Raw genomic sequence first — 144179 nt, forward strand, 5'->3', positions numbered from 1 at the left:
AAAAAAGGAGTTAAGGTGGAAGTAGAAGAGGGATAAGACAGGAAATGGCATTTGCAGAATTTTGCTCAGAGTAGAGCAAAAGCAGACTCAACAGGGAAATTAATGCCTGGCCTCCACCTCAGGACGGGGTATATTCACCAATTACATAAGAGTTCTGCACTGCAGAGTCATAAGCTTGCGGACATTGGGTTTAAATCGTCCTCACTAATCATGTATTTTCTTCCAGACTTCCCCTCTTTCTTGCTGGTAATAGTGATTCTACTTATCTCTTTACATCATTTGGCGCCAGCCCACTTCCTAGCTATTTATTTCTGTATTGATATCTCCATTTGGCAAGGGAATTAAAAGGTCTTAGAATTTTGTCGTGTAAAAGAATTAAATTTTGCCCCGTGACTACTGTACTTACAAATTTGCATACCTCCAACTTTCATCATACTCAGTGCACAAAGCATCTTTCTATTTTCACCAGTGTTTACTCTCCTTAGAAAGAATCAGGACTTCTAAAGTTATGTAAGAATTAGGAAGTTGTCTGCTTATTATTGAATTAGCCATTCTAACGATATTGGGGATCCTATATAAACTTTACTCTTAGAACTAATGACCTACAGAATGGCTTTTTTTTTTTTTTTTTTTTTTTTTTTTCGAGATGAAGTCTCCATTTGTTGCCCAGGCTAGAGTGCAGTGGCACGATTTTGGCTCACTGCAGCCTCCAGCTCCCAGGTTCCGGCAATTCTCCTGCTTTAGCCTCCTGAGCGGCTGGGATTACAGGCCCATGCCACCACATCTGGCTAATTTTTGTACCTTTAAGAGATGGGGTATCACCGTGTTGGTCAGGCTGGTCTTGAACTTCTGACCTCAAGTCATTAGCCGACCTTGGCCTCCCAATGTGCTGGAATTACAGGCATGGGCCACCACACCTGGCCTAGAATGGCAATTTTGATCTAGGAATGGTTTTCTCTTTCTTTTAGTAATGCCCATGTTAAATTACATGGCAAAGGGGGGTTAAGGTTGCAGATGGAATTGAGGTTGTTAATCAGCTAATCTTAAAAGAAATAGATTATCCTGGATTGTAATAATAAACGTCCTTTACAATAGAAGAGGGAGTCTGAAGAGAGAACCAAAGAGATGATGGCATGTGATGGGCTCAGGCAGACACTGCTGGCTTTGAAGATGGAGGAAAGGAACCCCCAGCCGAGGAATGCAGGTGGCTTTTAAAGCTAGAAAAGTTAAGGAAATTGATTCTTCACTAGATCCTCCAGAAACAAATGCAGCTCTGCAGACACTTTGATTTTAGCCTCTTTGTTTATGGTCTGAATGTATACCCCTTAATTAGTGTATTAGAGACGGAAGCCCCAGTGCAACAGTGTTGGGAGGTGAAGTTCTTTGGGAGATATTTAGGTCATATGCCCTCATGAATAGATTAATGCCATTATGAAGGAACTTGATGGGCGGAGTTCGGTCCCCTTATCATCCTTCCATTCCTTTCATTATGTGAGGGTACTGTGTTCCTTCCCTCCAGAGGATGCAGCATCTTGGAAGTGGAGAAAAGCCCTCACCAGACAGCTGAACCTACTGGTGCCTTGATCTTGGACTTTCCCAGTCTCCAGAAGGATGAGAAAATAAATTTGTGTTCTTTATAATTTAGCCAGTCTCAGGTAATCTGTTATAGCCGCACAAACAAACTAAGACAGAGTCTTTTTAAACTTGTGATCTGTAGAAACGTAGGACAATAAATTTGTGTTTTTTTAAGCCAGTAAGTTTGCAGTAATTGATGACAGCAGCAATACAAAACTAACATAACATTGTGGAAAAGGATGAAGAAATGGTAATGATAAAAACCAAATGCAAATTGCTTGAAGACCCTCATAATGCCAGTGAGTACAAATTTGCTAAATATTACTATTTTTAAAACAGAATATCTTCTGCAATGTTTAAATAAGTCGGTGAAGTAAAAACATTCTTGAGCGTCTTAAGTGAAGATCTAATTTCATACCCTTACAGGTCTTTTCTTTGTTACTTAATTACCTAATGGAAAATCTGTTCATAATCAACATTTTTGGAAGAAAGTTTATTTATGGGGGTTGAGATGAAGCATCTTCTATTTTTCTGAACATAATATGCTCAGATACATTCTATTTTGCAAAGGCAGGGATGCCTCTCCCCTCCCAATAGATTTTAAAAAGCATTTATTAACCTAAGTAAAAGAGAAAAGTAAGCATGAAGTTAATAAAGGTGGGTGTGGTTTTAATTCATTTTCATGGATTTTAATTAATTTTAACTTTCACATTTCATGGAAGCATCTCTTTTTTTGTATTTTTCATAAGAAAAGAATTCAAAAAAGAAAAAAGAAGAAGAAATAGCAGGTTTTTTCTACCGACCAATACAAATGAAGTAACAAGACGATATGCTAATAATTTAAAAAAATGCTGCCAGGGTCAGAATATTGCTAGTGGCTTGGTTATTTTCTGCATGCTTTTCATACAACCATCCAAGCTTATTTGGCAAAGCAGAAGTTTAGTTATTGCTGAAACTGTTTGCAAGACTCTAAGACTCATTCTTTAAGACATTTTTGGAATAATAGAGAATTTAGGTGAAAGAAAACAGTGTAATACATGCTTTCTCTTTGAGGTCTATTATAGTCACTTTTGCAGCCTCAGCCTAAATCTCACCACCTTGTTTTGGATCTATTTGAAAACAAAATGTTTCATTTTTATGAAGAGTTGTCAGTGAGAGGAAAACTTCACCTTCAATAAGATTATTCCTGGGCACAAGAACAATTTCTTCAAAATTGTTGGAATACACTTCAGAAGCTCTTCTTGTAGAATCTGCTTTAATTTATGTCCTATCACTGCTCATCAAAGCTTTTGTGTCCACCTCTCTTTTGTCTCCAGATGATGAGTTGAGTTGGCACCACATAGACAATTCAGCGAGGTATTCTGAACTGTCGTTGTTTTGGAAGTTTTATTGTTCTAAAGACTGTGGAAGAAAGATACTGTAAAAGATGTTAGGTCAGAGACTTAAAGGTTTTTTTTCTACACTTAATTCTACTGTATAGTTTCTCTACCTTATAGTATTAATGATTTTATGTGGAGTCATTTTCTTCGAACAGGTTCACAGGTAGGGTGCAGGATATTTCGTTTCCATCAGCTTGGAAGTGCCTGTGGGTAGCTATATGTTTGAGAAAGCTTTTGTGACTTCCTGAATTTTGTATATTCTTTTTCCCACATTTTTGTTTCATTTTCATCCAGACACAATTTTTAAAAATTAATGTTTGTTTATGACAATTCTTTTTGTGGAAAGAAGCCTTATGGGCCCACGAGACTTCCAATAGAAACAAAGAAACTAATACATAATACTTTTATTATTAACACTTCACAAGATCCCTTTGCCTAATTTCATTTGGTATTAAATGATTTTTAATTACAGAATATGATTGCAAAGTTATGGTTTTAATTTTCTTTATTCATCAAATAAAGCAAAGGTATGTCTTCACATACTGTGAATCAATTTTTGGAAATTCGCAATATTCCAAATATTCTTTGAAAATTTTCAACTATTTTATTTCCTTCTTCTATGACATGGATTATGTACTTGGCAGTGTGTCTCATATACATGCTTATGAGTGTTCTCATTTTAGCTACCTTTGAAATACTTTATTCCCAACAGTTAGATTTTTTTTTGCTCTTCATTTTTTTCTGCTTTATAAAACTAAAAATAGAACTACCATATTATCCAGCTATCCCACTTCTTGGTATATATACAAAAGAATTGAAATCAGGACCTTGAAGAGATATCTGCACTCCCATGTTAATTGCAGTGTTATTCACAAAAGCCAAGACATAGAAACAACCCAAATGTCCATCAGCAGATGAATGAATAAAGAAAATGTGATATATATATATACAATGGAATATTATTCAGCCTTAAAAAATGAAATCCTACCATTTGTAACATCATGGATGAACCTAGAGAACAAGTCAAAGTTTGGAACCCATCTGCAAATATCTTGGGGTTCTCAAAATAGCTTCCTAGCTTTTCTTTACATTGTTGTATGTCAGTTATAGAGAAGGGGGCCTGCATTCAGACTGGCCGCTCAGCTCCTGCTACTTCCTTAAAGGCTGGAGGGAGACTTGAATAGGTTGTTCCCCTATGAGTATGAAGGGACTTAGCAAGGTCCCTAGTGTTTGCCCTTGGGTTTTAGTCTCACGAGCACTTGGCAAGCAGCTATATGGGGGTGGTTGCAATTCCCCCTGAGAGACAGGTGGCCCTTGTAAAAGGGGGTCACCTCCAATATCTAGTTCTGCCTTAGGACTTTCCTTTGTGGGGCAGGTTCTGGGAGTTTTGCAGATTGTTGGATTTTGGTATAGGACTATGAAGGCCTGTACATTTGGGATTTCTGACCATTTACCCTGACTTTTGCAAAATAGATGTAACTGCAGGATGATATCATAATTAAGGCTACCATTGACCACCTATTGTTCCTGGCTTCCTATCTGGTAATGCGGCCAAACAGCATTACAATAAAAAGTCAGATGTTTTTTCCTTAGATTATCAGGGTCAAACTGATTCCAATGGTTGAGAATGTAGCCTAGCGGAGAATCAGGTAGAATGGATGGAGAGTTTCCCCCAGTGGTCTAGAAAAGAAAAAAAGACTTTGAAAAGCGTAGGGTTTATTAGGTGACCCAAATCGATGCCTGGGACATCCCACTAGAAAAACTCTGGGCCCTGGTTGGGGTCCCCAGGGGTGTCCCCCTTTTTAGGGCCCCATCTTAGTGTGTCAGACATCTCTGACGTTAGATGGGTGCCAGGACCACTTTGGAATGCTTCTCTCCACCACTGATGACCTACTGTGAGCTTTCTTTCTTGACCCTGGATGAAGGTCTTGACTTCTAGCATTATCATTTTGATAAGGACACATTTTCTTTCTAACTTTAGCCAATATGTTTACACACAGAATCCCTTCCACAATTAATTTTCACAAACCTGCAACTTTTTCAAACGTTTGGATTTTTCCTATCCCACTTAATTCTTAAACCCTTTAATCTTAGGCAAGAAATCCACATTAAATTGTACAGAATTTAAAAAATATATTCCCTTCATGAATCTTTTTCATGACTTACACAGACCATCTACGATATGTTTGGGCTTTATGATGTGTCCTAAACATCCCTTTTTTTAAACAACTGGTCATTTTACTTTAGGACAAAAATTCATCATACAGGATTCTTTCTTATATAAAAATCTCTTTTCTCTATAACCTTCTCTGCATAGCTAGGGGGTTAGGTGGGTTTCTCTTGTCCTTAGCCAATCAAATAGATTGAGCAGGAGAAGGGAGTTCAAAACTCCTAAGAGACATTATCTTTTGTTATTACAGGCTAACTCCAAATAATAATTTAGCATAAGAAAAAAGGATTTAAGTTACCTGATATGTGTGTGAGTTTGCCCTGGATGAGCTGCCGCTGCCAATTGTATCACATGTAGGGATAAGGGACTATAACTATGAAAGATAGAAGAGTCCTTCCCTGTTCTGGGCAGGTCAGCTACCCCATTCACTCCATGGCCTTCAGGTAACACTGGAGAGTGGCCCTGGCCTGTTGCCCTCAATTACTAAGGAGCTACTAGAAAATGGCCACTGAAAGACTAAAAAAGAAAAAAAAAGGAGAAGGCCTCAGATCCCTCACCTGAACCAGGCAGTGGTGGTCAGGTACTTCCACACAGAAATCTTTCAGTTTCTCAGGAGAGTGGCTCTGGGGAGAAACCTGCAGTTGCCTCCATGTTTAGGTGCTGTCCACCAAGGGTCCTGAAAAGACCCTTGGTCTTTTTTCCTTGGAAAGGAAAAAAGAGACAGAAAGAGAAAGAAAAGTGTTCCCCTGTATGGAGCAGAGAAAAAAAAGGAAAAACAAAAAGAGAAGAAAAATAAATCACAAACTTCAGGCTTACCTCCTGGCTGGCTCACCAAAATATGCTACCGGTGGAGGGTCTTGACTACATGTCATCCACTTTCTTGACATTTTGAACAAAGAATTGGAGAAATTACACAAAGCAATGAGAGAATGAAGCAACGAAAACTTAGATTTTTTTGAAATAAAAGTACACTCCATAGAGTGCAGCAGGTTTGAGCAAGTGGTTCAAGAGCACTGGTTACAGAATTTTCTGGGGTTTAAATACCCTCTAGAGGTTTCTCATTGGTTACTTGGTTTACCCCCTGTGCAAATGAAGAATTGGCCAATGGCCATTCTGATTGGTTGCTGGAGGGGACCAATCAGAGGGCCGAAGTAAAGTTACAAAGTGACATCCCTATGCAAATGAAGACTAGGCCCGTGACCAGTCTGATTGGTTGCAGGAGGGGACCAGTCAGAGGTAGTTTCCATTTCTCACCTGTGAGGCAGAAAGGGGAGAGGTTTGCAGAGGGGGTAGCCTCTGATCCTTTTGTTACTTGGGCATGGAATTTTGGGGTTTTCCTGCTGATTTAGTCTAGGAGGTCAGTGTGAAATTTGCCTTAGCTTTCCTGCCTCCAGAGCTGTACTAGTCTGTTCTCACACTGCCATGAAGAAGTACCTGAGACTGAGTAATTTATAAAGGAAAGAGGTTTAATTGACTCACAGTTCTTCAGGGCAAGGGAGGCATCAGAAAACTTACAATCATGGTGGAAGGGGAAGCAAACACATCCTTTTTCACATGGCAGAGGAAGGAGAAGAATGAGAATTGAGCGAAGGGGGAAGCCCCTCATAAAACCATCAGATCTCATGAGAACTTACTCAATATCATGAGAATAGCATGGGGGAAATTGCCCCCATGATTAAATTGCCTCCCACTAGGTTCCTCACACAACATGTGGGGATTATGGGAACTACAATTCAAGATAAGATTTGGGTGAGGACACAGCCAAACCATTTCAAGAGTCCATTCTCCTGCCTCAAACCCATTTTTAAGGGCTCCACTCTCATGACCTAATTACCTCCCAAAGATCTCACCTGCTAATGCCATCACTTTGGTGATTAGGATTCCGCATATGGATTTTGTTTCAGACCATAGCAGGTGGGATAATGCATTTTATATATTTACATTACTTTCATTTGTTTACTTTCCTCTGATGTTATTTTTAAAAAAGCAATGTGCAGTTATTACTTTCTTGCAGTTACAACTTATTTCTATTTTTTAAAATCAGGTACGATGCACAAATTTAGCAATTTACCTTGTATAGCATTTTGCTTTCCTTTCATAGATTCTCATATATAATCCTAAACCCTGCCATAGTTATTGCCATGGTCTTTAACAAACCTATTCTGTTTTCAAAGGAATATTTTTCTTTTGAGAAGCATTTATTCCTCTTAATATTTAACATAAAACAATAGATTTTCAAGTTTTCTACTGACTTACTGTCGTTGTTTGCCTTATTAAAACTGGAATCAATTCTAGAGTGGTAATTCCTAGGCCTACTTCTAATGGCAGCTGTGAGAATTATTTTCTAAGCTATTGAGCCTGAAATTAATGCCTTGTCAGCAAAATTATATACTTTATCAGTAGGAGGCATACATCCTATGGTCATGTTTTCCAAATTAAATATTACAGGCAATCAAATAACTTTATCCTTACTTCTGTAAGTCATGAGATGGATATTTTTGAAAATTGAAAGTCTCAGATAATCTTTTACAAATTAAAATTAATATACTGGCATAAAACTTATATGATCCATTAAAAGAAGTTTTTAAAATATCTTAGTGGAATCCAAAATAATTTAGAAAAACCAATTTATTTGACAAATAAGAGAACTTAGCTTCAGAGATGTAGCCTATCCAGGGTCTCATGACAATTACTGGCATTCAACAAATGATTATTGTGTGCCAGGTATTATGCTAGATGCCAGGAATTTTTATTGTTTCTATTTAATTTTAAATTATTTCCAATGCCTTCAGAGCTTTGAACTTAGAAAGTATAAATTTTACACTGCAAATGATCTCTGTATTATCTGAAAACCTGTTATTGAATTTTAAAACACAGTAATTTTTCACATTCTGTTTGATACCATTTATATACTGCTGTTTAGTAGTTTCTTGGATTTATAAAGTGCCTCTCATTTGAAACATGTAACATTTTATTTTCAATTACATAAAATGAAAGGAATGCATTTCTATTAAATCAAAAAAAAACAATATGGGAAAATATAGAATAAAGAATTCTCATACACATGCGTAGATGCACATGCGTTCCTGCTTACTTCCCTGGGGTAACCTCTACCACTATGAACTGTTGTGTACACCCTTCCTGACATCTTTTCTGTGCATTTAAACTTGCACATGAATACATAAACAATATCATATTTATTTTACACAACTGTATTAATATACATATTTTACCACATAATTTTGCTTTTCTTAAATCTCATAGATTTTTCAATGTCAGGCACCTGAGCTTATTTTTCTTAATAATTGCATAGAATTTCACAGAATGGTTGAATAATAACATATCAATTTGCTCCCCAATTAATGGATATTTCAAGTGCCTCCAATGATTCACTGTGTTGAACATATGTACTGTTCCTTCTTATACCTATCTTTGTACAATTTGTGGATTTTTGTGTCAATAAATAGAAATAAAATCAAGAGGCCAAAGAGACCACATTTTCAGTCCTGGGTTTTAAGTTACTGCTAATTTGCCCTTAAGTGCTACACCAGGTTATGACAGAACACTTTTTTCTACTGCAAAACATCAACTTGATTGTCCCATGGCTTGTAGAAGAAGGTGATAGAACAAAATCCTCCCCTGTAATTTAGCTTTGCTGGTTGGATTATGTGTGTAGAGAGACTGGAGCAAGTTCTTATTATAAAATGCAAACATTTTATAATGCAAATATTATATATATATAATATATATAATTTATATATATATTATATAAATTATATATAATATAATATATAATTATATGTAATATATATATTTCCTTATAATTTATATGCAAATATTAAATATAAATGCATAAAAATGCAAATATTATAAACTACAAACATTCAGTTCTAAGAAATACTATAGTATCATCAAACATTTAATATATGTGGCACATCCATAGAATGGTTTTTCAGGGAGAGAGGAGATGGTAGTAATAAATTAGAAAAACAGCATTGCCAGAAATGATAAGTAAGGTAGCCTTATTAATTTTTTTTCTAAACCTATTCATTTGAATGCCTAGACAGAAGAAGGACCCAAAGAGACAGACTGTCTATATAATAGAATATATTACCAGCTGAAATCATTTTTGAAAAAAAAAGGCTAGCGATTCATCCATTTGATGAAATTCCTAGGACATTTTAATAGTCAACATGTAAAGTTTATTTTTATCACGTAAGACTTTTGTAGGTGCTTTTTTTGAAGCTGCCATCATATATGGTTAACAACACTGTCTTCAGTGTCAATTTTGAACTCAAAGAATAATGAAGTGATTTTCTTCCTTGATTTTGGGGTGGAAATATGTATGTACACATACATAAACACAACAAATGCACATCCATAACTCTATTACAAATTTCTATTTACAACAGTTTCAGTTTTATGGGTAAGTATTGAGTTTTTTAAATTTTTCTTTTCTCATTTTGTCCTCCCGTTCCCTGCCGAGAGAGAGCTCACACAGCAGATGTACCAAAATCATTCTACAAACCTGTCATTTAACCCATATTGTTTTCATAAATTTGCTACCTCCCTCGGTGAAAACATATGATTTTCTTCTTCAGTTCACCTGAAAATTGCTTCTTCAAGCCTTCATTTGGAACAGTATAGATTTGGGTGTTGTCAGCAGTGCAGGGAGGTATTTGAATAAAGTCACACTCCCCAGATGTAGGGCAATGTCATCAATCACAGGTGTGTCAGGGATTTATCTGGGGGCCTCACAAATATTTGGCTCCAAAATGAGCTAAGTCTCTCACTTAGGAACATGGTCCACAGCTGCACTTGATAGAGTCTTTCTATCAATTTTCAGATGACTGGAGCATGGATTTTCCCAGATGAAGTTTGTACATGTGGATGTGTTCATTGAATATAAAGCTTTTTCTCCAAAAGCATTAAGAGTGTCAGTAAGAGAGAATTTCATACAGAGCCACATTTATAGGCAACAAAAGTTCATGTTAAGTAGAATATAGAAGTAATTTTTATTTTTCACAATATTAAGCATTTGAAAAGAGACTGAAGGAAAGTTCCAAATATTTTGAACAATATTTCCAGGGCAGATATTTGTCCTGAACAGAAATATTTCAAATATAAAGAAAAGCAACACTTTCTCAAATACTCTTTTAAAAATTATAACATAATAATCTTAAACGTGAGAAAAATGGGAAATACAGAAAAAAATTTCAGTAATATCAGCAATGAAACTATTCATATTTATTAGTTTGTTTCCTTCCAGTGTCATTTACATCTATATAAGATTTCGTTTGCGTATTATCTAATAATAATACTGAGCACTCAGCTAAATTGTACATTCCAGTTATTTTCTCATTCAGTTCTAGTAAAAACAAATCTATAATATATGTGTTATTACATTCATTTCAAAGATATAAAAATTGAAGCCGAGAGAAATAAATTTTCCAGGACACAAATTTAGTAGGTTTGGCCCTTTGCCTATGCACAGTTTTGCAGCATTGCCTCTTTTAATCTCCACTTTGAAATTAACATCATCACATTACGTTCACTGTCCATGTTGCTGTGTTGTCTTTATAACAGTAATTTCTAATGGCTATATCACGTCCATTAAGTGGAGGCGCCATAAAAATTGAATTATTCTGGAATAGAAAATTATAATTACGTTTTAAAAATTCAGCAGAGTACTTAGTTAAATATATTTGAGCACATAATCTTCTTCATATTTCAGATTATTTTCTTAGGATATATGTCTATGATTAAAATTTATGCCAAAAAAGGAGAAAAATGGACTTTTCCAGCACCCTCGATGTGCAGTAGCAAACGGTTTTCCAAAAAGATTATATATCTCTAAAATTTACCATTCTTGAGAATAGTAGCTTTCCACACCTTTACCAACATCAAAATAATAATTTTAGCTTTTACAAAATATTTGAAATAGAAATACTGAAATAATTCAAACATTGTAGTAATGAATAAACTAATGTGATGAAAAAAGTGATGTAGTTAACATTACTAGCTTCCTGTGTTTGCTTCTAATATATTTTATATGGCCTATCATCCATCTATCTATCTATCTATCTATCTATCTATCTATCTATCTATCTATCTATCTATCTAATCTATCTACTTATGTGTGTATATATGTATGTATCTATCTATCTGAAATAGTGTGACATGCATTATTCTTATTTAGTTATCTAGTTGGTTATGTAAATAATGGATCTCACAGTAATTTAAAGCATGAATAGATACATCAGACAACCTCAGACACAGTCTATTTCTATGCTCGCATCTTTGCCCCCATGGTAGATTGCTTTTGATTGTTACTTGCTGCACACTAGCTAGGTTTGGGACGAAAGGGGATTCTTTGTTGTCCAGGTCCAGGCTTTAGTTTTATACACATTTTGTGTCCCTGGTTCTCAGGGGTTGGGTTTTCTCAACGATCTTGCCACCACCCCTCACTGTGTGAGAAGGCATCTCATGGCCTGAGTGCAGGATGAGTTCCTGCTCCTTCTTCAAGGAAATGAAATTATTTTTCTTTTCCCTTTCTCTGGTTTCCCAACCACAGTGGATCTTGTTTTCTGTCCTGTGGTTTAGGGTTCATCACCCTTTACCAACTGGCCTATGCTTTTCATTACCTGGGAAGAGGGCCCCAGGTGGTACTTAGTGTCTTTCTCCAGGGCTTGCTGTGGCCCTCCTCCTGGCCTACAGCACCGAGGGGACCCTTCTGCAGCCTTCTTCCTGCCTCCACTGTGTCCTGTGTGCCTGGTGAAGTCTGTGGAGAAGAGCCTGTAAGTGCATGCAAAGTCCCCTGCGTCTGTGACTTCCAGAGTTTCTATTCTTTTACACTAGCTCACACTGAACCTTTTGCAATTCATTAAAAATTTAGCCAGATGAATTCTTTTTATCCTTTCCTGTGAAGATCTCATCTTCCTCCTGCTGCAGGTATCAAGTCAGTGCTCGAGCTCTGTCTTTCCTTTGATATCAGAGTAGTTGGTTGTCCTATTACCTTGGCTTTTTGATGTGTTCAAGAAACATTATACTTTGGTAGATTATCTTGCTTTTTCTTGTCATTAGGGCAGGAGTGATACTTTTACCAGCTTTCTGCAACTTACATAGAAGCTGGAAGCCCACCTACATTCATGAAAAAATTTTTTCGCAGGATATAGAATTCTGGGAGAATAGGTTTTTGTTGTTGTTTGCTTTGCTTTGTTTCAGCATTTTAAAGATGTCATGTGTTCTCTGTTCTCAGTGGTTCCTGATGAGAAGTTAGTGACAATAAAATTACTGTTTCCTATATGTAAAAATCTTTATTTCTGTTTGCATTTTTACTGCTTTTAATATTTTCTCTTTGGTTTTTATTTTTCAACCATTTCACTATAATGTTTTTGGATCTATGCTCTTCCCTTCTTCCAAATGAGTCTGCTCCAAAAGCTGCTCAGTTTTTTCTCCAGTCTTCTCCCTTTATTAAGTTTGTGTTTTGATAATTTCTCCAGAGTTTATAAATGCTGTCTATCATATACTCAGTTTGGTAGGAGCTCTCACAACCATATTAGAAGTGGATGTTAACAATTTGCTTTTGCTTCAGTCTTCATTTTGGGGTCATGGTTGTCTATGTATGTGGGGAGTCTAATATGATATAACTTTAGTTTCCTACTTAGTCCTTGATATGGTTTGGCTGTGTCCCCACCCAAATCTCAACTTGAATTGTATCTCCCAGAGTTCCCACGTGTTGTTGGAGGGACCCAGTGGGAGGTAATTGAATCATGGGGGCTGGTCTTTCCTGTGCTATTCTCATGATAATGAATAAGTCTCACGAGATCTGATGGGTTTATCAGGGGTTTCTGCTTTTGCTTCTTCCTCATTTTCTCTTGCTGTTGCCATGTAAGAAGTGCCTTTTGGCTGGGTGCAGTGGCTCACACCTGTAATCACAGTACTTTGGGAGGCTGAGGTGGGCAGATCACAAGGTCAGGAGATCGAGACCATCCTGGCTAACATGGTGAAACTGCGTCTCTACTAAAAATACAAAAAATTAGCTGAACACGGTGGCACGCACCTGTAGTCCCAGCTACTCCGGAGGCTGAGGCAGGAGAATCACTTGAACCTGGGAGGTGGAAGTTGCAGTGAGCTGAGATTGCGCCACTGCACTCCAGCCTGGGTGACAGAGTGAGACTCTGTCTCAAAAAAAAAAAAAAGAAAGTGCCTTTCGCCTCCCACCATGATTCTGAGGCCTCCCCAGTGATGTGGAACTGAAAGTCCAATTAAACCTCTTTTTCTTTCCAGTCTTTATCAGCAGTGTAAAAACAGACCAGTACAGTCCTGCTGTATTCTGGGCCCTCAGATTTTAGTCCATTAGGTTTCCAAAACTAGCCAGGCAGGCGTTGGCCTGGTGGCCACAGATTTCTTTATGATTCATGGACTTTAGTAACTTCACCTGCACCCTATTACATTCTCTCCAGATATGACCCCAATATTGGCTAATTTTAAAAGTTCCTCCAGGTCATTCAAAAACTTGATCAATTTTGAAAACCATTTAAACAAGTTCTTATTCCATGATGTCACTCAGTAGCAAAAACACTTCATGGCAAATTGAGTTTTAAAGGTTGTGGAAGAGTTAGAATTGCAAAAAATGGGAAAAAACCTATTTTGGATGAGGGAAATAATATAATTAAAGAAACAGGCAGAAAAGTGAGGTGCTGTCATTCCTGCTGCATTACTGGAATACAGCATGATTGTTGGAAATTAGTTCAGGGATAGATTTGGAATGGCCTTGCAGGTTAAGCTAAGGATACCAAGGTTCATTCTCTAGACAGCAGAAACCAATTAAGGTTTTTGACATAAAAAATAACATGAGTAGTGCTGTCCACTTAGTATAAAAAGACTAATAGTTTGCAAAGCCTTGACTGACTTCAGGAGACTAGAAGTGAAAAGACTATTTGCTGCATCCTAGGAGAGGGTAATTGTAGCCTTAAATGAGAGGTTGGTCACTGGAATGTAAAGATTGTGGTAGATGTGAAAGCCAATAAGGCAGAAGGATCAATAGAGGAGAGACAGCAGTGTCAAAGGTAGCACTGGGGGTTTCAATGCAAATGATCAGGCGACCTGGCTGCCATTTGTAGCAACCAGAAACAGTGAAGAATATGCAGCTCTGGATAAATGATAACATTTGATTGACATTGAAATTATTTTAAGGGCTGATGGTACTTCCAATTGGTGATAAGGCAAACTAGTCTAAGTCCATTAATGCAAATTTACATTCTATCAGGCACACAAACTTTCTATTTCTAATAATAAAATTCTCACTTGAGATTTTTTCATTTAATCTAGGATGCCCTGTGGATATATTGAATTGATATTCCAATTTATTTGCATTTAATATGTACTATTTCATTTCTTAATAATATAGTTTTTCAGAATTTTCAAAACTTTGTTTTAATCATTTAAAAAATGAGTCAAGAGATTAAATTGACCTTGTAGTTCTAACACTAATTATCCTCTATTTTCTTTTGTAATTAATTTGGACATGTTTTAACTTTAACATAATTTTTATTCTCAATTCATATTTTAAAATAACTTTTTGGTTATATTATAACATATGTTGAGAAAAGTACACAATAATAAGTATAGACCTTGAAGAATTTTCACAAATGTCCTCCTTGTGTCCCCTCCATTGTCACTACACACTCCTTCCAAAGGAAGCTAATTTCTTATTTATAAAGTAGTTTTGCCTGAATGCAGTCATACAGTATGTACTGTGTTTGGCTTCTTCTATTCAAAGTTATGTGTGTACTCCTTTTCCATTCAGTTCCTTTAGAGATAATCATTTATTTTTATGAATTTCACTGATTTTTATTTACACTTGCATTGTTTCTTGTTTGTAGCTATTTAAATGATGTTGTTACATATGAAGATTTCTCAAATAACTAAAAGTAAATGTACCATTCAATCCAGCAATCCCACTACTAGGTATCTATCCAGAGGAAAAGAAGTCATTATATCAAAAAGACACCTGCACATGTATGTTTACTGCAGCACCATTCACAATTACAAAGATACGGAGCCAACTTAAGTGCCCATCAACTGACGAGTGGATAAAGAAAATGCGGTGTATGAATGTATGTATACAACACACACACACACACACACACACGCACACACACACACAAACACTCCCCATGGAATACTACTCAACCATAAAAAGGATTAAATAGTGTTTTTTTGTGGCAACTTGTTTGGAACTGGACACCATCATTTTAAGTGAAATAACTCAGGAGTGGAAAACTAAACATTGCATGTGCTCACTTATAAGTGGGAGCTAAGCTGTGGGTATGCAAAGGCATGCAGAGTGGTATAATGAACACTGGAGACAGAAAGAGTGAGGGTGAGAGGGAGGTGAGGGATGTAAAACTACCTATTGGGTACAACATACAGTACTCAGGTCACGAGTACATTAAAATCCCAGACCTCACCACTAAACAAGTCTTCCATGTAACCAAAACTGCTTGTACCCCTAAAGCTATTGAAATAAAAAATATATTAGCAATAATTTCTTAATATTATTTTAAAATAAAATAATGCTGTTATAATGTTACACAAACCTTTTAGTCAATATATGTTTGCATTTTTATTGGGCTTTTGCATTAGTACATTCTTGTACTGCTATAAATAAATAAATACTTCAGACTGGGTAATTTATAAAGAAAAGAGTTTTAATTGGCTCATGGTTTTGCAGGCTGTATAGGAAGCATGGTTCTTGCAACTGCTGAGCTTCTGGGGAGGCCTCAGGAAACTTACAATCATGGCAGAAGGTGCAGGGGGAGCACACACATCACATGGCCAGAGTGGGAGCAAGAGTGAGAGGAGGAGATGCTAAACACTTTTAAACAACTAGATCTCATGAGAACCCATTCACTGTCATGAGAACAGTACCAAAAGGGATGGTGATAAACCATTCATGAGAAACCGACCTCCATGACCCAATCACCTCCTACTAGGCCCCACCTTCAAAAGTGGGGATTTCAATTCAACGTGAGATTTGGGTGGGAACACAGATCCAAACCTTGTCAGCTTCTGTGTAGTTTTGTGATTGTTGAGAAGCCACGGAGCAAGTACACGTGCATTTTTAGTGGATAGTACCAAAGTTTCCCAAAGTGGAAACAGTGAGTTTTAGGTTTTCCTCATCTTTACTAGTGCTTAATGTTTTCAGCCTTTTTAATTTGTGCCATATTGATATATATGTGATTGTAAATCTTTGTGGAATTAGTTTACATTTTTTTCTATTGGTTAATGAGGCTGATCACCTTCTCATATGTTTATTGACTACAAATTCTCTCCTTTTGAGAATAGGTTGCAAAGGACTCTTGGCCATTTGCTATTGTGTCGTTGGCCACTTACTATTGCTTTTCTGTCTTTTACATATTGATTGGTATATGTTCTTTGTATATGCTGAATATGGGCCTTTTATTTATTAAATATGTTGTTAATATATTCTCCTTTGTGGCATGTATTTATTTTCTTCCAACTTTTATTTTAGGTTCAGGGGTACAGGTGTGAGTTTGTCACATTAGTAAATTGTATGTTGCAGGGATTTGGTATACACATTATTTTGTCACCCAGGTAATGAGCATAGTACCCGATAGGTAATTTTTAAATCCTCAGCCTCTTACCACACTCCACTGTCAAGTAGGCCTTGATGTCCATTGTTCCCTTCTTAGTGTTCATGTGTTTTCAATGTTTAGCTCTCACTTATAAGTGAGAACATGCAGTATTTGATTTTCTGTCCCCGTGTTAATTCACTTGGGATAATGGCCCCCAGCTGCATCTATGTTGCTTCAATGACATGATTTCCTTATTTTTTATAGCTGTGTAGTATTTCATGCTGTGCATGTACCACATTTTCTTTATTTAGTCCACCATTAATGGGCATCTAGGTTGATTCCATGCCTTTCCTATTGTGAATAGTGCTGTGACGAACATACACATGCATGTGTCTTTATGGTAGAATGATTTGTATTCCTTTGGGTACATACCCAGTAATGAGGTTGCTGAATCAAGCAATAGATCTGTGGCATACATTTTTGTTCTCCTAATAATCTCTCCTGATGAGAATACTTTATTTTAATATAGTATAATTATTGATACTTTTATTTATTTACAATTACTGTATAAGAAAACTTTGCCTGGCCGGGCACAGTGGCTCGCGCCTGTAATCCCCAGCACTTTGGGAGGCTGAGGCAGGTCGATCACCTGAGGTCAGAAGTTCGAGACTAGGCTGGTCAACATGGTGAAACCCTGTCTCTACTAAAAATATAAAAATTAGCCGGGCGTGGTGGCATACGCTTGTAATCCCAGCTACTCGGGAGGCTGAGGAAGGAGAACCACTTGAACCCAGGAGGTGGATGTTGCAGTGAGTCGAGATCATGCCATTGCACTTCAGCCTGGGTGACAAGAGCAAAACTCTCTCTCTAAAAGAAAAAAAAAGAAAACTTTGCCTTTACAATTACTTTATAAGAAAACTTATTATAAGAAAACTTTACATTTAGTTTGATAAACTTCCCTCTTTACACTGCTTTAGCTGTAACCCAGAGATTCTGGTATGTTGTATCTTTGTTCTTATTAGTTTTAAATAATTTCTTGATTTCTGCCTTATTGTCATTGTTTACCCAAAAGTTACTTAGGAGCAGATTGTGTAATTTCCATGTAATGTTATGGTTTTGAGTGATTTTCTTAGTATCGATTTATGTTATTGCACGGTGGCCCAAGAGTGTGTCTGGCATGATTTCAGTATTTTTAACTTGCTGAGGGTTGTTTTATGGCCGATTGTGTGGTCGATTTTAGAGTATGAGCCATGTGCAGATGAGAATGTATATTCTATTATTTTTGGATGGAGCGTTCTATAGATGTCTATTTGGTCCATTTGGTCAAGTGTTGAGTTAGGCCTATTTTAATGTCATGAAGATAATCTCCCATGTTAAGTTCTAGAAGTTTTATTTATCATTTACATGTTTATTCTTTCACATTTTATTTTTATTCTTTGAATGATGTGAGGTTGGTTGTCAAGTTTAGTTGCCCATACAAATTGGGGGAGGGGAGGCGAGGTCCACCTGCATGTGTGTGTGCTGGCAAAGGGGTTCTGGGGAGGCTGTGGTGGGAGGAGGGTGCAGGTGAGCTGGGACACATCTCTGAGGGCTGGTCTGTTGGAGCTCTCTGACGGCCAGGTGCAGTCTGCAGGCCAAGGAGCTATGATGAGGGCTCTGGGAAGCACCTTGCTTGGGCATCCAATGCAGGCTGGGGCCCCAGGAGACGCCAGCAAACAGGGGGTCACTCAGATTGGATAGCTCTGTCTGATGGGCAAGGCTGTTTTGCTCTGTCTAGGTCCAGCAGTTCTTCTATAGCCAAAGCCTCCTAGGGGAACATGGTGAGCCTTGGGGGATGGGCGTTCCTGGCTGTGGTCCACTGCAGAAGTTCCTGTACCAAAGCATCTGGGCTCCGCACAGGCTGGAATCCTGCTCCTTTCACCTCTCTAAGCAGCTCTCCCAGCCAACTCCAGCGTCTGTGGAAATCATAGGTTTTCCTGCTGCCTGGATTCCAAAGGTCTGTGGCAGGAGTGGGCTGCTCCTTACCTATTCAACTCATCCCTTTCCCAGGAGTTGCTGGGGGCCAGAAATGAGTCCTGGTGCTCAGTAATCCCGCTCAGTGTTCCCAACTTCCTCTTCCTTCAGCCCAGAGTCTGCATCCTCCCTCCATCCACTCTCAGTGCCTTCCCTCTGAAGTCTGCTTAGAGTGTGCCAGTCTTCCCAACAGCTCCTGGTGGCAGATGTTCGTTCTGGCTGCATCTAGTTGGCTATCTTCGCTATCACTCCCCAACTTTGTGTGGCTTTTAAAGATTGTCTTGGCTCTTCTTAGCCACTCTCATCTTTATATAAATTTCAGGAAACGCTTCTGTCAAGTTTGAAAAACAAATATTATGGATTTTCATTGGGAATACAGAAAACCTATAGATCCATTTAAGAAAAAATAAATCGTTACAATATCAAATCCTTTTATCCAGGGACAAACCAAACCCTTCATTATCTTTGATCTTTTAAATTTTATTTTGATAATTTTGTACAATTATGAGATTTATATCTAGATATTTGATGTTTTTGATGCTATTGCAAATTGTTTTGTTAGGAATATTTTTCTTACTGTTGCCTCTAAATGAAAATATAATTGATTTTATAGTGACTAAGCAAGATTTCTAAAATCATTTATTAAGTCTGAAATATTGTCTTTTGATTTGATATGTATGTTTTATATACATGTTACCTTAAAGGAAAGTTTTATTTCTTCCTTGAAATTATGATAATCTTAATTCTTTTTCTTGCCTTATTTCTCTTGCTTAAGACTTGCATCCTAAGGAAAATGTTGAACAGAAATGGAGTGTGGACCTTTTAATGCCCCTTTCTAATGTCATGAACAAGTATTTTCATATTTCACTACTTAATATATTTTTATATAAAGATTGTGTGTGTGTGTTTAGACAGCTTAAGAAAACCTTAGTATCATAAGAGATTTCATCATGAAAGCATTATAGCATGTTGTATATTATCATATGCTTTCTTCAAAACGCAAGGTGATCATATATTTTTATCCTTTATTCTGATAATGTGATGAATAACACTGATGTATTTTTAGATGCTAAAATCAATGTTGGAGTCCTGGAATTAATCAAACTTGTGTCTATTTCTGCACTATTTTGCCAATATTTTGTATAGGATTTTGTATGTAAATTCATGTTTTTGCCAGATTTTAATATGATAGTTATGCTGGTCTCATAAATTGAATTGGAAATTTCCACCACTTTTTCTTTTCTCTGGAATAGGTTTAGTAATATTGATGTTAAATCTTTCTTAAATATTTCAAATGATTCAGTTATGAAAATAACTCACCCTGGAGTTTTTCCTATTTAAAGATTTCTATTAGACATGTAATTTTTAATAGCCATAAGAAAGTTCATATTGTTTATTTATTCTTATGTAACTTTTGGTAAGTTTTGTTTCACTAGCAACCTCTTCATTTAATCTAAATTTACATATTTTAAAAATATTTTTATTTTTAGTAACCATCCCCACTCTCTCCCACTCACCAGCTACCCTTCCCAGCCTCTAGCAAACTATCATAATATTCTCTATCTTCATGAGTTCAATTGTTTTAATTTTTAGATCCTACAAATAAGTGAGAGCACGTGAAGTTTGTGTTTCTGCACCTGGCTTATTTTACTTAACTTTGTGAACTCTAGTTTCATTCATGTTGTTGCAAACAACAGAATATCATTCTTTTTTATGGCTGAATACTGCACTGTTGTGTATATATACCACTTTTTCTTTATCCATTATTTTGTTGATGGATACTTAGGCTGTTTCCTAATACTGGCTATTGTGAACAGTGTTGCAATAAACAGGGGAGTACAGATATCTCTTTGATATACTGATTTCCTTTCCTTATGGGTGTATACCTGGAAGTGGGATTGTTGGATCATATAGTAGCTATATTTTTAGTTTTTTGAGGAACCTCCAAATTTTTCTCCATAGCGATTGTGCTAATTTACACTACCATCAACAGTGTACAAGGGTTTCCTTATCTGAATATTCTTACCAGCATTTGTTATTGCTTGACTTTTGGATAAAAGTCATTTTAACAGGTGTGACGTGATATCTAATTGTAGTTTTGATTTGCATTTCTCTGATGATCACTGATGTTAAGCACCTTTTCATATACCTGTCTGTCATTTATATGTCTTCTTTTGAGAAATATCTATTCAGAACTTTTGCCTATTTTTAAATGAGATTATTAGATTTTTTCCTATTGAATTGTTTGAGTTACTTATATATTCTGGTTATTAATCCTTTGTCAGATGGGTAGTTTGCAAGCATTTTCTCCTATTTTGTCCATTGTCTCTTCACTTTGTTGATTGTTTCCTTTGCTTACAGAAGTCTTTTAACTTGATATTATCCCATTTATCCATTTTTGCTTTGGTTGCCTGTGCTTGTGGGATATTACTTAATAAATCTTTGTCTAGTCCAATGTCCTGAAGAGTTTTCCAAATGTTTTCTTTTAGTGGTTTCATAGTTTTAAGTCTTAGATTTAAGTATTTAATCCATTTCTATTTCATTTTTTTATATAGCAGGAGATAGGGGTCTAGTTTAATTCTTCTGCATATGGATATCAAGTTTTCCTGGAATTATTTATTGAAGAGACTGTCATTTCCCGAGTATATATCTTGGCACCTTTGTTGAAAATGAGTTCTCTGAAGGTGTATAGATTTGTTTCTTGATTCTCTAGTCTGTTCCACTGGCCTATGTGTCTGTTTTTATGCCAGTACCATGCTGTTTTGGTTACTATAGCTCTGTAGTATAATTTGAAGTCAGATAATGTGATTCCTCTAGTTTTGTTCTCTTTTCTCAGGATAGCTTGGGCTATTCTGGATCTTTTGTGTTCCATATAAATTTTAGGATTGTTTTTTCTATTTCTGTGAAGAATGCCATTGGTATTTTGATAGGAATTACATTGGATGCGTAGGTTGCTTTGGATAGTATGGTCATTTTAACAATATTGATTCTTTCAATACATGAACATAAAATATCTTTCAATTTTTTGGTGTCCTCTTCAATTTCCTCCATCAGTATTTTATAGTATTCATTATAGAAATGCTTCATTTCTTTGGTTAATTCCTAGGTATTTAATTTCATGTGTGGCTATTGTAAATGGCATTATGTTTTGGTTTCTTTTTCAGGTTGTTTACCTGGCATGTAGAATGATTTTTGCATGCTGATTTTGTATCCTTCTGCTTTACTGAATTTGTTTATCAGTTTTAATAGTTCCTTAGTGGAGTCTTTAGTTTTTTCTAACTATAAGATCATATTATCTGTGAGCAAGGATAATTTCACTTCCTCCTTTGCAATTTGGATGCCCTTTATTTCTTCCTCTTGGCTGATTGCTCTATATAGGACTTTCGGTACTATGTTGAGTAACAGTGGTGATAGTGGGCATCCTTGTCATGTTTCAGACCTTAGATGAGAGGCTTTCAATTTTTCCCCCATTCAGTATGATACCAGCTCTGGATCTGTCATATATAACTTTTATTATGTTGAGGTACGTTGCTTCTATACCCCATTTTTTGAGTGTTTTAATCATTAAGGGATGTTGAATTTTATCCTTGAGAATGATCCATGTGTTGAGGAAAATAATGTGTGTTCTGTAGCCATTGGATGAAATGTTCTGTAAATATCTATTAGGCCCATTGGTCTATAGTGCAGATTAAGTCTGAAGTTTCTTTGTTGATTTTCTGTCTGCAAGATCTGTTCAATGCTGAAAGAGGGGTTTTGAATTCTTCAGGTATTATTGTATTGGGGGGTCTACCTCTCTTTTTAGCTCTGATAATATGTGCTTTAGATATTTGTGTGCTCCAGTGTTAGGTGCATATATCTTTACAATTATTATATCCCGTTGCTGAATTTACCCCTTTATCATTATATAATGACCTTTTTGTCTCTTTCCATAGTTTTTGTCTTGAAATCTATTTTGTCTGACGTAAATATAGCTACACCTGCTCTTTTTTGGTTTCCATAAACATGGAATATCTTTTTTCATCCTTTTATTTTCAATCTGTTTGTGTCTTTATAAGTGAAGTGCGTTTCTTTTAGGCTACAGGTCATTGGGTCTTTTAAAAAAATCGAGTCACTCTATGTATTTTGACTGGAGAGTTTAGTCAATTTACTTTCACTATTATTGATAGTAAAGACTTACTCCTGCCATTTTGTTATTCATTTTCTGATTGTTTTGTGATCTTCTCTTTCTTTTTTCCTATCTTCCTTTTAGGAAAGGTGATTTTCTCTGGAGGTATGTTTTAATTTCTTGCTTTTTATTTTTTCTGTATTTATTGTATGTTTTTAGTTTTGAAATTACCACGAGGCTTGTAAATAATATCTTATAACCCATTATTTTAACTGATGACAAGACTGATTGTATAAAGAAACAAACTAACCAACAAACAAGGAAAGAGAAAATGAATAAAAACTCTACACTTTCACTTTGTCCCCCCACTTTTTAACTTTTTGTTTCTATTTGTATCTTATTGTACTGTCTATATTGTAGTTATTATTTCTGATCTGTTCATCTTTTAGTCTTTCTATTCAAGAGTAGTTTACACACCACAATTATAGTTTTATAATAGTCTGTGTTTTTCTGTGTGCTTATTATTACTAGTGAGTTTCACACCTTCAGTGATTTCTTATCACTCATTAATATCCCTTTCTTTAAGATTGAAGAACATACTTTTGCATCTCTTGTAGGACATGTCTGGTATTGATGAAATCCCTCATCTTTGGTTTGTCTGGGGAAGTCTTTATGTATCCTTCATGTATAAAGGATATTTCTGCTGAACATGCTATTCTAGGGTAAAAGTTTTTCCCTCAGCACTTCGAGTATGTCATGCCAGTCTCTCCTGGCCTCTAAGGTTTCTACTATGAAGTATGCTGCGAAACATATTCGAGCTCTATTGTATGTTATTTGTTTCAATTCATTCGCTTCTTTTAAGATCCTTTCTTTATCCTTAATATTGGGAGTTTGATTATTTAATGTTTTGAAGTAGTCTGCTTTGGGTTAAATCTGCTTGGTTTTCTATAACCTTCTTGTAGTTGAATATTGATTTGTTTCTCTAGGTTTGGGAAGTTCTTTGTTATTATCCTTTTGATCAAAGTTTCTATCCTTACCTCTCTCTCTGCCCCCCGCCTTAAGGCCAATAACTCTTAGATTTGCCCTTTTGAAGCTATTTCTAAGTCTTGTAGGTGTGCCTCATTTGTTTTTATTTTTTTTCTTTTATCTTCTCTGACTGTGTATTTTCAAACTACCTATTTTCCAGCTCACTAATTCTTTTTTCTGTTTGATAAATTCTGCTATTAAGAAACTCTGATGCATTATTCAATATGCCAATTGCATTTTTCAACTCTAGAATTTCTGCTTGATTCTTTTTAATTATTTCAATCTGTTTGTTAAATGTTAAATTTATCTGACAGGATTCTGGATTCTGAATTTCTTCTCTGTGTTATCTTAAATTTCTTTGAGTTTCCTCAACACAGCTATTTTGAATTTTCTGTCTGAAGGTCACATATCTCTGTTTCTCTGGGATTGGTCGCTGGTGCCTTATTTAGTTCATCTGGAGAGGTCATGTTTTCTGGGTGGTTTTCATGCTTATGGATGTTCATTGGTGTCTGGGCATTGGAGAGTTAGGTATTTATTGTAGTATTTGCAGTCTGGTCTTGTTTGTACCTGTCCATTTTGGAAAGGCTTTCAAGGTACAAACAAACAAAGTGACTTTGGTGTTTTGATCTAAGCTTTTGGTCACTGCAACCATATCTGCATTGGGGGGCCTCCCAAGCCCAGTAACGCTATGGCTCTTGCAGACTCATAGAGGTATCACCTTGGTTGTCTTGGACAAGATCCAGAAGAATTCTCTGGATTACGAGGCAGAGACTCTGGTCCTCTTCCCTTACTTTCTCCCCGCAAAATGGAGTCTCTCTGTCTCTCTCTCTCTCTCTCCTGTTGAACTGCCTGGAACTGGGGGAGGAGCAACACAAGCACCCCTGTGGCCACCAAAACTGGGACCATGCTCGGTCAGACCTGAAACCAGCATGGTACTGGGGTTGAGAGAGAAGTGGCACAAGCACTCTGTTTGCTACTTTGTTACTCCGGCTGGTGTCTCACTAGGTCATGCATCCCCCAAGTCTACTGGCTCCACATGCAGCACAGCACCAGGGCTTCCTCTGGAATTGCAGTCCTTGTGGCCTAGACTGCCTTAAAAGCTTATTTAGGAACCTGGGCACTTTAACCCATTGTGGTGAGGCTTGCCAGAACTTAGGTTCTGACTGCTGGGATAGATGAGTCCTTTCTGGCTGGGGCTGGTCTAAATGCTCCCTTTGTGAAGGTTTACTGAGTTCTGCCTAATGTGGCTTTCTGCTGTGACAGGGCAGCACTGAGTTCCAATACAAAGTCCCATGATCACTGTACTCTTTCCCCCAAAAACACATATTCCATCTCCACACCATGTGGCTGCTGCCAGGAGATAATGGAAGGTAACATAAAGACTGTTTTTCTTACCCTCTTCACTGCCTTTTTCTGTGATATGAAGTTAAAACTAGGTACTATGACCACTCACCTGATGTTTTTGTTCTTACGAAGGTACATTTTGTGTGTGTGTGTGTGTAGATAGTTATTAAATTTGGGGCTCCTGTGGTGGGGGGGTGATCTATGGGAGCTTGTATTCAGCCATCTTCCTCCACCTCCCAAGTCTTCATATGTATTGATAGAAAGCTGTTCTCTTTTTTTTTTTTTAAACATCTTGTGCATTTTTAAATTCTCGATGTTATTTGTTTGGATTTTATCTCTCTCTCTCTCTCTCCCTGTCTCTCAAAGGCCTTCCCATGGAGTTAACAGTTTTATTAGTCTTTTCAATATCCATAGTTTTAAATGTTTTTCTAATGTGTGCTTTTTTGGTATTTCATTAATTAATTTCTGATCTTAATTTTATTATTTTCTTTCTTTTACTTTCATTGGGTGACTTACTGAGATGGATACATAGACCATGAAGAATGAGCATATATTTGTTTGTTAAATATGCCTTGAGGGCTATATATTTCTATCCTAGAATATCTTTAAATGTTTCCTGAAAGATTCAATATGATTTATGTTTATTATCTTTCTATGCAATTAATTTTTAAGAAACTTTTATTACAACCACACTAATTTTGACTCAAATGTTGGAGTTTTTTTACTTAAAATAGTTTTTTTTTTTTTTTAACAATTTCACTTGGTCAGAGAATACACAAGCAATTGCTTTGATCCTTGGAGATTTGTCTAGACTTGCTTTATGGCACAGTATATTATCAATTTTGAAAAATGCTTCATGTCATCCTGTGAGAAACGTGTGTTCTCTAGTTGTTAAGGACATTGTTAGACATGTCGATGGGTAAGAATTTTTAAATTTTTTCCTTCAAAACTTCTCTGTCCTTACAGATATTGTTTCCTGCTTGTTTTATTAGTTACCTAGAGCAATGTGTTAAAATCTGCTATTTTGCTTATGAATTTCATATACCGTTTTATGAGGTACATATATCTTTCTGATAGATAAATTATTTAATCACAGTGGAATATCCTATTTTTTTCTTATAGTAATCTTCTTGACTTGAAGTTTACTTTTTCTTCCATTTCTGTAACTATATATATATGGTTTGGGTTAGTGTTTGTATTATATGGCATTTTATTCTTTTACTGTGAAATCCTCTTTATCCTTATATTTAAGGTACGTATATCTTATCATTGAACTTTGTTTTATTTTAGCCTATCTCATAAACTTTCTTTTAGGTGGCATTTTATACATTTATATTCAATTGAATTATTGTTATATTTCATATTGTATCTAATCTTACAATTTTTTTGAACATGTAGTACTTTTAGCACTTAAAATGGTTTTGTCTGCTGTGGACAAATTTGCTATTTATCTGAAACTTCATTTTGCTTTGGTTTTGAAGGATGTTTTCTTTTAGGTTGAAATAATTTCCTTCAGCACTTTGATGATGCCATTTTATTGATTTTTGGCTTCCATAGTTTCTCTTCAAGTGTTAACTATTGACTTTATTGTTGTTCCTTTGAGGGTAGAGTGTCTTTTTTTCACTAGCTGATTTTAAAATTTACACCTTTATGGGTGGGTGTTGCATTTCCCAGTTTCCTGAAAATTGGAAAACTCTGCTAGTCTTCTCAAATTCTGTAGCTGGTGTTGTCAGGGGTTTATCTAAAACTCTCAAACCTTGCTTTAATAATGGACTGAATCTACAGATATGTGTCTAATGGATTTTTCTGGAAGGCTGCTCTACCTGTTTATATGGTAGTGCTAAAAATGCTCAGGAATTAAAAATCTCCTCCAATATTTCTTGACTAATGAGTGGTTGTTACAGGTGTAAGTAGTCTTCTCATATATGTGGTTTCACTCTCTGGGGTTCCAGTTACCTGCAGTCGACAGTAGTCCAAAAATATTAAATAAAGAATTCCAGAAAGAAACAATTCATAAGTTTTATTTCCATTAAAATTTTGTGTATTTCCATAGCTTTTGGCGTACAAGTGATTTTTGGTGACATGGATGAAATGCATTGTGGTAAAGCCTGAGATTTTTACTGTATCATCACCCCACTTGTGTACATTGTATCTAATATGTAGATTTTATCCTTTATCTCCCAATGCTCCCCTTTCTGCATCTCCATAGTACTTTATACCACTCTATATGCCTTTGCATACCTGTAGCTTAGCTCCCACTTATAAGTGAGAACATATGGAATTTAGTTTTCCATTCCTGAGTTATTTCACTTAGAATAGTTGGCCTCCAGCTCCATCCAAGATGCTGCAAAAGACATTTTTTCATTCTTATGACTGAGTAGTATTCCATGGTTTGTGTGTGTGTGTGTGTGTGTGTGTGTGTGTGTGTGTATATATCTCACATTTTCTTTATCCAGCCATTGGTTGATAACCACTTAGGTTGGTTCCGTATCTTTGCATTTGTAAATTGTGCTGCAAAAAACATACATGTGCAGGTGTCTTTTAGATAGAATGACTTATTTTCATTTGCATAGATACCCAGTAGTGGGATTGCTAGATGGAATGGTAGATCTACCTTTAGTTCTTTAAGTAATCTCCATACTGTTTTCCATAGAAGTTGTATTAATTTACTTTCCCCCCAGCAGTATACAAGCATTTTCTTTTCAGCATATCCATGCCAACATCTCTTTTTTGACTTTTAAATCATGGCCGTTCTTGCAAGAGTGAGGTGGTATTTTATTGTGGTTTTAATTTGCATTTCCCTGATGATTAGTGATGTTGAGCATTTTTTAATGTATTTTTTGTCATTAGTGTATCTTCTTTTGAGAAATGTCTATTTATGTCATTTGTCCACTTTTTGATGGGATTAAGTTTTTCTTGCTGATTTGTTTGAGTTCCTTGTAGATTCTAGATATTAGTCCTTTGTCAGAAGCATAGTTTGGAAATATTTTCTCCCATTCTGTGGGTCAGGTGATCAATGGAGTCCTGTCCCAGGTCTGTCTCACAATGAATCTGATGTTTTCATCCATGCACCCAGGGAAATCCTCTGGTTACCCATCACACAATCAAGATATATATATTTATCATTTGGGGGAAGTCTGACATTGCTTACCTGACTTATGGAGTTGTCCCATTCTCTGATGATTATTTCTTTTGCTGTGGAGAAGCTTTTTAGTTTCATTAGGTCCCATTTATTTATTTTTGTTTTGCTGCATTTGCTTTTGGGGTCTTAGTCATGGATAAGCAATTTATGAGCTTTAAATTGCACACCGTTCTGAGTACCATGATGAAATCTTGCATTGTTCTGCTCTGGCCTGTCCAGGATGTGAATCATCCCTTTGTTCAGTGTATCTATGCTGTAGACACTACCTGACTGTTAGTCGCTGAGGAGCCATCTTGGCTGTCAGATCCAGTGTCACAGTATTGCAGTGCTTGTGTTCAAGTAACCCTTATTTTACTTCCTAATGACCTCAAAGCACAAGAGTAGCGATGCTGGCATATTGTTAAAATTGTTTTATTTTATTAAGTACTGTTTTTAACGTCTTACTGTGCCTAATTTATAAATTAAACTTTATCATAGGTATGTATGTATAGGAAAAACATCATATATATAGGATTGAGTATTATCTACAGTTTCAAGCATCCACTGGGGATCTTGGAAACTATCCCTCATGGATAAGGGGTCAATATTGTATAAATACAACAGTTCCCCTACCCTTGAGCAGAATAAGCTTGGATGTGTGTTTTACTTTTTTCTTTTTTTCTCCCTGAAATTCCCCCATGGGATTAGCTAGCTTCATAATGTATCTTCTGTTCTCTGCATTACTTCGTGCATGTTAGTGTTCCTTTATCTTCCCCCAAAACCCCACTGTGCCCAAATCCTCATCTCAGGGTCTGAGTCTACTTTAATCCCAGGAGACTAAAAAGTTATCTTGCCAGCAAAGGGAATTATGGAGGTCAGGTGATCAGTGGAGTCCTGTCCCAAGTCTGTCTCACAATGAATCTGATGTTTTCATCCGTGCACCCAGGGAAATCCTCTGGTCACTCATTACAAAATCAAGATATGTATATTTATCATTTGGCAGAAGTCTCACATTGCTTAGCTGACTTACGGAGAAAGAACCAAAATGCTAAGAAAAGACCAGTGGAAGCCCCTGAAATTCCTCCCTTGTCAAGATACTAAATGAGAAGCCATAATGCATCTGAGGGAAGTGGCAGATTTAGTGCCACCCCATAGACTGAAAGAATGCAGGTTTGGTGCTCTCTATCATATCCCCATTCAGTTAACTAGTTTGGATCTTAAAAATACCAGATACATCATGGAAGATTATAAGGAACTACCATAAATTTAACCAAGCAACAGTACCAAACATTATTGCATCTGTGCAATTGTCAACACAACAATAAAGGCAAATAGTATCTTAACATTATTATGAAAATAGTGGTGACCCCACAGACCCCCCAAAAGTGCCATGGTGACCCTTAGAGTCTAGGACCAAGGGTGGGAGTGGGGGCATTGCCTTTCACTGTTATTCCCAGTGACTCAGTTGAGGAACTTGTGCTTCAGTTCCTAGGAGAGAGATGGTCCTGTCAGGCTACACAGTAAGAACTCCACAAAAGCTAAAATTACAGCTTTCTCCCAGTCATTCTGGTTTCTCACAGAGGAGTACAAAGACACTGAAAGTTACTACCCTGTCAGTGGAAATTAATCATTATTATCATGAAGATATACAGTTGCTGCTACATAATGAAGGCAGGGAGGTTCATTGTGTTTCCGTATCTAGTGATTAAGCAGAATTGCGTAGTAGCAGAAAGCACGGCCTTACAAGAGCATGGTAACCAGGGGCTCAGAGCCCTCAAGGATAAAGATCTGATTTACCCCAGATCATCAAAAGAGTGGCTAATTATAAGGAGTGTCTTGATTGAATAGTAGAAGGGATATTATTTCCAACTTTTGGATGAAACTGCAATGTGGAGTGTCCTTCACTAAAACTCCTATATTTATATTGATTTAAAAAAAATTTTAACCTTAAAGAAAAGATGACAGGATGGAGCAGACTTAACTTGGGAAGTGAGTTGTTTTGGGCATTACAAAGGGTTAACTGTAGTGGACACTGTCAGTACTCTCAGGCACCCCAGACCTTACCATATAGCGGTGTTCCAGATACTCAGCACCTTCCAGTATCTGTATCTTCATGCTTGATTCAGTCTGGAAGACTACTCTGCCTGTATCCATAGAAGACTGGAAGTGCTTTGGAATTAGCTAACACCCCAAGGAATATTCCTTGATCAATGCTTAACAGGAAAGCGTATACAACTACTTCACTACCCTTAACCCTTGGATGGGATATGTCTGAAGTATGTGCTTTATACCATTTTCCAGACTTACTCCAGGGTTAAACTGTATCTGTCCTCTGTATTTTGCTTAATAGAGTACTCCTTATTACTGCTTTCCAACCCTATATCCGTTTCCACTTCTCTCTTGTCTCGATATTCCTTGCATCTCCCAAATGAATTACTTGCACTATGTTCTTTCTCCCAGGGTCTGCTTCCAGAGAAACCCACACTAAGACAAATTAGTAGCTACTACTTTCTGCTAGGTTTTTTACCTCTTGGTCACTGCTTGGGAATTGGAAAATGCCTTGGGGTAAAAGTACTTCTAAATATCAGGTTCAATTCTCTGCTCTTCTTTTCTCCTTGGATTCTTGACCCTTCAAGTCCTTACTGATTTGATAGCTCTCTGATGCCTTCAATAAACTTTAAAAAATGTATCTAGCTATTTCAGTTGTCCTCAGCGGGAGAGTTGGTCCAACATAACTGATAGCAAAAATCAATTTCTTTCAGAAATCCATACGTGAATTGAAGAAAGTTTAATGAGAACTAAGAGCAGTTACTGCCTTATTCCATGACATTTAAAAAACTCCAAAAACATTTTAAAAATGTAATATCCAATTTTATAGAAGTGAAAAATAAAATAACCAAGCCAAGCTCAAGACATTCTTACATTATAACTCTTTCAATCACTTTTGATTCCTTGTTTCCTGCCAATCTCTACATGCATTGGGTAGTTTCTTTGTCCTTATTTTATGAGAAGAAAATAGACATTTAGATTTGCTGTTGTTTTCATCACACATTCTGGGATTAATTATGTGGCTTTCAAGGATCGTTCATTCATTCCTTCGAGGGTAAGGGAGCAAGTATGAAACATTCATATTTCTCTCCATTTTCTACCCGTAAATACAGTTCAAGAGGGGCACAAAATGGTATTTTACATGGAAACAGAGGCGTTAAGAGAATAAAAAAGAGCTTGTTTGAAGAGTTTACCATTAAGACTCATTCTATAGATTAATAGAGCCATCACCAGTCTCCAGGGTTATCAAGTCAACAATTTCATGAAAGTTAAATTTACATAAGAATGTGGGGAAAACGAATAACATTTCAATCTTTGTTGGTAGCAGGTCAAAAAGCCACATCCCTATTGAATTTGGAGCTCTGTTTTAGAGTGACTTTTACTGTGACCTCTTTTCCAGCTTTCAGTTTGTTGACTTGCTTAAGGCTTCTCCATGAACCAATTGGTTTCTGTGTAGTTTCAGTTCCATGTTTTAAGGAAGCTGTGCCTATGAGCTGAGTTGTAGATCTCATATACTACGTGCTTGTCATTTAGTGAAGGCTGTGAAGTTTGAGTGTTTCCTGAAGAGTGATAAATCCTACCTAACGAATTGTCTTCGTATTAAGAAGTAGGGCACAGTGTTGATATAATCTCACTTGCTGGTGTAAGAAATGCCTCTTAACAATTGCTTGCATGTTAGAGAAAAATAAAAGGGAAGACAACTAATATGTTATTTATCACAAGTTCAAGTAACAATCTGAATATTTATCCCATACTACCAAAAAATTATTTTAAAAATATCATGCACAAATTTTGTCATCGTGCCAATTAGCTATAGGAAGTTTTTTCCTTTTCTGCCTGAGAGAGCATGAACTTTGCTGATATAATTTTCATTTCCTCTCCTATGAGGTGCCACTCTAGGGTAAAAGAGTATGAAAATATTCTTACTTCTCTGAAGTGGAGCATCTAAAATGCTCTAAGATTAATATCTAACGTGTAAAAGCAAGGCAAAGGAGGGCTAGCCTGTTGTCTTAAAAAATTCTATGCTCCCCTTTCATGTATTTTTGTAAACATCCTACCTAATCCCTGTATTAGTACTGTTGATCCAAACTTTAATTCCTTGAGAAAAGAAAAGATGTATGGCAATTTTGATTATAGTTCTTGGCCACCACTGAATTGTGTTTGCTTGATCGGCACACACAGCTTGAAACAACTTGAACTCTGTAGCAGAATCCAAACCAAATACTTTTAAACATGGCAAAGATCTTTCCTAAATTTTTTCTTGGTGGTGGGCTGGCCACCACCAAGAAAATTCAATTGCAGCTAGCAGAGCCACCCAAAGAACTGCATTCACAACACCACAGATTGTGGCAACATTTGAAATTACAAAATTCGGAATAGCTTTCATGCAGTTAATTAGAAATAAATACGGATGTTAGGATGAGACACTACACGGTGGAACTCATTGGTGACATTTTTATTTGAGGGTTTTATTTTTGATGGAGAATTCTGGGTCTGGGGGCAACATCATCTGTTAAGGATTCACAGTCTAGTTGGGGGAAAACTTGAAGGAATGTATAATACACCAGAGTCAACCTGCTTATAGGAAAAACAGGAATTTGTGGTGTTATGAGTTCATGACCTGGTCAGAATAGGTTTAAAAAAATTTCCCCATATGGGCGGGCACAGTGGCTCACGCCTGTAATCCCAGCACTTTGGGAGGCCGAGGTGGGCGGATCACCTGAGGTCAGGAGTTCGAGACCAGCCTGGCCAACATGGAGAAACCCCATCTCTACTAAAAATATAAGATTAGCCAGGCATGGTGGCGCATGCCTGTAATCCCAGCTACTTGGGAGGCTGAGGCAGAAGAATCGCTTGAACCCAGGAGGCGGAAGTTGTGGTGAGCCGAGATCACACCATTGCACTCCAGTCTGGGCAACAAGAGCGAAACTCCATCTCAAAACAAAGCAAAAACAAAAACAAACAAACAAAAAACCCGAATAGAAAATCAACATGCACTATCCTGAGATCAAGATGAATTTTTGTTATTTTTATGCAATGTGGATCTGGAAACAAGGGTCAATGTAACATATATTATTCAAATCCCAAATAAATATTAGGGGATAATTTTTTCTCCCCTAACGTTCATTAAATACTTACAGTGTACTCTAAAAATATTATTGTCTTTGGATTTCATGATCCCTTGGGGTGCAGCTGTTAATATTCTTATATTACAAAGAAGGAAATGGAAGCTGTGACAGTCTAAGGTCACTCAGCCAGCGTGTGACAAGTGTAGACAGCTTCTACACCTTGAACCCCCTTACTATCTTATGATCAAGAGGGTTTGGAACTTGTGTGAGGATTTTCTTTTAAGTTTATATATTATACTTTATGCTGAGTTATCATCAAGAAACATACCATCATTTGCCTCAAACACCCATCAAAAGGTTTAATTGCATTTTTGGTAGAGGTCATCCCATGCATTAATATTGCCCTTGTATTTGGTTCCTGCCTGATTCTTATATGTTCAAGGGAAAATGAAATAAGGAAATGAGAAATTTGCTTTGTAAAAGTGACTAAGTGCTTTAGAGCATTTGTGGGATCAGGTGTGTATATTTTAAAACTCTAATCTAGAGTTAGCCACCTATTTTTTTTTTTCCCTTAGGACAACAGGCAGACGTCAGAAAGATGTGGGATTTTTCTGAGTTTTCCTGATTGGCCTAAAGCAATGAAGAGGAGAGGAGACAAAGACACAGGAACAAAAGAAAGGGAAGGAGGGGAGAAGTGGTATGACAAGGAGAGAGATTGGAAAGAAAGAAGGATGGGCAAAAAGGTGCATATGGAGAGGAATGGTTCTGAGACCCCAGAGTGTCTGTTGAATCTCTGGCAGGCGCCTGTCTGTCAATAACCCCCTTTTGCTCTGGTGAGGAGGGAGATAATTCATTGCCAGCTCCTTTTCTTCTACTTCCACATTGCTCTCTGGGGTTGGGAGAGGTGAGCAATTTGTTGCAAATGTATGATGAATTTCATTAAGAATTCACAACTGCTGTTAACATCACTGGAGATCTGAAAAATAGAAACCCAACATGCTCAGAACAGGTTTGACACACAGAGCAAAGATGTGAAATTTGCCAGAAATTAAAAGCTGTGCTGGTAAATTCAGGTCCTTTATGATTAATTTTTTTTTTCTGTGCAGAACATGATTTTATTGAAATAATGACAGTTACATGTTTTATTAATGTGCTTTTTTAGACAGGCTTCATAACATGATCTCATCATAAAGTCCTGGAAGGTAATGGATTTGTCATTCAATGAGTTAATGCAGTAGAAAGTACTTTGTAGCTTAGAAAGTGCCAAATAAATATTAGCTCTTGCAATCATGTTCCACATGGCAGTTTGATGTATAGATTTTTTTATTTTAAATAAACTTTATTTTAGAACAGTTTAAAGTTTACAGAAAAACTGTGAAACAGTACAGAGAGTTTCTACATACGACATACCTAGTTTCCCCTATTATTAACACCTTACATTGGTGTGGTACAATTATTATAAGTAATAAACCAAGATTTGTATGTTATTTAAAGTCCACATTTCATTCAGATTTCCTTAGTCTTTATTGAATGTCCTTCGTCCGCTCCAGGATATGATCCAGGACACCACATTACATTGATTTCTCCTGTTTCCTTCAGATCCTCTTGGCTGTGACAGTTGCGGAGACTTTCCTTGTTTTTGAAGAACTTGATCGTCCTGAGGACACTGATCAGATATTCTGTAGAATGTCCCTCATTTGTGATTGCTCTGGTATTTTCTTATGGTTAGACTGAGGTTATTAATTTGGGGGGATTATCTTAGAAGCAAAGTGCTATTTACATCACATCATATCAAGGGTATATACTGTATCAACATGACATACTCTTGATGTTGGTCACCTGCTTAAGGTAGTGTTTGTCAGTTTCTCCACTGTAAAGTTACTCATCCCTCTGCTCTCCATTCCATACTATACTTTTTGGAAGAAAGTCACTGTGCACAGCCCACACTTCAGGAGTGGGAAGTTATACTCCATCTCCTTGAATGTACAGTATCTATATAAATTATTTGAAATTCTCCTGCTCAGGAGATTTCTTCCTCCTCCTCTATTTATTTACTTATTCAATCACGTATTTGTATCAATCGGGACTCATATATATTTATTTTTTACCTTGTGTGATAATCCAATACAACTTTATTTTGTTGCTCAAGGTATTCCAGCTTTGGGAACCATTTATGTTCCCTTTGATATACCTGCTTCTTTGTGTGTATGGTTGTTTTTTGTTTGCTTGCTTGTTTTTTGGTTTTATTGTTTTGTTTAGCACTTCTTTAGAACCTCTGCCTCCCGGGTTCAGGCAATTCTCCTGTGTCAGCCTCCCGAGTAGTTGGGATTACAGGCACATGCTACCACGCCTGACTAATTTTTGTATTTTTAGTAGAGATGGGGTTTCACCATGTTGGCCAGGTTGGTCTCAAACTCCTGACCTCAGGTGATCCGCCCACCTCGGCCTCCCAAATTGCTGGAATTATAGGGGTGAGCCACTGTGCCCAACTAGGTCTTACACTTTTGAAAAGAGAAAAGGGAAAAAAGGAAGGAAAGGTGGATGTTAGGAGGAGCCTCGTACTGTGATAAAACTCCAGGAAGGTCTCAACAAGGACATTGAGGAGACCCATAGCAATTATTGCCCATTAGAGGAGATCCATATAGGGCAGAAATGGCCTGGCTCTGGGGTCCCCACTGTGCCTAGTCATCGGCTGAGAGCACTCGGAGTGTGGCTTTGGTATAAACACTATGGCAGTCTCAAGGTGCAGGAGTTGGTGGCTGTACAGAAAGGTAAGAGCCAACTATTTCCATGTCCATCACAATTCTCTATCATTCTATTGTCTGTTATATACTGAATGTGTCCCCCAAAATTCATATGTTGAAGCTCCAACTCTCCAGTACCTCAGAATGCCACTATATTTAGAGACAGGTTCTTTAAAGAGAGATAGTTAAGTTAAAATTAGGTCATTAGAGTGGGTTCTAATTCAATCTGACTGGTGTCCTTATAAGAATAGAAGATTAGGACACAGACACACACAGAGGGAAGATCACAGAAGGACACAGGGAGCAGACGGCCATTTACAAACCAAGCAAAGAAGCCTCAGAAGAATGGACACCTTGATTGCAGACTTCTAGTCTCCAAAATTGTGAGAAAATAAATTTCTGTCGTTTAAGCCACCAGTCTGTGGTATTTTGAAGCCCTTTAGCAAATGAATATAAAGTTTCACATTTAAAAGTTTTTCATTAAAAAAATCCATCACAGAACTACTGCAGTATTTACAGGTAAATGCTATAATGTCTGGAATTTATTTGGACATACTCCAGCTGAGAAGAGAGAGGACAGATGATAAAGAATGGCAAAATAATTACTATGAAAACTGTGTTTGAATGCTTGAAAAATCATCATCATATTCTCTCTAGTGTATAATTGAAAGTTGACATAATAAATAGTTTAAAATTGTAACCAACTCATTATTATTAATTACTGGTAAGTCTACTGGGCATAGCTTGTCAGGATCTGTGTGGATTTTTGAAATGTTAAATTTAGAAAACCACAATAATAACAGCTAGCCACTGAAAGTCAGGAGTTCTACAACACACTTTATGTAGCTATTTTATTGGTTGTGATAACCAGGCCAATAAGTTAACTATTTACACATTAAATAGCTTAGTTTGGACTTTCACAATAGCCTACTTGCTTCAAAATCCAGTGTTATTCCATTATAGTTTTCTGTCATGCCCCTGCCTCCCATATTAATAACTACTTTTATTGAATATTTGCTATTTGTCAAACATTATTTTAGATGTCATATACCATGAGGGGATGTCAAGTTAAAAAAAACACTACTTTTTTTTGCATCTATTAATATGGTAGTACGGTTGTTCTAATTTATTCTGTTAATGTGGTAAAATGTACTAATTGATTCTTAATAGCTTTATTTGGGTATAATTGACCTATAATTAGCTGCACATATTTAAAATTCACAATTTATTAGATTTTAATATACGTATGCACCTGTGAAACAATCGCAATAATCAAGATAATTACTATTTCTATAACCCCTAAAAGTTTCCTCATGCCCCTTTGAAATTCCTCCTTCCTGCCCTCTTCCCATCTCCACACCCACTCATCTGTTTTATGTCCTGGTAAATTAGTTCACATTTTTTTAGAACAATGATCAGCCAACAATGGCCTGTTGGTCCAATCTAGCTCAACCACCTGTTTCTGTAAATGAAATTTTACTGGAACACAGCCACACTCATTTGTCTACCTATCATCTATGGTTGCTTTCACACTGCAACAGCAGAGTATAAATAAGACAGATGCCATGGCTTGCAGAGCCTAAAATATTTACTATCTTTCCCTTTACCAAAAATGTTTGCCAACCACCGTTCTGGAACTTGATGTGAAGGAAGCATACTGTAAGTACTCTTATTTTTGTATGGCTTCTTTCACTTTCTGAGATTATTTTGATATTCATCCACACTGTATGTATCAGTAGTTCATACTTTAAAATGCTCAGCAATATTCCATTGTAGGGATATACCCATATTTTATTATCATCCACCTGTTGATCAACATTGGGTTTTTTTCAGTTTTAGGTTATTCACATAAAACTTCTATAAGCATTTAAGTCAAGTCTTAATATGGATTAGTCCTTTCTTTCTCTGAGAAAAAAACAAACCCAAAACACAGAAATGGAATGCCTGAATCATACAGTAGACATATATTTAACCCCTTAAGAAACTGCCAAACTTTTCCAAATTGGTGGTATCATTTCATATTTCCAACAGCAGTATACTAGAGTTCCAGTTTCTTCATATCCTCCCTAGTAATTGGTATGGTAAGTCTTTTTAATTTTAGTTATTCTGATAGGTGTGCAATGGCTTAATTTGGGTTATCCCAATGACTAATGATGTTGACTATATTTTCATGGGATTATACATTTTCTCTGGCGTTGTATCTAAAAATTGTGCCACTTTTTGGTTTTATTATTACTGATGTTTGAAGGTTGTTTATATAATACAATCTAGACACAAATCCTTTATTAAGTATATAGTTTGTAACTATTTTCTCCTTATATGTGGCTTGTGTTTTCATTTTCCTAATAGTATTATTCAATGAGTAAAAGTTCTAGTTTTCATGAATTACAATTTATCTTTGTACTTTTATGGATTTTTCTTTTATATTTATATGATACAACTTTAGTTAATTTGGTGTACAGCATGAGACATGAAGTTTTTCTTTTTCTTGTTTGTAGATATTAAATTTTACTATCTCCATTTGTTGAAAAGATGATTTTTTTTCAATTGAATTGCTTTTTCACCTTTGTTAAGTCAATATTTTCATATATGTTTGGGTCTATTTTTGGTGTTTCTTTATTCAATTGATCTATTTGTCTATCTTTGTACTAAAACCATATTGTCTTCTGTAGCTTTATAATAAGTCTTCAATTCAGGCAGTGTTTAATCCTCCAACTTTTTTCTTTTACAAAGTTACTTTGGCTCTTCTAGGTCTGTGGCATTTCCATATGATTTTCAGAATTAGCTTGTGAATTTGTACAAAAATACTGTGGGATTTTTGTTGGGATTTTTGTTAAATCTATAGATGTTTGGAGGGAATTGAGTCTCAATAATACCAGGTTTTCTAATTCATACACAACATATATCTGTCAAATTATTTTTCTTTAATTTCTCTCAACAATATTTTGTAGTTTTTAGCATACAGGCCTTGCACATGGGAAAGAAAAATCTTGGGCCCCCAAATTACTAAGCTAAAGGGAAAAGTCAAGCTGGGAACTGCTCAGGGCAAAACCTGCCTTCCATTCCATTCAAAGTCATCCCTCTGGGGTGACTTTGGGTTTATGTTATCAGGATTTCCTGAGGCTGTGTCATGGGCATGCAACCTTAACCTTGGCAAAATAAACTTTCTAAATTAACTGAGACCTGTCTCAAATTTTCAGAGTTCACACACATCTTTTGTCATATTTACTTTCAAATATTTCAATTTTAAAATTAATGTTGTTATAATTTCAATTTCCAATTATACTAGTTTATAGAAATACAATTTTTTTTATATTAATCTTGCATCTTTTATCTGACTAAACTTATTTGGTTTCGGTTTTCATTTTTGTTTTTATAGATAGTATTGGGTTTTCTACATGACAACACTTTACCTGTAGCTAAAGACAGTTTTCAATTCTGGATGTTTTATTTGTTTCACTTGTCTATTTCACTGGCTAGACTGTTCAGTCAATGTCGAATAGAAGAGGTGGGAACAGATGTTCTTGTTTTGTTTTTGATCTTAGGGACAAAGAATTCAGGTTTTCATCAGTATGTTGTTAGCTATAGGTTCTCCGTTGATATCTTTTCTCAGGTTGAGGAAGTTTGATTTTATCTCTAGTTTACTGGAAGTTTTTAAAAATGAATGTTTTGAAATCCATTTTCTCAGTTTATTGAGATGATCATGTGGTTTTTGTCCTTTATTCTCTCATTAACTGATTTTTGGATGTTAAACCAACCTTAAGTTCCATTTTATAAGTTGTTGAACTCCATTTGCTAATGTTTTGTTGTGAGTTTTCATATCTATATTCATGAAGAATTTAGGTGCTTGGTTTTAATTTGTGCAACATGTTGTCTGGCTTTGGTGTCAGGGTAATCTCAACCTCGTAAAATACTTTGAGAATGATCTTTTTGATTTTGTGGAAGTGTTGGTGAAGGATTGGTGTTACTTCGTCTTTAAACATTTGATATAATACACCAGTGGAGATGTGGAACCTGATATTTTCGTTTTAAGAATATTGTGAATTATAATCCAAGTGCTTGTTACAGGCCTATTCAGATTTTCTCCTTCTTGAGTCACTTTTTAAAAGTTTGTGTTTTTCTACAAATTTTTATATTAAATATAAATTGTGAAATTTGTTAAAATAAAGTTGTTCCTAGTATTCACTTATAATCTTTTAAATTTTTGCAGGATTAGTGGTGATGTTCCTTCTTTCATTTCTAATTTGGTAATTTGCATCTTCCATGGTATTGTTTCATTTAAGTTAGTTCAGTACTTCTCAGTCTTCTTTGACCCTTGAATGAGGCTTTTGAACGTATTTTTCCTCCAGTTGTCACCCCCTACTGCATGCATTTTTAACACGACAGTTATAGTGTGCATTGTTTATGTACTGTGGTCTTTAGAAAACCATGGAACATTGTAGTAACTAACTTTTTTTTTGTCCTTCAAGAAACAGCTTTTGAGAATGCATAAAGATGTATCAAATTTGTTTATCTTTACAAAGGACTTTTGTTTTTATTGTTTTTTTCTATTTTTTTGTTTTCTATTTTGTAAATTTCTGTTTTAATCTTTCTTATTTAACACCTTCTGCTTATTTGGTTTAGGTTCCTATATTTATTTAGGTTCCTATATTTCGGTTACTGCCTGCTGTCATTTCCTTTAGTATTTCCTATGAAGCTGCTTTGCTAGCAACAAATACTCCCAGTCTTTTTTTATGTAGGGATGTCTTTATTTCACCTTCATTTCTGAAGCATAGTTTTTTAGGTTATAGCATTGTTGGTTGACAAGATTTTTTTTCCCTCTAGCACTTTAAATACATCATTCCATGACTACCAGGCCTCCACTCTGTCCGCTGGGAAGTCAGCTGTTAATCTTGTTGTTCTTCTCTCTGTTTATACATGACAAATAGTTTTTCTCTTGCTGTTTTCGAGTTTTTTTCTGGTGACACAGTGTAACTATAGTATTAGTTGTTTAGTGCTGCTATAACAAACTGGGTGGCTTAAAATAACAGTAATTTATTGCCTCATAGGACTGGAGGCCAAAGGTCTGAAACCAAGGTGTCATCTTGAAAGCTCTAGGAGGCTCCTTCATTGCTTCTTCCAAGTTTCTTGTGGCTGCTGGCAGCCCTTGGAATTCCTTGACTTGAAGCTTTATCTCTGTGTCCATCACATGGTCTGTTTTTCTGTGTCCAAATTTCTCTCATAAAGACATCAGTCATTGGATTAGGGCTGACCCTAATTCATTATGGTCTCACTTTAACTTGATGATCTTAAAAGATCCTATTTCCAATTAAAGTCATATTTAGTAGTATAAGGGGTTAGGCCTTTAACATACTTTTGGGGACACAAATTCAAGTTCAACCCACAACTACGATAGGTATGGCTCTCTCTTTTTTTTTTTTTTTTTGAGATGGAGTCTCGCTCTGTCCCCAGGCTGGAGTGCAGTGGTGTGATCTCGACTCACTGCAAGCTCCACCTCCTGGGTTCACGCCATTCTCCTGCCTCAGCCTCCTGAGTAGCTGGGACTACAGGCAACTGCCACCATGCCCAGCTAATTTTTTTTGTATTTTTAGTAGAGACAGGGTTTCACCGTGTTAGCCAGGATGGTCTCGATATCCTGACCTCATAATCTGCCCACCTTGGCCTCCCGAAGTACTGGGATTACAGGCGTGAGCCACTGCGTCCGGCTGGTATGGATCTCTTTTGTGTTTATTCTACTTGAGAATTTGTTAAACTTTGGGATGTGTATATTAATGTTTTAAATAAGATTTAGGAAGTTTTTGGCCATTATTTCTCGAAATATTTTTTCTTTCCCTTTCTCTATTCTTCTTCTGCTACTCCCATTATGCATATGTTGGCATGATTTATTGTGTCACGCAGGTGTCTGAGGCTCTGTTTTTCTTTTTTTTTCTTTTGCTCTTCAGAGACATAATTTCTAATGGTATCTCTTCAAGTTCACCGATTCTTTCTTCTGACAGTTTAAATTTGCTGTTGATACACTTTAATAATTTCTTAAAAATTACATTTGTTGCAATATACAACTTCAGAGTTTCCATTTCATTCTTTGTTAAACCATTTCTCTCTCTCTCTCTCTCTCTCTCTCTTTTTTTTTTTAATAAATGCAGTCTCACTGTGTCACCCAGGCTGGAGTGCAGTAGTGTGATCTCTGCTCACTGCAACCTCCACCTCCTGGGCTCAAGCAATTCTCTGGCCTCAGCCTCCCGAGTGGCTGGGATTACAGGCATGTGTCACCATGCCTGGCTAATTTTTGTATTTTTAGTACAGATGGGGTTTCACCATGTTGGCCAGACTGGTTTCAAACTCTTGACCTCAAATGATCTGCCCACCTCGGCCTCCCAAAGTGCTGGGATTACAGGCTAAACCATTTCTCCTTATTGATGTTCTGTATTTACTGAATTATTTAACTACACTTTCATTCTTTAAAACATGATTTCCTTTTATTCTTTGTACATTTTTATAAGAGTTTCTTTGCAGCCTTTGTCTGATTGCAACCTTTGTGTTCTGTGTTCCCTCAGAGTGTTTGTGTGGATTGATACTTTCTGGAGTGTGGCTCACATTTTTCTCTCTGTTTGCATTACCATGTAATTTTCTTTTGAAAATTGGACAAGTTAGGTAACATATCATATCTCTGGATTCTTACTGCCCCATTCCACCCAATGACTTTTTGTTTTAGTTGTTGTTGTTGTTTTGTCACCTGTTTGGTGACTTTCCTGGACTAGGTATTGCAGAGCTTTACACTTCCATTCCAGAAGTCCTGCCTCCTTGATGCCCACTTTTAAGAGGTGTTATTATTGGCCCTTTAACTCTCTCTTCTCACAGACTCTCACCATCCAAGATCTGTCAGCTATAACTTTAATTTTTCTTTGACGAAGTTAAAAAAACTTAAATTTTGTAATGTGACCTTCTTTCAGTCTTCTGTATTACGTTTGTAAATTATTTTATTCATTTAAAACATTTATTTTGTATTTACTATTTTTCTGATTTTTCTGTCAATGTGAAGGATTCTGAGTTGGGGGGAAAACACCAAATATACTGGGCCTTTGCTGCCCTGAAATTCGTATTTTGTGTTTATGAGCTTAAAATACATATATAGTAAGTAGATTAAATCATATGTGAAAATTATCAATATATTTAGGTAAACAAAACAGCACATTAAAAGAATAACTATGGGGGTGGGAGGGAACTGTTTTTAATAGAATAAAATATTTTTGAAAGGTGATTATAGGGTTGCAGTCTAAAGGTTGAGAAGGAGCCTAATGTGATAATCTGGAAGAAGTGCGTTTCAGGAAGAGAACCCCAGTGACAAATGTTTTTAAGATACGTAGTAATGGCATGTAAAATGATAGACTTGAAACTGAGGTGAGGTGAAGGTTGATAAGCATGGGCATAGGTTAGAAAATTAGGTCAGGAATACTTTTTTTTTTTTTTTTCGAGATGGAGTCTCACTTTGTCACCCAGGCTGGAGTGCAATGGTGCAATTTTGGCTTACTGCAACTTCTGCCGCCCGGGTTCAAATGATTCTCCTGCCTCTGCCTCCTAAGTAGGTGGGATTACAGGCGCTCGCCACCACACCTGGCTAATTTTTGTATTTTTAGTAGAGATGGGGTTTCACCTGTGTTGGTCACGCTGGTCTAATCTCCTTACCTCGTGATCCGCCCGCCTCAGCCTCCCAAAGTGCTGGGATTACAGGCGTGAGCCACTGCGCCTGGCCCTGAGATTACATTTTTATCTTTGAAGTTGCAATAGCAGAATTTTAATTCCACTTAATGGAGAAAGTTCCTAACTTTCAAGTAGATTCTCCTTGTTTATATCCTACCAGTTAGTTGAAGGTTTTTAATATTCCAGTTTCAAACTAGATATTTAAACTATTGTAATGAGAAAATAACTCAGACTTATAATTTTAATACTTTAGCTTGGATTGGCTAATACTTTTAGTTCTCTATACTGTACTAGATGTTTCATGACGAAGAGATGGGTTGACACAAACACTGAGCTTTGGTTTTTCTCTCTCCTGCTGATTGAGGTTAGGGAACCTTAACATGAGAAAATAGGTTTTCAGATGATAAGTGTATTAGGGACCTTGACACTGAAGCCTGGTTAAAAGTTAGAGTTCAATATCCTTATTTTTCAAAACTGGGTTTTATCACAGCTAAACACCAGCCACGGGACTTACAAATTGTATGGCTATGACAGCATATGACAGCTGCAGCAAATTACAGAGCCTCATCCTGACCTTAGTTTTTTAATAAACATTACCATAAAAAGAAGAAAACATCTTTCTTTCAGATAGGAAAAATAGATATCTAAGCAACAGTGCAGATCATGAGTTATTGTTTTAGGCTGGACATTAACAGGAGCAGAAACAAATAATGACATCTGCCAGGAGAATATTCTAAAACCTTGTACAATGTCTTCCATAGCCAGGGAAGAGAAGGAGAACATGAACTTCTCCAAATACAAAGAAATTTTCTTATACATTTGACGCCTCAAGAAGCCTTCTGATTTTGACAAATACATGACACATTATAATTAGGTATCACAATGTTTGGATATTCATGGAAGCAGAGTAACTTATTCCTCCTACAAAATGAATGCGTTCTTCAAAGGATGAATATACACAGTTTTAATATGTATCACAGCAGAGAACTGAAATAAGTACTTATATTAGGTGAAAATGATGAAACCTGAAACATGTGAAATATAAAAAGAATCCTCAGGAAAATAAATGCATATTTAAAAACAAATGAAGACATTATGAAGTGTACTATTTAAGTCTGTATTTTCTGCCAATTTCACCTTCTTGTTTGTGCAGCATATTATCAGCAATACCTTTTTCCTCTTATTTAAAATGAACTAAATGCCCACTCAAACAATACTAACACATAAAGATATGCATTTCCTTATATATGCGTGCACAAATATGCTTTGAACATTAAAGAAGTAAAAGATATTCAGATAAATAAAGTATGACAGGAACTATTTCAGAGCCTTTTACAGTGTTGCTAACAGAGAAATACCTTATTTCCCAATGAAGAAATGGCTTTTAGGTTTATAAACAACCACAACAGTATTGCCAAATCTAAAATAATTAACAATTCCATAATATCATAAAATATGCAGTAAATATCCCAAATCTCCAAATGTATCCTTTGTTTCCTTTTAAATAAACTTTATTTTTTAGAGCAGTTTTAGGTTCACTGCAAAGTTAAGCAGAAACTACTGGAAGTACCTATGTAACCCCTGCCTCTACACTGCACAGCCTCCTTCACTATCAACATCTTGCAACAACAGAGTGGTACATTTTTTACAACCGATGAACTTACTGTAAGTCCATAATGATCACATTAAGTCCATAGTTCACATTAGGGTTTACTTTTGGTGTTGTACATTCTGTGAGTTTTGACAAATACATAATGACCTGTATCTACCATTATAGTGTCATAGAGAATAGTTTCACTGACCTAAAAATCTTCTGGGTTCTGCCTATTCATCCCTCCCTCCTTCCAACCCCTGTCAACCATTGATCTTTTATTGTTTCCATAGTTTTGCCATTTCCAGAATGTTATACAGTTGAAATCATATGGTATGTAGCCTTTTCAAATTGGTTTCCTTCATTTAGTAATATGCATTTAAGGTTCCTCCATGTCTTTTCATGTTTTAATAGTTCATTTCTTTTTAGTGCTGAATAATATTTCATTGTCTAGATGTACCATAGTTTTATTTATTCATTCACCCACTGAAGACCATCCTTGTTGCTTCCAGGTTTTTGCAGTTATGAATAAAGCACCTATAGACATCCATGTGCAGGATTTGTGTGTACAAAAGTTTTCAACTTTGAGTAAAAACTAAGCAGTGCAGTTGCCGGATCATATAGTAAGAGTACATTTAGTTTTGCAAGAGACTACCAAACTGTCTTCCAAAGTGGCTGTATCATTTTGCATTCCTACCAGCAGTGTGTGAGAATTCCTGTTCTGCATCCTGGCCAGCATTTGATGTTGTCAGGGTTCTGGATTTTGGCCATTCTAATAGGCGTGTAGAGATAGCTCACTGCGGTTTTAATTTGCATTCTTCTAATGACATATGATGTGGAACATCTTTTCACATGTTTATTTGCTATTGGTATATCTTTGTTGGTATGGTGTCTGTTCAGGTCTTTTGTCTATTTTTTTATTGTGTGGGTCCTTTTCTTATTGTTGAGTTTTAATAATTCTTTGTATATATTGACTAACAGTTCTTTATCAGATAAGTCTTTTGCAAATATTTTCTCCTAGCCTATGGCTTGTCTTTTCATTCTCTTGATATCATCTTTTGTAGAATACAAGTTTTTAATTTTAATAGAGTTCAGCGTATCAGTTTTTCAGTTTTTTTTTTTTTCATGGATTTTGCCTTTTGTGTTGTATTTAAGAAGTCATTGCCATACCCAAGGTCATCTATACTTTTTCCTATGTTATTTTTAGGAATTTTATACTTTGGTAGTTTTACATTTAGGGCTATGATCCATTTTGAGTTAAGTTTTGTGAAGAGTGTAGTCTGAGTCTACATTCATTATTTTGCATGTGGATTTCCAGTCACTCTAGGACCATTTGTTGAAAGACTATCTTTTCTCTGTTGTAGTGCCTTTATTCTTTTGTCAAAGACCAGTTAACTGTATTTATTTGGGCCTATTTCTGGGCTGTCTATTCTGCTCCATTGATCTGTTTGTGTTTTCTTTTACCAATGTCCCACTGTCTTGATTACAGTACCTTTATAGTAAGTCTTGAAGTCAGGTAGTGTCAGTCCTCTAATTTTGTTCTTCTTAAATACTGTGTTGGCTATACTGGGTCTTTTGCCTTTCCATATAAACTTTAGATTCAGTTTGCTGGTACCCACACACACAAATGCTGGAATTATGATTGGGCTAAGTGTGTCATTTTAAAGCTGTCTGCATTGAGAGCTAAATAAGGTTCAAGTATTGCAAATTGTTTAAATATCTTTAAGCCTCTTTTAATCTATAAAATCTGTCTCCATGTTTCTTTTCTGTGCAATTTGCTTATGGAAAGAGACTGTCATTTATCCTGTAGAATTTTTCATAGTCTTGATTTTGAGTAGTGCCTTTTTCTGGTGATATTTAATATGTTTCCATGTTGTCTGCATTTCTTATAAATTGGAAATTAAATCTACAGGTGTGATCTGATTTCAGTTAGTAAATTTGGGGCATTACTTCATAGATGGCTGCCTAAGTCTGTTTTGTGTTGCTATAAAAGAATACCTGAGACTGGGTCATTTACAAACAAAAGAGGTTTATTTAGTTCCTGGTTTTGCAGGCTGAGAAGTTTAAGGGCATGTCCCTGGCTCCTGGTGAGGGTTTTTGTGCTACATTACAACATGGCAGAGAATGTCAAGGTGAAAGCAGACACACACAAAGAGGGGAAAACCTGAGAGGCATCCTGGCTTTATAACAACCCACTCTTTCAGGAACTAATCCATTCTCCTGAGAATTCACTCACTCCTGCAATAACACCACCACATCATGTAAGAGGGATCTGTGCTTACAACCCAAACACCTCCCACTAGGCCCTACTTCACAACACTGCCACATTGGGGATCAAATTTCAACATGAGTTTTGGTGGAGACAAACAAGCCATATCCAAATCATAGCAATGGCCTTGTGTACTTCTATTAGAAGGTACTCAGTATCCATCTTTCTCTTGGATGTTAGCAGCTATATACAAAACAGTGATATTCTGATTCTGTTATTCCTTCTTCAATTATTAACTAGAATATTTCTTTAAAAAGAGATCCTCTCTTGTCAGCTACAGTAACCAAAACAGCATGGTACTGGTACCAAAACAGAGATATAGACCAATGGAACAGAACAGAGGCCTCAGAAATAACACTACACATCTACCTCCATCTGATCTTTGACAAACCTGACAAAAACAAGCAATGGGGAAAGAATTCCTTGTTTAATAAGTGGTGTTGGGAAAACCGGCTAGCCATATGCAGAAAACTGAAACTGGACCCCTTCCTTACACCTTATACAAAAATTAACTCAAGATGGATTAAAGACTTAAACGTAAGACCTAAAACCGTAAAAACCCTAGAAGAAAACCTAGGCAATACCATTCACGACATAGGCACGGGCAAAGACTTCATGACACCAAAAGCAATGGCAACAAAAACCAAAATTGACAAATGGGATCTAATTAAACTAAAGAGCTTCTGCACAGCAAAAGAAACTACCATCAGAGTGAACAGACAACCTACAGAATGGGAGAAAATTTTTGCAATCTACCCATCTGACAAAGGGCTAATATCCAGAATCTACAAAGAACTTAAACAAATTTACAAGAAAAAAACCAAACAACCCCATCAAAAAGTGGGTGAAGGATATGAACAGACAGTTCTCAAAAGAAGACATTTATGCAGCCAACAAACATATGTAAAAAAGCTCTTGTCAACTATTTGGTTGCTCAAACATGTGTCTTATATAGAAAAACTTGATTTTTATTTTTACTATCATAAGAAAGAGTTGGTTCCTTGGCATCCTTCAAAGGGCCAGTTTCTTAAGAGATAGTTGATCCATCACTAATCATGGAAATATCTTCGACTTCATTAGTGGGTATTATAAATAACTTTTGGCAACAAATTTTAGAATTCAAGTGAAGTGAATGTTCTAAAATTTTCCTAGAAAAATAAAATTTATAAAGCTAAAACAAGAACAAAAAGGAAATACAAACGTCCTGTAATTGTTAGAGAAATTAAAACTCTAAGTAAAATCTTTGACCAAAAAAAAAAAAAAAGAAATCTTCATTCTGATGGATGCAGTGGCTCACGCCTGTAATCTCAACACTTTGGGAAGCCAAGGTGGCGGGGATTGTTTGAGCCCAGGAGTTTGAGACCAGCCCTGGCAACATAGCAATATCCTTTCTCTACAAAAAATAAAATAATTATTCAGGTGTGGTGGTGTGCACCTGTAGTCCCAGCTGCTTGGGAGGCCGAGGTGGGAAGATCATTTGAGCCCAGTAAGCTGAGGCTGCAGTGAGCCTTGTTTGTACCACTGCACTCCAGCATGGGTGACACAACAAGACCCTGTCTCAAAAACAGCAAAACAAAACTTTATTCCCATATAGTTTTTCCAGTGAGCTTTTACAGGCATTTTAATGTAGAAATATTGCAATTCCTATGCCAATTATTCCATTAAAGAGAAAAAGAGAAAATACTCCTAATTAATTTATGAGTTTAGTATATCCTTGATACCCAAATCTGACAAGAACATTACAAGAAGGCAAATTACAGACCAATATATTCATGACAATAAATGTAAAATTCTAAATAAAATATTTGTAAATCAAATAAATCAAATCCATCAAATACATACATCAAATAAATCCTATGTGTGTGTGTGTGTGTGTGTGTGTGTGTGTGTGTATCACGATATTTAACATATCATGAAAAAGTGAGGTTCATTCTAGGAATGCAAAGTTGATTTAGCATTCTTAAATCAATAAATACAATTCAAACATTAACAGGATAAATTAGAAATGTCAAATTTTTACTTCAATGGATGAATAAAAATCATTTGATAGTTCCCTAGTCTTTTATGTTTAGAACATTTAGCATACTATCAATAGAAGGAAACTTCCTTAATAAGATAGAATCTACAAAATTCTAAATAACCATTAATGTTCAAACACTGAATGCTTTTATTCTGAGAAAGAGAATAAAACAAGAAGGTCTGTTCTCATTACTCATTACTTCTATTCAATGTGGTACTGGAGGGCTGAACTAATTCAATAATGCAGAAAATAAAGTGAACAGAATCAGGACAATGAGGAGAAAAACTGTCATCACTCATTGTAAATACGAATGCATCCATAGATATTATTTTAAAAATCTAAGCATAGAAAATTAGAATACACTTGTATTTAATATATTAAAAATTAATGTAAAATAATTTTATTTGATATTTTACGAGCCTGTAAAGAAGGTAAATAAACACTTTTCTTACAGTCTTTGTATTCTTTTAATACATTTGGAAAATCTGTGGGTTTTTGTTCTCAACTCAGAATCACACATCAATATGTTCTCCCTGTATATCTCAAATGATTTTGTAATATTTCATTTAACAGATGCAGAAACAAAATTTACCCATTCCTTCTAAGGATTACAATTAGGTTTTATGCAGACTAGAAATGACCTGCCATAAACAGAGCTCAAAATGATGAAAGTTAGTGCAACGTGGTGCACGGATAAAAGAACAAATAACATTTGTCTATCTTCAAGAACAGTGCTTGCTTCTGAAATTAAACCCAGCAGGTAGGAAGATTCTAAACAGACTTCAAATTGTTGAACATCTGCTCACCCTAGCACAATCTAAAACAGCAAATGCGAAACACTTTACAATCCTAAAATTCATACAATCTAGTTGAAATTATTACACTATTAAATTTTTTGGGAGCCATTGCAAACAGACCTGGAAACATTTATAGTTTCAAGTCATAAAATACTATTAAACTGACCCGAGCAGCTCTTTCATTAGGTTAAAAATAGTTGAATATCTTTTCTTAATTTAGATGTATATAATTTCTTAAAGTTTCTCGAAATGTAAAACTAATAAACCTTAGGGTCAGCTATATTTAAGGGAGATGGAAATTTAGATTTCAGCTTTAAGATGAAGCTGCTTAATTTTCTTCTTTCATATCCTTGTGGTGCTATAACATGCCCTGGCTTGCTGTAGATAAAAGACAACCCAGTTAACTTTTGGGGTGACAAAAATACCTAAGAAATTATCCTACTTAATAATACAATAGTTATTGAAAAGAAGCTTTGGTACTTCTAGTCCTGATATCACAACTTGCAGCCATTGCAGAATTTGAATGTTCCCCTCTGTAGAAGGACCTTATCCATTCTGATTTGCCCAGGTTGCAGTTTATACTTCTGGAACCTGCAAACTACCTGGCTTAGAGACTCTAAAGCACATTGGGTGAGCACCTGCCACAGAGGGCTCAAGAGTTTCATATTTCACAGCTGATTTCATTGCCTCCGTTCATCTTCTATGCAGAAAAAAATCATAAGTCACACTTCAGCTCTCAGGTCAGTCATCTTCCTAGTCACAAACGAAACATGTTACTCATTGTATGACACTCTGCGAGACAAAAGTGTAATGATGAATGGATCAGTGGTTGCCAGAGTTTGAGGGGAGGAGCGTGTGACTCCAAAGGAACATGACAGAGATTTTTTCTGGGGTGATAGACTTGTCTGTAACCTGATCATCACGGTGGTTACATGAATCTATGCATGTGTTAACTTTCATAGACATGTACGCAAAGAATTCCATTTTACTATATGAAAATTTAAATAAAATAAAATAAATCATCCCGAAGGAAAATTCAGAGTGTCATTATTTGTAGAGAGAGTTTCTATGGCTGACCCCAGCTCCACTCCCACACAATCCAGTTAAGTAAAAAGTTTTCTAAGCAGAGGCTTTTGATGCTCCTATGTGTCTTAAACAGGGTTATTTAAAAGCGTGTTAAGGCAATTATCCCCTGTTGATGCCTAAGGAGAAGAAAAAAGCTGCTTTTTAAAAAGCTTTTAAACAACACTTAAAGCAATAAACAGCCTTTGAAAAAGCTATTTTTTTTTCATAAAACACCTTCTCCCCCCACCACAAGTGGTGCTTTTGTTGGTGCCTACAGAGATTGCAAGGGAAAGCAATACTGCCAAAAATTCTTTGCTTTAATGTAAAATTGATTTGAGATTGTCCTCCCCCCTCCCCTTTTTCTAATCATAGTAATGTGAAGATCGCATGTCTGTATTGCTATTCAGCGAGTATCAGAACAAAGAAAAGTCTTGCCCTTGATTGCACAGCAATATAGTAAAGGCAATTTAAGGATCATGTGACTACTTTTTGTTGCATTGTGTCTTTTATATTTGTTTGTTACCTCAAATTTTATTCAAGAGTTGAGAGTTATCAGATGATAGAAAAGTGGAGATAAGTTGAAGCAGAAATGTGATTCTATAATTTGTCCAAGAGAAGAATATCATAAGCTTATTAAATTCCAAGAGTTATGTCTCTGAATAATTAATTCATAAAAATATAATGTGTATGAGAATTTTTATGACCAAACTGTATGCGTGACTATAAAAACTTGAAGTAGAATCAACAAACAGAGTATCATGGAACTTGTATTAGGAATTCCAACAAATTTTTTTTGCCCTCAACCTTTCATCTTCATGGAGTCAAAAGAAAGTGATTAACTTTCTTGCTCATACGACAGCTAAATTGTAAAGAGTGGTATCTTTGTTTTTTTTTTCTTTATTTTATTATTATTATACTTTGAGTTTTAGGGTACATGTGCACAATGTGCAGGTTAGTTACATATGTATACATGTGCCATGCTGGTGTGGTATCTTTGTTTGCATGTAAATTTTTTCTGGTGAAACGAATATCTGAGTTTCCTTTAGCTGAAATAATCGATTTCCTAGCTAGAAACACAGATGCTTTCTTCTGACTTTGCTTTGAACTTGCTCCTTCAAGATGATTTGTTTCAGAACAAGTACAATGAACTGTGCAGAATTACACATGGTCCAAGCTCTTCTTGGCTTGTACCTTTCATGGGTGGGGATGTTAAGGTGCCATAGTCCAAATTTTTCAGTGCTTTTATTTACACTAAGTCCCCTTATAATATGAGTCTGAGAATTGAAAATTTAATGCAATGCAACTTAGCCTTAAGTCCAAATGAGAGTATCATCACTCTTTAATTCTGCTTCTGAATTTCCCTGGGCAGTTCATTAAAATATTTCTGTTAACACATTGAATAACCTGCCTCGGAATATTGCTTTCACATTTATTTAAAGTCATAATTGGGTTACTGCTTCTTCCCAATGCTGAATGCTTTTTGAAAATAAAATAATGACATATGCTGTTCCAAGAAAACATTTTCATACATACATACATACATATATATATATATATATATATATATATATATATATATATATATATACCTGTGTGATAATTTGTGACACGAACACATAATTGACATCTGTGAGACAAAAGGACCTGCTAGGTAAAGTTGAAACAAAAGGGATTTGAAAAAATACCTGACTTTTATTATAAGCATTGTGATTTTGCCTGAATTAATTAATGTATTTGAGGCATAATTTTCTCTCAATAAAATTAGATAATAATAACTCTCTCTTAAATTTGCTGTGAAGGTGAAATAAAAAGTGTCTACATTTTTAAAAGGTCTAGGATAGTTCCTGGCACATAATAAGCACCCAGTAAAAGTGACTTCCTTCTCCTTGTCTTTTGCTATCTGAAACCATATTTCTCTAACTTAAAATCCATAGAACCTTTCGTTTTGTGAGCTCTGCAGGAACACAACATATAACTAATGAAATCCGTGAGTTTTCACTGGAGAAGAATTTACAGTCCAGGAGTTGGGGTCCTGGAGTCTTAGGTGTACTTTTTTACCCACTGACTTATACCCTCTTGCCAACTCTTAGATGCCCTCTCCCATCTTCATCCCCACCATGACAGCTCTGAAAGCTCTGTCTTGGTTCTCTAGGATTCTATCCAAGAAACATGATTTTAAAACGCCAACACCAAAGTTGAGAAAGACTCCCTTCTTAGATTTAGTAACCACAAGTATTTATATACAATAATATTCACCACCAATGTATTGAACAAAATCGATTTGGTTAAAGTGGAAAATCATAAAAATTATCACTCCTATGAATTTTATGTTTAATGTTCACTCAACATGTGAATGCGCATTATTTCTTGGTACGTCTTTTGATATGAAACCAATTTTTTAAAAGGGCAATGTTTAATTGCAGTTCTTAGGAAAAATATGCTTATAACTCTGTCATCTAGGATAACTAGCTTGGCATTTTTTTTAAGTGTACAGTTCAGTAGCGTTAGGTGTATTCACATTATTGTGAAAGAGATCTCCAGAAATTTTTCATCTGGTAAATCTCAAGCTATATTCCCATTAAACAACAGTCCCCCTTTCCACCACTTCCCTCCATGGCTTTTTGTGTGTGTGTGAGTGTGTGTGTAAAGTACGATTAAAAAACCTGTGTAGCCATCTAGGAGCAAGGTTTTGTTTGTTTGTTTCTTTTTTGAGATGGGGTCTTGCTCTGTCATTCAGGCTGGAGTTCAGTGGCATAATCATAGCTCACTGCAGCTTTGAACTCCCGTGCTCAAGTGATCTTCCTGCCTCAGGCTCCAAAGTACCTGGGACTACAGGTGTGCACTGTTGTGCCCTGCTACTATTTATTTTTCAGGTTTTGTGGAGATGGAGTTTCACTATGTTACCCAGGCTGGTCTCAAAGTCCTGACCTCAAGTGATCCTCCTGCCTCTGCCTCCCAAAGTGCTGAGATTACAGGTGTGAGCACCTGCACCTGGCAAAATCTTTTTAATTATGTTCCTAAGCTTTTCCTGGACTCTCATTCATGTCTAATTCAAAAGCATGTTTAAATTATGTACCTTTCCAAAGCATTCAAATTAATTTTCTTAGAAGAAACAATTATTGTCTTTCCCTCATATTTATTATTTTTATTATAATTGAATTAAACTTCATAGACATATTAAGCACAATTAGCTTAAAACATAAGAAACAGCCTCACGCATTCTTAGTAAGCATGCACCTGATTGGAGAATCAGAGACAAGCGCTCTAACGAATGGTCTACAAGACATGAACATTCATGTTACAAACATTGACAAGTATGATTAGCAAAAAGAATAAAGTGCACTGATGAACAGGAGCAGTGGCTCATGCTCACTTACAAAGTGAGTAATCCCCTCACTTTGGGAGGCTGGGGTGGGTGGATAGCTTGAGGCCAGGAGTTTGAGACCAGCCTAGCCATTATAGCAAAACCCATCTACTAAAATTACAAAAAATTAGCTGGACATGGTGGCTCATGCCTGTAATCCCAACTACTCAGGGGGCTGAGGCAGGAGAATCACTTGAACGCTGATGGTGGAGGTTGCAGTGAGGCGAGATCACAACTAGAGAAGCCAAGTAAATATATTCATAGATAGCATGTGGCTGTAAGCAACATATCTTCCTTTCCTTAACTGAGATGCAAGAAGTGTCTATATATATTTTTTAAAAATTTTAGAATAAATTCCATTTACTCTCAGCCTAAAGTATTGGGAGAATGAGTATGTCAAATGGAAATGGAAGAAATTTTAAAAACCATGAAGCATTTTTCAGTTTAAGAGAGAAAAATAACATCTAATCAAGAATTACAAATCGTGGAAGTATTTAGACTTTTAGACAGAGATTTGGGGGTTTCTATAGTCTGAAGCCCAAATTGGCAGTTATGAAATGTTGCAGAGCTCTGTGATAGTGAAATTGACATAGAATTTATCAATTTACTGCTGGTAAGATAGAACAGCCCACCTCTTCACCTTGGAATGGTAATGAAAAATTCCCATCTCATTCTTTCATACCTGTATTCTTCACTCACAGTGGTTTGTAATGAGGTATAACTTGGCTGAAAATCTTTATCATCTTCTGATTTTGAGGGCCTGGGATCTGATCCGAGTCTTTGCCATATTGCCATTTTCTTTTCCATTTGCTTTCTAGCCTCTCTGTTTAATTCTTAGAATACTTTTTATCATAATCTGTCAAACTCCATCTTTAAAATGTGGAAGTCCAGGATAGACATTACAAATCTGGGCTTGTTTTTCTTCTATCAGTTTTTAGTCATGTCTGTCTGTTTTTTATTTTTATATATTTTTTATTTTTTAAATTATACTTTAAGTTTTAGGGTACATGTGCACAATGTGCAGGTTTGTTACGTATGTATACATGTGCCATGTTGGTGTGCTGCACCCATTAACTTGTCATTTAACATTAGGTATATCTCCTAATGCTATCCCTCCCCCCTCCCCCCACCCCACAACAGGCCCCGGTGTGTGATGTTCCCCTTCCGGTGTCCATGTTTTCTCATTGTTCAATTCCCACCTGTGAGTGAGAACATGCGGTGTTTGGTTTTTGTCTTTGCGATAGTTTGCTGAGAATGATGGTTTCCAGCTTCATCCATGTCCCTACAAAGGACATGAACTCATCCTTTTTTACAGCTGCATAGTATTCCATGGTGTATATGTGCCACATTTTCTTAATCCAGTCTATCATTGTTGGACATTTGGCTTGGTTCCAAGTCTTTGCTATTGCGAATAGTGCCGCAATAAACATACATGTGCATGTGTCTTTATAGCAGCATGATTTATAATCCTTTGGGTATATACCCAGTAATGGGATGGCTGGGTCAAATGGTATTTCTAGTTCTAGATCCCTGAGGAATCACCACACTGACTTCCACAATGGTTGAACTAGTTTACAGTCCCACCAACAGTGTAAAAGTGTTCCTATTTCTCCACATCCTCTCCAGCACCTGTTGTTTCCTGACTTTTGAATGATTCTAACTGGTGTGAGATGGTATCTCATTGTGGTTTTGATTTGCATTTCTCTGATGGCCAGTGATGATGAGCATTTTTTCATGTGTCTGTTGGCTACATAAATGTCTTCTTTTGAGAAGTGTCTGTTCATATCCTTCACCCACTTGTTGATGGGGTTGTTTTTTTCTTGTAAATGTGTTTGACTTCATTGTAGATTCTGGATATTAGCCCTTTGTCAGATGAGTAAATTGCAAAAATTTTCTCCCATTCTGTAGGTTGCCTATTCACTCCGATGGTAGTTTCTTTTGCTATGCAGAAGCTCTTTAGTTTAATTAGATCCCATTTGTCAATTTTGGCTTTTGTTGCCATTGCTTTTGGTGTTTGAGACATGAAGTCCTTGCCCATGCCTATGTCCTGAATGGTATTGCCCAGGTTTTCTTCCAGGGTTTCTATGGTTTTGGGTCTAACATTTAGGTCTTTAATCCATCTTGAATTAATTTTTGTATAAGGTGTAAGGAAGGGATCCAGTTTCAGCTTTCTACATATGGCTAGCCAGTTTTCCCAGCACCATTTGTTAAATAGGGAATCCTTTATCCATTTCTTGTTTTTGTCAGGTTTGTCAAAGATCAGATGGTTGTAGATATGCGGCATTATTTCTGAGGCCTCTGTTCTGTTCCATTGGTCTATATCTCTGTTTTGATATACTATAGCCTTGTAGTATAGTTTGAAGTCAGGTAGCATGATGCCTCCAGCTTTGTTCTTTTGGCTTAGGATTGACTTGGCAATGCGGGCTCTTTTTTGGTTCCATATGAACTTTAAAGTAGTTTTTTCCAATTCTGTGAAGAAAGGCATTGGTAGCTTGATGGGGATGGCATTGAATCTATAAATTACCTTGGGCAGTATGGCCATGTTCACGATATTGATTCTTCCTACCCATGAGCATGGAATGTTCTTCCGTTTGTTTGTATCCTCTTTTATTTCATTGAGCAGTGGTTTGTAGTTCTTCTTGAAGAGGTCCTTCACATCCCTTGTAAGTTGGATTCCTAGGTATTTTATTCTCTTTGAAGCAATTGTGAATGGCGGTTCACTCATGGTTTGGCTCTCTGTTTGTCTATTATTGGTGTATAAGAATGCTTGTGATTTTTGCACATTGATTTTGTATCCTGAGACTTTGCTGAAGTTGCCTATCAACTTAAGGAGATTTTGGGCTGAGATGATGGGGTTTTCTAGATATACAATCATGTCATCTGCAAACAGGGACAATTTGACTTCCTCTTTTCCTAATTGAATACCCTTTATTTCCTTCTCCTGCCTGATTGCCCTGGCCAGTACTTCTAACACTATGTTGAATAGGAGTGGTGAGAGAGGACATCCCTGTCTTGTGCCAGTTTTCAAAGGGAATGCTTCCAGTTTTTGCCCACGCAGTATGATATTGGCTGTGGGTTTGTCATAGATAGCTCTTATTATTTTGAGATATGTCCTATCAGTACCTAATTTATTGAGAGTTTTTAGCATGAAGGGCTGTTGAATTTTGTCAAAGGCCTTTTCTGCATCTATTGAGGTAATCATATGGTTTTTGTCACTGGTTCTGTTTATATGCTGGATTACGTTTATTGATTTGCTTATGTTGAACCAGCCTTGCATCCCAGGGATGAAGCCCACTTGATCATGGTGGATAAGCTTTTTGATGTGCTGCTGGATTCAGTTTGCTAGTATTTTATTGAGGATTTTTGCACCGATGTTCATCAGGGATATTGGTCTAACATTCTCTTTTTTTGTTGTGTCTCTGCCAGGCTTTGGTATCAGGATGATGCTGGCCTCATAAAATGAGTTAGGGAGGATTCCCTCTTTTTCTATTGATTGGAATAGTTTCAGAAGGAATGGTACCAGCTCCTCCTTGTACCTCTGGTAGAATTCGGCTGTGAATCCATCTGGTCCCGGATTTTGTTTGGTTGGTAAGCTATTAATTATTGCCTCAATTTCAGAGCCTGTTATTGATCTATTCAGAGATTCAACTTCTTCCTGGTTTAGTCTTGGGAGGGTGTATGTGTCAAGGAATTTATCCATTTCTTCTAGATTTTCTAGTTTATTTGCATAGAGGTGTTTGTAGTATTCTCTGATGATAGTTTGTATTTCTGTGGGATTGGTGGTGATATCCCCTTTATCATTTTTTATTGCATCTGTTTGATTCTTCTCTCTTTTCTTCTTTATTAGTCTTGCTAGCAGTCTATCAATTTTGTTGATCTTTTCAAAAAACCAGGTCCTGGATTCATTGATTTTTTGAAGGGTTTTTTTGTGTCTCTATTTCCTTCAGTTCTGCTCTGATCTTAGTTATTTCTTGCCTTCTGCTAGCTTTTGAATGTGTTTGCCCTTGCTTCTCTAGTTCCTTTAATTGTGACGTTAGGGTGTCAATTTTAGATCTTTCCTGCTTTCTCCTGTGGGCATTTAGTGCTATAAATTTCCCTCTACACACTGCTTTGAATGTGTCCCAGGGATTCTGGTATGTTGTGTCTTTGTTCTCGTTGGTTTCAAAGAACATCTTTATTTCTGCCTTCATTTCGTTATGTACCCAGTAGTCATTCAGGACCAGGTGGTTCAGTTTCCACGTAGTTGAGCAGTTTTGAGTGAGTTTCTTAATCCTGAGTTCTAGTTTGATTGCACTGTGGTCTGAGAGACAGTTTGTTATAATTTCTGTTCTTTTACATTTGCTGAGGAGTGCTTTACTTCCCAGTATGTGGTCAATTTTGGAATAGGTGTGGTGCTGAGAATGTATGTTCTGTTGATTTAGGGTGGAGAGTTCTGTAGATGTCTATTAGATGCGCTTGGTGCAGAGCTGAGATCAATTCCTGTATATCCTTGTTAACTTTCTGTCTCATTGATCTGTCTAATGTTGACAGTGGGTTGTTAAGTCTCCCATTATTATTGTGTGGGGGTCTAAGTCTCTTTGTAGGTCCCTAAGGACTTGCTTTATGAATCTGGGTGCTCCTGTATTGGGTGCATATATATTTAGGATAGTTAGCTCTTCTTGTTGAATTGATCCCTTTACCATTATGTAATGGCCTTCTTTGTCTTTTGATCTTTGTTGGTTTAAAGTCTGTTTTATCAGAGACTAGGATTGCAACCCCTGCCTTTTTTTGTTTTCCATTTGTTTGGTAGATCTTCCTCCATCCCTTTATTTTGAGCCTATGTGTGTTTCTGCAGGTGAGATGTGTTTCCTGAATACAGCACACTGATGGGTCTTGACTCTTTATCCAATTTGCCAGTGTGTGTCTTTTAATTGGAGCATTTAGCCCATTTACATTTAAGGTTATTGTTATGTGTGAATTTGATCCTCTCATTATGATGTTAGCTGTTTATTTTGCTCATTAGTTGATGCAGTTTCTTCCTAGCCTTGATGGTCTTTACAATTTGGCATGTTTTTGGAGTGGCTGGTACCGGTTGTTCCTTTCCATGTTTAGTGCTTCCTTCAGGAGCTCTCTTAGGGCAGGCCTGGTGGTGACAGAATCTCTCAGCATTTGCTTGTCTGTAAAGGATTTTATTTCTCCTTCACTTATGAAGCTTAGTTTGGCTGGATATGAAATTCTGGGTTGAAAATTCTTTTCTTTAAGAATGTTGAATATTGGTCCCCTCTCTCTTCTGGCTTGTAGAGTTTCTGTGGAGAGGTCAGCTGTTAGTCTGATGGGCTTCCCTTTGTGGGTAACCTGACCTTTCTCTCTGGCTGCCCTTAACATTCTTTCTTTGTAGCTTACAGTCTATGAAAGTATCTGACTTACGTTATTCAGTTCTAGTTTCTTTTCCTCCAAGTTCTTTTTTTTTTTTCCCTTGGAAGAGTTGAATTGCATATTCACTCGCATATGTGAGAAAATGGAGAATTCTAACTTTTATGTCATTCTTTCAGGTTATTCTTGAGGTGAGTTATATGGCCTTCAACCTGCTCATACAAAGTTATAGCACAGAAATAATGTCTATGAATTCTGGGAAGAAAGCAAGCAATCAGGCGCCTCCAATTACCCTGTCATCCTTAAACACACGTTTGGTATTTCAGCTAAAAAGCAAACTGTGTAAGACATAATTTTAACATCTCAGCCATTGATGGGAGAATGTTTTGTAAGCCCACCTACTAAAACAGGATCTTCTTTCTAGATTCTGGTTCAATAAATTGCTGAACAAGTGAAATGCATACTCTTCCACTTTTCCAGACTTGCTTCCTCAAACAGTCATATTGTGCCATTAGCAAATTGTTTCTGGTTTCTGCATCTATCATTTAGTTAGCTCATGAGACTGCTGTTTGGTCAGACTTGATAAAGAAATCTTGTCTGTGCTGTATGTGGCATTGGTCAGGATGGCTTGTGTGGGGGCAGATTCTACTTTTAGGATGGTTCACTCAAACTGGGGCCTTTGCTGCCCTCTAAGTGGGCTTCTTTACATGAGTTTGGTAATGGCTGCCCCACTTGCTTTACAGCATGGTGTCTGGAATCCAAGAGTGAGTGTCCAAAGAAGACAGAAAGTAGAACCTACCAGTTCCCTAAGACAGGGGCTGGATACTAGCATAGCCTGTTTTCCTTCTTCTGTTATTGGTAAAGCACAGAGTCCAAATTCAAGGGCAAGGTATATGGAACTCACTTCTTAATGACAGAGGTGACAAAGGAATTTGAGGCTATGTTTTAAAAATATCATATAGATTATTTTGAAATACGTTTGAATTTAAATTATAATTCCCTCTGAATCTATAGTTTAAGCAGGAAGTTCTTACGTTAAGGGGGAAATTCTAGTTTTATTTATTTTTGACAATGTTCTAGCCTAATTACTCATGGTACGGGATTATATACTATGTATCATCAGTTCTCAGAGTGTTTAGACATTGTTTTATATCTCAGGATATGATTTTTTAAATGAATCTTTTGGGAAATGGGAAAAGATAGGTACGTTTCAATGTTTAGAGGTGTATTCAGTATCTAAAAGTTACATCAATTTATCTTATTTTTTCTTTTTACTGTTGTTCAATTCTTTGATGTCATTACCAATTTTTGATTGCTTTTTAAAACAGACACTAGGATCAATTAAAATATCACATGTTAATGATAGATTTTTATTTTTCCTTTTAGTTATATAATTTTGCAAGTTACATTTTTCTTTACATGTTATTTACATACAAATTTAGAATTATTCCATCTTTCTTGTGAACCAAACTTTTTACCAATATGAAGTGTTCTCTTTATCTCAAGTTATATTAAAGCCTTTTCCAGCTTCCTATTATTTAATGTATTTATAATGTAAATTTTTCTGTCGTTTTACTTTCTGTGTTCTTTTATTTAAGGTGTGTCTCTTTCAAATAGATGTAGTTGGAATTTATTCTGTCATTCAGTCTGGTAATCCACATACATAATGTTATTATTATTATTTGAATTTTTAAGTTTAAATTACCGTTTAATTTTCTATCCCTTCCCTGTTCTTCTTCTTCCCATACTGTAAGTTAAAAGGTATATTTTATTATGCCTTTCCTTTCTGTAATTTTATGTTACATATTCCTTGAAAATTATTTTAGTGATTTCCCTAAAGATGCAGGTCATGCCACATACGTAACTGACTTATCAAAGTTAACACAGATAAAACTTTTTCTTACTTTCCAGAGAAAACAATATTCTTAGAATATACTAACTTGATATGTTATTGTTTTCAGGTATTTTAATTCTTCACATTATGTATTTTAAACTTCATAATGCTTTATTGTTAATATTTTATACCATTTACATTCATTTAGATTCACCCAATATTTTGTGTTTTCACTCAGAATTCCTTCTTGGCATTTGTTTTCTTACATCATTTTGTAGATTTAATTCTATGTCTTCTTACTGTCATAATTTCTATTGAGAAGTCTATTGCCAGACTTATTCTTGGTTCCTTGAAGTTACTGTGTTTTATTCCCTCTGGATACTTTAAAGATTTTCCTTTTTAGGGACATGGATGAAGCTGGAAAGTATCATTCTCAGCAAACTAACACAAAAACAGAAAACCAAACACCGCATGTTCTCACTCATAAGTGGGAGTTGAACAATGAGAACACATGGTCACAGGGAGGGGAACATCACACACTGGGGCCTGTAGGGGAGGTGGGGCTAGGGGAGGGATAGCATTAGGAGAAATACCTAATGTAGATGACAGGTTGATGGGTACAGCAAACCATCATGGCACATGTAAACCGATGTAACAAAACTGCATGTTCTGCACATGTACCCCAGAACTTAAAGTATAATAAAAAAAAAAGAAAAAAAGTTTCTGTTTTTACTTGGTTTTCAAAAGTTAAAATATGGCCTGCCTATAATTCCTTTTGAATCCATCTTTTCTTTCCTTTAGCTTCTTGAATTTGTGGTTTGATATCCTTTGTCACTTTTGGAAAATTCTCAGCCAGTATCTTTTTTTCTGTTCCTTCTTTCTATTCTCACCTTCAGTTCTCCAATAACATATCAACTTCTTTCATCCCATAAGCCTTAGTTTTTTTCTCTTTTTTCCTCTATTAATTAGTTTGGCCATTTTCTTCTTTCCTGTATTACAGGTAATTAATTTTCTCTTTGGACATGTATAATCTGCTGTTAAACACATTCGTTGTTTTTATTTTCAATTATTGATTTTTTTCCGTTGAATACATTCCATTTGCATCTTTTTATGGCTTACTGTTCTATGATAACGTTCTCAATCTGACTTCTGTATCCTTATGAAGAATTATTTTAAAGTTTGTGATAATTGTATTACCTGATTTTTGAATCTGTTATATTCTCTGTTGTTTCCTCGATTTTGTCATTTAATAACATCTGCTTGTAGTGACTTTTATTTTTATTCTGTGCTGGATATTGCGAATAAGAAATTGTCAAAATTATTTGAGCCCTAGAGAAATGTACCCTTTTTCCCAGAGCACTTTTAAGTTTGCTTTAGATGGAAAGTAGGGCCGTTAGCGATCACTTCTTGCGAAGACTGGTGTATCCTCAGCTTACCTGTCTTCTACGGTATGGTCCTTTTGGTTTCCAAGTCATAGACTTTGTGATTTTCCAAAGCCCTTTCTACTTGACAGCAAGTTAACTTTATTTTTTGAACTCTTAAACTTGTACATCTGTCAAAAAGACTTGTCAATCTTTTCAGCCTCTCAGCCATTTCTGAAATCAGCATCAGTTTCTGTGATAAACATGGCCTTAAATGCTGAGTTCATCTCACTGGGTATCTTATGCTGGACTTTCACTCTTTGATTTTTGTTGTCCCATAAACTCTTTGACACTTCCACACATACATTTTAAACTTGTTTTTGTTTTTTTCTTTTTCTTGTTGTTCTTAGTTAGAAAGTTGTTCTCAGAGTAAGGTTGGGCATTACCAAAACCAGAATTCCTATTTTTTCTTAATTTATAAAAGAAATTCTAGAAAATTATTTCTTAAGCAAATGTATACAAGTATAATTCCATTTTAAGTTCTTATTCTTTTTTTTTTTTCCTTTGAGATGGAGTTTCACTCTTTTTGCCCAGGCTGGATGCAATGGCGCGATCTCGGCTCACTGCAACCTCCGCCTCCCATGTTCAAGCGATTCTCCTGCCTCAGCCTCCCAGGTAGCTGGGATTATAGGCATGTGCCACGATGCCTTGCTAATTTTGTATTTTTAGTAGAGATGGGGTTTCACCATGTTGGTCAGGCTGGTCTCGAACTCCCGAACTCAGGTGATCCACCTGCCTCAACCTCCCAAAGTGCTGGGATTACAGGTGTGAGCCGCCGCTCCTGGCCTTAAGTTCTTATTCATAAATCTATGAGGTAAAGATGTTTAGGTACTCATGAAAATTTTCATCAACTCGTCTACCTGTAACTGTTCATCAGAATTCTGACTTATGTCTACTTAATTTTATGTGCTTAAAGATTAATGATCTTTTAAAAAATATCATTAAACGTTGAACCTGAAGAAAACTTTGAATTTCAGTAAGGTTTTCCATTTTATAGATGTGGTAATTGCAATTCAGAGCAATGGCAGCAGCAAGAATATCACCTATGATAAATGTGCGACTCAGGATTATACCTGTCTATATACTGCATGGTATTATTTGATTGTTTAGTTCAAGAACCATACTTATTCTGTATACTTGTATTATCTGGTATAAGTGCATGTCTCAAGGACACTTTAGTTCTAAGATCAATAGGACTATATGAGGGTTTTATCACCAGTGTTTGACAAATGTCCCCAATAGATTGTTTGATGATTTATCTGCACACAAATTATAGATCCTTGCCATGTAGAAGGAAACGGTTCCCCTTGTTAAAGCAAAACTTATCTGGTTAACCATTGCATGGACTCAGACCAATACTGAAAGATAACATCAAAGAAATTTTATTATTTGCCTGTCACAAGAATCAGAATAAATGGTGAGTGAGAAGATATTACTAAATAGTCTAATTTTTTACATTTAATAGTTTAACACATCTCACTTAGATTTGCCTAAAGGACTATAAAATAAGAATTTGAAAAATCATGTCACCTTAATCGTGCAATATAAAAATAAAGATAAGTGAAATCTCCATTATAGATAATGCAACATGTAGGCATCATATCGAGAGAAATTATTTTTGAAATGAAGTCCTAGTTCTAGTCTCCAGACATTCTATTGTCATCTTCCAACATGATAAAAATCTAATATATTTTCCTCTTTTCTACAGCTTACTATCACATACTATCTGTTAAATTTTATAAAATTCTGTGCCATATTTTAAACATACATCAAGTTTATCAACTTTATTCGTATAAATATGCATTACTAAGAATGTTTACTATTTTTATTTCAAAATAACCTTATTCTGAGATAGGAAACACAGTTTTGTTTATCTTTAACCAAACTAACTTACACTTTAATTCTCTCTATTGAACGTGGTATAGTAATTCTAATTCAATTTAATGTTTCAGTATCAAGTATTCTACATAATTTTTTGGTTTGTTGTATCTTGATTATTAAACATGAGTAGGTACAAAGGAAAATATTAAAATGAAGAGACTGAGGAACATATGCCCTGTAAGAATTTCTATTTTTAAAGGACAGGTTTTCAAATAAACATAGGCAGTTGGCTTATATGCATTTAACTAATTTCAGTACCCTTTGAATAAACAAAAAATGATACTAGTTTCTGAAAATAGAAGAAACATATCTCATGTAGCTTGATTTTAATATTGTGTCTAGCTTTTTTCTCTGTTACTAATATGTGTTGCTTGCAATTCACAAGCTCTTATATAATGCCATATAAATTTAATATGCCCTGAAGGGAATTTGCTCTAGGGACGTATTAAGAAGGCTAAATATGATCTTGAAAGTTATAAACTATGCTTTCCAATTTAGTGTTATTCAATCAGACCTAATTTATATTTCAGCATAAGCTGGAAATAAAATAGAGTTTGCCTGGTTAATGTCCAAAGCAGAGAAGAATTTCTAGCAAATTCTCTAATATATGCCTAATTGATACTTCTATTGATAAAAACCTGACAGTGTTTATTAGCATCCCTGAGCAAAAAAATCCTTCTAATAGCTGTTAGTGTTTTGCAAAAATTATATGTCGTATCTTGGATCAGTAATCTTATCTCAACCAACTTTTTCTTTCCTTGGCATTATTTCCCAATATAGACTTATGACTATGTTAATAATAAAAGTTTTACCGTAAGTCTGATTTAATTACTTTCTTTTTTTTTTTTTTTTTTTTTTTGAGTTGGAGTATTGCTCTGTCACCCAGGCTGGAGTGCAATGGCGTGATCTCAGCTCACTGCAACCTCTGCCTCCCAGGTTCAAGCGATTCTCCTGCCTCAGTCTAATTTCTAATTATTATTCCACATCTAGCCATTAGCTAGGAATTAGTCTTTAAGCACTTCTACTACATCCCTAAATAGTCCAAGGATAAAAGTATCTGTCATGAACATTAGTATATTTAGAGAAACCATGTAGTGTAGCTTAGACTGGGAAGACAAAAATGCCTAGATTTACAAGTTACTACCTGTATGAATTTTTAAATAGAATTACTCATTTAATTTACAAAGCATACATTTTGCCCATTTTAAGTACACAATAATTTTTAATAAATTTACAGTTCTGCAAATAGCATCACGATTTCATTATTTCTGTCTCTCCAAAAAGATTCCTTATGCCTATCTGAAGTCAGTCTCAAGTTTCACTCCCAGCCCCAGGCAAGCAACCTGCTTTTTTTTTTTCTCTACAGATTTTCTTTTCTGGACATTTTATATGAGTGGAAGTATATAATGTGTCATCTTCTGATCTTCTGTGTCTAGCTTTTTTCACTTAGCATAATATTTTTGAAGTTTATGTTTTGCATGCAGGAGTAGTTAATTAATTGTTATTGCTAAATAGTATTCCACTGCATGAATGTACCACATTTTATTTATCCATTCATTAGTAAATGGGCATGTGGGGTTTTTTTTCCAGGTTTTGACTATGATAAACAATGCTGCCAGAAACATTCAATTACAAATCTTTGTATAGACATATGCTTTCATTTGTCTTGAATAGATACCTAGAAGTGAAATTGATAGATTATATGATAAATTTGTATTTAAATTTTTAAGAAATCACCAAACTGTTTTCCAAAGCAGTAATATCATTTTAATTACCCCACCAGAAATGTGTATTTCCATTTTCTCCACAATCTTTTAAAAAACTTGTTATTGTCTGCTTTCTTTGTTACAGCCATTCTTGTCAGTGTGATGTGGTATTACATTGTGGTACCAACTTACATTTCCCTAATAACTAATGATGTTGACTGTCTTTTATGTGCTTATTAAAAATTCATGTATCTTTTTTGGTAAGTGTCTAATCTATACTTTTGCCCATTTTAATTATATCATTTTCTTCTTAGTTTTAAGAATTCTTTGTAGTTTATTGGTATGAGTCCTTTATGAGATGATTTGCAAATAATTTCTCCTAGTCTGAAGCTGGTCTTTTTTTTTTTTCTTAATGGTGTCTTTTAAAACACAAACATTTTTAATTTTGGCAAAGTCCAACTTATTCACTTAAAAAAATTATAGATGGTGCTTTTGTCTTTGTGTCTAAGAAAGTTTTATACAACCAAAATGATAGATATTTTCTCCTATCTTTTCTTCTGTGTTTTATTTAAAAACTTTGTAGTCTTAGCTCTTTCCTTTTAGGCTGTGATCCATTTTGGTTAATTTGTGTGTATGATGTTGGAGTGAACAGCCCTGACTCCTTCATATTAGGGGGAAAATTCAATCTTAGCACTTTGGGAGGCCGAGGCGGGTGGATCACCTGAGGTCAGGAGTTCGAGACCAGCCTGGCCAACATGGTGAAACATTGTCTCTACTAAAAAAACAAAGATTAGTTGGGTGTGGTGGCAGGCACCTGTAATCCCAGCTACTTGAAAGGCTGAGACAGGAGAATCACTTGAACCTGGGAAGTGGAGGTTGCAGTGAGCCGAGATCATGCCACTGCACTCCAGCCTGGGCAACAGAGTGAGAGACTCTGTCTCAAAAAAAAAAAAAAAAAAAAAAAAAAGTATGATGTCAGCTGCAGGTTTTTCATAGATTCCCTTTACCAGGTTGAGGAAATTATCTTCTATTCAGAATTTGTCAAGAGCTTTCATTATAAATAGCTGTTGGATTTTGTCAATTTTTTTTTCTACATCTATTGAAGTGATCAGGTTTTTTTTGTTCTTTACTCAATTAATATGGTGCATTACAGTAATTGATTTTCAGATATAAAACCAACCCTTCATTTCTAGAATAAATCCAACTTGATCATCATGTGCAATTGTTTTTTATATGTTGTGGATTCCGTTTGCTATTATTTTGTTGAAGTATTTTACATGTATATTTATTAGGAATATCTGTATGTAGTTTCCATTTTTGTGATGTCTTTGTGTGCTTTGGTATCAGGGTAATACTACCTTCATAAAATGAGTTGGGAAGTGTTCTTTTCTTCATTTTTAGAATATTTTATAAAGAATTGCTATTATTTCTTTTTTTAAATGCTTGATTGAATTAAACAGTGAAGCCATCTGTTCCTATATTTTTCTTTGTTGGAAGATTTTTTAATTATTAATTTGATTTCTGTAGTTATTATAGATATATTCACATTTTCTATTTCTTCCTGAGTCAATTTTAATAATTTATTCATTTTACTTCAAGTTTCTTGAAGTTTGTTCATTTCATCTAAGATACCTAATTTGTTTCCATAAAGCTGTTCATAGTATTTCTTAAAAATCCTTTCAATTTCTGTAGGATAATTGGTGAAGCTCCCACTTTCATTTCTAACTTTGGCAACTTCCATGCTTTTTCTGTTTTTCTTACTTTTAGTCTTTCTTGATAAAGATTTGTCAATACTGCTAATCTTTTCAAAAGCTCAAATTTTAAAATTTATTTTTAAATTAACAAGTAAAAATTGCAATATTTATGGTGTACAATGTAATGCCTTAATATATGTACACATTGTGAAATGGCTAAATCAAGTCATTTAATATATGTATTACCTCACTCACGTACTTATCGTTTTTTTGTCTATGGTGAGAACACTTAAAACCTATTGTCTTAGAAATTTTCAAGTATACAATATTTTGTTAGTAACTACAGTCATGATGATGTACAATAGATTTCTTCAACTTGTTTCTCCTGTCTAACTGAAATTTTGTATTGTTTAGCCAAAATATCCCATGTACCCCCAACTGCCAGCCTGTAGCAACCAACATTTTACTCTCCATTTGTATGAGTTTGACTTGTTCAGACTCCACCTATGAGAGAAGTCATGTGGCATTTGTCTTTCTGTGCCTGGCTTATTTCACTTAGCATAATGTCCTCCAGGTTCATCTATGTTATTGCAACAGACAAAATTCCCTTCCTTCTATGGATGAACACTATTCCTTTATACATGCATGCATACACACACACACTCACAACCCACCACCTCCACACACACATCTCATTTTAAAATTCCATTCATTTGTTGATGGACACTTAAGTTGATTCCATATCTTGTTTATTGTGAATAATCCTGTAAAGAACATGGGAGTGAAGACATCTCTTTGAAATAGTAATTTCAATTACACTGAATATATACCCAGAAGTAAGATAGCTGGATCATACGGTTATGTTTTCAACTTTTTTTGAGAAATCTCTGTACTGTTTTTCTTTTAATTGCTGTACTAATATATATATTCCCACCAACAGTGTGCAAGGGTTGCCTTTTGTCCACATCTATGCCAACACTTGTTATTTTTCATCTCTTTGATAACAGCCATTCTAATAGATTTGATCCCTCACTGGAATTTTGGTTTGCATTTCCCTGATGATTAGTGGTGTTCAGAATTTTTCATATACCTGTCAGCCATTTTTATGTAGTCTTTTGAGAAATGTGTAGTCAGATCCCTTGCCATTAAAAAATCAGGTTGTCTTATTTTCTATTGAGTTATTTGAGTTCCTTATTTATTTTGAAAGTTAATTCTTTTTGCTAACTTTGGGCTTAGTTTGTTCCTCTTTTTCTAGTTCCTTATGGTGTAAAGTTAGGTTGTTTACTTGGGTTTTTTTTTTCCTTAATGTAGGCATTTATCACAATAAACTTCCATCTTAGAACTGCTGTTGCTATATCCCATAATTTCTGGTATGTTGTGTTCCCATTTTTGTCTGTCTCAGAATATTTTAAAATTTCCCTTTAAATTTCTTCCTCTGACCCATCAGTTGTTTAAGAGCATGTTGTTTGACTTCCATATATTTGTAAATTTTTCAAGATTACTCCTGTTATTGTTTTCTAGTTCCGTACTATTGTGCAGGAAATATATTTGATATGATTTCAATCTTGTTAAATTTGTTGAGACTTGTTTTGCAGCCTAAAATATTACTTATCCTGGAGAAAGTTCCATGTGCCCTTGAGGAAAATGTGTATTCTGTTGTTGGATGGAATGTTCTAGATATGTCTGTTAGGACCATTTGGCCTAAAGTGTAGCTTAAGTTGAGGTTTTATTATTGATTTTCTGTCTGGATGATCTATCCATTGCTGAAAATGGGGTATTCAGGTCTTCTACCATTACTGTATTACAGTCTATCTCTCCTTTCAGGTCTATTACTATTTGCCTTACATATTTAGTCATTCTGATATTGGGTGCATATATATTTATAATTGTTATATCCTCTTGATGTATTGATACCTTTAGTTTATAATCAATATAATGTCTTTGTCTCTTTTACAGTTTTTGACTTAAAGCCCATTTTATCTGACATAAGTATAATTACATTTGTTCTCTTTAGGTTTTAGTTTGCATAAAACATCTTTCTCTATCCTTTCACTTCCAGTCTGTTTGTCCAGCAGTTAAGGTGAGTCTCTTTTAGGCAGAAAATATTTGGATCTTGTTTTTTTTAATCCATTCAGCCACTCTGCCTTTTGATTATACAATTTAATTCGTTTACATTCAAGGTAATTATTGATCAGTAAGGACTCAATATTGTCAATTTGGTAATTGTTTCCTGTTTGTTTTATAGATTTTTTGTTCCTTTCCTTTTGCTATCTTTCCTTACAATTAGGTGATTTTCTTTAACGGTATTCTTTGATTCCTTACTTTTATCATTTGTGTGTCTGCTATAGGTTTTTGACTTGTGGTTACCATGAGGATTACATAAAACACTGTGTAGTTATAACTGGTTATTTTAGGGTGATAACTTAATGATCAGATAAAAAATCTCAATACATTTACTCTACCACTCTCCATACAATTTATATATTTGATATCACAATTTATATCTTTTTATATTGCATACCCCTGAACAAATTATTGCAGTTATTATGTCAATAGTTTTTATTTTAACCTTCAAACCAAAGAAGTAAGTGATTTACATACCACCATTACAGTATTAGAATATTCTGAATTTGACTTTGTAATTATTTTTACCAGTGAGTTTTATACTTTTATGGTTTAATGTTACTAATTAGCATCCTTTTCTTTCAGCTTGAAAAACCTTTTTTGGAATTTCTTGTAAGACAAGTCTTTTGGGAATGAATTCTCTCAGCCTTTATTTGGCTGGGAAAATCTTTATCTCTCCTTCATTTCTGAAGGAAAGCTTTGCTGGATACAGTATTCTTAGTTGGGAGTTTTTTTTTTCTTCAGCACTTTAAATATATCATCCCACTCTTCCCTGGTCTGTTCTCAGTAGATTTCTGCTGAGATATCCACTGCTAGTCATATTGACACTCCTTTATATGTAACTTGCTTCTTTTCTTGTGTTTCAGGATCCTCTTTTTGTCTTTGATTTTATATAGTTGGATTATAACATGTCTTGGTGTAGTCTTTTTTGGATTGGATCTAATTGGAGATCTTTGACCTTCCTGCCCATGGATATTTATATCTTTTCTCCAGGTTTGGAAAGTTTTCTAATATAATTTCTTTAAGCAAGCTTTCTACTCCTTTTTTTCTCTTTGCTTTCTTGAAATATTGTGACCCCAAATTTGTTCTTTTGATGCTGTTGCATAAGATCTCATAAGCTTCTTAATTCCTTTTCTTTTTTCTCCTCTGTTTGTGTACCTTCAAATAACCCGTTTTTTAAGTTCACAGATTCTTTCTGCTTCATTAATTTTGCTATTGATGTGCTCTATTTCGTTTTTATTTTGTTCATTCTATTTTTCATCTCCAAATTTTCTGCTTAGCTTTTTAAAATTATTTCAATCTCTCTGTTAAATTTCTTGTTTTGGCCATTTCTTATTTTCTACATTTTGCTGAATTGTTTCTCTATTTTCTTGACGTTCCCTGAACTTCCTTAAAGCAGCCATTTAAATTCTTTGTCAGGCAGTTCATACATCTCCATTTCTTTAAGGTTGATCACTGGAACTTTATTTTGTCAATTTGGTAATGTCATATTTCCTTCATCATACTTGATCCTTGTGGCTATGTGTCAATGTCAGCACATACGAAGAGGTAGATACTTATTCTGGTTTTTGAAGACTTACTTTTTCTGGGAAAGCACTTCAATAATCAGCCTATCTCAAGATTCTGGCAGGGCATCTGCCATGGTCCATGGGAAGACTTGCTGCTGGAGCCCTTGGGCTGGCTGTCTTGGTGCCCGAATTCACTCGGATGGTTGATTGGGTCTGCTAGGGTAAACCTATAGCTTATATTCCTGGGGACAGGCCTAAAGCCCATGTTCTCAGGGCCAGTCTTGTGCTGGGGTGAATCTGAAGCCTGGTGCCACTGGAGCTGGCGTGAAGCCTGGGGCCACTGAGACTAGCCTGAAGCTCAGAACCACTGTGGCCAGCCTGCTACTGAGGGCTGTTCATAGTCTAGGGCAACTGAAGTCAGCCTCACAGTGGTGTAGACTGAGATTGAGTCCACTGCAGAGGCCTGAAGTCTGGCACTGGGGCTGATCTGGAGCCTCAGTTCATGGGTACCAGCCTGTATTCTGGGGCTATGGGGGTCTATCTGGTGCTGGCTTTTACTGTGGTGGGCCCAGTGTTGGAGTCTAAGGCAAAGTCCTGGCTGACTTCCCTCTCTTTCTCTCATGCAGAGGTTATCTCTCTCTACACTGTACTGCCTTGGGTTGGGAAAAAGGCAACATAGGTAATGGAAACTGTCATTTCCAGCCTCTTCAATGTATCTTTTCTTATTTCTGTGCTATTCCCAGGTTCTGTGATCTCTTACCTGGTTATTTGGTTCCCTTAGCTTTTGTGGTGGTGTTTTTGTGTGTAAATCGTTGTCAAAATTGATGTTTCTGTCGGGGGATTGTGGGCGGCAAGCCACCCAAGCGCCGAGGCAAGAGACCAAGGACACGAGCTGTTCCAGTATAATAAAATATAAAACAAGAATAGTTATACCAGATATAGATCTTAGATATGATTATATATGAATATCATTAATCATTAGTTGGTAGCAATTACTCTTTATTCCAATATTATAATAATTCTTGATCTATAATCATAACCTAGGAGAAACCAGGCCATACAGAGATAGGAGCTGAGGGGACACAGTGAGGAGTGACCAGAAGACAAGAGTGCGAGCCTTCTGTTATGCCCAGACAGGGCCACCAGAAGGGTTCCTTGGTCTGGCGGTGATGCCAGCGTCTGGGAAGATGCCCGTTGTCAGGCGGACCGTGGTCTAGCAGTAGCGAAAAGTGTCAAGGAACAACACCCGCTACTTAGCAGACCAGGAAAGGGAGGCTCCCTTTCCCCGGGGGAGTTTAGAGAAGACTCTGTTCCTCCACCTCTTGTGGAGGGCCTGACATCAGTCAGACTTGCCCGCAGTTATCCGGAGGCCTAACCGTCTCCCTGTGATGCTGTGCTTCAGTGGTCACGCTCCTAGTCCACCTTCATGTTCCATCCTGTACACCTGGCTCTGCCTTCTAGATAGCAGTAGTAAATTAGTAAAAGTACTAAAAGTCTCTGATATGCAGAAATAATGGCGTAAGCTGTCTTTCTCTCTGTCTCCTCTCTCTCTCTCTGCCTTGGCTGCCAGGCGGGGAAGGGCCCCATGTCCAGTGGACACGTGACCCATGTGAACTTACCTATCATTGGAGATGACTCACACTCTTTACCCTGCCCCCTTTTGCTTTGTATCCAATAAATAACAGCGCAGCCAGACATTCGGGGCCACTACCGGTCTCTGCGCATTGGTGGTAGTGGTCCCCCGGGCCCAGCTGTCTTTTCTTTTATCTCTTTGTCTTGTGTTTTTATTTCTACACTCTCTCGTCGCCACACATGGGGAGAGACTCACTGACCCTGTGGGGCTGGTCCCTACAGGGGATGAATGCTGGAGAGTCCTATTCTGCCATCGTGCTCTGCCCCTTTCTTAAGTCTATATTCTAATATATGATTGTTCAAAGCAAATTAATTACAATCACTATTTAATATTAGTCAATGTGCATTGCAAATCTTAGGATATACTAAAGATATTTTTGTTTATAATATTTACCATCTCATTTTCCATTAACTCATAAAAATGAGCACAATGAGGTGATAGAAAAAATATTTTCATGATAAATAAGAATCACTGTGGTTTCCTTCAGAGTTAATGGGCAGTTTGGATCAGTCTTTTTCAAATTCGAGTGCATGATGAATTACATTAATTGCATTTTCATGAAGATACCTATGTTCAGAAAGATGGCCTCACAGGAGCTATAAAGCTCTGTACCTCAATGGCTTTGAAAAAAATAAAAGACAATTATTTGGAAACTGATGTGTTGAGAAGCTTAGAATATATTTGGTTCTAAAGGCCTTAACCCACTCTAATTCTTCATCAAGGAAAATCAATCACAGGACGAGAACATGAATTAGATATCCCTAAATGTCATAACATTTATATATTGGATTTTATTTTTACTTCATTAAGAAACCAAATAAGACTGTAATTAAAGAAAACGATAGCATATGGCAGAGAGACTGTTTATGGTTTTCCCAACTTTATACACCATTAGAAATTCTATGCTGTGAAGGACAAGCCAAGCGAAATATAAGCATAATTGATTAGAAACTTACTCCACTTTTAAATCATAGGGAAATCTACTTTTATTTAATTTGAAATCTGTTACACAATTCTGTTTGAAATTGAATGCTCTAAAATTTCCCATGAAATTTGAAAGGGGATGAAAATGAATGAGGGAGCAAGGGCTTCAAAAGTCCCCTAACAGTATTATTTAATTTTAGAGACTTCCTTAGAGTAGATGTATCTTGAAATTTTGCTTTTGTAACTTCAGTAATAGTAAGTTAATCCCTCTGTTCAAGGGAGTGATTCAATAAAAACTGTTTGAATGCCTGCTATGTGCCAGGTGCTGTGTAATATTCTGAGAAAATAAAAAGCAAGGATGTTGATTTGTGTCCTCACAGAGTAGGCTGGGAAATAAACAAGTTAATATTTACATTGTGTGACAAATTCTATCTGGTCAGAGAAAAGTGATTGAGGGACAGACCAACATATTATCTTAAGAGTCACTCTGGATCATTCACAAATTATCGGGACTCAACTTTCCTTTTCCTTCTCACATCCCAGCTTTCTGCTTTCCCTATATAGCTACAGTTTTCCTTATAAGTATTCATGTGTTTTATAAGTCTGGACATACATATTTCTCCATGGAGTCCATGTTAATTTTTATATAGGTCAGTATTCTATGATGTTTCATTCTAATAGAGGACTGAGTCATCTTTAAATTTTTAACATTCCCTGTTTTCACTCAGGATTGAACCAGAACCACATATTTATATTTGTGTATGTTCGGTGTGGTGTATTGTGATGGTAATTGTGGGACGGTGCGCTATGTGGTATGATGCGATTTGGTACATGATATATTGGAAGTGGCATTGTATAGCATGTTCTGTTGTGTGGGTGGTGTAATACGTTCTGTTGGGGATAGTAGGTATAGGGTATGGGGTGTGTGGTGGGTTATGGTATAGTGTGCATTATGCACTGTGGTGCAGTATGTTGTGATGGACATGGTGGACATGGGTGTTGTGTGTGCTGTTGGGATGTGGTATTTGGCATGGCATGTAAAACAGTTGGAGTGGTAAATGTAGTGTATACATGGTGTATTTGGAGGTGCACGATGCAGTGTATTTGAAATGGTAGGTCTAGGAGTGTGTAGTTTGATATAATACGGTGCTGTATTTTATTATACAATATTCAAGTTCCATGTTTCTGAAGTCCAGCAAACAGAAGAAAGCATAAATTCCTGCAAATTAACAAGAAACACAGGTTGCGCTTGAATAGTATTTTCTATGTAAACTTGCTAAGTTTCAATATATCTTTCCAATGCTCAATGCAATCTGCATATTGAAGGCTTGTTAGACTCATGGCAGGGGACTGGGTATTCTCAAAATGAATAAGACAAATTAAGTAAGTATCCTCTAGGACCTCTGATTTAGCAAGATTATAAATGTGCCGCTAATGTGCAACTTTTATTATCTTGACAACGAACATGAGGTTTCCATTTTGGGAAGGGAACATTTTAGGGAAAATACCGTGATTGGCAGCTTGAGCTGGGAGGTACAGTCACCAGGACATGAGTACCCACAACACCCGAATCACATGGGGAGCTACTCAGTATGAGGAAATCAGATGACTTTTTATTGTTTTCTTTCCTATACCAAATAAGAGAAAAACTATAAGTGAGAGAGACATGGAAAAAAAAAAAGACCCAGTGAGATCATATTGTGTGAGGGCTGTTGGTAGTGGTAGTGGGAAGCTAACTAAAATCTTAAGAGGTTCTTCATGTTTAGAAACAAATGGTTTACATTTTTGTCATGTGAAAACACCTTCCATCTGTATATTTAAAACTTTACCTCTGTCTTTTAAAGTAGCCCTTAGATTTGGTAACCTCAGAATGATGTGTGGAAAGGCACTGGCAGAAGGTGATGTGATAGAAAGTAGAATCCAGAAAAGCTCAAAGGAGCCTTCAGCCAGAAGGGACCCAAGAAGGAAGCCCTTAGTGACTGTGCAGACATTGGAGAAGGTTCTCTACTACCCCAGGTTACAGTTTTAGGGACACACACTAATCTTAAGGGACAGGAGAGAGTCAGCTGAACTCTGAGTTAAAATTATGAGGTCTATTCTTCTAAGTATAAGTGAGGAAGAAACAAACTGATGTGGGAGAGTGGAATTTGTCATTTTAGTTGAGGCACAAAGGATGAGGGACACCATGAGGGAGCTGTCATTGACAAGAAAAACTGGGTGTCTCACTGACATAGAGAAAAAATGAAATTGAAAAAAACTTGTGTAATTTTCTTACATAGTAAGCTGGATATGGGACAAGAGAGAGCTAAAACTTCTCTTCTTATATAAAGCCATTGCTCCAGTGTAACTCTTCTGCTCACTGTGGCGTGAATATGTCTCTCTTTCTCCAGTCACCTCTTCTTCCCTCTTGTTATGCCTTTTCTGTTCTTCCCCTGTATCCTCTGGCTGACCAGCATCTCCTCTGCCCCTAAAATTCCACAGGACAGATTGTCAGCAGTTACTGGAAAAGAACATGGATTTTAGAGTTAAGGACAAACACATGATTCTCACTGTGGTTGGTGGACCCCAGGGCAGTCCCCATGATTCCTGCCCCCTTGTGTTCACACCTGTATAATCATCCCCTTAAGCATGGGTGGAACCTGTGAGTTACTTCTGACCAATAGAATATGGAAAAGATGAAAGGATATTTTTGCAGATGTCATTAAGGCCTCACATCAGTTTCTTTTGAGTTAATAAAAAGGGAAATATTCTTGGGTGGGCCTGACTTAATCAGATGAAGGCCTTCAAAGGGGAAACTGAGTTCTTTGTAGGAACAGAAACGTCAGCACTGGTTTTGAAGAATTAAACTGCCATTTTGTGATAAAGTCTATGGAGAGGGCTATGTAACAAGAAACCATGGTGACTTCAAGAAGCTGAGAAGTACCCTTAGTTGACAGAGAAAAAACAGATTGCACTGAATCTATAGATTGCTTTGAGTAGGATATGGAGAAAAGGGAACCCTTGTGCACCACTGGTGAGAACATAAATTAATACAGCCATTATATTAAACAGTATGGAGATTCTTTTAAAAGTTAAAAATATAATTACCATATGATCCAACAAACCCACTTCTGGGTATACACCCAGAAGAAACAAAATCAGCATTTTGAAGAGATAGTTGCACGCCCACGTTCATTGCAGCATTATTCACAATATCCAAGACATTGAAACAATGTAAGTGTCTGTCAGTGGATGACTGGATAAAGAAAATATCACACACATACACTGGCATATTATTCAGCCACAAAAAGAAGGAAATCCTGTCATTTGTGACAACATGGATGAATCTAAAGGGCATTTTGCTCAGTAAAATAAGTCAAACAGAGAAAGATAAATACCATAAGATTTCTCTTATATGTGGGGTTCAAAAAAGGCAAACTCATAGAAACAGAGAGTAGAACGGTGGTTGTCAGGGACTGAGGGGTTGGGGGAAGTGGGAAGGTGTTGGTCAGATAGTACAGGTTTTCAGTTAGAAGGTAAATTCTAGGATCTAATGTACAGTTTAGTCACTATGGTTAATAATACTATATTGTATACTTGAAATGTGCTAAGAGAATGGATCTTAAGTTTTCTCATCACACACATGTAACTATGTAAAGTGATGGATGTGTTAACTAACTCGATGGTGGTACTCATTTCACAAAATATACATATATATCAAGACATCATGTACGCCTTAAATATATACAATTTTATTTGTCAATTATACTTTAATAAAATTGGAAAAAATAAAAAATTTAACAACAACAACAAAAAAGGAAGAAAACAGAAACCCCAGTCCTATCACTGCAAGGAGATGAATTACATCAATATCCTGAGAGGGCTTGGAAACAGATCTTTCCACATTTGAGCCTCTGATGAGACCATAGCCCTGGATGATACCTGGATTTTAGCTGGTGTGATCCTGAAGTAAAGAACCCAGGTAAACTGTGATTGGACTTTTAACCTACAAAAACTATCAGCCAATAAAGGAGTTTAGTTTTAAGCTGCTAAGTGTGTGGTAGTGTGTTATGCAACACAGAAAACTAACATATTAATTTTAGGGAAAAAGCAAAAGTGGACTGAATTATGCACCACAAAGATCTCAGTGGTCTGAAATAATAGATTGATGCTTGAGGTGATAGAAATGCCTACTGGTAGTCAGAAACTCAGGGGTGGGATCTTGTATCCAACACATACTGCTGGGTGACCTTGAGGAAGTATTTGTTTAATTTTTTAGGCTTTGTGTTTTATTTGTTGTGAAGTAGGGACATTAATGATAACTGTCAGTCTGCTTGTGCTGCCATAACAAAATATCATAGGCTAGTTGACTTAAACAACAGAAATTTATTTTCTCACAGTTCTGGAGGCTAAAAGTCCACAATCAAGATTCTGGCTGATTTGGTCTCCTGTGAGGGCTTCTTCCTGGCTTGCAGATGTTCATCATTTCACTATATTCTCACATGGCCTTTCCTCTGTGCATGCAGGTGGAGGGAGAGGAATGGCTCTCTGGTCTCTTCTTATAAGGACACTCATTCCATCAGATCAGAGCCTCACCCATATGATCTCGTTTAACCTTAGCGGCTTCCTTACTCCAAGTGCATCCACACTCAGGGTTGGGGCTTCAGCCCTATGGTTTTGGGAGCACACATACGTTTCGTTTCTAACAGTATCCTTCCTTATAGAGTTTCATGTACCCCATAAATGATCTGTAATACATATATCTATAGCATATAAAGAATACCTTGCAAAATAAGGAAAATGATGACCAAATCAACAGAAGATTTGTCAGAGGGATCCCTAAAATTAGCTGAAAAGATCATTGATGTCCTTAATAATATATGTCGATGAAAACAATTACCTTTTTGCCTATCAAATTTGCAAAGATTAAAGTAATTCAAGGTTCTCAGTGATGACAAAATGTGGGAAACAAATATTCTCAAACACGTTGCTGATTTGACAATTTCTCAAAATTTAAAGTGCACATACAATGTAAGCATTTAAGAAGATATCTATTAGAATACAGTTAGTGGTACCAATATGTTAGACTCATCTAAATGTTCCATTAAGAGGACAGTAGTTAAATAAATTACTATTGATATCACTAGCAGTTTGGAAAAAAGCAGATAGATCTATTTGTATTGATTTTTAAATAAGGCCATTATATAGTATTAAGTGAAAAGAGTTGGAAGTCATTTCTTGTAGTGCATTACTATGATATCTTATTTGCAAATGTACTTACATTGTGTATAAATGTATCACTAACAACAGTAATGATACCTGGATATTGAGATTTTGGGATGATTATTTTTTGAATTTTTTTCCTTTTTTTAAATTATATTTTAAGTCCTGGGGTACATGTGCAGAATGTGCAGTTTTGTTACATAGGTATACACGTGCCATGGTGGTTTGCTGCACTCATCAACCCGTCATCTACATTAGGTATTTCTCCTAATGCTCTCCCTCCCCTAGCCTCCCACCCCTTGACAGGCCCTGGTGCATGACGTTCCCCTCCCTGTGTTGATATGTTCTCACTGTTCAACTCCCTCTTATGAGTGAGAACATGCAGTATTTGGTTTTCTGTTCCTGTGTTAGTTTGCTGAGAATGATGGTTTCCAGCTTCATCCATGTCTCTGCAAAGGACATGAACTCATCTTTTTTATGGCTGCATAGTATTCCATAGTGTTTATGTGCCACATTTTCTTTATGCAGTCTATCATTGATGGTCAAATAAAGTTTTTTTTTTTTAAAGTAGACTGACTCATTTTTCATAAGAACTTCTAAATAATTAACAAGCAAATATCCCTTTTTAAGATACAATCCTAGAGATTTTTATTTTGTTTTTAGCCAAATAAAAATTATTTACCCTTATGACTGTGCTGAAGCTTACCAATATTACTGTATTAGATTATTCTACTTCTCTGTTCTTCACTTGGATGAAATACCTCCCTCTCTCCCTCTCCCTTCCCCCCTCCCTCCATTCCTCCCTTCTTTCCTTTCTTCCTTCCTTCCTAGATGGGTTATTAATATTACTAAGTTGTCTAAGCTACATTCAAACTCCTAGGCTCAAGTGTTTCTCCTGTTGGCCTCCCAAGTAGCTGTGACTACAGGCACAAGCCACTGCACCCGGCCTATTTCTTCACTTTTAACAATTTCTGTTAAATAATTCATTTGAATTGGTTTGATGAGTTATGTTTTATGATTCTGCCTCTCTACAAAAGAGAAATACAAACTTTATGAATGGTTGCTTTGCTGAAATTAAAGGAACCAGTCACTTTTTGAAAGTGGCAAAAAAAAAAAAGAAGAAAATATTCTTTCGGTAATTTTGTACATGATTCTGTTACAGAGCTGCCATTCCCTCATGCACAGATGAGATCTGTCTGTTTGGTTATGCATATATGACCTGAATAACATCCCCACTCTCATCTCGCCCATTTTTCTTTTATCAGCGCTTCTATTACTTCATTAAGAAACAAATTATACCATGATTATATTTAATGAACATGTCTAAGTCACTGTGTATGCAGTCACTGTGAATTTTATACCCAATCCATCTTTTCTTTTTTATTCATTTTTCTCTAAAGTCTGTATGTTTTTATAGGCTATAATCATGACTTAAATTTTATTGCTACAAAATAATGTGTTTATCTAACTCAAAAGGGAAATCCTATAAAGGCCATATGTTACTGGCCCTAAGCCAGCATGATTTATGATAAGACAGTGCTGTTTAAATGGTTAGGAAAATAGTTTGGGAAAACAACTCAATCCAGTACTTTTAAACCTCAGTACCAAGAATGAAACAAACTCTTCTCTGAGTCATGCTGGTTATAGCACTCTATCATACCTTCCTTCTTCTTGGTAATGAAATGTTCTTGGTTCTGTCTGGCTCTTGGTGCCTGTTCAGGTTCTACAGTAGACTCAGGGCAAACAACCTGCAACTTCAGTTTGAGATGCACTAGCTCTGTCCAAACGTCTTGGCAAATGGAAATATACACAATATTCGAGACGATTGCCTACATAACTAAGGAACCAACACATGTTTTCCTTAAAAATATCAACACTCAGGCTGAGCGCGGTGGTTCATGCCTGTAATCCCAGTGCTTTGGGAGGTCGAGGCAGGCAGATCACGAGGTCGGGAGATCAAGACCATCCTGGCCAACATGGTGAAACTCTGTCTCTACTAAAAATACAAAAATTAGCCAGGCGTGGTGGCGCATGCCTGTAGTCCCAGCTACTCAGAGGCTGAGGCAGGAGAGTCGCTTGAACCCAGGAGGCGGAGGTTGCAGTGAGCCGAGATTGTGCCACTGCACTCTAACCTGGCTACAGAGCAAGACTCTGTCTGGAAATAAATAAATAAATAAATAAATAAATAAATAAATAAATAAATAAATAAATGATTGAAAGAAACACTCTGATGCCTGCATTAAACAAATTGACCTTTTTTTTTTTTTTGCTGTCTGAGAAAGCAACTTATGTAAGACATAGGTAAGGAAAAAAGACATTTGGAGGTGGAATTTAATCTTATGGCTACAATCAGTATTTATTTCTCCCACTTTCTTTCACATTATTAGTTACATTTTCAATTGGTAAATCATTTGAGGCTCCTTAAAAATAAGTCTTGGTGGGATTTTTAGTAAGTTACCAATGTTCTGTTCTAGTCATGAGCCTCAATAATGAGGAAGATCGTCTCTTATCTCTTCTGTTTTTTGTCTTGAATGTAATCCACATTGCTATTTACCTTTACAAAGTAGCCTGAGACACAAACCCTTCACTAAAATTGTTGAGATAAATGAAGTTACTTTGCCCTAAGTTTCCACACAATTAAAAAAATCATTACCTTTTTCCCCCTCAGCAGTAAGACTAAACTTTGAAAATCAGTCTCCTTCTAATAGCACCTAAGTCGACATAACAGTACATATTGTTGAGATTTAGAGTCTAGCTGTATAGAAATTGAAGTTGCCCTTAATTTGGATCTATTATTCTATCTCCAGTAATCTCTTATAATGATAACTCTGCTCTGAGTGTGCCAATATTTATGAAGCCCTTTCAGGGATGGGTTGTTTCACTTTGCTCACTGTTTTTCTGTAAACTAAATGACATGGTGTGGCAATAAACCACTCCATAAGAATATCAATGTGTAAAGTTGATGAACTAGTAATAATAGTAAAAACAAAGAATTATATATTAATAAGACTATGGTGGACAATTTTTGAGGTCCAAGAAATGTATTTTGTGTTTGCTAAACATAATCCCATTGATGATGCGTTTTAGTATCCTATCATCAGGATACTAAAATTCAATATTCATTTATCCATCTATTTTTAAGTTTTTTCCCAGATTTCCTGAGGCATGCTTGACAACGACAAAGTGAAGATGCTTAAAATCTACAACCTGATGTTTTGATATATGGATACATTGTGAAATAATTACCACAATCAAGCTAATCAACATATTCACCACCTTACATGGTTACCATTTGTGTGTGTGTGTGTGTGTGTGTGTGTGTGTGTGTGTGGTGAGAACATTTAAGATCTACTCTTACTCTCTTATTTTGAGTATACAATACAGTTTATTACATGTAGTCACGATGCTGTACATTAGATCTCCAGAACTTATTTCTTCTTTAAAACTGAAACTTTAGACCTCTGTTTCTACCACCCTCCATACTGTGGCAACTACCATAGTACTCTCTGCTTCTATGAGTTCAGTTTAAAAAAATTATAAAATTTAAAATTTTTAAATATTTCATAAGATTATTTAATGTCATGGAAAGATGTTCACAACATATTATTATGTGAGTAATTAAGATTAACAAAACATACATATGATAAAATAACTTTCTTTGTTTAGATCAAATCCACCATTTCAGCCATTTTAAAGTGTACAATTCAATAGCGTTTAGTACATTCACAATATTGTGCAACCTACACCACCATCTGGTTCCTATTTTTATCATCTCAAAAGGAAACCCTGCACCATTTAAGCAATTATTACTTGTCATTCCCACCTCCCCACAGTCCTGGCAACTGCCAATGCTTTCCGTCTCTGTAGATTTGCCTATTCTGGGTATTTCGTATAAATGAATCATACACTTTGAACCTTATGTGTCTGACTTCTTTCACACAGTATAATGTATTTGAGTTTCATCCATGTCATAATACATATTAGTACTTTAGGTTTTTTAGATTCCACATATGAGTGAGATCATGCAATATTTGTCTTTCTGTGCCTGGCTTACTTCGCTCAACATAATGTCCTCCAGGTTCATTCATGATGTTGCAAATGACAGAATTTTCTTCTTTATTAAGGCTGATTAATATACCATGATATGTATACATCACAATTTCTTTCTCCATTTATCCATACACGGACATTTACAGTATCCTCATGTCTTGGCTATTGTGAATAATGTTGCAGTGAACGTAGGAATAGAGATAACTCTTTGACATACCAAATTTATTTCCTTTGCATATATACCCAGGAGTGGGATTGCTGGGTCATATGACAGTTCTATTTTTAAAATTTTGACACACATCCATGCTGTCTTCTCTAATGTCTGTATCAATTGACATTCCCACCAGCAGTGTAAAAGGGCTCCTTTCCCTCCACACTTGTTATCTTTTCAGTAATAGCCATTCTAAAAGGTGTGAGATGATATCTTATTGTGGTTTTAATTTGCATTTTTCTAATGATTAGTGATGTTGAACAATTTTTCAGATGCTTGTTGATCACTTGTATGTGTTCTTTTGAGAAATATCTATTCCCAAATCCTTTGCTCATTTTTTATTCTGGCTGTTTGTTTTCTTGCTATTGAGTTGTTTGAGTTTCCTACATGTTTTGGGTATTAACTCTTCATCAGATCCCTGACTTGTAAATATTCTTATGCATACTGTAGGTTGTCTCTTACTCTGTTGATTGTTTCCTTTGCTCTGCAGAAGCTTTTAAATTTGGTAGTTTTGTCTACTTTTACTTTTGTTGCCTGTGCTTTGGGGTCATATACATAAAGTCTGTGCCAAGACCAATGTTATGAGCTTTTCATCTCTGTTTTCTCCTACTAGAGAGAATGTCAAGTCTCACATTTAAATATTTAATATATTTTGAGTTGATTTTGTATATTGTATGGGATAATGGTACAATTTCATTCTTTTGCATGTAGATATTCAGTTTTCCCACCATTCACTGAAGAGACTATCCTTTTCTCATTGTGTAGTTTTGGCACCTTTGTCCAAGATAAATTGACCACAAACGTGTAATTTAAATTTATTTCTGGACTTTCTATTCTGTTCCATCGTTCTATGTCTGTATTTATGCCAGTACCATACTATTTTGATTGCTACAATTTTGTACTATATTTTGAAGTCAGGCAGCATGATGTACCAGCAACTTTGTTCTTCTTCATAAAGATTTCTTTGGCTATTCAGGGTCTTTTATGACTACACATTAATTTTATTTTTTTTTCTATTTCTGTGAATAATGCCATTGGAATTTTGGTAGAGATTGCATCAAATCTTTAGATTGCTTTGGGTAGTATGAAAATTTTAACAATATCAATTATTTTGGTTCATAAACATGGGATAGCTTTTTGTTTATCTGTGTTTTCTTCAATTTTATTAATCAATATTTTGTAATTTTTAGTGTGTGGGTATTTTACCTCCTTGGTTAAATTTATTCATAAACATTTTATTTTTATTTCCTTTCTTCCCTCAGGTTTATTAAGGTGTAATTGAAAAAAATTGTATATATTTACAGTGTACATGATATTTTGTTATATGTACACATTGTAAAATGATTAAGTCAATCTAATTAACATACCTATCACCTCATACTATTTTAGTGTTGAGAGCATTGAAGACTTAATCTCCTAGCATTTTAAAATCATGTATTGCCTTATTATTAACTATAGTCACCATACTGGTACAATAGATCTACAGAATTTCTCTATCCTGTCTAACTGAAACTGTACTCTTTAACTAACATCTCCCCATTTTCTTTTCCTTTTCTCTCCCCAGCCCCTGGCAACTACCATTCTACTTTCTGTTTCTATTGGTCCAACTTTTTTAGATTCCACAAGTGTGAGATAATGGTCCATTTTCACTCTTTTGCATGTAGATTCCATAAGTGTGAGATAATGGTCCAATTTCACTCTTCTGCATGTAGATATTCAGGCTAACCCTAACCCTAACCCTAACCCTGACCTTAATTCTAACTCTAACCCTGACCCATGCAGTATTTCTCTTCCTGTGACTGGCTTATTTCACTTAGCATATGCCGTCCAGGTTCATACGCATTATCATAAATGACAGGATCTTTTCTTAAAAAGCTGAATAGCATTCCAGTGTGTGCGTGTGTTTGTGTGTGTATGTGTGTGTCTATGTATGTATGTATAATATTTTCTTTGTTCATTCATCTGTTGATGAGCACTTAGGCTCATTTCACATCTTGGCTATTATGAATTATGCTGCAATAAACATGGGAGTGCAGACATCTCCTTGACATACTGATTTCAGTTCCTTTGAATATATACCCAGAAATGGGATTGCTGAATCATATGGTATTTCTATTTTTAATTTTTTGAGGGAACCCCTATATTATTTTTCATAATAGATGTACTAATTTACATTTCTATCAACGGTTTACCAGGGTTCCCTTTTTCCACATCCTTGCCAACAGTTATAATCTGTTGTCTTTTTGATAATAGACATTACTTCTACCCATTTGTTGAATTAAATATTTATTGGTCATCTATTATATGTCAGGCATCATGCTCAGTGAAATAGACACATACATGTGTAGGAGAGCCATAATTGTCCACAGGAGCTCAAAGCACTGCGGGAAACCAACATGGAATCTGTAGGCTTTAATGAAGCCTGGCAAGGACAGCCATAGAGATGTGCATGGGGTATTAGTGGAGCCCTAAGAGAAAGCATGACTCAACCTGGGTTTGGTCTGAGATGCTTCCCCAGAGAATCGACAAATAATATGCATCTTCTAGGCTTAGTGAGAGAGAGTCAGCAAAATGGATAGGGAAACTTCTTATCCAAGGAAGCCAAAGGGGAACAATAGCCTTGGGCTAGGGATGAGCAGAAAGGGAAATAGGTAACCAGTCGTGTTTCCTATAACAGGTGGTGGGAGGCAGGGAAGAGGATGGCAGTGAAGTAGAGGAACGTGGGACCTTGAGCATTAAGTCAATGTTAGTATCTTATCAGTGTGTATAGGAGGGAATTTTTCCCTAATAGCATGCATTACTCTTTTTAAAAACAGCTTTTTGAGTTATAATTACTCCTGATAATTCTCTTTAGCTAAAATACCATATTTTGACACTAATACTCTAGTTACTTCCTTTTGAAAATATGCCTTTTTTCAGGAGAATATTCAGCCCGTGCAAGATATAGGCTCAGTTAATTCAAATTTTAAATTCTGTATAAGTGCGGTCCACTACACTCCCTCTGGGTCACTTGGTATCACAGTAAGACTTATGAGTAGCTTTTGCAAGCAACCTACAAAGAATTTTATTTTTCTCTCTTTCTCTGTCCCCCTCCTTGTCCTTCTCTGACACACATGCACACACACACTCCTAGGTCCCATATGATTTCTGCTTCCATGCTACACTCATTTCTGCTGTTAATGGTGCTATGATATTTGCTGTCCATGGTGCTGTGCAGTTGACCTCTCATCCCTAGCTGTGCAGACTCCTGTACTTAGCGGGGCCAGGCACACCACTTGCAGCATTCTACCTTGCACTGGCTCTTGTTTCCCTTCAGCACTTCCCACCCTCAGTCATACTTTGTGACATCAGAGAGGTTCTCCATCTTTTTTCCCTTGGCTCATCTAATGAAGATTCCACTCACATCCATTCACCCTTCTCCTCATACTCCCCTTTCAAGCTCTACTTCTTTGACAATTTCTATGCTCCATCATTCATGTGCAACAAAGCCTAGAGGAGAAGTTATTGTCATCTCCTATTTCCAGAAATACCTTCAAATTCCAGTGTAATTTCCTTAAGTGTTTTTTGGTCCATCTTGAGTGAGAAGGTACTTCCCATATGGTTCTTGTTCTCTTCTCAAAGGCTGGTTTGCAAACCCTGCTCTGTCAGCTCTCTTCCTCTTCCCGTGGGTAGCTTTGGGATATGGTGGTAGCGATGGGAGGAGGGCAATTCGTGAAAGCACATTTGACTGGAGTTGATAAACTTTTTTTTTTTTTTGAGTCACATTCTCATTCAGTCACCCAGGCTGGAGTGCAGAGGCATGATCTTGGCTCATCGCAGCCTCCACCTCCCAGATTCAAGCAATTCTCCTGCTTCAGGCTCCCAAATAGCTGGGATTACAGGTGCACACCACCACACCTAGCTAATTATTGTATTTTTAGTAGAGATGGGGTTTCACCACATTGGTCAGGCTGGTCTCAAACTCCTAGCCTCAAGTGATCTGCCCACCTCAGCCTCCCAAAGTGCTGGGATTACAGAATTTGATAAACTTTTAATGTCCAAGCTGTTATTTCTTCTTTAAACTAGGGTGGCATATCTGGAATTCGGAAGTGGGATTTTCAAACTCAGAAGTTAAAGGCCTCTGCATAATAATCCATCTCATTTCTGCTTAGGGCGAGAAAGGGGCCAAAAGCTCATCAGTGAATATCCGAGTATCCAAAAGGATAAGTTTTGATGATACTTCCCACCACCATCACATCATTAATAACAAGTATATAAAAAAGTGTTAATAATATATAATTCAAAGTATTCAAAGTGACTTGGCCTTTCTCCATTCTAAAGGAGGATTTAAGGATACAATATCTTATTTAGCACAAATAAGAAAACTCCAGTAAACTTTCATAGCGGATGACATTGGTAGGCAAGAAAATGTTTGAGAAGGAGCTATTGACTGTCAACCCTCAAAGTTCTTGAGAACATAAAGCTAGTAAGGAAGTTATTATGATAGACCAAATGAGGGATAATGAACCAGAACAATGAGAGAGATATTGAGAATGGATTAGAATAAAAACCATCTTGTTAATAGAATTAAAGAATTTGTAGATGTTTTGTAGTGGTGAGAGAACACTGATTTCAACAATGATGTATGGATTTCTAACTGGACATAGCAGTGATCCTATGAACTAAGATAGGAACAAATAACACTGAAGAGGATTTTGGAGGGTTAGATGTTGAGTTTAGTTGACTCCAGTCTAGTCAACTATGGAGGCTTTAGACATAGTTTAAAATACCTTTTTAGAGTTCAGAAAAAATTTCAGATATGTACATTTTCTGATTATAGAACACTGTTGAAAAGATTTATATAAAAAGTGAAAATTGGGTAGAAGTGAGACGAAAATAGGGGAAAAGCACATCTTTAGGAAAAGAAGAGTGTTAGGGGAAGCTGCAAGAAGGAAGTCTAAAATGAGGTGAAAGAGGATTGGAAAGACAGAAGGCAGGTGATGTTCAAGGAAGGAATAGTGTGATGTTTGGCTGCTGAATGGACAAATAGAATAAGGAGGAAGAAGAGGAAAAAGTAATTTCTTAAACTTTTATTTTAGGTTCAGGGGTACAAGTGCAGGTTTGTTATATAGGTAAACTCATGTGTAGGTGTGTTATATAGGTAAGCTCATGTGCAGGTTTGTTACATAGGTAAACTCATGTGCGGGTTTGTTATATAGGTAAGCTCATGTGCAGGTTTGTTATATAGGTAAACTCATGTGCAGGTTTGTTATATAGGTAAACTCATGTGCAGGTTTGTTACATAGGTAAACTCATGTGCAGGTTTGTTATACAGATAAATTCATGTGCAGATTTGTTATATAGGTAAACTCATGTGCAGGTTTGTTATATAGGTAAACTCATGTGCACGTTTGTTATATAGGTAAACTCATGTGCAGACTTGTTATATAGGTAAACTCGTGCAGGTTTGTTACATAGGCAAACTCATGTGCAGGTTTGTTATATAGGTAAACTCATGTCACAGGGGTTTGTTGTACACATTATTTTATCATCCAGGTATTAAGTCTAGTACCCATTGGTTATTTTTTCTGATCCTCTCTCTCCTGCCACCCTCCACCCTCTGGTAGGCCCCTGGGTCTGTTGTTCCCCTCTATGTGTCCATGTGTTTTCATCATTTAGTTCGCACTTACAAATGAGGACATGCAGTGTTTGGTTTTCTGTTCCTGTGTTAGTTTGCTAAGGATAATAACCTCCAGCTCCTTCCATAGTTCTTCAAAGGACATGATCTTGTTATTTTGTATAGCTGCATAGTATTCCATGGTGTATAAGTACCACACTTTCTTTATCTGGTATACCCTTGATGTGCATTTAGGTTGATTCTATGTCTTTGCTATTATTAATAGTGCTGCAATGAACAGATGCATGCCTGTGTCCTTATGATAGAACGATTTATATTCCTTTGGTTATATTCCCAGTAATAGAATTTCTGGATTAAATGGTACTTCTGTTTTTTGCTCTTTGAGGAATCACCACACTGCTTTCCACAATCATTGAACTAATTTACACTGCCACCAACAGTGTATAAGCATTCCTTGGAAAAAGTGATTTATATTGGGAGGTGTTATTTTACCCAAAAGAAGTTATAGTAGAGTGATGAGAATCATACATAAATAAAAATTCGGCTTGTGGTAATGTAGAGGAATGAATGATGGTGTAGTAGTTAGAAGCAGTATATAATATTTAAGGCATCTGATGGTGGATTGAAATACTGAGATAGCTTGAGGAAAGATTGTGATGTGTGCGTAATTTAAAGGGCTGTTTCAGTTTTGTTTTGTTTGGATCAGAAATCAAGTCAACGTTCAAAAATATTATTATCTTGTACTTATATAATATAAACGTAGTCATATCCCATGTTCTTCAGATATTTAAAGTTCTTCACATACCTTTGGTAAACTTCAGGAGCACAGCTTGTGTATTGAAGGGGAATGATTCATGACTGCTGGGTGCTCAGTGAAGCGGCTTCCTCCAAGAGGCAAAGCGTCTCCTTCTGGCAGAGCTTACAGACTTTGTTAAAAATAGACTTCTTCTGTTCCTTGGAAAATGCTCATAGAGAGATGTTTATAAGAGAATTTTGAAAATGTTCTATTGAAGATGTATTTAGTTAAGAACATGTCAAACTCTCAAAAATTCAATGTAAATATCCATTTTTTTCCACTCATGTGAGGGACAAGAAATGGGTGAAATGGAAATAGAATGTATTACTCTGGCTCATTTTTTTTTCTTTTACCATATTAACTTTCATTCCCAGTCCTTTCTGGTAAAAGCATGATTTTTAAAATTACCTTTCCAATACAAAAAATCACTTTGTAAATAAGATCAGAACATTCAGTCCACAGGGGAAAGCATGAAGAAAATGAAGCAATTGTATCTTCTTATTCGTCTTGGTATTGAAGATCCCAGTGATTTAATAACCCTCAAAGTACATTTAGGTTTATTTCATATCAAAGCCAAATAATATTGTTTGCCAATCGTTACTTTAAAAAGGAATCTTGTATTCAGTTAGAAATGAAGTAATTTCTTTCTTTGAATGAGTAGAATTAAGTTGGAGGTGATTTTGATGTTATTGAGGGGGCCTTAATCACACTGTCTATTTAAGCTGTTTATACAGATCATTTCATGAGAATGCCTAAGGGATGTCTTTCCAACCTTCATTACTACATATTTGGGAGAATATTAGATCTTAATAGCAAGGCATGTAGATCCATTTTTACTAGCATTTTTTAAAACCTGGGATTTAATTTCAGGATTTAATCTAATTTTTTTCTTGAATTGTTCATTTCTTTGCACAGTGATGAAGTGTGAGCCATGTCTTTTAAGGAAACTTCCTAATTCTTCAGTACTGTGTGGCTACGTAAACCTACATTCAGATAAAAATTAAAAAGGAGTTGCAGTTAACAGAGGATTTCTCTCACCACACCATTTTTATTGAAGATAAAATTTAAGCCAGAATATAGAAGAAAACATAGTCCAGATGCAAAGATATTTAGAAAAGATAATAAGTAAAGATAATAATAATCACTGGGACTTACAGAGCTCATACCATCTGTCAGGCATTGCTCCAATGCTGTGCATTTATTTTATTATTTTTTTCTCTCAGGAATTGTATAAGATAAACACTATTGTTATCCCCAAAGGCACAGAGAAGTTATGTAACTTAAATAAAGTCACATAACTGGTGAGAATTGAGTTCAGAATCAACACTCAAGCAGTCTGAGTTCAGAGCTATAGCTGATTCTCAAAAATACCCCTCAAATAATGTATTTCACTGGTCAACAACTGTTAGCACCAATAATTTATTTTTAAATGTAATGAAAAATTTTGGAAATCCACACAAATGAAGAAATAGCTAATAACTTACTAGCTGTAATATTTTATATAAATCCATCTCACAAATTTATTTTAGTAGAGTCAGTTCATAATGTAAACTTTAAGATATGTTTTCCTTGTGTTTTCTTGACTATTCTAAGTATTCTTTCTTTATCCTAATTCAAATCATTAATAAAAATGCTGAATAGGACTGGGCTAGACGGAGTCCCCTATCATAAATTATAAATGTCACTCACGGTGGAAATCAATCCACCAGTTTGGATGAATGATAGAAAAACTAAAATTGAAAGTCATTAAAGAGTATGAAGTCCACATTTCACCATTTTACCAGTTTAAACTGAAAGGTTTTGTCAAATGTCTTGGTGAAATTCAAATACCCATATGTTTCAGGAGTGAACTTTTCAAAGGACCAGTGCAACACTTCTGCTAACCGCTATAATTTCTGATATCCCATTTCTGCAACTAGAGGATGTTTAAAAGTGTAAAAAATTAATGCACCACAGAAGCAAAGATTTTTTGGAAGGTTATTCTTTTCCTTTGAGGGCAGGAAAAGAGGGGTGACCCTACTCCTGACTTTCTGCAAGAACTACAATAAACCAAGGGAAATGGTTTCTTTTCACTACGCAGAAAGACTGTCAGTCAGGGGGCAAAGTTCAGATGACCAGGCTTTTAAGAAGTGCACAAACTGTAATTTGGATGCTATCAGAAAACAAAATAGTAAATTTTGTGTTGGAGAGAGCTCAGCACAGAAAACCAGTGAAGGCATCCAGTGTCCCCTATATACATTATTCATAGTAGATTTCAGGAGCTGAGCAAAGAGGCAAGAGAAATAAAGTCCATGGAAGAGTATGCAGGAAAATGTGGGCAAGGGAAGTTGCAGAAGAGAGAGAGTTCCAAATGAATACGAGCTAAAGTACCAGGGTGAGCTCTTGCGTAATGGCGTATGGAGTCAGCCAAGATGGCAACAGAGTATAAGAATGCTGACCCAGGTGAATTGAGCTAAGAGATTCTTCCAGCTCCTAAAATGAATTTCCACCATCATCATATGCCTGTGAATTGTTGCCTACTTTTCATTTAATTACTCAGTGCATTTGTTTAGAAGTTTACCTGGAGAGTCATTAAATAATTCTTTTAAAAAATGATCTTTGTTTAGAATTCTGGTTGAATTTTCCAATTGAATTATTTGGTAGAAACAAACAAACAAACAAACAAAACCTGAATGGTGGAAAACTCTAAGTACAGTGTTTCTAGTTCCTAGACCGATGTCCAAGCCCAGATGATAGTCAAGAACTGAATCTCTCTGGCCTCAGACTTATGGTGGGAGGAGATAACAGCAGAGCATATAATCTGTGCTCATAAAAGGAATAACTAGTGAGATATAGGAGATTATTTTATTTTCTGTTATTAAGATTTCTCATACATGTATTTTTCCTGTTTTTTAATCACCTTGGTGTCTCAAGCCAAAAAGACTAGAAGTAACAAGATTTTGCACACATCTGTGCACACATATGCAAGATTATTTTGGATATTTATTATATATATAATTCAAGAGACAAGATTGAAAATATTTAACTGACTGATGGAAAATAGTAAAAATATTTTGAAAAATTTTCCAAATGCTTTTCAGAATATTATTCTTTGAATGACATACTATACAAATTTCCTTTTCATTACCAGCATAAAGCTCTAATGTCCATTAGAGGAAGAGAGAACAGTCTCTTAGTGACAATATGTTAAAGTGACTGTTACTTGACAATGGTACTTCATATTTAATAATGTCCTCATTTTCTGAGATACATTTTATTAAGATGTCATCGAGTTTTCTGTAAGTCAAATTAATTCATTTTACTAATGTGATATAATGTGAGCAAATAAATTAGCATACTGTATAAGATTTATTTTACATTAATACTAGTTCAAAATTATACATTTTGGCTACATGAAATTTCTTACAAATACTTGGTTTGTTGCAAGTCATAACACAAAAGTTATTTGCAATGTTTAATTGCCCGTTTTTTCTTATGCTAATCTTACATTTGCTTTTAATAGGTACAGCCAAGTTAAATAGCAGAGACAAATATTTAGCACCAAAAGACTCTTTCTGTAAAAGACACTATGGTCTGTTTATGATTCTTCATTTTACAGTTCTGTGTGAGATTTATTATTTATATTTCACAAATGAAAGAAGAAAAATCCAAATAGATAGCTCATTTTATCTGTTCCAGGACCCAATGTGCTAGTATTCTTGAGGCAGGAAACTTGTGCTACAAATTTTGCAGATTACAGTCAGCTTAAAAATGAGCACTGGGGAGGTGGGGCATGGTGGCTCACGCCTGTAATCCCAGCACTTTGGGAGACCGAGGCGGGCAGATCACCTGAGGTCAGGAGTTCGAGACCAGCCTGGGCAACCTGACGAAAGCCCGTCTCTGTTAAAAATACAGAAAAATTAGCCGGGTGTGGTGGCATGCGCCTGTAGTCCTGGCTACTTGGGAGGCTGAGGCACGAGATTCGCTTGAACTCAGGAGGCAGAGGTTGCAGTGAGCCAAGATCGTGCCACTGCACTCCAGCTCCAGCCTGGGTGACAGAAAGAGACTCCGAAAAAAAAAAAAAAAAAAAAGCAATGGGGAAGCCTTTAAGGGGAAAAGAATCGGAGAATCTGCACATGCATAACATCCTTCCTGCAGGGTCTTGGGTATCAAGCAGAGGAGAGGGGACCATTGGGTTGATTGTAGGGGGAGTGGGGATTTTCAAATTCTTTTCATATATCTGTGCCTCAGAGGATATTGCTGTTGTTGCATTGTTTGCTTGAAACACTAATTGGAGGAGTCATCTTCCATTGCTCAACTCTGTACCAACTTGAGTCACTATTTAGTGTCTTGGAGGGTGCAAGTACTTTGGAATTAATCCACCTGGATTTAATGAGCCAGGTGTGTGACCTTAGATAAACAGGTAAACCTGTTCTTCCCCTAGTGAGAGTGACTATAACATTCACTTCTAATTTATTGTCATTAGATAATTATACAGAGTACTTAGCACATATTAGAAACTTAGCAAATTTCAGTTCTATTCAAAGCTGGACATCCACAGTGATTACGACAATTTTTTTCTACCCTACTAATTGTGTTGTGTCTTTTTTTTTTTTTCTTAAATTAGTGTGCTTTCTAAGTTTGGTACAGTAGAGGGAAACAAGGCTGAACTATTGTCAAAGAATTTTATGTGTTTTCCTTATTTTATGCAATCATTCGGCATAGAGAGTCAAAGATGACTAACTTCATAGTAAGATGCTAATTGAGATATGTTCTTTCTTTCTTTCTTTTTTTCATTTTTATTTTTATCTTTGAGATGGAGTCTCGCTCTGTCACCCAGACTGGAGTGCAGTGGCATGATCTTGGCTCACTGCAAGCTCCGCCTCCCGGTTTCACACCATTCTCCTGCCTCAGCCTCCTGAGTAGCTCGGGACTACAGGTGCCCACCACCACGCCCAGCTAATTTTTTTTATTTTTGGTAGAGATGGGGTTTCACCGTGTCAGCCAGGATGGTCTCAATCTCCTGACCTCGTGATCCACCTGCCTTGGCCTCCCAAATTGCTGAGATTACAGGCTTGAGCCACCGCGCCTGGCCAAGATATGTTCTTGACCTAGTCAGATTATTGTCATGTCAAAGATTTTAATTAATACACATAATATTCTATCATGTATTATAGAGAAAATATTATTTTCTATTATGAAAAAATAAAGTCAGCACATGCAAGACTACAAATTTGGATAAAAACAGCTGCCATCATTATTTTTCTATTTGTTGTTACGTGGGTAGCTGGGGCATGGAGTTTAATAATGCTATTCACAACATCAAGAGTAAACTTTTGAATTTGAATTGCAGTTTTGAACATATTTTAATAAATAAAAATTTCAAAACAGGTTGGAGTCAATATCTCAGAATCTGTCATGATAGTAATCATCACGCACTATCCATCAATTTCTCCTTAGGAATAGTAATAATTGTCTTTTTTTTTTCTTTTGGATACGGAGTCTCACTCTGTTGCCCAGGCTGGGGTGCAGTGGCGTGATCTCAGCTCACTGCAACCTCCTCCTCCCCAGTTCAAGCTATTCTCCTGCCTCAGCCTCCTGAGTAGCTGGGATTACAGGCGCGTGCCACCACCCCTGGCTAATTTTTGTATTTTTAGTAGAGACGGGGTTTCACCATGTCAGTCAGGCTGATCTTGAACTCCTGACCTCGTGATCCTCCCACCTCAGGCTCCCAAAGTGCTGGGATTACAGGCGTGAGCCACCAAGCCCGGCCAAGAACAGTAGTAATTGAATATAAAAACTCTACATTGGTACATTTCGGTAACGAACTCTCTGAGTTTTTGATGTGGACAATCCATATTCTCAGTGCTGGCTACAAGTTGCATTTTGCCACAATTGCTGACTCTAAAGTTCTTCTGATGTGATAGTTGAAATTCTGCAGGTCAGGTGGGTGGACAAATCACTGTGAGCAAGTCATGAACAGATGAATCTCTGGAACTATTTTGGGTTTTATCTTTGGAAAATTTTGGTCCCATACAACTTTGAAACTTATTTTTAAAACTTCTAGATTTATGAAAATAGTTAGGAGAGAAAGAAAATTGCAATTTTGTATCTTCCTTCTACTATTTTTGTAGTTTGTGCCTAAAATTAGCTGTTAGATGACATAAAGGATTACATTAGTTTTATCCATTTATTAATACATTGCATTCATATTTTAACCTATTCTCAGGTCCCACACTATTTACTAGAATGCTATTAAAGAACAGAGTGTATGAATCTCTCCTTGATAGTAATTTATGGTCTATAGATAACATGAAAAATGTAACAAGTTGACAAAATAAAATAGTGTAAGAATACATGCGAAATGGAATGAGACTATAGATTAATGGAACTAAATTTTCTTTTTAAAAATTTTTTCCCCATCCAACTTTTATTTTAGGTTCAAGAAGTACATGTGCAGGTTTGTTACATGAGTAAATTGTGTGTCACAGGGGTTTGGTGTACAGATAATTTTGTCACCCAGGTAATCAACATAATACCCGATAGGTTGTTTTTCAGTCCTCTCTCTCCTCCCGCCCTCTGCTCTCAAGTAGGTCCTGGTGTCTGTTGTTCCCTTCTTTGTGTCCATTTTTACTCAGTGTTTAGCTCCCACTTATTAGTGAGAACATGTAGTATTTGGTTTTCTGTTCCTGTATTAATTTGGTTAGGATAGTGGCCTCCAGCTCCATCCATGTTGCTGCAAAGGACACAATTTCATTCTTTTTTAAGGCTGCATAGTATTCCATGGTATATATGTACCACATTTTCTTTATGCAGTCAAAAACCACTTATGGGCATCTAGGTTGACTCCGTGTGTTTACTATTGTGAATAGTGCTGCAATGAACATATGTGTGCATGTCTTTCTATATATGCATTAAATATACTGTTAATCAGCTTAACAGTGAGAAGAAGCATTGGTTAGGGTATCTGGAAATGATGGACCTTTCGTTTCACTTTGGAGGGGTGCTGTTGCTACAGAAGATACTTTTATGGACATGGAGGTTAGTGCTATGACTCCCCACAGGAAGATGTCTTACTGAGGAGAATTGGGTCTCAACAGGACTGCTACATTGCACAAAACCAGAAGCTCAACTGAACCCTTAAAATGGCATGGCATGGAAGAACACCTGAATTCAGAAATATGACCAAAAGTGGTGTGAAATAAAATCAATAAAATCCATCAAGACATCACAAAGCATGTATTCTGGGCTATGAAGCCGGACATTTCCCCTCAGTTGTAGAGAAATTAAACCGAGCCACTTACAATAAGAGCAAAGCTAGCAATTCACACATATGCTGTGAAATAATGGCTGGGAGTTCCTTTTTGGCATTCAACTGCCTTCTAATGCATTCTAGATATAATAGACTGAAGAAGAAAGAGGGAAACATATTTTTGAGCACTTTTGAAGAGTAAGTTTTGTGCAAGACCCCTTATATTGATCTTCATGGCTGCTGTATGAATCCTCGCTGTTCATATTTACAGTTAAGGTAAGTGAGGCTCAGAGACACTGAGTTATTGTGACACATCAGAGTCAGAGGCAGAATTCACAGCCAGGACTCTTCAATTTACTGTCCTGCGCTCATCTCCAAATACCGTGTTTCTCAAGAAGCAAACACTCCCCTACATCTCAGCAGAAAGCAGCCAAGCTATGATATAACTAAAAATGATTTGTGAACTTAACTACATTAGGATATGAAATACACTTTTTTAAGTAACAAATAATTCCTGGTAAACCTCCAACATTCCTGACCTTGTTCTCCTAATCCTGTTTCTCAGATGGTCCCCGTCTTGATTCAACTCTGACATGCTGGTATGCCTTGTGACTCTGTCCTAGATCTTTCAGATCATTTTCTACACACTCTTCCTTAGCACTCTCATCCCTTCCACGGATACACTTATATTAGGTTAGTGTAAAAGTAACGGCAAAAACGCAATTATATTAGGTTGGTACAAAACTAAGAGACTTACTATTAGGTTGGTATAAACCCAATTACTTTTGCGCCAACCTAACAGTAACTCTCCCAACCAAAGTCTGCCTAACCAATGTGCTGACTTCACTGATATTCACTATTCCTTGGTAAAATATATTCATTGATTCCCATAGCATGTTGAGCCACTGTGCCTGGTTGCCTGCATTTTTCACTTTTCCTTCTTCCAGTAGAGCTGTGTGCTTATCTTTGTCAGTGGTTTTTGTTCCCAAACCTGTTTAGGCCAGTTGGACATGTTATTATATTGTGTATTTTCATTCTGTATTTTGCTGATTGAAAGTAAATTCACCTGTAATACCAGAACTTTAGGAGGCCAAGGTGGGCAAGGCCAGGAGTTCGAGACCAGCCTGGCCAACATGGTGAGACCCTGTCTCTGCTAAAAATGCAAAAATTAGCCGGGCTTGGTAGCAGGCACATGTAGCCCCAGCTACTCGGGAGGCTGAGGCAGGAGAATCGCTTGAACCTGGGCTGCAGAGGTTGCAGTGAGCTGAGATCGTGCTGCTGTACTCCAGGCTGGGAGACAGAAAACAAGACTCCATCTCAAAAATAAATAAATAAATAAGTTAAAAAAGAAAAGAAATTCATGCAAAGATAGTTGTTTCTATAAAAACCAAGTGGAATGGATTCGAAAAATTTGATAGGGAAGGTCATTTAAAAATTTTGCTGTTGATTTTTTTCTCCTTTTTAGAGACGGGTCTTTGTTACACAGGCTGGAGTGCAGTGGTGTAATCAGAGCTTACTGCAACCTTCAACTCCTGGGCTCAAGTGATCCTCCCATCTCTGCTTCCCCAGTAGCTGGGACTACAGGTGCTGGGACTACTACCACCACACCCAGCTAATTGTATAAATTTTGTACAGACAGAGTCTCACTATGTTGCTCAAGCTGGTCTTGCTGTTGATTTAAAGATGTAAAAAAGTAAGGAAGAAAAATAATCTACAATTCTTCATGAATATATTTTTCACAAGTGTTTTTATGTTCTCACTTTACTTAAAAAAAAAAAAAAGCCAGAAACAATGGAATAATGTATTGGGAATAAACTCTACACAAGAAAGATAATAGAAAACAAAAGGCAGTAAACCTATTTTGAAAGACTGAAAAATCTTTTGCTTTTTTTAAGTTAGGATAAAATATTTAAAGTATATGACTATTTCATGTTTTTACCTTCAGCTAACTTTTTTAGTTAAAAAAATAAAACAGGAAAACTGGGGAAAGTTAACAAGCAAAATATTTACAAAGGGTGAGGAGGGCTTAGAGAAACCAACAAAGAGTAATGCAGTGCCACAGATCTACCGACAGTGAGGGAGCCTCTGCCTCCCTTACACTCAAGGAAACCCAGGGAGTGAAGCCATATGGAAAGGAGACATGGCCTTTTGTGATGGACAGTTGAAGCGACCCAACAAGAAAGAAGCCAAAAATTAAGCCACCAACCTCCTCTTCTCCTGCCTCTGAATCCTGCTAATGCTCACTGCTGCAGAGATTAACAGGAGATATGTAGCATAATCCATCACTTTTGTCGTTTATATCCACTCCTGATTTTTATATGGGTGGGAAATTTATGCACTCAATGTGATGAATTCCCAAGACTGATTAGATAATGTAACATTTTTAGGGAAATATCAATTAGAACATATTCCCATCTGTAAATCTAAAATGTTAGCAACACCATTGTGTGCTCTCTGCTCCTTAGAGCATTTGATAAAGGGACTGTTCACAGAAATGTCGACAGGACTTCATGGCACCAAGAAAGGATATAGGGCTTTACTCTTTCTTGCCTCCCTAGGCTTTACTCTTCCTTTTTTTTTTTTTTTTTTTTTTTTTGAGACAGAGTCTCACTCTGTCTCACTCTTTCTCCCAGGCTGTAGTGCAGCGGCGCTATCTTGGCTCACTGCAACCTCCACCTCCCAGATTTAAGTGATTCTCCTGCCTCAGCCTCCCGAGTAGCTGGGACTACAGGCGTATGCCACCACGCCTAGTTAATTTTTGTATTTTTAGTAGAGATGGGGTTTCACTATATTGGCCAGGCTGGTCTCAAACTCCTGACCTCAGGTGATCCACCTGTCTTCACCTCCTAAAGTGCTGGGATTACAGGTGTGAGCCACCTTGCCCTACCGGCTTTACTCTTCTGAAAGAGCATGGAGGGGTGGGGCAGCTGCTTCCAAGAGAGAGTTGCTATATGGAAAGAGCTACTTCCTTTCTTTGCTCCCAGTTTTTCACGTGACAGAAGCCCATCTCTTTTAATCAAAAGAGGAGTGGAGGAGGAGGACAAACCTTTTCCTTTTGTCTTTATCCATAGAAATAGATTGGTATTCTTTTGTGTGCATGCGTGTGTGTGTGTGTGTGTGTGTGTGTGTGTGTGTGACTGTAGGTGTATATATGTATATATACAGTCAGGTGCTGCATAATGACATTTGGGCCAATGATGGACCGCATATATAATGGTGGTTCCATAAGATTATAATGGAGCTGAAAAAATCCTATCGCCTAGTGACATCATAGCTGTTGTAATGTTGTAGCACACTTTATTTTTAATAAATTTATTGTAGCCTAAATGTACAGCATTGATGAAGTCTACAGTAGTGTACAGTAATGTCCTAGGCATTCACCTTTACTCAGAGAAACTTCCCATCAGGCCAGCTCAATTCATGGCAACAATTCTATAGAGATGTACCATTTTAAAAATCCATATTTTTACCGTGTTTTGATATGTTTAGATACACAGATACTTACCATTGTGTTACAATTGCCAGCAGTATTCAGTACAGTAGCATGCTGTACAGATTTGCAGCCTGGGAACAATGGTTTATATCATATAGCCTAGGGGTGTAGTAGGTGATACTGTGCTTGTGTAAGTATACCCTGTGATGTTGGCACAACAGAATTGCCTAACGATGCATTTCTCAGAACATATCCCTGATGTTAAGTGACACCTGACTGCATTTTCAAAAACTAACACTTTCAGCATTTTTCAGCACTCCCTATAAACACTGAAATAAAAATAAAAATGTATGCATTAGTCAAGAAACACTGACACATTGAGAAGTGGCTAAATTAATGAAATTATCATTTGCATATAGAAAATAATACAAGTTGATTATTGGTACATGCTAAGAAATCTGTAAGAAGATATTTCAAAGCATACCTGGAATATTATGAAAAATTTTATATTTTTTCATAGATAATTACAATCAATTTATGATTCTCTATTTCTGTATAAAGCCTTGTCTTTGAATTGTGTTCTACATGTACACACAGAAAAAAATACCCGTTGTGTATTTCAACCATTTATAATTGTTCATCAATAATATTAAGTAGAATGGCATGAATTATTTGCCATTGGCATTAGCCTGTAGTTTTGTAACTATGAAGATTATTTTTAATTAAATCATACTATCAGATGTTTTAATGAGAATCACTCCTGTGAAGCTCTTTGCCAGAAACACACACACCTAAACACACACTTTTTAACTGTATGGATTATTCAATTTAAGTTGACATGAAAATGTACTTTGTAAATTTGCTAATGAAAGACAATCTTTGAGATAAGCAAAACAAGGCATTGACTACAATTTGACCAAACCAGCCTTTTTCAAAACTGTGAGATCAATCAGTTCCTTGCAAATCATCAGTAAATCTGATGTATAGCATTACATTTTTATTTTTATAGATTTTAATTTCTTGGTTTAATTACTCTGCATTCCTCTGGTTAGAAAAACAACCTGATGAGTTATTTTTATTTATAGCATTTCCACTCAATGTGCTTATGATTATATTTCAGTGCACTGGAAATTTGCAATCATCTATTTCAGTGACTTTAAAGTTTTTTTTTTTGAAATTAAGCTTTTGATAAAGGTTAAAGAACTGTTTTTAAAGATAAAATACTATTTGCTAAGATGACCAGTAAGGAAATTTGCAAATATGTATATTACAAAATCATTACAAAGAGATGACATTATAATTTGTATTTGGCAAAATCATCCAGTTTTAGAATCATTAGACCTTTATTGAGTATTTCTATAGAAAGACCTGTGTGCCACAGTTTTTCACAAGACATCTTCAATTAGTGCTCAGAAATGTATAAATTTGATGTTAATAATACAAAAAAAGTCTACTCTTATTTAGTAGGCATCTTGTGAGCAATGTAACCACTGGGCTATATCAATGTACATTTCAGATTCTTTAGCTTGGCTTAAAAGACCTCTCATGGCCTCCTCCTCCAGTCCTGCTCTGATCACTAGTCTTTGACAGCTGTCCTGATCTTATCTGAATTTCTCTAAATGCCTTGCTCTCTTTGGTTTCTGGTCTTCTTCCATGGTTGTTCTTCTCTCTATCTTGACCTCCATTCCTGCCCCTACATTGTCACCTTTTCATTGAACCAAGTCCAAATAATCTTTCAGGCACCAGCCTAAATGTCATCTTATGCATTTAATGATGCCCAACAACTGTTTATTAAATGCATTATCTAGTCCCACTTGACTAGTGTAGGCTATCTTGCTACATATATGTTCTTCTTTTTTTTTTTTTTTTTTTTTTTTTGAGACAGAGTCTCGCTCTGTCGCCCAGGCTGAAGTTCAATGGTGCAATCTCTGCTCACTGCAAGCTCCGCCCCCTGGGTTCACGCCATTCTCCTGCCTCAGCTTCCCAAGTAGCTGGGACTACAGGCACCCACCCCCAGGCCCAGATAATTTTTTGTATTTTTTAGTAGAGACGGGGTTTCACTGTGTTACCCAGGATGGTCTCAATATCCTGACCTCGTGATCCACCTGCCTCAGCCTCCCAAAGTGCTGGGATTACAGGCATGAGCCACTGCGCCCGGCCTACATATATGTTCTTATTGCCCCTTCAAATGCTATGACAGCACTCATCAACTATTACTGTAATTTCTTTTTAAATTTTTTAAAATTGACTTTTATTCCGATTTGTTTTTTACTTTTTTACTTTAAGTTCTGGGACACATGCGCAGAATGTGCAGGGTTGTTACATATGTATGCATGTGCTATGGTGGTTTACTGCACCTATCATCCCGTCACCTAGGTTTTAAGGCCTGCATGCATTAGCTAGTTGTCCTGATGCTCTCCCTCCCCTCCCCACCACCGCCCGACAGGCCCCAGTGTGTGTTGTTCCCCTCCCTGTGTCCATGTGTTCTTATTGTTCAGTTTCCACTTATGATAACATGTGGTGTTTGGTTTTCTGTTCCTGTGTTAATCTACTGAGGATGATGGCTTCCAGCTTCATCCTTGTCCCTGCAAAGGACATGATCTCATTTCTTCTTGTGGCTGCATAGTACCACATATGATATACACATAGTGTATATCATACACATAGAGTGGTGTGTGTGTACCACATTTTCTTTATCCAGTCTGTCATCGATGGGCATTTCGGTTGGTTCCATGTCTTTGCTATTGTGAATAGTGTTGCAATAAACATACGTGTGCATGTATCTTTATAACAGAATGACTTATATTCCTTTGGGTATATACCCAGTAATGGGATTGCTGGGCCAAATGGTGTTTCTGGTTCTAGATCCTTGAGGAATTGTCACAATGTCTTCCATAATAGTTGAACTAATTTACATTCCCACCAACAATGTAAAAGCATTCCTATTTCTCTACAGCCTCACCAGCATCTGTTGTTTCTTGGCTTTTTAATAATTATTACTGTAATTTCTAATGTAATGCACCTGTCTCCTTTGCAGGATATTTAGCTCAGAGGAGGCAAAGCAATGACTATCATGTATCTCCTTTAAATTCTGCCACCTGTCACCAAGACTTCCCTGTAATAGATGCTCATAAACATTTGGGTAAATGAATAATTTAACAAATCAGACTCGTTATGGATCACAAAATATTTTAATGCATCATATAGAAGAGGTAAAGAATGTAAGTGGGGCAGAGCCCTCAGCATGTTACAAATAGCACAGCATGTTGGGACATTAGATCCAGTGGACCACTTCAGAGGATGGAGATGGTCAGAGGTTGTGAAGAAGCTGTGTTCTGTGTAATGTGAAACTGGTGTGGCCACTGGACTCTTCAGCAGGACAGACCTTAGCATTTTACCTTTCTAGAGCATGCGTATGCCGCATTGCTTCAAAGCTGATGTATCAAGTAGTTTCCATGTTGAAAGAACTCCTAACAAAGCATTAGCAGTCTGTATACCCAGTTCACAGTGCAGCAACTCAGGGGCTGGTGAAGATACTCAGCTTGGTTCACACGGTTGATCTTTCTGCCTGGAAGTCACGCCCGACAGTGTTCAGAGTTCATATTTTTTATACTAATGAAATCAAGAATTGTAAAGAGCCCTAAGGTCAAAAGTGACCCATGCAATGATGGGAATGTAGCAGTGAAATATATATATATGAATGAAGTAATCGTCAACTTGGTAACTATAATTTCCCACTTGGTTTAAATGAGATTTTCCTTGCTCACAATCAGCATGTGAACCAGTGCCCCTGCAGGGGCACTGCCAGGCTCAGAGCTGTGCTGTCTGACTGGTTTTTGCATTCTTAAATATTCCTTTTCATTCCTGCTGTCCCCGTACTCCTCATGGCAGACACTTTCATCTTTAAATCCAGTTGTTTTTGTCAGTATTATTAGAAGACAAATCATATCCTGTAGATTGTCAAATGCATTTATTTATAACAGGCTCTGTAAAAGGTCTCTGAAGTCTGGGGTTGGAAGAGCAACAGCTAACAAGTTGACGGCAGAATAGTTAATCAAATTAAATTGGGGTTTCTAAGCCTTAATATAGGACCCCATCAGGTAATGATGAGCAAGGCTTCATCTTCTGCAGAGGTTGTAGACAGCAAGCCTGTCACATGACTGCTTTGCTCGCAAGGAGCTCAGGCCAAGAACTTCGCCTGTCATTTTCATTTCCTTATGAAAACCAACTACTGATGCTTTGAAGAATGGAATACCAATTAGACCATTTGGGGAATGAAGGTAATTTAGTGGGTTAAGAAACAAAAATACTATCATCAATTCTGTTGCTTACAGCAAATTAGCAGGTGGTCCAGAGAATGAGAGATGCGATATACATTCAGGAGCCCAGTTTCCCAAGATGGAACAAGAAAACATGTTCATCATTGAAAGCAGGCATGGCTTTTGGACATGTTAGCACTAATTTTTTTAAGTGTGGAAACAACTCTTAACTTTCCTCTGAATCAGAGCTGAAGCAGGGTATTAATTTTCCTCCCTGGTTGAGGTTACCTTTAACTCCCAATTCAAAACTGTATTACATTGACTAGAAAGTACATACATCAAACCAAACAATTATGTGTATACATTTTTTTCTGACAGGAATAAAGCCATTTTATACTTTATGAATGACAATTCAAAGAGGTTCACAGATGATTTGATCACTTTATCCAACTTACATAAATGCAATATAAAGAGGGATTTATGTTGCCTAATTGGACAGGGTACATTTTTTAGTTTTCTTAAAGTGTTCTGCAAACTGTTGTTTTCTTACTCTCCACCCCAGTTTTCTCAACACAGGGTCTCTACTGGATTTATTGTCTCTGAGTGGGAAACTGATGGAAAGACCAAATAAAGAACTCAGTGTAAAACGTGGGAATCAGTGAACAGAAACAGGCTTCAAAGTGACTTGCCTTATCAGAAGCCAAAAATGATTAAATCTATAAGAGTTAAAATCATGTGATGTTGGCATAAATAGATCAATGAAACAATTTACATAGTCATTAAAGAGACTCTAATGTGATACATAGAATTAAAATGAAAAGGAATGGATTATTTAAAAAATTATTGGGATAATTAAGCTGAATGCAGTGGCTCATTCTTTAGTCCCTGCCATTCCAGGGGGCTGAGGCAGGCAGATTGCTTGAGATCCCTTTAGGGCTTCAGTGCACCATGATTGCGCTTGTGAGTAGCCACTGTATTTCAACCTGGGCAACATAGGCAGTGTCTCTTAAAAAAAAAAAATTAATCATGTAAGCTAGTTAGACCTTATAGGGGATCTTAACCTTGCTTGATTTATAAACATAATCAAAACTTAATTTGAGCTATTTATTACACATGCATATTTTCCTAATCCCTTTGTGCTGCTCTAACAGAATACCTGAGACTGGGTAACTTATAGAGAACTATCGGGGGAACCCGCCCCCAATATTTCAGCATAGGTTCTTTCTATTTTCCATAAGTGTTGGCCGGCTGAGAAATAAAGAGAAAGAGTACAAAGAGAGGAATTTTACAGCTGGGCCTCTGGGGGTGACATCACATATCGGTAGGACCATGATGCCAACCTGAGCCACAAAACCAGCAAGTTTTTATTGAGGATTTTAAAGTTGGGGGGTGTACGAACAGGGTGTAGGTCACAAAGATCGCACGCTTCAAAGGGCAAAAGGCAGAACAAAGATAACATGCTTCTGAGGAAACAGGACAAGGGCAAAATCAGAACTACTGATAAGGGTCTATGTTCAGCTGAGCACATATTGTCTTGATAAACATCTTAAACAACAGAAAACAGAGTTCGAGAGCAGAGAACTGGTTTGACCACAAATTTGCAAGGGTGGAGTTTTTTCCCTACCCTGATAAGCCTGAGGGTACTTCAGGAGACCAGGGCATATCTCAGTCCTTATCTCAACCGCATAGGACAGATACTCCGAGTGGCTGTTTATAGACTGCCCCCCAGGAATGCATTCCTTCCCCAGGGTATTAATTATTAATATTCCTTGCTAGGAAAAGAATTTAGCAATATCTTCCCTACTTGCATGTCCGTTTATAGGCTCTCTGCAAGAAGAAATATATGGCTCTTTTTGCCTGACCCTGCAGGCAGTCAGACCTTATGGTTGTCTTCTCTTGTTCCCTAAAAATCGCTGTTATTCTGCTGTTTTTCAAGGTGCACTGATTTCGTATTGTTCAAATATACATGTTTTACAATCAATTTGTACAGTTAACACAATTATCACAGTGGTCCTGAGGTGACATACATCCTCAGCTTACGAAGATAACAGGATTAAGAGATTAAAGTAAAGATAGGCATAAGAAATTATAAAAGTATTATTTGGGAACTGATAAATGTCCAGGAAGTCTTCATAATTTATGTTCCTCTGCCGTGGCTCCAGCCAGTCCCTCCGTTCAGGGTCCCTTACTTCCCGCAACAGAGAACAAAAAATTATTTCTCATAGTTCTGAGGCTGGGAAGTTTTAAGATCAAGGGGCCAGCATCTGGTATTTGGTGAGGGTCTTCTTGCTATGTCCTCATGGCAAAAGAATGGAAGAGGGTGAACTCACTCCTGCAAGCCCTATTCATTTATTTATTTAATTTTTGAGACAGGATGTCACTCTGTCACCCAGGCTGAAGTGCAATGGCATGATCTCAGCTCACTGCAACCTCTGCCTCCCAGGTTCAAGCAATTCTCCTGCCTCAGCTTCCTGAGTAGCATGAGACTACAGGTGTGCACCACCAGCCCAGGTAATTTTTGTATTTTTAGTAGAGATGGGATTTCACCATGTTGCCCAGGTTGGTCTCGAACTCCTGACCTCAGGTGATCCACCCGCCTCAGCCTCCCAAAATGCTGAGATTACAGGCGTGAACCACCAAGCCCAGCCTTCAAAAGCCCTTTTTATAGAGGCATTAATTCATTCATGAAGGCAGAACCCTCATGACGTAAGCACCTCCCATTACTCCCCACCTCCCAACACTGTGGCATTAAGGATTAAATTTTCAACATATGAATTTTGGGGGACACATTCAGACCATAGCACCTATATTAAAGAAAAACATAACTTAATTGCAACCAATCAGAAGTGACCAGTAAACTTACATAACTAGAGACCTTCCAATGGTTAGACCAAATAAGGCAACTGTATAACTGTAACCAATCAAATATTTTCTTTGCTTTACTTCCTTGTTAATCCTATAAGGTCCTTTCTCTTGTGTTTTCCTGTTGGAGATTCTGAAATACTTCTGATTTGGTGCACCTGACTTGTGAATTAATGTTTGCTCAAGGCAACTCTAGAATTTTGTGTTGCCTCACTTTACCTTTTTAACAAAACAGACACACACATATACATACATACACACACAGACATCTTAGAATTTTTATCAAACCACGCATGAACACATTTTGAACTATTTTAAAATTTGTGCTGAAATAGTCGATATCAAAATAAAATCTACAAATGTATTAGACTCCTAAATAAAGAAGGTATTTCTGATTTCTCCAGAAGAAACAGTCTTCAGAAGAAATAATATAGTAAACCCTAGTATACTAAGTCACACACAATATATCTTCTGTATATCAAAGGCACTACAAAAAAGTATAAAGATCCATGACAAACTAAAAGAAATTACAATATTTATGAGAAAATAATAGTTAATAGATATTTAAAATATACATGACATACAAATCTTAAGAAAGAACATAAAAACAAAATAAAATCGGAAAAAGATATGGATGGGTATTTTAAAGGAAAATGAAATAACAATTACGACTAAACTTAGGATAAATTCACTAGTAATTTTTAAAAAATCAATTACATACCAGGCTATAGTGAGCACTCAAAATGTGCCAATTGACTGAGTGTATGATGAGACAGAGAGGGGAGGAGCATGCTTACTAAACGGGCTCCAGTCTTGTGAGCTCACCTGGTTTGGTTGGGTTACTGGCCAGGTCCAGGATTGTTTTGCCTGCACAAGGTAAAGCAATCACATTGACATGGGTTTTGCAAAAGAGAAAAGATTCATTTGCAAGGCTGCTGAGTGAGGAGGTGGAAGAACAATTTTCACATCCTCCTCCCTGAAGATAAGGCTTATCATGGGTTAGGGAAGTGGGGTGGTTTAAGTAGTGGGGAAATGCTATTGGCAGTGGAGAAAAATGGGAAAAATCAAGTAACAAGTTAGTTCTGGGCAAGCATAGTCAGGGTTCATGGTATTTCATAGGACATATGTACAGAAAGTGGCAACGCTAGCTCACTATAGCCTGGTATTTAATTGATTTTTTAAAAATTACTGGTGAATTTATCTTAAGTTTAGTAGTAATCAGTATTTAAATTTCCCTTAAAATATCTATGTACATCTTTTTTTAAATTATATTTTGTTTTTGTGTTCTTTCTCAAGATTTGTATGACATGTATATTTTAAAATCTCTCTATTAACTATTATGCTGTCATAAATGTTGTAAAGTTCTTTAGTTTGTCATTGATCTTTATACTTTTTCATAGTGTCTTTGATATATGGAAGATATATTGTGTGTGGCTTAAATGGTGATCTGAGGGTGGAGTTTTTGGCCTTCTGAAGTCAAAGGTCATTTCTTTGGCATTTGTACAGATCCAGTTGAAGGGTCCATGGTCTCAGCTGGTTTGAGCTGGACAGGGTTGGTCCAAGTTCCTGAAAAACAACTGAAGTGGCCATTACCATGGTGACCTATGAATGTTATCTATAACGTAGCTAGGGAAGGTTAAGTTTTAGTGTTCATCAGTGCAGCCTTCAGTGACCATGGCCTTCAGCTTCATGGAAAAAGGAAAAAATATATAACAAAAAGCAAGTGACCAGAAGCAAGCAGGGCAGGCAGACCTGATCAAATTAACCTCTCCGTTTCAGTTGTGCCCATCTATGGATGGCCAGAACTCCTACTGGCTGCCATTCTATTTGGCAGCCTCCCCAGGTTTCAGACAATGGCTTGCCTTTTGTCCCTCTAGAAAAGAGATGGTGTAGTTTTTTCATGCTGCTGGCCTCAGAACTCTGCACCATGCCCTGTCAGTGTGCTTGACATTTACCTGCAGATTTGTACAGAGTGCCTCAATTACCCCATCAAGTTTGGCATCCGTTTCCCATGAAAATATATCACGCTAAATAAGAAACCTTAAAAGAAATTTTTCTTATGGAAACTTGACATTATGCTATGAAAACTATATGTTGGCCAGTCCTAAAATAAAAAGAAAATTCCACCTTTTTAATATATGTTTAATTTTTTTCACTAACACTGACAAAACAAACAGAAACATAAGCTAAGAAATTGAACCTTGCAACAATGACAGAGAAGAGCACCATTAAACTAGGAATGTTGTAGAAACACTGATGAACCCTAACCCTGACCCTAACCCTAAGCCTATGCATTATGCGCTATTTTCTCTCAGTGAATGGAACTGTTTCTCAAAGAGAGATCTCTGTAAGCCAGTGTTTAGAACAAGGTTCTGAGGGATATTTCTTACTGAACAAGAAAAATATTGCTGGCATATATCACTTGAGGAAAATTCTCCCTGAAAAATAATTACAAAACAGAAAACTATATAATGACCATTAAGATGAAATACATATATTAATAGAAGCACTTAGGAATATGAGAAACAACCTTGATTCATAAATTCAGAAACTAAGAATAGAAATAAACAACAAAACCAAACCCAGGAATAAAGACAAAGACAGTTGACTGAACAGAAAAGAAACAGACAAAATGATGTCAGAAATTAATAACAATTTATACAATAGCCAAGGGAGGATAAATTGAATTTTAATTATGAGTATTGACAAAAGGCAGGATAGCAGTCTTTAGCAGGATAGCATAAAAATGGGACTTTAAAAAAGAAGTGAAAAGGTAAAAATGGAAAGTAGTAGAAATAAGAGACAGAAAAAGAAAGAATAACATTCATAGTAATTTACTTCCTGAAGAACAACAAAAAAAAGTAGAAAAGAAATATTTAAATTTATAATCTAACAAAACTTTCCACATACATGAACTAATGTGTTGCATATACGTGTTCATATAAGTGTGTATACATGCATACACATATGTATTATATATACACAAATATACACCTGTATTATCTACATATTACATATTACATAATATACATATTATGTACATATACATACATATGTATTATGTATTACGTATATTACATATATACGTGTGTGTATATATGTATACATGTATACACACATGCATATATGTAATACACATATGTGTATTACATATATATACATAATACATGTTTTGTATATATATGTGTATTATGTATATACACACACAGACATATCTACACACATACGTTTACCTGCATGCACAGACACCCACATATCTTTTAAATTCAGTAACATTTAATGAGTAGTAATGTTTCCAAGAACTAGGGCAGTATGCCCACAACATCTGCTTCTATTCAGCACATTAATGCAAGTATTAATCAACGCAATTAATCAAGAGAAATGGCTGAGGCATAAGAATAGGTGAAGAAGTAAAACTATCTTTATTTGTAGCTGACAGGAACATATACCTGGAAAACTCTTAAAAATCAATGATGAAACTAACTTTTAAAACTCAGTAAGTTATTTAGATGTATAATTAACAAACAATTAATAGGATTATTTAAAGAAAAGTTTAAAACATTTCTGAAAAACACTAAAGTAGACTTAAACAAATGGAAAGATATTTCTTGTTTTTAGATAGGGCAATCCAACATCATAAAGATGTTAGTACTGCCTAAGTTTTTCTCTAAATTTTAACTCATACCTTCCAAAAAATAGCAACTATTTTTAATGGAGTTAGACTAGGTCATACTAAAGTTCATGTGGAAAAAAATAACTGTAAGAATAGCAATAAAAATAATGAAAACAGAAAGTAGGTGGGGACACGCTTTTCCAGACATTACTATAAATTCTCTATACCTCAAGTAATTTGGCACTGGTGCATGGAATGACAAATGAAATTGTGAAATAGAATAGAGAGCCAAGAAACAAACTCAGATACGTATGGAAATTTAGTATATGATAAAGACTGCAGATGAACTTATAATAAATGGTGCTTGAAAACTTAGTAGGCAGTTACAAACAGATAGAATTAATTCCATAATTAATAGTGAAATGCACTATTCCCCAAAAATATAAATCAAAATAGAATAAGGAACAAATGATAATGTCACATAGCATATAATTTAGTATACAATATTATGAAAGAAAGAGAATGTTGTTGCTTACTGGTAACTGTTAAAGAAAGTCAGGAAGTAAACTTTGCTATGTAATATTATAGGCACAAATCTGTGAAGAAAAAACAAAATTGCTAGAGAGATAGTTAAATTTATCATCATTAAAAACTGATAAAACAGATAGTTAAAAATAATCAAGGATAAAGATATTTTGAGCATTATTAATACCCTATATTTAATAGATAAGCATAGAACTTTGCATCTACAGTGTGTTGGGCGCTACCTACACTTATGGAAAAAGTGAAATAACTTTCCATTTTCATTAAGATTTAAGGTGCCATTTGGTAGAAATGACATATATAACTTATGAAGTATGTGTACAAACACACACATTTATATATTTCATGCATATTATGCATATAAAAATGAAAGCATATTCTAAAATATGTCAAATATGTCAAAATTGAATACAGTCAATGTTATATAAAATCCCTCTATTATTCATGTTCCTGTTAAAAGTAAGATAAAATACATTTTAATAAACAAGAATATAAGTGACTTTAAATTTCTTTTGGAGGATATTATTTTTAGAGCTATGATTAAATAATTTTCACAAGATAAATGTTAAGATGCATTATATTTATGAGTGAATAAATATATGTATTTCTGATTATAAATCGATTCAACTTAAATATAAGTGTTAAAAATGTAATAAATACATAAGGAAATATGTAAAAATTACCCACAGTTCTTCTAAAAAGAGACAACCACTTTGCTATTTTGTGGAAATCTCTTCAAGTTACTTAATCTCTTATTTGAGCATTAGGTGATTGTGCTAATGGCTGTATAATTTTCTATTGTACTAAAATACTTAATATTTTATTGATGGACATTTTAGAGGCTCACATTTTTTATTTTTATTAAAAAATTATCAACAAGCTGATACATTCCTATACTTTTCTAATAATTACCAATAACACATTTTAAAGTGTGTATTTCCTGTCTCAAAGTGTTTAAAAATATTTTATCATGTGAAATTCTGTAATTAAACATAGATACTAATAAATTAAGAGGGTTCTTTTCATGACAAGGATGATAGATAATAGTTCATTGGGTTTTTTTAGAGAGTTTAGTAAGTGGAATTGATAGAGACAATATATACTTTCATTAAAAAATTGCATGTCAAAAATTAGAATAATAGAGCTGACCAATGGAACATTTTTAAAGCATGTTGGTACCAATAACATATCACAACAGGTGGTGAATTGGATATTGGTCAATTGCATGAGTTTTGTCCAAACTGGGGCACTCCTGAGAGGTGAAATAGTTCAACATTAATAATTATGTTCAGGGTATGGCAGTTAACCTGGACTGTTCTCCCCAAACTGAGACTTGTGGTCAGTATAATACTATATTTCTATAATACCGTATTTCAGTGTGTATTAGTCTATTCTCATGCTGCTAATAAAGACATACCTGAGACTGGGTAATTTATGAAGAAAAGAGGTTTAATTGACTCACAGTTCTACATGGCTGAGGAGGCCTCACAATCACGGCAGAAAGTGAAAGAGGAGCAGGGTCACGTCTTACATGGTGGTAAGCAAGAGAGTGTGTGCAGGGAAACTCCCCTTTATAAAACCATCAGATCTCATGAGACTTGTTCAGTATCATAAGAACAGTATGGGTGGAACTGCTGCCATGATTCAATTATCTCCACCTGGCCCTGCCCTTTACACATAGGGATTATTACAATTTGAAGTGAGATTTGGTGGGAGACATGGACAAACCATATCACAGTGATTTTCATTTAGATTAATGCACATTTAATCCATAAATAAAAGATCACAATGCCTTTGAATTTAGATAAAGCTAGGAAAAAAGGAAGAAAGAAAATATATTTAATTCGCAGCCTTTGAGCTTCTATGGAGCTAGTAGTACATTAAGATAATGCAAATGAGCTGAATGTTTGTGTCTTCCCCAAATTTATATGTTGAAACCCTAATCTCGGTGTGATGGTACCTGGAGGTAGAGAGTTTGAGAGGTAATTAGGTAATGAGGGTGGAGTCCTCATGAAGGAGATTAGTGCCCTTGTAAGGAGAGGTTAGAGAGCTAGCTCATTCTCTTTCTGAGGATATGTGAAGATACAAAAAGAAGTTGGCAGTCAACAATGTGAAAAAGGGCCCTTACGAGAACCTGGCCATGCTTGCACCCTGATGTTGAACTTCCAGCCTCTAGAACAGTGAGAAATAATGCCTATAGTTTATACACCACCCAGTCTATGGTACTTTGTTATAGCAGCCCAAAAGACTAAGATTTTCTGAGTTACTTTTGTATTTAATTTATTGGTTAACGTAAGTGGTCAAATTATATGATTAAAATTTTTTGCAATTGATTCTACATGTTTCAATTATAATTTATTTTTCAATTTTTAAAAATGATGTAAACTAGAAATATAATTACCATTTGGACATTTTGTTATTTGGGGGGCATGCAAATTGTTGAGAATGTGAGATCTTACCCAAGTTAGAAAGAGTACATCTAGCATCCAGATATTAGCATTTAAACACAATTCCAACAAAATGAGAACGAAGGCACCATGAAGAATGAGCCGTGCAATGTCTTTTTGTATCAGAAAACAAAACATTCCTTAAAAAATTTATAGAACGTATCAAAAGACTGAGAAGACAGTTTAACAAGATGTACAGCCCTACATACTACCGTTAATTTAGATGGTGGCTTTATCTTTGTAAATATGAAATGTTAGCTGATGTAATAAGCAGTTTGTTTAATATCCTTACAGACTCTTTGGTGTTTAAAATTATTTTGAAATAAAAAGTTATAATAATCTGGGTTTTTAAATTTTTAATTCCTGCGAACTAATTTATGTGTTTTACAAGGTGAGGTGCAGGAACAAAGGAGGCACAATTTTTAGGTTTCCCAGAATAAAATATATTTGCATATTGTTTTCCAAATCAAATAACCATGTTAGGTAATAATTACTATGTCTATTATACTGAGGGTCAATAGAAGTAATTAATTTGTCTAAGATAATGCAGCTTAGCAAGATCCCTATGGTACAATCCCAAAGGTAGTTTTCTCAATATAATATATCAAATGTCAAATATTTTTCCATGGGTTGATTTTTCACTCACTATTTTACCTATCAATATAATCCATAGATAATTATTAAAATAATTGTTAGGAAATGTGTCAATTACATTAAATATTAAAATATTAAAGCTATCTTTCATGTTAAAGTGAGTTTCTAAATCTATATATAATAATTAATTTAAAATTTTTTTCACCTAATTCTTGAGAATAATACTCAGAAACTCTATATAAACAGAACAGAAATCAAGCAAAATTACCAAATAAAACTTTCACAATTTCTTCTCACTGGCTAAATTAATATTAAATAAAATTTAAAATGGAATATTAAGAATTCATGTACATAATCTATATTTAAGAATTAATTAGTATGAATACTTCATTCTTTATAAGTTTTGTTAAATAATCATTTTGTTCTCAGAGAATGTACTACCCGCTGCTTCAACCTTTAAATGCTCATTTACAACTCTAAAAAACAGATATTTGCCTGTGGTGGAAAACTCAATCTGCTAATTACGACCATTAATTTAGATGGTGGCGTTGCCTTTGTAAATATGGAATATTAGCAGATGTGATCAACAATGTATTTTAAATCTAAAAAGCCCCCAAAATATATAAGTGCTTTTTACATTTTATTTAAATATGTCTATATATCAAAGTATTCATTTGTATACATTTGTGAACAAATACATATTTTCTCAATGTATTTTCTTTCTATATAGATATTTATATATACACATTCTCTCTCCCATAGAGTAATGTAGTAATTTTCTTTCAAAATATTTTCACAGGCTTAAAAATGGATACATTTAACTTACCCATAAAAATGCAGTTACACTTCAAGCTTAGAATTAAGAATCAATTGATTCTTAGACGAACAAAAGAAAATTCTACTAGAAATTCTAGATCTTGGTTTTCTTAGGAAGACCGTGTGGCAAACTCTAAGGTGGCACCCCTAATCTCTTCCCCTGATGGTCATTGCTTTGTGTGGCTCCCTCCTCTTGAGTGTGAGTTAGGACCCGTGACTTGCTTCTAAGCCATGGAAATGGCAAAGGTGGTGGATGTGATGTCAAGATGACATCAGGATGGCATCACATTATATAAAACACTCTACTGTTAGCAGACTTGCTCTAGAGACTCTCTTTGCTGTTTTGATGAAGTGAGCCACCATGTTAGTAAAGTACAATGGCAAAGAACTGTGGGCAGCCTCTGGGAAGCGGGGTGGCCCCTGGTAACTCGAGATGAAGGAAGCCTTCAGCTGGTAGAAAGCAAGAAGCCCAGGTTTTCAGTTCTACAGACACTAGGAAATTAATTCTGCCTTATGATCTGAGTAAGAGTAGAAGTTGATTCTTTCCCATTCTAACCTCCAGATGAGAACACAGCCCAGCTTACACCTTGATTTTAGCTTTGTGAAACACTAAGTAGGAGAGCAGCCAGCTAAGCTTATCCACAGAAACCATGAGATAATAAGTGTGTGTTTTTATAACTGCTAATTTTGTGGTAGTTTGTTACCCAGCAATAGAAAACGAATATGGATAACCTTTTATTTTCTGGGTTCCCTAACATGATTTGAAATTGGAGAATGTTAGTATGTCTAAAAAAAGAAAATAAGGCAGGGTTTAGCTGCAAACTATCAATCTGAAAACTTATTGGAATTTTAAAATATTAAATACAATTAAAGAGCTTTCTTTTCATTAGATTTCTGCTAAAAGATGAGGCAAAAACAAAGTAGAGATAGCTCTTCTAAAATAATTCCAAAGAGGGTTTAAATTCTTAATAATTTTTGAAAAATTATTAAATTACTTTTCATACTTAGGTGATAGAGTATTGGACAGTCACTGATATGGCTTTATGCAGAAATAAATGAATATAGTTTAGTATCCATGAACTGCAGACAAATAGATTGATACGTATTATTTAAAAATATAACAGTCATGGGCCAGGCATGGTGGCTCACACCTGTAATCCCAGCACTTTGGGAGGCCGAGGTGGGTGGATCACAAGGTCAAGAAATCGAGACCATCCTGGCCAACATGGTGAAACCCCATCTCTACTAAAAATACAAAAAAAAAAAAAAATAGCTGGTCTTGGTGGCACGTGCCTGTAGTCCCAGCTACTTGGGAGGCTAAGGCAGGAGAATGGCTTGAACCCAGGAGGTGGAGGTTGCAGTGAGCCAAGATCACACCACTGCACTCCAGCCTGGGCAACAGAGCAAGACTCCATCTCAAATAAATAAATAAATAAAGGTTGTGTCAACAAGACATGCACTTATATTTCACAATTTCCCACAGAAATAATGAGAAAAGACATCACTAATATAACCTTAATTTTTAAGCTATTTTTCAGCCTGTTTCTATTCAAAAGTAAGTAAGAGTTTAATTCAATTAGTCTTGAAAAGATTAGAAAGAGAGGTGAACATTTACAGAAAACTTACCTGATACATTTGGAATAACACCTTTCTACAAACAATTTCAAATTCTACTTTGGAAAACAGAAATTTTAACTGGTTCTGTGCACATGATCAATACTATTCTTAAATATTCCATCCTTCTATCCCCAGAAAGCATCAAATATTCTTAAAAATATAAATGTTTTAGAAAACAGTAACTTACAAAAGAAAATATAAAGTACCATAATAAAATGTCCAAAAGACTTAAAGGTAAATTTCATATCCATTCATTTATTCCTTGATTCATTTGTTTAAAAACACACATTGAGTTTCTGTGTATTGATCAGTCTGATGCACAACAGTTAGATATTGTATCATACTTCATTGATTCAATAATGAGGTTGGGCCATTAAAATCCTGTTTTTACCATTTTATAACAGTTTTATCTGGTTTGAAAGTGCACTTTATTAGTAAAAGGCCCACTGCATTGCATTCTGTTCACCAGCTCATCCCCATTCTTCCCATTGTGTTCTTGCCATTTTCTTTGGTCCACTTTCCAGTCTTCCCACCCCCCAAAACTGCTATTTAATCTGGGTCAGTTTAAAATTTCTGAAAACTTTCTTTTTTAAAAAAAATTATAACTTTTAATTTTAGGTACAGAGGGTACATGTATAGATTTATTGTATGATGCCAAGGTTTGGAGTACGATGGAGCCTGTCACCCATGCAGCGAGCATAGGACCAAATAGGTACTTTTTTGGCCCCCTTCCTTAACCCTCTGTGAGTCCACAGTCCCTGTTGTTCCTATGTTTATGTCCATCTATGCTCAATGTTTAACTCTGAGTTGTAAGTGAGAACATGTGGTATTTGGTTTTCTGTTCCTGAGTTAATTTGCTTAGGATTATGACCTTCAGCTGCATGCATACTGCTGCAAAGGACATAATTTCATTCTTCTTTATGGCTGTGTGGTATTTCATTTGTATAAGTATCACATTTTCTTCATCCAATCCACCATTGATCAGCACCTCAGTTGATTCCATGTCTTTGCTATTGTCAATAGCGCAGTGATGAGCATGCGAGTGCCGATGTCTTTTGGGCAGAAAATTTATTTTCTTACAGATATATGCTCAGTAATCAGATTGCTGGATCAAATAAAAACTTTCTATTTTAAATTTAGAAAATAAAATATTTGGGGATTTTTTTCAATGAATGATGTAATACATTTTTACAAACAAAAAATAATTTATAAGCAGAAGCCTCCAGGCTGTGGTTGGTTTTATGAAACCATTTAATTAGTGACCATTTCAAGCTACTACATAGTCCCTGGTAAGTTGCAGGAAGCGCCACAGCTCCCCATTGTTCATCATTTTGCCAAAGGTGTGGTTTATGTTCTCATGCCCCTGCCTCCAAAATGCTTCATAGTATATACAGATGCTCCTCGATTTACAATGGAGTTACACTGTGATAAACCCATCCTGTTGAAAGTATCATAAGTTGAAGTTGTGTTTTTAATTTTTAACTTATGATGAGTTTATTCAGATGTAACAGCATTATAAGTTGAGACGTGTAGTGAATGTTCATTGCTTTCGCACCATAATAAAATTGAAACATAGTAAGTTGAACCATCGTAAGTCAGGGACTGTCTGTAACTAATATTGTCCATATGGCATGATAATTTTATTTGGTACCATTTTATATATGATAGTAATTTATTTTTAAAATATGATCATAAAAAATAAATGAGTGATTTTCATTTTGTCAAAATCAATTCTTCACATTTTTTATTTGGAGTATTTTAAGGTGAATACAAATCATTGATAAAAATAAATGTCTTTGTTTAATGGCTAATTTTCTATGTAAGTTGTTTTTATCAATAGAGATGTTTTCATTTATTTCTCAGACAACTTTCAGCAGGTTCTGCTATCACAAATGTTAATAGAGGTATACCTCAGAGATACTGTGGTTTTGGTTTTAGACAACCACAATAAAGCAAATATCACAAGAAAGTCAGTCACACACAATTTTTTTTGTTTCCCAGTGCATATAAAAGTTATATTTATGCTATACTGTAGTCTATTCACTTTCTTTGCTCAGCCATAAGAAACTCCTCATCCATTCAAAGTTTATCATGAGATGTTAACAATATAGTCACATCTTCAGGCTCCACTTCTAATTCTAGCTCTGTTGCTATTTCCACATCTGTTTTTCCTTTCTCTGCTGAAGTCTTGAACCCCTCAAAGTCATTCATGAGGGTTGGAACAAATGTCTTCTAAACTCCTGTAAATGTTGATATTTTGATCTTCTCCTGGAATCGTGAATATTCTTAATGGCATCTAGAATGATGGCTCCTTTCCAGAAGCTTTTCAATTCACCTTTTCAAGATCTTTCATAGTAACCATTATCTATAGCAGCTATGGCTTTATAAGTGTTAAATAATAAGACTTGTAAATAATAATAATTTTAACTTACACATCTTGAATAATACAAGTCTTAAATAATAATTTTAAATAATAAGACTTGCAAATGAAAATTACTCCTTGATACATGGGTGCAGAACAGATCTTGTGTTAACAGGCACAAAAACAACATTAATCTTGTATATCTCCATCAAAGCTCTTGGGTGACTTGGTGTGCTGCCAATGAACAGTAACATTTTGAAAGAAATCCTTTTTCCTGAGCAATAGATCTCAACAGTGGGCTTAAAATATTCAGTAACCCATGGTGTAAACAGATGTAAGGTCATCCAGGCTTTGTTTTTCCATTTATAGAACACAGACAGAGTGGATTTAATATAACTCTTAAGGGCCTTAGGATTTTCAGAATGGTCAATGAGCGTTGGCTTCAACTTTAAATCAACAGTTGTATTAGTCCTTAACAAGATAGTCTGCCCTTTGAAGTTTCAAAGCCAGACATTGACTTTTCCTTTCTAGCTATGAAAGTCCTAGATGACATCATCTTCCAATAGAAGGCTGTTTCCCGTACAGTGAATATCTGTTGTTTAGTGTAGCTACCTTTAACAATTATCGTAGCTGGATCTTCTGGATAACTTGCTGCAGCTTCTACAATAGCACTTGCTGCTTCACCTTGCATTTTTATGTTGTGAAGATGGCTTCTTTCCTTAGACCTCATGAAGCAACCTCTGCTAGTTTCCAGCTTTTCTGCTGCAGCTTCCTCATCTCTCTCAGCCTTCATAGAACTGAAGAGAGTTGAGACTTTGCTCTGGATTAGGCTTTCGTTTAAGGGAATGTTGTGGTTATTTGATCTTCTATCCAGACTACTCAAACTTTTTCCACATCAGCAATAAAGCTGTTTTGCTTTCTTATCATTCATGTATTCACTGAAATAACACTTTTGATTTCCTTCAAGAACTTTTCCTTTGCATTCTCAAGTTGGCTGTTTGGTATGAGAGGCCTATCTTTCAGCCTATGATGGCATTTGACATGCCGTCCTCACTAAGCTTAATCATTTCTAGCTTTTGATTTGAAGTTAGAGATGTGCGACTCTTCCTTTCACCTGAACACTTAGATATCATTGTAGGGTTGTTAACTGGCTAATTTTAATATTGTTGTGTCTCAGGGAATAGGGAGGCCCAAGGAGAAAAAGAGAGATGGAGGAACAGAAGGTCAGTGGAGCAATCAGGATACAACATTGATTGATTAAGTTTGCTGTCTTATATGGGCATAGTACATGGTGCCCCCAATTACAATAGTAACATCAAAGATCACTGATAAGAGATCACAATAACAGATATAGTAATCATGAAAAAGTCTGAGATATTGTAAAATATTGGCAAAATGTGACACAGGAACACAAAGTTTACAATAGTGTTGGGAAAATGGCACCAATAGACTGAGTTGACCCAGGATTGTCATGTACCTTCAATTTGTAAAAAATGCAATATCTACAAAGCACAATAAAGCAAAATGCAATAAAATGAGGTATGGCTGTACAAATGTTTTTTATGTTGACACTAGCTAGCTGAGGTTCTTCAAAATACAGGCAAGGACCCCCTAGTTATAAATATAGAAAATATTTTTATTTGTTTAAATGTCTCATGCATGATAGGCACACTTTTTAGTTACAAAGAAATTCCTTCCTGTAGTATATTGTAACTATTTAGGAAATGTAAGGGTTGCTTAGGAATAATATATTCTTTTTGATATTTATTCACAAGCTAGTTATATGATCTTAGAGCAAAATCTACTCTATAAAAATAATTATTCCTTAAAATGTGTTCTTAGAAAATATTAACTATTATGTATAATTATACTCTTTAACTTTTAAACTTTTTTCTAGGCATGTTAGCAACTTCACAAGAGGAGATTCTGATAACCATTTGTGTTTATCTTTTACAAATGCAATGATTAATTAGGCATCTTTAAAAGTCTTATTACTTCTGCATTCATTTCAGAACTTCATCCAGTGAGCTATTGAGTTATTCTAAGGGGTCCTCAGTGTTTTCAAATGATGTATCTTCCCCAGAGGAGCCCTAAGATATTGCAGTGTGACTTTTTTTTCCCTCTGTAATGTTGGAAAAAGACTCTATTTGTTTAAAATATCTCAGCTACTGAGAGGTTGTCTTAATAGCTCATCAAATATCTTCCTCTGATTGACAGCACTGTGGCAATAATTAAATTCTTCAATTGTGAAGGTCATTGGCTCACAGAGGTTTATGGGCTAACCTAGTTAAGGGGCAGCTGCTTGCTCCTAGATCTTATAAAATTAATAATAATTAGTAGAAACCAAAGGGTTCTGAGTAGACTCTCAGGACACTGACAATATTAATAGTCTGTGTAAATACTGGTGACCCTGTTTTCTCCCCAACTGTGTGCGAGAATTAGTGGGTACTCTATATTAGACACATTAATGCTTCTATGTCATTTTCTATGATGGATATTGATGATGGAAAATCATGTCTCAAAAACCTCTTTAGGATATATGGCTATAATTTGTCTGCAGTACTCTTGGAAAAGTAGTGGAAATAGTATTCCTTTATAACTCTAAGGAAAGGAACAGTACACTATAATTAGTTTATATTGACCCTCACAAATAAGTTACATTCAAAATGTTTTACAAAAGTTGAATCTGAGACTCAGTGAAATAAGTTCCATTTCAGTTCCTTTCCTTTTTAGTGGTCTTGCACGTCTTTTTCACATCTCAATTTTTAATAGAGTATTTTTAAAAATGGCCATATGTTCTTTTAGGTCCATATATTTTCCAATAGAGAAAAGACAAAGGAATAGCCTCGTAGAGACTTTCTATGGATTCAGTAAACCTGTCATAATCAGGATAGGAAAACATGATATTGAGGTACATCGTTTCAACCAAACACTTGTGTGGATATAACCCAAACTTATTCGAATAAGACATCTAAACCCTTAAATCTATAGAATGCAGATGCTTGTAGATAGCTAAAACTCATGAGATTGAAGTAGATTTTACTAATGATCTACCCTGTGGAATCAGTGGGCACTACATATCAAGCCTTCGATTCAAATTGAGTTTACAAGTAAAATAACATTTAGAAAGAGTTGTTTTCCTCTTTTATCAAGTCAGCAAATTCAGAGACTTTAAAAATAAATGTAATTTTATCAATGATGAATAACTTATTAAATATAGAATATAATTAATTTTAATGTTATATATGCTTGCTTTAATTGACCCTTAAATACAGGCATTTAATACTATTATCATAATAGACTTTTGTTTATATGCAATTAGAAAATGGACTGTTGAGAAAATCATAAGATTCAAATTGTAACTTCAGCATACATATAATAATATTGTGGTTAAATCATATAACATTATTTTAAAATAATAAGAAATCCCTATTTAACAAAAGAATATATACAAAATACTTTCTGTAATCCTAAAAATTAAGTTTGAAATTTAGCCCAATTTGCAAAGCACAAAAATGTACCATATATTTTCATTGTCATAAAGTTTTAAAATTTGATACAAAATTCCTAGGAGTTATCTCAATAAAAAATATTAAGTTTAAATATTACCCTCCCAAATATTTAATGATTTGGGTGTAAAATCTCTTGCACAAATGGAAATCTGGATCTCAATTTTAGAAATTTGAGAAAAAAGGAATATTATTCATCTTTTGAAATATTCATTGTAAATAGCGTACATGCATTTTAAGGAATATTACCCATGTGATATACTGTTTTCTTGGGAAAAAAACACAAATTCCTTCAACTTGCAAAACAATTAAATCAGTTGATAACAAACTGATATTTTCAAGACCGATAAATTCAAAGACCAAGAAGCCAAGCAAAGGATTAATTAGTATTTCTAATTAGAGAAAAGTATGTAAAACGATTCTATTCAAACAAGATATTTTATGTACCAATGTCCACCAAATGTAAAAATGCCTTATATCTGAGGAACTACCATGATATAAAAGATAATTTTCCACACTTTTACCTTCATGTTTTCCAACCGTATTATTTCTGGGATGATTTCTGAGAAAATGGAAATATGCATCTCCATCCAATGCTGATGTGAGTGTAATTGATATGATCATTCTGCAAGGGCATCCTATGCCATATGGTGAAGCCTTACAATGGTTATGTCTTTTGATTCAAAAACTATGTGGAACACACACTTACACACACAGTTATCTTTGTGTGTAGAGAAATTGCTTATGACATCTTTTAACCTTTTTTGCTCATCTGTATTTCCAGAATTTTCCATAATACTTGTGTGTAATTTTGTAGCAAGTTACATTCTAAAATAACAACAAAAGACTGAAATTATAGATGTAAGATATAGAAAAGGAAATTTTATTTGCAAAAAATGTAGCATATTTTCTCCTTAAAATTTTGGGGGAAGAATATTCTGAGAAGATGCCAGAACCATAGTTGATTAACATGGCTAATTACCTGTATAATACAAACATAATGCCATTGATATCTGTTTATTTCATGTGTTGACTTTATGTTTTCTGCTACTAATTATTCAACATTGATTAGGTTGGTGAGAGCTTCGCTGGAGACTTTTTTTTTCTGAACCTGTTCTTGTCATAATTTCATAGCTCATTAAATGGTCAAAGTCTTGAGATTAGAGAGGCTATGCCACAACTCTATAGTCCCTTTTGTATTTTTTTTTTTTTTTTTTTTTGAGACAGAGTCTCACTCTGTTGCCCAGGCTGGAGTGCAGTGGCATGATCTTAGCTCACTGCAGCCTCCATCTCCTGGGTTCAACCGATTCTCCCATCTCAGCCTCCCAAGTAGGTGGGATTACAGGCTCATGCCACATTTCCAGCTAATTTTTGTATTTTTAATAGAGATGGGGTTTCACCATGTTGGGTAATCCCAGCACTTTGGGAGGCCAAGGCGGGTGGATCACCTGAGGTCAGGAGTTCGAGTCACTTTTATCTTTATATGTTGAGATGATCTTATACTAAATAAGATGTGTTTGGCCACCACAGCTGTTCCTTCTGCCTAAAATGTTCTTTCCCCATGTTTGGTCTGACTAATATCATCATATTCCTTCTTTATGTCTTAACCTCATTGTTGCGTTTTTAAAAAGGCAGAGGCAGATTTTCCATGTGTCTGAATGCATATGGCATTTCCCAGCATCCATGTCCCAGCATCCATGTCCCAACATCCATGTGTGATGTGATGATGTAATCAACATTTGTCTCCCCAAGGAAACTCCTGGCTCCCTTTGGTCCTTGAGAGGGTCACATCACTGCTCAGTGTGTACCCCATGTCTAGCATGGTGCTTTAGCTATCAAGAGCCTGCAGTCTTTACTGGCTGAATGAATGAATAAGAATTCTTTAAAATTTAAATAGATCTAAAAATCTAAACGAAACCTCCTAAGTCACATATTCAAGATCCTTCAACTTGTGACGAAGAGTGCCTCAAACCAAATTCCTGGTGTTTCCTTAGTGCCGCAACACAGGCTGACTCCCAGGAGTCTTGCAAGTCAGACCTGAGATGCTCCTTGTGCTCCTTGGATGACAGAAGGTGCCCTTCTACTCCGGGCATGGAGGAAGAAGAATCCAGGACCTATTTTTTTTATTTTTTTAATGAAAAGTCTCAAGTCATAACAGTGTGCCAGTAAGTCAGGAAAACATTAATCTAGATCATTAGAAGTCACACAATGTCTTTTAGTCTTTCTTTTTAGAAACACCAATTATTTTGATTTGAATATAAAAACAAGGTTCTGGAACCTTGTCTTTACCAATTCTGTCATTTCGCAAGTACTTCACCCTGTAAGTTGTTTGGTACAACTTTGAAATATCAATGAAGATATAGTGAATAGCTGAGGAATGTTCAGGAAACATTGCAGGAGAGGTTGAGAATCAATATTAAGAATATTTTGGATAAATTTTTAGAAGTGAGTGTGAAGGCAAATGCACAGCATCAAAGGAAAAAAAAAATTCAACCAATTCAAATAAATAAAAAGACCAAAGAAAACCACCTTTAAATTCAATATCCTTTTCCCCTGTGATTCAAATGTAGATCATTTTAGTAGATAAACATATTTTTCCCATGCTAACCTATGTAGTAAAAGATTAGCTCAGATCAACAGGCAATTTTCGTGGCTCAACATTTCCCTTTTCATGAAGTCTTTAAATGCTGTGGATTAAATTTGCATCCCAAGGTAAATTGTGAACTTGTCAAACACAAGACAAATACACCATACTCCTTGTTACCAACAGGTGGCTTGCTGCTCACACAGACACAGATTGTGTTGCTCAGCTCTGCAGCAGGGCAAAGGATCAAGAGAGCCACAAACCTCCCAAACATCATGTTTGATCTTTAAAAAGTCTTCAAGTTCCCCTCAGCCTTGAGCAAGTCACATGCAGCTTTTAACCCCGTTTCTAGTCATTAAGTACGGAAGTATGCATGTATACGTCCTCTCCCTGCCGCTTCAGGTAGGAAACAGCCATTTAAGAAATGCTCATTGCCTCTTTATTGTAGGCAAAATGTGACACGGTATTTGTGATTTTGGGCTAAGTGTTCTCTCTGGTTATAATAGGGGAGGAGCTGCTTCTTCTTTTTTTTTTATTATACTTTAAGTTTTAGGGTACAGGAGCACAACGTGCAGGTTTGTTACATATGTATACATGTGCCATGTTGGTGTGCTGCACCCATTAACTCGTCATTTACATTAGGTATATCTCCTAATGCTATCCCTCCCCCCTCTCCCCACCCCACGACAGGCCCCGGTGTGTGATGTTCCCCACCATGTGTCCAAGTGTTCTCATTGTTCAATTCCCACCTATGAGTGAGAACATGCGGTGTTTGGTTTTTTGTCCTTGTGGTAGTTTGCTGAGAATGATGGTTTCCAGCTTCATCCATGTCCCTACAAAGGACATGAACTCATCATTTTTTATGGCTGCATAGTATTCCATGGTGTATATGTGCCACATTTTCTTAATCCTGTCCATCATTTTGGGCATTTGGGTTGGTTCCAAGTCTTTGCTATTGTGAGTAGTGCCACAATAAACATACATGTGCATGTGTCTTTATAGCAGCATGATTTATAGCCACAATGAGATACCATCTCACACCAGTTAGAATGGCGATCATTCAAAAGTCGGGAAAAAACAGGTGCTGGAGAGGATGTGGAGAAACAGGAACACTTTTACACTGTTGGTGGGACTGTAAACTAGTTCAACCATTGTGGAAGTCAGTGTGGCGATTCCTCAGGGATCTAGAACTAGAAATACCATTTGACCCAGCCATCCCATTACTGGGTATATACCCAAAGGATTATAAATCAGGAGGAGCTTCTTGATGCTCTTAAGCAGTTTGTCCTTTCATTTCAGAGAATTGGAGTTCCTTTTGTATTTACCCTGCCAAAGTGAGCAAAGGATGAATAACTACTACTAATAATAGCAGTAGTAATAGCTCTCTGTACATTTCCATTCTTGGATCTTGAGTAATATTAATGATGCACTTTGTGATGAAAATGGATTTTCCATTTCCCCTACTCTGTACAGCAGAGAAGAGTTCCCAGTTAGAACCAAGATGATGGAGACCATGTTCTTCAGAGAGGGAAAAATGTGCATCCGATATTTTAGGAAACTGGTCCTGGAATAAAGCTGGTTTTGAAGCCCCAGGAATCCTTATGTTTGGTATATTTAGGTAACAGCCTGACATTCACCCTGCACCACCTATGTCCACCAACTTTCTGTGTATAGCGAACTGTCTTTAATGTGATGTCATAGAGGGCAGATCAGCTCCATATAAAAACAAAGGTCAAAACTTCCTTCATCTAGAAAAGTTTCTCAAACTCAATGGCTCTACTCTCTTCTAACATAATGTACTAAATACGCACATTTATTAGTAATTTTGCCTCATGAAGCTTTTATAAAAAACATATTCATTGCCAAAGAAAAACGATTTTGAGACCAAAAACACTTTGAGAAGCATAAGTTTCTCCTTCTGCCCTATTTTGTAAAGACTTTTCGTCCTTTATGTTCTCCATTAATATTCTACATTACGGTACACAAACATTAGTGTGGATCAGAATTTCTAAGTTAATATACATTTTAAAGCCATTATAAAAAGCACAGACTGTGTGGTTGCTCTTTTTATGAGAATGGAGATTGAAGGCAGCTGTTTTCAAAAGCACTAATGTACTTCAAACAATGATGTAATATCTAATGTACATAACCTTTTAAAACCTGGTAATATAGAAGACATTTAGATTTACTATGGAAATATATCTCAATTTTATTTCCTGCAAAAAAAGGGAATACAGGGAGGCATACGGAGTTATGTTTTTCCATTTGCTGTCTAAATGGCTTGGCCCATAAATATACTTACCCACTACCCAGTATACAGATGAATTTTGCAATCGCCCTCTCAGTATAACAAAAATATAAGAAAATATTCAAGATCATTAAGATCATAAATAATGTCCCTTTGGACTAACCAAATTGAGGATAAATATTCTGTTTGAGTGGGGAGGACTAATTAAACTGTGTATTTTGCTCTCACAGCCATCCCTTCTATACGTATTAATTGAGCTTCTATTTTAAAGAAGTCTGTGGAAAACAAAGTAGAGTAAGGCACAGTTTATTATCTTAGAACCTTTCATGTAAAGAGGAAGAACTCAAGCATGTCGATAAAAGATATGTTCATTTCCTGCTGATGTTGTAAAAAATTACCACAAACTTAATGGCTTAAAGCAGTACAAGTTTATTGTCTTAAAGTTTTGGAAATCAGAAATACATTATAAATGGATCGGCAGGTCTGGAGGCAGGTTCCTTCTGGAGGCTCTAAAGATCTATTCATTTCCTTGCCACTTCTACCTTCTACAATTTACCTCCATTCCTTGGCTCATGGTCTCTTTCTCTGTCTTCAAAATCAGCAGCATACCATCTTTTATCTCTGTTTCTGTTGTCACATCTCATTCCCTGACTCTTACCCTCCTGCCTCCCTCTTCTACTGACCCCTGTGATTACACTGGGCCCATCCAGGTCAGCCAGTATTATCCCCTCATCTCACCATCTTTAACTTAATCACATCTGGAGAGTCCCTTTTGCCATGTGAGTAATGTGACACGTGGAATACTTTTGGCGGGGGAAGGAGTATTCTGCCTAGGACATGAGATAGGCTGTCCACCAGTGCTAGAGCACAGACAGAAATGGATATAGAAATATCTGAAGGTGGAAGATGGATTGGAACAGAGGGCTGAGAGAAGCTAGAGCTGAGAGAGGGGGTACCCTGGAACATTTAGCACTCTTTGAATGTTTGGGGCTTGCTAGGGTCATGTGAAGAGAAGTCTGTAGACAACAGACATCACTAATGCCTCCATTATACTTCCCTCAAACTATACTACCCAAAGCAAGGAGATGAAAGATTCAGGTCATGTCTAAGACACAGTGTGTTTGTGAAGATGTTGAACAGGAGACTGAGTTCATCAGATCCCTCTTTTGGGAAGACAACATTGGCAGTAATACAGTTAGGTGATATGTACTCATCCTGATGGGGTACATGAGATGACACACCATCAACTGGGATTGAAAAAAGAAAATTTTTAATTTTTACTTTTACTCATTGTTATGTTCATTTCAATTTAAAATCATGTTTGCTTTATAAGGTGCAAAATTTTAAGTATAGAAAAACATGAATAACATATTTATACATATTATATTATACATATTTATATATAAACATTATACAGAATAACATACATACACAGTACATGTATTTTTTTTAACTTCACCTTATGTCTGAATGCCTTCACCCGAACAATAACAATAGCAATGCATTGCCCTTTGAGGTTAGGCATGGCTAGTTCAGGATATGCCTCAGACTGGGGAGAAAGGTTCAATTAGAAACTGTAACAGAAGTTAGAAATCTGATTATTTTATATCTTGTACAACTTTATACATGTAAAAGCTATAGAATTCTGTGAATAATTATATGTTATTCTTTGGACTATGTGTCTGTGGGATGTGGAATCTTGAAACCTTAATGAATGATGGTATAAGTTGAATTAAAACACAGAATACGGAATAAAAAGAAATCAAAGGAGAAAATAATGAATCATAAAATAAGGATCTCAAAGAGTAAATGTGCCATATATTCTCCTTAATCTGCTAACCATAGAGTTTTGGATCATAAAAGGATAATTTAGCTCTGTGGTTTTGCAGCCTAAGTTCCTTTAATCAAGAGATGGAGGTAGTTGAAGAATTGTAATTCTTAGGGCCTGGTACACTTACCATATTTTGATATTTACTTAATCAATGACTGATAATCACCCACCAGTGTTTCCTTATTTGTAAAATAATGGCTTATACTATTTCTCCTCTCATATTGTTATTTCTAGAAACCAGTGAGTCAATAATTATGCATAACATTTTGTTAGTACTCAATAAATATTAGTTATTTAAAAAATAATTTCCAAAAATGTTTAAAAATAACTCTCACACAAAAATAGAGTAAGCACATGCCAAAGATTTATTTATTCTATTAATGAGGGAGAAAGCAAAATGTTAAAGCTCGCTAAAAAGAATTCAAGAGATGGAGCATATACACAAACAGAAATAAAGAGCGTTGTCAAAGATTGCTAAATAGTAGGACAAAACTGGTCAGTGTCCCATAACACAATACAATCTTTTGTTTTGGGGGCTACTAAACAGAAATCACTGGAAGTTCTAACAGATAAAAATCTACAAGTTAACATGAAATTCCATGGAGTCTGGACCCAAATAAATAATAAATAAAGTGTAAAACAGGAGTACAGTCTCCTTTATAATTCATAATTGTTGCTTTGTGACCTGTTATTGTTTCAGTATGACAATAAAATGACACGAAGTCATCTTTTTGCCTTATTTCCAAGTTTTAAATAATAGTATTATCATGTTCACTATGCATTGAGAAAACTGACCTTTAGAAAAGATATGCAACTTATTTTAGGTAAAATGGTTTATAAATGGTGGTTCCAGGATTTCAATATAGGGGAACTTGTATGTCAGTCATTATTAATAGTAGTTGCTGCTGCCATATATTGGGTCTTTCTTTCCTTTTTCCTTCCTTCCTTCCTTCCTTCCTTCCTTCCTTCCTTCCTTCTCTCTGTCTCTCTTTCTTTCTTTCTTTCTTTCTTTCTTTCTTTCTTTCTTTCTTTCTTTCTTTCTTTCTTTCTTTTCTTTCTTTCCTTTCTTTCACAGAGTCTCACTGTTGCCCAGGTTGCAGTGCAGTGGTCTGATCTTGGTCCACGTTGAAGCAATTCTCCTGCCTCAGTCTCCCGAATAGCTGGCACTACAGGTATCCGCCCCCATGCCCAGCTAATTTTTGTATTTTTAGTAGAGATGGGATTTCACCCTGTTGGCTAAGCTAGTCTTGAATTCCTGGCCTCAATTGATTCACCTGCCTTGGTCTCCCAAAGTGCTGGAATTAACAGGCATGAGCTACCATGCCCGGCCTGGGTCTTAATATATTGTCGATTCACCTAAATGTTGTATGTGTATTAACTTATTTAATTCTCACAGGAAACTGAGATAAGTTCTGGTACTATCCCCATTTACTGATAGAAAACTACTGTTTGTCAGCTATATGCGTTAATTAGAATGAAAGAAAGTTAAAACCACTGGAAGTATATATATTGTACTCAGAGATATCAATGTTCATCCGTCTATGCCACTTGATCAGAAAAGCCTGGACCTTGGATTGAAACATAATACTATTATCATAGCTAATTAAATTTACTTTGTCCTGCCAATCACCATGGTGAAGAGACTGGAGAGAATATATAGACTATTTATTTTTTGAGAGTCTTGGCTTAGTGATTCATATTTTCTCCCTTGACTTCCTTCTCTCTTTTTTTTTGAATTCCATTTACTGATTCACGTCATACCAACTTGATTCATGTCTAAGACTTAAAATCATTTCAGAATCTCCACCTTCTCCACCTAATAAGTATACTCAGTTATTGGCTATATTCTAGAGTTGTACTTCTTCAGAGTACTAAAAGCTTAAAATTAATAGTAGCATTTCTTTAACTCAACCTTATTCAATCTATTCCTTTCCAAGACATTCTCTGCATCAGTTATCTCTAATCTCAACTAAGATAGGACAGGGGATGCTGGTGGTGATATGATTCTTAGTATCAGGTTTGAGGTATTTAGAAAAAATTGAACAGTCAAAGGTGCGTGTACCATCTACCTACCTACCTACCTACCTGCCTACCTACCTACCAGCCTACCTACCTACCTATCTACTTGTTTCATTATAAATTATGCACAAATTCTATTGCCCTAAATATTGTGCATATTATAAAATAACAATATATTTGAAATTATAAAGTTAAAATAAACCAACTCTAGTTGATTTTCTTACGCTCTAACTAACCACCTCTGACCAGGGTGTACATATTTCATTTAGGAAACTAAAACTAAACAGCTGTCAGTGTTATCTTTCCAAAAGAGATATCAATGGTGCCATTCTCCTGCTCAGAAATTTTAAACACATCCCATGAACCAAAGTCTCCTGCACTTTATTCTTTCTTACTTTTTATAATAAGGTTCTCTCTACTTGAAAAGCCCTTTTTCTTGCCTGTTTCTCCATAGCCATCTATCAACACTAATTAAACACTCCCAAGGTAACACCTATTCCTTTATTGCGCTTTCCTATCCTGTTCTAATCAATTTCTCTCTTCCCTATTTCTATAGTAATTACTGCCTTTGTTATGATAATATGACAGTTTACACTGCAGTAGAAATAGCACCGTCTTTATCTCTCCAAGAGAACTCCAAGAAAACAGTAGACCATGGCTGAGTCTTCTCTGTTTTCTTAGTAGGACTTTGCAAATAGTGGATGCTTAATAATGGGATATCAAATAAATACCTTCTTTGAGAACAAAAGAGACAGGCTTGAATTAGCTCCTACTTGAGCAAATATTTTTTCATTCACTTCAGATTAAATCTCAGAGATTACCTTTTATGTTTATTTGATGATTCTGATAGGTTTGTTATATTTTGCTGGACTGTGATAGTGGTTTGCAGAGCGATTTACACTATTGCTTACAGATGTGTTTCTATAAATGGGTCAAGATATTATTGAGATAAAAGTTTACACAAGTCTCAATTATTTTCTCCAGGAAATATAATGGAAACACGCTGCATCTAAATTCTCTCTCTATTGCTGTATTTGAAAATATTATGTTTTAAGCACTTTAGTAATTTTTAAAGAGCTTTCTTCTATTTCCACTTGCATAAAAAGAGTAACCACAACCTTTTTGCTTTTTCTAATGGTTTTAAAGTTTAACTTAGACATTCTCATACACCATCATGTTTTCACTTAATGATAAATATTTAATGTTAATGGAAAATAGACATATATTTTGAACATAAACGTGGGAGAAATCTTTAAAAACCAGGGAAAGGAAAAAATTTAAGTTTCTAAAAGTATTTTATTTCTCAAAATGCTTTCCTATTGCCAGTGAATCTGCTTTTAAAACTCTTTACCATACAAAATTACTAATGGATATGTGTTCAGCACAGGAAGTGAGAACTAGAGTAAGCACCTACTTTTGATAAACACCTTTTCAGTTTTAGAGAACAGCTTTCAGTTCCCTTGCATCTAGAGCTGATCTGCTACCTTGAAAATTCCCATGTGGAATTTCCCTACTGTACAGAGTTTTGGCCAACATAGAAGACATGGGTTGTCCATTGGATAGTTACTTAAATATATTAAAAGCTAAAGACTCTTATGATATCAAACTTTCCCCTGGCAGGAGTTCCCCAAAAGACTGGACACACATCTGTTCTTTGAAGAAGAGAATCTGATGGGTCTTTTGTAACCGAAAAATGATGAGAGAGCCTAGACCTTACTAGGCTTTAAGTACACTTAGTTATTGACTTTATTCTATAGTTGTACTTCTTCAGAGTAATAAAAGCTTAAAATTAGGCCGGGCATGGTGGCTCATACCTGTAATCCCAGCACTTTGGGAAGCCAAGATGGGCAGATCACCTGAGGTCAGGAGTTCGAGACCAGCCTGACCAATATGGAGAAACCCCGTCTCTACTAAAAATACAAAATTAGCCAGGCGTGGTGGCGCATCTCTGCAATCCTAGCTACTCGGGAGGCTGAGGCAGGAGAATCGCTTGAACCCATGAGGCAGAGGTTGTGATGAGCTGAGATCGTCCCACTGCACTCTAGCCTGGGCAACAAGAGCAAGACTCCGCCTCAAAAAAAAAAAAAGACAAAAAAAAGGCTTAAAATTAATAGTAGCATGCTTACTTAACAGAGGACATTATCAGACACCACTCAAGGTACTAGAATAGAAATAACCTGGGAATTTTTTGTTTGTTATTCATCATTTCACTATTTTGGGGAGAAAAATAGTCCACTTGAAATGATAGTTTGAGCTGGCCAAGAGCAAGACATAGTGTCACAATCAGAGAGAAAATAAGCGCTGAGATTCCTCAATCCTGCATTGGATCTGCCGGCATCAAAAAAGTCATGAGCATTTTCTTTTAATTTAATTCAATTCAATTTTATTTTAAGTTCCAGGATACATGTGCAGGACACGCAGGTTTGTTACATAAGTAAACGTATGCCATGGTGGTTTGCTGCACCTGTCAACCTGTCACCTAGGTGTTAAGCCCCGCATGCATTAGCTATTTATCATTATCATCAGTGCCTGTGCCTCACCTGGCTTACCAAGAACAGGATACGTGCATGTGAATTTGTGAACTTTATGACTAGAAATGGGGCCATATTCTGCTTGTGGGTACTGATACTAAAATAATTTGGGGTGATTAAATGCCTGATATTAGGGAGCATTGAGAGCCTTTCTTGGTCCTTCACCCTTGTGCAGAGCTGAGCATTGTTAATCCAAAGTCCACTGAAGGACTGAGGACTGAACTGCTACCTCTTCTTTACCTACTCCCTGGTATCAGGAGCTGATTTTATGAACTTCACAGCGCATTTATTTTGGGCCTGACAAATTTATAGAGTGCCTTGGGATGTAAATTTAATTGCCTATCATCTCAAGCTTTGTCATTAGAAAGGTCACCAGAGAAATATACATACAGAAATTCTGAAGTATGAACATTGTGAATCTGAGCTTTTCATTTAACTGAGATTTTATTTTAAGGCCCAATTTTGCTGTGCTATGCCAAAGGCCATTGTAAAACTTGATGGAGAAATCATTTTCTTCCAAAAATGTTATAACATTTAATTGTAATTCTAATTATATTCAATTTAATGGCAATTTTAAGGTATATTTTGAATGGAGGCTGAGAGTCCTTTTTGCTTTACTCCTTGGCAACAGAGGGATTGTGAAACTACCTAAGTTGAATGGCATTTGCAATTATGTACTGACCACTTGCTATGCATGGGACACTAAATTCACTGCCCTGGTTGATGTGAAAAAATGCTTAAATATATGCACTTTAAAGAGTCCCTGCATTTCATATCATAGGAAGGAAAGGTATATAATTGGTAATGTGGTTTTCCTGGACCTCTTACTTATTTATATTGATATGTTATTTCTATTTAATCTGTAGATGGCATTTTCCTTTGTAATTAATTCCTAAAATTTGTGTAAAAGTGTGGTCTATATTTATTCTGCCTCTTTTCTGCTATAATTGCTCTACTAACATTCCTCAATAATTCTTCTTTTCATAGGTAACTATATAGAAATAAAAGTAAATATTATTTTTCTATCTTCAAAGAAAAATCAACATATCCACCTCAGCTTATGTTCACTCATTCACATACTCACGTTTTCATTGTTCAATAAATATTGAATCCTTCTTGCATATATATATATATATATATATATATATATATATATATATATATATAAAATTTACTGAGTGCAAGGAAGAATTAAAATAAGATATGTGGCAAATACCTGCTTTTAAAGAATGCCCAAGGAATGCAGACACTCTAAGATTTGATGAAACATCTAACAAGTACAGAAAATAAAGGTAAATAGTTTTTTGTTTTTTTAAGGATGAGGCAAATTTTGGAAGAGTTTCCCATAAGCTAATGGAAAAGATTGATAGAAGACAGAAAATTGATGTACATATTGAAGAATGTAGCCTTGTAGTATAGTTTGAAGTCAGGTAATGTGATGCCTCCATCTTTGTTCTTTTGGCTTAGGATTGTCTTGGCAATGCAGGCTCTTTTTTGGTTCCATATGAATTTTAAAGTAGTTTTTTCCAAGTCTGTGAAGAAAGTCATTGGTAGCTTGATGGGGATGGCATTGAATCTACAAATTACCTTGGGCAGTATGGCCATTTTCACGATATAGATTCTTCCTATCCATGAGCATGGAATGTTCTTCCATTTGTTCGTGTCGTCTTTTATTTAATTGAGCAGTGGTTTGTAGTTCTCCTTGAAGAGGTCCTTCACATCCCTTGTAAGTTGGATTCCTAGGTATTTTATTCTCTTTGAAGCAATTGTGAATGGGAGTTCACTAATGATTTGGCTCTCTGTCTGTTATTGGTGTATAGGAATGCTTGTGATTTTTGCACATTGATTTTGTATCCAGAGACTTTGCTGAAGTTCCTTATCAACTTAAGGAGATTTGGGGGGAATTTGGATGAATCAGAATTGAAGTGCAAGAAATTACTTGCGCTCCACAATAAGATATGTACCACATATCTTATTTTAATTCTTCCTTGCACTCAGTAAATTAAATAACTTGCAAGAAAATAGGAACAATGCTAGGCAAGGCAGAATTAGAAATAAAGTGGGCAACAGAGAAGTAGGAGCAAAGAAGAGTGTTGGTGTGAAAAGGAGAAGTTATTCAAATGGAAAAAGAAGATTGGAGTGTATTTTGCAAGACTTTGATTCCTAGCTCTTTCAATCATATGGGAAAACAACATTTCTAAAGAATGATGATAAAAGATATCCCATTTCTTATTGTAACAAAACCAACAGAAGTTCTTGGTAGTTCTGTAACGGATTAATAACCACAAGTTAAATTTTGAGAAATCACATGTTTTCTCAAATAGGTTACTAAACATTGAAACTAATGAGGAATGAGGAGCCTCAAATTCCACTGAGCAATACTTTATTATCAATGCTTTACTTATTTTATTTTATTTTTCTGAGACAGAGTCTCACTCTGTCACCCAGGCTGGAGTGCAGTGGTATGATCCCGGCTTACTGCAACCTCCGCCTTCCAAGTTCAAGTGACTCTCCTGCGTCAGCCTCAGAAGTAGCTGGGACTACAGGCACCCGCCACCACACCCGGCTAATTTTCGTATTTTTAATAGTGACGGGGTTTCACCATGTTGGCCAAGCTGGTCTCGAACTCCTGACCTCAGGTGATCCACCCGCCTCGGCCTCCCAAAGTGCCGAGATTACAGGCATGAGCCACTGTGCCCGGCCTGCTTTACTTATTTTTTTTAAAAAGACTAATTCTTGTTTCAATTACAGATCTGATAAAGTAGGAGTGAGCTATGTGACACCTAATTGTTCTTCCTTCTTTTTTATATTATTCTCCTTACTTTATAGCAATTATTATAAAAACCTTAATTTTTATTATAAAAATGAATCATTTTATATGTCTCCTATTTAAAAATGGAACTGAAACATTTTAATCTGGCACACTGTCTTTTCCTTTTTATTAAAAAAGTTGAAAAGTAATGCTTGCTGTGAAAAATTCCAGCAAAATTTGTATTAATGGACCCTGGATTTCTTCTGGCTTATTTTACTTTCTCCTGAATATCCTGTGGGGATTGTATCATCAGGCAAATACTAGAAATACATAAACATATACATTTTGCTTACAGTCCTCCAAGTCAGATATCATCTACTAATGGGCAGCTCAATTCTCCAATGTGTTTGCATCCATCTGGTGCTTTTTACGTTTCTCTGATGTATTTACTCACTGCCATAATTTAGGTGTCAGCATCTGTCTTGAATTATCCACTTTTATCATTCAAATTATTAGGCTGTACGTTAAATGAGCTTCTATTTACATGCAACAGTGATTTGCTTCTACTTTTAAATCCCTTTGGGACTTCAGAGATATATTCTAGAAACTGGTTGTAGACTATGATCCAAATTACTGTTTATGTGTTTCTACTAAAGACAAATGTCATTGCTTAATATTTCTAAGACCAAGTAGTTACATACCAAGATGATCAGTTATAAACCAACCAGAGGAATGCAAACAAGCCAATGGTGAGAAATCAATTAACTAAGATGTTATTAATGTCCTTCAAGGGAATAATATATGTGTAAATATAGGGATTAAAAACCAATTGTTGGCTGGGTGCGGTGGCTCACGCCTGTAATCCCAACACTTTGGGAGGCTGAGGCAGGTGGATCACCTGCCTCAAGAGATCAAGGCCATCCTGGCCAACATGGTGAAACCCCGTCTCTACTAAAAATACAAAAAATTAGCCAGGCGTGGTAGCGGGCGCCTGTACTTCCAGCTACTTGGGAGGCTGAGGCAGGAGAATGGTGTGAATCCGGGAGGCGGAGCTTGCAGTGTGCCGAGATCGAGCCACTGCAGTCCAGCCTGGGTGACAGAGTGAGACTCCGTCTCAAAAAACAAACAAACAAAAACAAAAAACCAATCATGAAGGAATTCAGGAAGGACTACATGTTGAGGAAGTGAGAATGGTTAATGAAGCCCACCCTTTCTTAGTGACTGGCAGTTAAATAAGGCAAGAAATGGGAGAATAAATGTAGTAGACATTGGATCAACTGAACATCTACCTGACTTTTCAAGAAAGGGAGATTTGTTGACCTATGAAGATGAGAGAAACGGCCAGGAAGGTATCCTCAAAGCATGTAGACAGATATGTAATTATTATAGAGAAATCTCATGGAATGATGGAAGGTGGTATGGGTTCAGTGATGTGGGGTAGGAAGGAAAGAAAGGTTATTGAAAGAGTGAAGGTTGATACAGGGAGAGAAAAGATCATAGTTTATGGCTCTGCCTTTTCAAGTAAAAGAATCAAGTCTTCTTCAGGGCTTCAGGTTATAGACTAACATAAAAAAGAGGATATGAAGTAGTTACTTTAGGGTACACTAAATAATATAAAATATGCTAATAAAGAGTTACAAGAGAAATAAAGTTTCAGGAAAGTTAGAGCATATGTTTTTAATAATACCATTCTCTATAATTTTTTTATTACGATAAAAGACATATAATATGAGATCTACCCACTTAAATTTTAAGTCTTTGAGCTAAGTACTGTATTGTTAATGAGAAGCAGAATGTGACATAGAAGATTTCTACAACTTTTTCATCATGACCGCAAGCATATTTCTCCTTTCCCTCACTCCCTGGAACCAATATTCTACTTGCTTTTTCTATGAGCTTGACTATTTTAGATACCTCATGTAAGTGGAATCATGCAGTTTTTACCTTCCTGTCACTGATTTATTTCACTTAGCCTAATATCTGCCAGATTCATCCATGTTGAAGCATATGACAATATTATCTTCTTTTTTTATGCCTGAATAATGTTCCATTGTGTTACAGCTGGTTCTCTGTATCCGTGGTTTCCACATTCATGGATTTAACCAAACTTGGGTCAAAAATATTCAGGAAAAAGTTGTGTATAGTGACTTTCTTTCTTGTCATTATTCCCTAAACAATTCAGTAGAACAACTATTTACATAGCATTTACATTGCATTAGTAGGTTTCATAATCTAGAGATGATTTAAAGTACATGGGAGGATGTGCATACATTATATGCAAATACTGCACCATTTTACAACAGGGACTTAAACATTCTCAGATTTTGGTATCTTTGAATACTGAGGGATAACCATATCTACCACATTTTGAAAAAATCCATTCATTTGTCAATGGATATTTGAGATGCTTCTATCTCTTGGTGATAGTGAATAGTGATGCAGTAAACCTGAGTGTGTAAATATCTCTTTGAAATCCTGCTTTGAATACTTTTGGATAATACTGATATGTGAGATTGCTGAATTATATTGTAATTCTATTTTTAATTTTTTGAGTAATCTCCATACTGTTTTCCATAGCAGCTGCACCATTTTACATTCCCAACAACAGTGAACAAAGGTTCCAATTTCTCCACATCCTTGCCAGTGCTTGTTATTTTCTAATTTCTGTTTTTCGATGTTTGTTTTTCATAATGGCCATCCTAATGGGTGTGAGGTGATGCTTCACTGTGGTTTTGATTGGCATTTCCAGGATGATTAGTCATGTTGAGTATATCTTCATATACCTGTTGATCATTTATATGTCTTCTTTGAAGAAATGTCTATTCAAGTCCTTTGTCTATTTTACAATAAATTATTTTGCTGTTGAGTTGTAAGAGTTCCTTATATATTTTGGATATTAACCCTTTATCAAATATATGGTTTGCAAATATTTTCTTCCATTCTGTAGGGTGCCTTTTCATTCTGTTGATTATTTCCTTTGCTGTGTAGAACATTTTTAGTTTGATGTAGTCCCGCTTGTCTATTTTTGCTTTTATTACTTGTGCATTTGGGGTTGTAGCCAAGAAATCATTGCAATACCAATGCTATAAAGCTTTTCCTCTATGTTTTCTTCTAGCAATTTTAGTTTCAGGTTTAAATCTTTAATCCATTTTCAGTTGATTTTGTGTATGGTATAAGATAAGGGTCCAATTCATTCTTTTGCATGTGAATATGCAGTATTCCTAACACCATTTGTTGAGGAGAATATCCTTTCCCCATTGCATAGTCTTGACACCTTTGTCAAACATCATTTAACCATATACATGTGGGTTTACTTTTGGGCTCTTTATTCTGTTTCATTGGTCTTCATATCTGTCTTTATTCCAGTGCCATACTGTTTTGATTGTTGTAGATTTGTAATATGTTTTGAAATAAGGAAACTCTTTTGGCTATTTGGGGTTCTTTGTGGTTCCATATAAATTTTAATTTTTTTTTCTATTTCTGTAAAAAACACCATTGATATTTTGATAGGGATTGCATTGAATCTGTAAATTGCTTTAGGTAGTATGAACATTTTAACAATATTAAGTATTCCCATTCATGAGCATGGCATGTAGTGATGTTTATTTATGTCTTTTTAAATTTCTTTCAGCAATGTTTTTTGGTTTTCAGTATACAAATCTTTCACCTCTTGGTTAAGTTTATTCCTAAATATTTTATTTCTTTTAATGTTATTGTAAATGGTATTGTCTTCTTTCTTTTTAATTTTTTTATTTCAATAACTGTAGTAATTCAAGTGGTTTTTTGTTATATGGATGAATTTTATAGTGGTGAAGTCTATGATTTTAGCGTACCTGTCACCCAAGTAGTGTACATTATACTCAATAGGTAGTTTTTTATCCTTCATCCTCTTCCACTCGTTCCCCTTCTGAGACTCCAGTGTTTATTATACCAGTTTGTATGTCTGTGCGTACTCATAGCTTAGCTCCTACTTATAAACGAGTGCATGTGGTATTTGGTTTTTCGTTCCTGAATTACTTCACTTAGAATAATGGCCTCTAGTTCCATCCAAGTTGCTGCAAAAGATATTATCTCATCCTTTTTATAGCTGAGTAGTATTCTATGGTGTGTGTATATATATATATGTATGTGTGTGTGTGTGTATATATATATATATATATATATATATATATATATATATATATATATCACATTTTCTTTACCCATTCATAGATTGGTATGCCCTTAGATTGATTCCATATCTTTGCAATTGTGAATTGTGCTGCAGTAAACATATGTGTGCAGGCATCTTTTTGATATAGTGACTTCTTTTCCTTTGGGTATCTACCCAGTAGTGGGTTGCTGCATTGAATGGTAGATTACTTTTAGTTCTTACTAAAAGTTTCTCCATACTGTTTTCCATAGAGGATGTACTAATTTACATTCCCACCAGCATGTATAAGTTTTCCTTTTCACCACATCTATGCGAACATCTATTGTTTTTTGACTTTTAATAGTGGCCTTTCTGGCTGGGGTAAGATTGTATCTTACTGTACTTTTAATTTGCCTTTGAGATTGTTTTCATAATTTTCTTTTCAGACTATTCAGTGTTAGTGAATAGAAACACAATTAATTTTCATACATCTATACAATTTTTGACCTTAAAAATCTTTTGAGGCATAGAATTAAGAGAAGAAAATCAGAAATTACAAAGATTAGGTGGGACATATAGAGGAAGATTAGTTTCAGCACAAAATCGGTACAGATGTGGGAGTCTAACAGGTCATATAAGCTGTAATGTCATGGATAATCAGATTAAGGCCTTCAACAATGAGTTCATTCATCTTCCCTGGGTACCTGCAGTCTACTACTACGTGACAGGTAGGGTGATGTGCATTCAAAACACAATGGTGAAAATTCCAAGGACAGGAGGTAAGACTAAGTATTTGAATCTCTCAGCGACTTGAGGGAATTGTAGTACAGCTGAAATACAGTGTTCAGTCAAGGCAATAGAAAGTTTCAAGAAGAGTCAGATCAACACTGCCATGTTCTGAAGACATATTAAGGTAAATTAAGGGAGCATGGCCATTGTGTTAGTGATGAGGCAGACATTGGTGGCATTGGAAAAAGCAATTTCATTGGACTTATTTTGGGTGTGAAGCTGTGTTACAGAAGTTGGGGCAGTTAAATAAAAGGAGAGGAAATAAATGGAGAACTGAGCCAGAATCAGATTAAGAACTTTAGCACCTGTAAGCATTTGAAAGCCTATAGAGCTCACTCTCTAAAAGGTTATTCTGAATAAAATTTTATTTTTCAAAATGACGTAAAATGTACATGTTTTCTGGAGTTAGAATAGCTTTTTTGTACATCATCTAATGACACAATTATGCATGAGTACATTGTGACTGGCTTTGATATTTTTCTGCCTTTGCTTTGCTGATGTCATGGGACTCAGTGCTCAGTATGTGTGCGGTGGTCCAGCACCCATAGAGACCCACTTCAGGGAACTAGACTTTAAAGGAGGGGAAGAAGATGGATTGAAAGTCAGCTGAAAAGTCAGGACTGAGGGATCTGGGGGAGGAAGGGCAAGGTGTTATTCTGTTTTATATTGGGAGAATGCTCAAGAATATCCAAATGTTGAAGAAATGCAATTTGTAAACATTAAACACTTTGGCCAGGCATAGTGCTTCATGCCTGTAATCCCGGCACTTGGGGAGGCAGAAGCAGGAGGATCACTTGAGGTCAGAAGTTCAAGACCAACCTGGGGAACATAACAAGCCCTTATTTCTACAAATAATAATTTTAAAGCATTAGCTGGACACGGTGGTGTGTGCCTGCAGTCCCAACTAGCTGGGAGGCTGAGGTGGGAGGATCGCAGGAGCACAGGAGTTTGAGGCTGCAGTGAGCCATGACTGCACCATAGCACTCCAGCCTGGATGACAGAGTGAGACCTCATCTCAAAAAAAAAAAAAAGAAAAAAATACATTTGGATATA

The 144179-nt window shown here is 35.9% G+C and overlaps 1 long non-coding RNA gene across 1 annotated transcript; it reads right to left on the reverse strand.

Annotated features, from left to right (window-relative positions):
- Positions 1-33853: 33853 nt before the first annotated feature.
- On the reverse strand, positions 33854-91123 carry LOC105371349 (uncharacterized). The gene is made up of 4 exons (XR_933750.3): positions 90964-91123; positions 77354-77545; positions 73282-73413; positions 33854-34429 (listed from the first exon to the last, which is right to left on the reverse strand). It is a non-coding gene; the product is annotated as an uncharacterized LOC105371349 (long non-coding RNA).
- Between the last annotated feature and the right edge of the window lie 53056 nt (positions 91124-144179).

This window comes from Homo sapiens, chromosome 16 (assembly GCF_000001405.40).
Source record: "Homo sapiens chromosome 16, GRCh38.p14 Primary Assembly".
Taxonomy (NCBI): Eukaryota; Metazoa; Chordata; class Mammalia; order Primates; family Hominidae; genus Homo; species Homo sapiens.